At 44.1% G+C, this 144,179-nt stretch overlaps 2 protein-coding genes and 1 long non-coding RNA gene across 3 annotated transcripts; 1 reads left to right on the forward strand and 2 right to left on the reverse strand.

Moving 5' to 3' along the window:
* Window positions 1-4,088: 4,088 nt before the first annotated feature.
* Window positions 4,089-95,062, reverse strand: tjap1 (tight junction associated protein 1 (peripheral)). The gene is made up of 11 exons (XM_054737261.2): window positions 94,838-95,062; window positions 90,433-90,516; window positions 90,092-90,142; window positions 85,330-85,476; window positions 78,879-78,907; window positions 78,571-78,732; window positions 78,173-78,239; window positions 21,984-22,091; window positions 16,281-16,364; window positions 8,507-9,181; window positions 4,089-4,944 (listed from the first exon to the last, which is right to left on the reverse strand). Exons 4-11 carry the CDS (start codon window positions 85,447-85,449, stop codon window positions 4,294-4,296), a joined length of 1,896 nt encoding a protein of 631 aa, XP_054593236.1. The 5' UTR covers window positions 85,450-85,476; window positions 90,092-90,142; window positions 90,433-90,516; window positions 94,838-95,062; the 3' UTR covers window positions 4,089-4,293.
* A 19,602-nt stretch (window positions 95,063-114,664) lies between these two features.
* LOC139062152 (uncharacterized) lies at window positions 114,665-115,208 on the forward strand. The gene is made up of 3 exons (XR_011515742.1): window positions 114,665-114,796; window positions 114,919-115,033; window positions 115,102-115,208. It is a non-coding gene; the product is annotated as an uncharacterized lncRNA (long non-coding RNA).
* Window positions 115,209-116,243: 1,035 nt separating this feature from the next.
* On the reverse strand, window positions 116,244-118,161 carry LOC139062150 (zinc finger and SCAN domain-containing protein 29-like). The gene is made up of 2 exons (XM_070542655.1): window positions 117,548-118,161; window positions 116,244-117,128 (listed from the first exon to the last, which is right to left on the reverse strand). The coding sequence occupies exons 1-2, from the start codon at window positions 118,074-118,076 to the stop codon at window positions 116,845-116,847; spliced, it is 813 nt and encodes a 270-aa protein (XP_070398756.1). The 5' UTR covers window positions 118,077-118,161; the 3' UTR covers window positions 116,244-116,844.
* Window positions 118,162-144,179: the final 26,018 nt, after the last annotated feature.

The following is a 144,179-nucleotide window of genomic DNA, read 5'->3' on the forward strand; positions in this document are numbered from 1 at the left end:
CCAACAGGAAGTGAAACAAAAACACAACAGGAAACAGCACCTGTGGGAGCAGAGCAAGGAAGCGGGGCTACAATCACCTAGATGTCCTGGAGGATATTTCTCTAAGCGAGCTCAGAACATCAGGGCTGTCCTGGTAAATCCCTGCTGGTTCACTCAGGGATTCATCCGTAACCACCAACAAAGCTCACGTACAGACCTCTCCAAGTAAAGCGGGAAGCAGCAAGTGAGCATCACACGAGTCCGCAGGCAGATCCTGTTAATCGATGCCAGATAAATGATAAAGGACAGAGCCTCGTATTTCTCCCAGACTGAAGAGAATGAATAATTCCTGTCTACGAGGACTACAAAGATATCAGAACTAAAATGATATCATGAGCTGTTTGAGTAAAGCCGGGTTGCTCGGGCCATTTACAGTGGCGCGCCCAGATAGTTTTCATAGGGGTGGAAGGGTGGGGCGAAGGATGACGGACGACACACCGTGTGGTAACCGTAACCATAGGAGTTCAGCCTGTGGCGATGCGCTGCTTCGTTTTTTTAAACTCTAGAAGGCACTATCAAATACAGGCCATTAACATGTTTAATTAAAGTTTCGTCATTTATGTCGTTTTCATGTTCTGCTCCAGAGTCTGGAGGACTTTGTTTCTGCTGGGCAGCTGTGAGGTCTAAGAACATACGTTCGTGGTCACATGACCCTAAAGTTAACACTGTAAACCATTTAGCTCACACATTACTCATCGAGGGACAACATCACGTATGTCATTTTACTCAGGTATTAGCGTGTTAGCCACGGGTTAGGGTTAGTAAAGAATTTCCTGTTACATGTATTATGTTAGCAGCGGTAAGCTAGTTTTACATGTTAATGATGCGGGTCCATCCCAGACTAAAGCTGATACATAATTATTAATAATGCTGACATCAGTGGAACCAAACACTCCTGGCTGCAAATGAAGATTAAACACAAGGATGTAAATCCAGTTGGAACTCATGTTTCAACTCCACAGTTATTAATAATTCAGCCATCAAGACCAAAGCTGCAGCTACCGCTGTGGGCCAGCGGTGGCGCTAATTCACCACCTCGTAGCTGCCAGCCACCCACAAGAACAAGGTGATGTCACTTGTCTTGTCCAATCATGTTCACAAAGCTTTAGCTAGCCTAGCTGCTAGCCTGCCACGGAGCAGGTTTGTTCTCCAGCATGTGTTACCATGGTGAATGGCTAGCCACAGTGGTAGAGCTGATTTAGCAGAAGGTAAACCGGGATTTTCAAAGAGAGCCTGAATTTTGGGATTAGCTCGCTACGGGAAATACCCCCCTGGTTAGACATCCTGCTGGGAGGTAAACACTTCATGTGTCCTCAGGTAAGTCCAGGAGGGTCCAGAACTCTGGTCCTCCAGCGTTGGATAGTTGAGCATTCACACATCAACACAAAAAAACACAACCATCAGAACACTGGTTCAGTCCGGATCAGCTTATGGTTGTTGGTCTAACTGTTGAAGGTTCACCGGATCAGAGCCGCTCAGGGCCCAGGTCCTGCTGACGACATCACCAATTACAGCATCAGACACTACCAACAGAATGGCTCTCAGAATCATGCAGATACTTGAGTTTATATGTTGTAACTCAATGTCTGTTCAATAAAGTTATTTCAAACAGGGAACAAGTATCTGCTACACAGGTTGTTGACGCGTCCTCGCACAGCCACGAGGGCTGGGCAATAAATCTAAAATTTATCGTTATCAAATGTCTGACTTTTGTCGAGATTATTTTCCCATGTCAATAAATGTGATGATAAAAATGAAAAGATGTGTAGGTTGGTAAGGTTCATGTCCCTTTAAGAAGCTGTACCACCTTGAGTCACGTAAAAATGTGACTCAACGTGATACATCTTACAGCCCCATCTAGTGGACAACCTTTGTTTCTGCGCATACCTGTAGTTATCGTCTGTTTATCGTTATCAGGGTGAAATCGTGATATTGATTTTATTGCCCAGCCCTAGTCACAACCCTGAGCAGGTTCGGCTGCACAAGCACATCACACTCACGTGGCTCCTGGACCAACCTAAATATTTAACCTCCAGCCAATCAGGTGGTGTGATGTCATCAGCAGGCGCAGGGCCCGTGCAGAGCTGGTACCTACATCAGGTTAGTGTGCCAACTAAAAGCTCTACAGGGCATTGGGTTCTTACAGTGTCCTCATAAAACTAGATAACCCGGTTAGGGTCCAGACCCAAGCCCCTAAAGCGGGGTCTACTAGTGACCAACAAGGAGTAAAACATAACCTAGGCCAGGGAGGAGCTGCCTAATTATAGGCATGAAGAAGAATCATTAAAGATGTATATCTCTCTCTCTCTCACTCACACACACACACACACACACACACACACACACACACACACACTAAATATCTGATGACTAGGGAGGATGTGTCTGCACATGACAGACCTCACAAATCCTTTAAACACACTTTAGAGTGTATGAGACAGAGGTGAATAATTCAACAGCAGATGGCGGTCGGAGAGCTGCTGAAGCTGTGTGTGTGTGTGTGTGTGTGTGTGTGTGTGTGTGTGTGTGTGTGTGTGTGTGTATGTGTTTAGTGGACATCTCCAGCCTGAGCGCTGGGATCATCAGCAGATTCTGAAGGTTCTGATCCGTCGACAGACTGAAGGATGTCGACATCCTCCAACTGCAGCTTCAACAGTCTGACATTACATCAGCTGGTGATGAAAACCCAAAAAATCTGGAAAGTTTCACAGGAACTGACCCTGTCAAAATAAAAGTCTCCTGCCTGAAGCTTAAAATCCAACAGCCACATCAAAGAAATAAATAACTTATTAACAGCTGGAAATCCGGACGCCTGGTCAAAGAAACTCGATCGGTGGATTAATCAATAATCAAAAGTAAAGGTGACTCATCAGACTTTAAACATTCTGTTTCTTAGTCAAATACATGTAATATTTCTTAGGAAAACTCATCATTTAGGCTATAAAAATCTGTTAATAACAAAAGCTTTAAACATTCAGTGATCAAATACCATCAGATCAATACTTTGCTGATTCCTGTGAAAGCACAACGAGTGGATTGATCAATCCATCATTCAGAGAATTGATTCTCAGTGAGTCCCAATCTGAGCTGTGAGGAGGCGGTGGCTCCATATCCACGGCAAGCATTAAATACGGAAGCCTAAAGGTGCCAAAAACAGAGCTGCTGTTTCTCTGGTCCGCCAAGGGGCACTGTGGGGTATAGCAGCTGCTTTTACATCAGTGGTACTCAGTCCTGGTCCTGGAGGGACAGCACGTTGTGTTTGCCACACCTGGTGTCAGTCAGCAGGTGATTAACAGGCTTCTGCAGAGCCTGATGAGCTGCTGCAGGTGATTCTCACACCGACTCAGGTGTAGTAGATAGCGAGTACCGCTGTTCTACATCATTATTGTTGCACTAAACCAATTAAACCAAACTCACCCCTACAGAAAGTGTTTGTGGCACCAACAGGCTCCCGTAGACCGACAAAAAACACCTGTGACAGTAAATCAACCATTCACAACAAAGTAAAACAGATGTGTTGACAGTACATTCCAGGTGTGACTGTGGTAATGCTCCATCCCCTGCAGTGCAATCAACCTCAAGGGAGGGGCCAATCAATACCAACCAACGAATTAGCTTAATGCATTTTTACAGTTGATAGGAAATTAGTGATCAGTAGAGATGCCAAAATAAAACTCTGACCCTTCACAGGCCCGGCAACGTGCTCACAACCTGACACACAGGAAGTAGGAGGCACTAAGAGTTTGTGTACGTGTGTGTGAGAGTGCACCTACATGTGAATTCATTCAGTTGTGTCTCGGCTGACATTTTCAAAATAAAAGCCCTAGTTACAGAAACCAAACCTGTGGAAAGGCTTTTTTCGTTTTGCTCTGAAATGATGAAAGCAGCAGCGTTCAGAACCAGAACCGGTCATGTGACTCAAGCCTTCAACACACGAGCTGTCCTAAAGTAAACTTATGATCTGTGATCAGCTGATGCCACCAGGATCACCTTCAAACAGATTCAGTCTGATCATTTCTAAACTGCTGTGTGTGCGTGTGTGCGCGTGTGTGTGTGTGTGTGTGTGTGTGTGTGTGTGTGTGTGTGTAAACAAACCATGGTGCCAGGTCGTTTACAGATAGGTTCTGACACTGATCAGCTGATGGCCTATAATACACACTCAGGTCATGCAGCGAGCTCGGCAGCATACGGTAAGGTATGGCTATATCCTGGATGGGAGGGGCCTGTCACCTGGTTGCCTTAGAGACATTCAGGTCAGTCCAGCAGCGTGCCTTGCTCCTGGGCTCGGGTCAGGCTGTCCTTACGGTGCAGGTGGTGCACCCCCATCCTCTTCGGGCTCTTCTGAGGGCGATGAGGGGAAGTGACAGCGCCGAGGGCAGAGTCAAATTCGAGTAGGTGGGACGTGATGACAGGCAGATCATTGGGTAGGATGTCTCGCTCTTCAGCTGAGCTGTCATCATCATCCTCATCTTTCCTCTGGGTGTCTGTGGAGCCGGTCGTCATGGTGACTGTTGTCAGAGTGGCATCATCAACGTCCTCCAGGTTCATCAGCAGCTGCTCCCCCCCAGAGCAGTCGCGGCCAGCTGACCGACCTCTCCTGCTGGGTCGTGGTTCTGTGTCGGTGTCAGTGTCCAAACTGGAGCCACGGCTTGGTGTCCAGCTCCTCGCTGAAGATCCTTCCTCTCCGTCAGAGTACGCCGCTCTATGGTGGTCCGAAGAAGATGATGCTCCTCCCCCCACTGCCTGTCTCCTCCTCTGCAGCTCCTGGACTGTCTGACTGTTGAACGATGTGCGGTGCATCAAAGACCCATCGCAGGAAGGCGCCATTTTCTCCACAAACATCCGCTGCCAGTTGGCCAGAAGATCCTCCTCAGAGCTACCGGAGCTCGCAGGGATGCTTGGAGCCTGGGTAAGAGCGAGACATCCGGGTGTTCATTCAGCAAAAGAGTTCTGATCACATGAATTCTGCAAGTCTAAATCATCTGCAACACCTGGACAGGTCTAAAATATCAGGGACACCTGGAACCTCCAGGTCTAAAATATCTGCAACACCTGGAACTTCTAGGTCTAAAACATCTGGAACACCTGGACAGGTCTAAACATCTGGAATCCTTGGAACCTCCAGTTCTACAACATCTGGAAGACCTGGAACCTCTAGATCCAAAACATCTGGAACACCTGGACAGGTCTAAAACATCTGGAACACATGAAACCTCCAGATCTACGACATCTGCAACACCTGGAACCTCCTGGTCTAAAACACCTGGAACACCTGGACAGGTCTCTAACATTTGGAAAACCTGGGGCCTCAATTATCAAATGTACTTACTCACAGATCTGTGAGTATTTCGTGCGTAGGAACAATTCTACGTATTGTTTGGCATTTATCATTTTGTACTTGTGCGTAGAAACGTTCCTGAGCATCTCTGACCGTGCGTACGCACAGCATCTAGTGGCAGAATGGGGAAGCGTAACACCAAAATGTCAGTCATCCAGATGTGTTTCTCATCCACTAATGTTATTTATCCAGTATGCAATTATGTCGGTGGAGTAATTGGTGCTAAAACCAATAAAAGACACGTGTGACCGATGGGAATCTGACATTATATCATGACTGATCTGTGTTATTGGAGGATTTACCAGAGCGTGCTCGCTGGAGGGAACGTGTTCTCCCTGAATGCTCTGATTTAACAGGAAATCCTTCTGCTGGGATTGGGACCCTTTGTGGAGCAACAGACAAACCTCACAAATTCGATCCCAGTTCAAATTTTATTTTACAACTAGGGAACCACCCAGATTCTACTCTGCTCCTCAATTATACATGCCACGTTGCCAAGTTGCCAAGGTAACCAGACTGAATGACAGCTCAGAGGCTGAAAACAGCTGGACGTTTCTGGATATGTTGGAGATATTTAAACTCTCATCCCAGAGGCTTCTTCCAGACTTTGGTTGTGGTCAAAAACAAACACACTGGTTGTGCTGCAAGTCTTTTTCATTTTTTCTCCAAAACATGTTTTTGTCTGAATGAAGGTGATGTTATTGTTCACAGAATTAAAATTCATGTTGAAGTTACGATTATTTCATCAAGTAGGACCTGTGGTTAGCTGGCTCACGTAGAGCATGTCATGTCTTGAAAGAATCGGAATCAGGAATCCATAGGAACCGGAATCGAAACAAGGAATCGGAATCGTTCAAAATCAAACGATGCCCAACCCTAGAAATGTGGGTGTCACATTTGATAACGGCATGAAATTTCATAATCAGATCGATTTGATGATTAAGACTAGCTTCTTCCAGCTCTTGTCTTTTAGCTAAAGTAAATTCATTTCAAAGTCACTGTGACCTAGCAGAGCCGTACGTGCTTTTATCAGCTCCTGCTTGGACTACTGCAATGCTCTGTGTTAGGGCTGGGCCATAACGACCAAAACTTATATTCAAATTCAAATTCAAAAATACTTTATTAATCCCAGAGGGAAATTGATTAATTATCTCGATATCTTTTAGCTGAATTCCGATATACGATATTTCCTCCAGTAAAATATTTACAAGTTAACTCACTTCAAGCTGTCTTGAGAAATTATAAACATAAATCAGTAGATTAAATGCATAAAAATGTATTGATTCTTGCCAAACTTTAACCTTAGTGCCTACACACACACACACACACACACACACACACACACACACACACACACACACACACACACACACACACACACACACACACACACACACACACACACACACACACACACACACACACACACACAGTTGAGAGCTAAAGGTGTATCAAATGTCCCACAGGCACTTTTTAATTATACATTTAGAATTAATGTAAAATTATTTAGATTTCATCTACAGGTGGGCCATATTATATATTTCTTGTCCAGAGAAAAAAATAATCTATCATGTTAGACTAAATTTATGATGATGTAATTGCATCTACTAAAGACCACATGGGTCATTCACCGTGGAGTTATTAGTTATCAGGGCAAACATGGCTGGAGTCTAGCAGTGTTGGCTCATATCAGTGATTATACTGTAATGACTCAGAGTCTCTGGTTGCTCTTTTATGAGTATTATTTTCAGGCTACTGAGCTGTGACCCACTCATAACAAAATCTTAGCTTTTTTTCAACAGAATCGCTTGTAACGGAGTATTTACTAGCATAGCAAACCAGAGCAGAAAAAAACAGAACAACATTTTTCACCCGTTGAGCTCGCCTCCAAAATAAAACGTTAACCCTATAGTTTACTATTCAAACCCTTACAATGCATTTGAGGTAATTTGGCCACTCTGGCTATCCGTAGATGTTTCCTGATTACACGGGGAGGGAGGGGTTTGGCTCGTCTCTTCACACAAGCAGGATGTAAAAACAGAACTCCGTTGGTGTTGAACGTTCCCAAATAATTAAAAACCAAGATGCCAAATGCAAAGTTTAGAGCATCACATTTACTTAGAGGCTCTCAGATTGAGCAGATTTGTGAGAATACACGTAATAACCGCTTCGAGACGAAGCAACATGTCGCTAGCATAGCGGCTAATCGCTAGCTTAGCAGTTTGACCAGTTATATTGATATAAATATATAAAGTCATCTTATATCTTGTTTAAAAATTATATCGATATTTTAAAAAAATCGATATTTAACCCAGCCCTATTCTGTATACAGGTCTAGCACAGAAACATCTTGCCAGGTTCTCTCATCACTTCTTTGGCTCCCTGTCGGACTCAGAATTAAATTTGAGGATTTAATGTTTGTGTTTACAGGTGTTCATGGGCTTGCACCCGCCTACATCTGAGACAGTCTCTCATTACAAAAGCAGGGCAGAGAAACAAGGTCCTCTGGTAAATGTTATCTACATGTTCCCAGATCTAAATACAGAGAGTGGGGGATCACTCATTTACTATGTATGACAACTGATGTCCCTTTACTTAAGTCTGGATTAAAGACACCTCTTTTGCATGGCCTATGAAAATCCTGGGGTGTTGTAAGTTACAACTTGTAACATGCGGTGAATCTTGATTTTAACGGAATATTATAACGGTTCTGATCTCTATGACTTTTTTGTGGTTTTAACCGCGTTTTTTCTTTTCATACTGAAGTTAATCACTTTGGTCACTGTCTGGGTAGCGTAAAGCACTATAAGTAAACCTAGATGACTGATTAATAAACAGTTTAGAGTAGTTCTCACCTTTAGTTTTCATGCTTGCATTATTAGAGTGGTAGCTTTAAGTGTTTGGATGGGATGATGTCATTTCCTGTCATGTTTACAAACGCTACTGTGCTTGTTGAAGAACATCGTCATTCCAAATGAAATCACAATTTCTGTCAGAAATTCTAAATTCAATCTTTTCCAACAATTGTCCAGCCTCAGCAAGCAGCACAGAACTCTGGGAGTTGTCATCTTCTCCCCTAACTCTGTCCCTCACCATATGAAAGAGTATGTGGGAGGGGCTTGTTGTTACCTGTGGTGGACTGCTGAACGGGCTGGACTCGCTGGACAGAGGCTCACTGGTGGCATCGCGCTGTGATGGAGGTGTACGATGGCTGGCACCGCCCCCACCACCAGAAGAGGATGATGGGGCAGGGCTTCCAGGGGCAAGCCTCTCATCATCATTCTGCACCAGGCTGAGGGAGATGGCCTGCCGGGTGGCATAAGTGCAGTTGGGCAGAGGAGAGTTCTTGGGGATCTTCACCTTGTCGTCAGATGAGAACTCGATGACCTTGCGTCCAGGGTAAAGCGGGTGGGGCGGCAGTGGCGCAGGGTACGGGTTTAGCTTCTCAAAAGACTGGGTTCCTCCCACGTCCTCATCTAGGCTGCTCTGACTCCGACAGGAACCGTTCTGCTGTGGTGCCTCCTGGGCTGCACCGTTCTCCCTGGACTCAGCACCGGTGGGACCAGTCATGTCCACGTGGACGAAGACATCCTCAGCAACGGGCCGGCCGCAGCTACTGGATTGGGCGGAGTTCAGAACCAGTGGCTCAGGTTTCTCCAGGACCCGAGCGATGACTGAGGTTGGCACCACATCGGCAGGGGTCAAACTGAGCGTGTCCGGGTCCTGAGCACTGGGGGCGGGGCCTCGTTCCGGAAGGCTGCTCTTCATGTGCTTGTTCAGCATGTCCTGGAGCTCCGAGGGCAACTGCAAAAACACAAACCAACAGATGAACCCATAACACACTCGAACACAGTTTCTGGTCTCAGGTAGACATTTGATCTTTGGTCCAGCTACTTTCATGGGTCCCACACGGATGAAGGACTGTGTAAGGGATTCATCTCACCTTTGACCCTAACAATAACGTTTTCCAGAACTAGTACTGGTGACGTGGGTAGACGAGTTTGGTGCCCACACCTGGACTCGGAAGGTTGCAGGTTTAAGGCCTGAGGCCTCATTCATCAAGCTAGCTTACGCACAAAACGGGGTCAGAAAACTGCGTAAGCAACTTTCCACGCAAACGTTGGGATTTATGAAAGAAAACTTAGCGGAAAAATGTGCACAAGTTGAAATCCAGCAGCATTATCACTTGTACTGCTTCGTTTTCACACAGAACAAGACCCCCCCACACATACACACACATGCATGCGCACACTCACACACACACGCACACACACACACACAGCAGAATATCAGCAGTGGGACAGATTGAGACGGAATGTCATGCGTCTGTGGCAGTGTGAGCGTCCTGTCACTGTGACCCGATTGATCATGCGCCCTGGCTACTTGTACAAGGGAGATCTCTGTTTGAGTGACTGGTTAGCATGCGTGACTTTCACCTGGGAGTCTGGGGATTGAATCCCGATTGGACCATTTTTTTTTATATCCGCCACAGATCTCTCTGAAGAATTCACAACATTGACGGCTTCAGCAATGCTGTGCCGCTCTGTGTGTAGGAGCCAAATTGAATGTTTTTTGTTTATTATTATGGCGCAGATGTTTTAATTTTTCATCGTGCTGCAGGTGATGGCAGGGGGGCGTGGTTGACAAGTTCTTATCAGTCAGTTGAGCGTCAAACTGCGTTGGTGAGCAGTTGTCTTGAAAACTGTTCTGTTGACCGTCGTCGTCATGTTACTTTAAACCATTTAATATAACAGAAGCCAATTAATTCAATCTCAACCTATGTATTTTACCCACAAAAAAATCAACCCAAAAAACAAGAAGAATCAGAATGGTATGTTGGAAGACGCGTCACAGCCTGGCCCACTCACCCACAGCGGCGTTTTTAATGGAAAGAAGCTGCTACAATAAGTAAACAGAAAAGTTGCTCCATGCATCAAACAAGAAGAGGGTTGTGACGAAGGACTGCATGGAGTGACGGCTTTGTGGATCGAAGGATTATCACCTTTGGAAGGAGTTTGGAAGCGGCTGCACTCGGGCCCTGGAAACGGATCAGCTGATCTGCCGTCACAAATGGAAAGCAGCGCAACGCCCCGTCTGAAGCGGTAGGACACTGATTTACGCTGTGTATTGGTTAATCGCTATGAACACAGTTTGAAAGTCACCGCTTGTCCATTGGGGACATTATTGGGGTGCGTATGCTGGAGAGTAAAGGCTGGAGGAAGTTGCTGTGAATCTCGCCTCGTGATGCAGCAGACTGTGCGTATTGGTTTGCACTGAAGAACAGCTGTTTCCGCCAAACAAAGCCGTCTGAAGACGTTTGATGCTGCGTTTGATGCATGTGATAAAGCAACAATGAGTGAAATTAAAGAAATGGAACGTGAATTGGAAGACAAAAGATCTGCTAAACCCATGGCATAAGTGCAGCTTGATGGGCCAGATGGATGGGCCCGTGGCTGGATTGGTAAAGGGCAGAGAGCTCCAGTCCGACTCAGACGCCAGCAAGGTGGAGGTGGAGTACTGGTTTGGGCTGGTATCATCAAAGATGAGCTTGTGGGGCCTTTTCAGGTTGAGGATGGAGTCAAGCTCAACTCCCAGTCCTACTGCCAGTTTCTGGAAGACACCTTCTTCAAGCAGTGGTACAGGAAGAAGTCTGCATCCTTCAAGAAAAACATGATTTTCATGCAGGACAATGCTCCATCACACGTGTCCAAGTACTCCACAGCGTGGCTGGCAAGAAAGGGTATAAAAGAAGAAAAACTAATGACATGGCCTCCTTGTTCACCTGATCTGAACCCCATTGAGAACCTGTGGTCCATCATCAAATGTGAGATTTACAAGGAGGGAAAACAGTACACCTCTCTGAACAGTGTCTGGGAGGCTGTGGTTGCTGCTGCATGCAATGTTGATGGTGAACAGATCAAAACACTGACAGAATCCATGGATGGCAGGCTTTTGAGTGTCCTTGCAAAGAAAGGTGGCTATATTGGTCACTGATTTGTTTTTGTATTGTTTTTGAATGTCAGAAATGTATATTTGGGAATGTGGAGATGTTATATTGGTTTCACTGGTAAAAATAAATAATTGAAATGGGTATATATTTGTTTTTTGTTAAGTTGCCTTATAATTATGCACAGTAATAGTCACCTGCACACACAGATATCCCCCTAAAATAGCTAAAACTAAAAACAAACTAAAAACTACTTCCAAAAACATTCAGCTTTGATATTAATGAGTTTTTTGGGTTCATTGAGAACATGGTTGTTGTTCAATAATAAAATTATTCCTCAAAAATACAACTTGCCTAATAATTCTGCACTCCCTGTATACGATCTGTAAGAAGAGTCCTCAACTCCATCTTAAACTTACAAAATCTTGACGAAGAGAGTCTCAGGACAGTTCTCTGTGAAGCTGAAGCTGTTTTGAACAATCGACCCATTACAAAAGCTTCTGCGGATCCGAAAGACCTTGAAGCATTGACCCCTAACCATCTGCTACTCCTGAAAACGATACTATCACTTCCACCAGGATTTTTTCGCAAGGAAGACCTGTATTTACGTCGAAGATGGAAACAAGTCCAATACATGGCAGATATATTCTGGAAGCGATGGATCAAACAGTATCTTCCACAACTACAACAAAGAGATGTGGTTCAACCCACAATGGAACTTTAAGCCTGGAGACATCGTGATCATCACTGATGAGTCAGCTCCACGGAATTTCTGGCCAACTGGGAAAATTCAAGAGACTATCGAAGACAAAAAAGGATTTGTTCGTCATCTTCGGATCAAGACGAAGACTGGGTTCCTGAATAGACCCATTAACAAAGTCTGTCTTTTGCAGGAGACAGAGAACATTTAGGAACTTGGACTGAATTTTCACCTTAATGTTTTGTTTTATTTTCTTCATGGAATATTGGATTCGTAAATTTACCAGGAAGTTATAGGTAACCTTATTGATCAATGTAACACTAAAATGTAAATAGTTTTGTTTGAATTTTAGAACTGACGTAACCTGAGATACTTGAGTTTTGTAATTATTATTTGAAGTATAATAATTAGGGGCCAGTATTGTAGGAGCCAAATTGAATGTTTTTTGTTTATTATTATGGCGCTAGGGCTGGGCGATATGGCAAAAATAGAATATCACGATTTTTCCAATATTTTATCACGATTTCGATTTCATCACGATTTTTTATCCATGAATAGCATAACTTCAATTGTGTATTAAAGAAGAGAAACATTGAATAAATAAACATTTATTCATATTAGGGATAATCAGCACAGTGCTAACACACTTATATTTTAAACTCACACCAGAGATGGTAAAAGCCCTGAGAGAAACAATTACAAAAATCAGTTTTTCTCGTTTTTCAAGTTACTTAACATAAATTAAAATCGTAAACATATTTAAAGCGCAAACATGTCAGTTGCAAACGTATTGTGCAAACATTAACTTGTTCAAAATACTATGTAGCTCCCAGTTGTTCATGTAGTGGATAGTTAAGCTCAAATACGGCTCTGATGTGCGGCTGGACCAGAGATCGCTTGTGGTAGCAAAAAACTGCGCATTCTGAATATTTTCTGCAACAAGTCTCTAAATAAAGTAAAAATTTCCAGTGCAGAGTGGAGACAACCCATAGAAGCACTGATTTGATCTCATTTCAGAGAAAAATAGAACAGGTTAGATGCACCTAATAAATAAAATTACTAACAAACTCAGGATTCTTTCTTTGCTTCACTGTTCTGGTGCTGAGAATATCACTAATGCGGATCAAAGGAGATACACAGATGAAAGCACCTCTTATTATTTGGAGACTACATTTACTGCAGCTGGCAGAGGCAGAGATCGTTTCTATTGATACATGGAGTTTACAGAATCATTTTAAATGTTAATAGGGGAAGACTGCAGGAGGGAGCGGTAAAATACAGGGGGTCCCAGCAAAAACAAGAAACTACGAGTCTGATGAAACCCGCTGGTTTTCCATCAGGCAGTCACGGGGCAGCTTCAACGACCCAGTGACCGAGCTCAGTCCGGTACCGACACCGGCTCGGCAGAGCCGAGGCGGTGTCGTGCTCTGCTTAAGAAGCGGTGTTATTTTCCTGCTTCAGAAGAAGCGTCCAACGTGTATTTACGCTTTCTCCGAGACATGTCACGTCACTAAGTTGTTAGCGCCGCGCGCTAAGGAAACCCTGCGTTCCTCTTCGGAACGAAAACCTCGTTGTCGCTCAGCCGCGGCCGAAGCCATGTTTGTTCACACACAGGTGAAAACAAGCGGGGCACTAATGCATTACTATGACTCACTCTGATTGGTTAAGGGCCAAACAAAGGCGTGTCATTCGCCTGGGGTAAGTTCCCTTTTCATTCAGAGGCAGAAATTCAACAGCAGAGCTGTGAATCGTGATAAAACGGTCTCTCAAAAATGACAGACCGTCAGATGTGTAGATCGTAAAACGGTCTAAAATCGTCATATCGCCCAGCCCTATATGGCGCAGGTGTTTTTATTTTTCATCGTGCTGCAGGTGATGGCAGGGGGGCGTGGTTGACAAGTTATTATCTGTCAGTTGAGCATCTAACTGCTTTGGTGAGCGGTTGTCTTGAAAACTTTTCTGTTGACTGTCGTCGTCATGTTACTTTAAACCATTTAATATAACAGAAGCCAATTAATTCCATCTCAACCTATGTATTTTACCCACAAATAAGTCAACCCAAAGAACAAGAAGAATCAGAATGGTTTGTTGGAAGACGCGTCACAGCCAGGCCCACTCACCCACAGCGGCGTTTTTAATGGAAAGCAGCTGCTACGTCGTAGATTTCTCTTATTTGTTTTGCAAAAGAACTTCCTTTCATTTCTCCACCTCACCCACAAGTACTTCAACTTCTGCTTGTGAAATAGCGCTTCCTTGATCTGCGGTTGTGATCGAAATGCTGCAACAAGCCGGCTTATGTATATGCATGAGATCCACAAGGCACATTGCATTGACCATTTATGGCAGAAAGTGGGCGTGTTGAGGGCGGGATGTGACAAAAAACCAGCTGAGAACCTTTCTCGTTAGTTTCTGATTTATGAAGCGGAGACTGCGTGCAGCTGTGCGTACTCCATGTTTGATAGATCACAAACCTACTTGGTGTAAGTACAATTTTTTTGCCGAGCTTAAGCACGGTTTTAGTAAGGATTCTACGCAATGTTTGATAAATGAGACCCCTGCTCGGTATGTCGCAGTTGTGCCATTGAGCAAGACACTTCACCCTCCTCACCTGTTGCTGGCAGCCTTGCTTCTGTTGGTTTGCTCCAGGGGCAGACATGGCTACAATGTAGCTCACCACCATCAGTGTGTGAATGTGGGCAAGCATTAATTATTGTGTTGTAAAGTGCCTTAGGGGGTTGTATAACCTTTGAAGGTGCATTTTAAACACAGGACATCTATCAGAGTTAATTCCTAAACATTCTGTTGTACAGACATGCTTTTATTTTGATGACGAGCATGTCCTCCTGCTCTGAGAGTCAATCCCTCAGGCAACACTGGTAGAACATCACATTTACAGCTTTATTACTGTCTTTGAGGTTCTGTAGCAGCTCTGCTCTCCCACTTGCTAACCCTTACCCTACGGCACCTGCTGGTGGAAATCTGTTACTGTAGCTTCCTTAAAACATGATCTCTGGAATTTTCATCCATCCATCCATTTTCTGAACCCGCTTGTCCACGCAGGGTCGCGGGGGGGGGGCGCTGGTGCCTATCTCCAGCGGTCAACGGGCAATAAGGCGGGGTACACCCTGGACAGAGAGCCAGTCCATTGCAGGGCAACATCGAGACACACAGGACAAACAATCATGCACACACACACGCACGCACACACACACACACACACATCTAGGGACAATTAAGACAGACCAATTAACCTAACAATCATGTTTTTTGACTGTGGGAGGAAGCCGGAGTACCCAGAGAAAACCCACGCATGCACAGGGAGAACATGCAAACTCCATGCAGAAAGATCCCAGGCCGGGAAGCGAACCCAGGACCTTCTTGCTGCAAGGCAACAGCTCTAACCACTGCGTCACTGCGCAGCCCCTGGAATTTTCAGAATATCCAAAATCAGAAAACTTCTACGATGAAAACCTGGGAAGTTTACATTTGGTGGAGTTGTCAGAGTCACTAACGATTAACGGATTTTCTGGAATGCGCTGCTGAGTCTCCATCCAGTTTAATGGATCTAATGCAGCCATCAACAAATCAATCACACACACATTCTTGGCTAGCATTCATCGTGAGGACTGTCACTGACTTCCATTTGTTTTAGTGACTGGATCGACTGGAACCCTAACCAGCCTACTCCTAACCCTGACCTTAACCAGAGCTTAATTCACACTAAACCTCTAAAACTGACGAGTAGAGCTCTGTAACATAGTATCGACATGAGGACATTTTGCTGTTCTTATTGTCCTCAGTTTGCAGGTAAAAAGCTGTCCTTGGTCCTCACTTTGATGTATAGATGAGTATACACACACTTCCTGCCACTGACTTTTGCAGCCAACTCTCTGCTGCTTTCTATCCCTCTCTTTCCATCACTCTGTCCAGAAAGGTGAATAAAACATTCTGTATTGACCTTTTGCACATGACATCACACTGCTCATGGAACCGCCCCCTTCATCCTGATGGATGACAGGAAGACCACTATTCACTATGTTGAAACTCCTGTGAAGCCCGTCTGTAGCCTTACATCTCTTTTATTTTGTTGATTCCACAGTAAAACGGCCCGCTTTTTCCCTCCAGTCAGTGCTCCCATAATTCACTGTTTACGTCCATTATGGCAAACCCCCATGGTCAGGAGACGTAGGTGCAAAAGGTAAATTCTTCGAGTTAAACTTCTAATTTCTACAACAAACTAAAACACTGGTACTTACGTCAGCAAACTTGTGGTTCCTGAAGTGTGACTTGTTGCATTTGAGCAGCTGAACAGCCAAGTTGCAGTCCTGTCTGTAGCGCTCCTACACACACACACACACACACACACGCACGCGTTCATCTGTTAATATAATTTATGAATCCCAGCCAATCAGCTGTGTACTCGGTCAGGAAATCTCCTGACCCATGCTCAGCAGCTTATTACCTTTGGGCCTGAGAGTAGGGCTGGACAATAATTCGATACCGATATTTATCCATCATTAGACGTGTGGTTCAATAGAAAACAATGGATCAATAAAAACTTCAATAAAGGTTTCCTGTTTCCATTATAGCCTAATGGGTAGCTTCATACTAGAATCAAGACGTACACCCAACCAATCAAAAACACAGACCCAAGCAATGCTGCTTCACCGAGCCCTCCCCTCTCAAATCTAAACCTGGAGAGGTGGAAGAAAAAAGGTTCCAGTACTAGGTAGTAACCCTAACCAGTGTGGCGGTATCTTCATTCTTACAAGTCTGACCAAAAACAAACAAAGGTGGTTAGTGCAACGGAATGAAAGGACTGTTTTCCACCATTTCCCCCTCTCCTCAGCAAGAACTAATCTGCATGAGATATTGTTCAAGGTCTCATGCATCTACTGCTAAACTGTTTTCCTTTCCAGCCCAAGAGAAAAATGAAGACAAAGGACTCTTTCTTTTTAATAAATCAAAGAAATCTATTTTTAATAAGTTAATCAAACAAAGTGTTAGTCAATAGTAAGATGTGAACCAATTTGTGAAATGAAAATATTAATTACTTGATATTATAATCCTACAGAATATAATAAGTAATATAACTTTAAATGTTTCCACTAGAGACTGATTACACGAAAGCATTAAGACACATGACACATTGCTTTTACTGATCCAATCAGAATCTTCCAGATCTGACGGAGGCGTAGTTTTGTTGGTGCTTGGTAAGTCTGTCATCTTTTCATTCGACCGTAAATCAAAACATCCGAATTATAAAACTATGCCCACGTCATCTTTAACGCCAGTTCAAATCTTTCTAGAGAAGTTGTCGGAGTGGCCAATCCGTAACTTTCCTCTTCAGCCGAAAGAACCAACGACAAGCTGGATTAAATCTGTTGCTGTTCCAACTGCTGCAACGATTCCTTTCAGAATAAAAGCTGAACCATCACGACGCCGTTTTGGGTCTTGTTAGATGCCGATAAACTGTCGTGACCCGGAAGTATCTCAAAGACTGGACTGGTTGGCGGCCGTGGCTGTTCTACAGGCTTCGGCTCCAGAAAGGTCCAAGCTGGACCTCTACACCTCCTGATCTAGACGGGGACTTCCGCCAAGGGTACGCAGACCGACAGAATGGCGTCTCAGTGTGTGTTATGGATCTCCAAATCAAAGCTTAGCGTGAAGACATCACCTTCACTCCCATCAGAACTAATCGTTTCTCCGGATTTGCTGGTTCTGAACAACATTCTATACTACACCATTCTCCGTCTCAATTCACCTTAGTTACACCAAACATTTAGTGTTTAAAGTTAGTCTAGTTTTAATTTGTTTAGTAATAAATCTTTAAACTTTTAAAACTTGACTCTCTTTCTTTTGTCTTTGAGTTAATACGAAGTGGTTACATAATCCCTGCAATAAAAACTTCCAATCTTCTGGTTAAAAGTACCCAAAGACCCATAAGAGTGATTTCATATTCACTATGGAATCTCATGTCTTATGGTTCATTAAATAGATGTAAATGAAATTCTTACATAATGGCGAGCCATTTTGCCAGATATTTGTACATTTTCGACACTTCGTGCTCATTCTGAGACATTTTTAAACAGTCAAAAACTCAAAATTTGATGTTTCTGATTGAAAACGGGACGATCTCGTAATCCACCACTAGAGTGCAGCATCTCCATTTAAAGTCAAAAGGGGGAGTGAGACTGTTCACCTCCAACAGGAGGTGCTGATTCATCTCAAATCATTTAAGGGTGACATCAGCTCAAGCCCTATTGGAGTTCAATCACAAAGCACAGGTTTTCCCCCCGCTGTCATCTTTAAGGTAAATACATGTTTTTATGTCTTTTCTGCGTGAACTTCGTGTCACTGTAAATTTTAATCTGTGTGACTCTGTCACGTCTTTCTGGGTGTTTCGTGACACTGTATTATTCTTGTGTACGGAGGTAAAGAACTTCTCCACCGGAAGCTGAGCTTCCTCAGTTACCGAGTGATAGCCGGAACTGGTAAATTCCGTAGCTTGACTAGCATCAATTGCGACAGTCATTATAAGCTTTTAAAACTGAAGAGCGTGCTGCAGCACAAACTGCACATGCTAACTTGTCCGGAATATTAACGCGAAAGAGTCATGGACGTTGGGTTATTCGGACTGGTCAGTTCTACGACAGAATTAGACCGCAAAGTACTGTTTAGACAACAGGCCACGCTAGCTTAGCATGCCCAGCTGATAAAGTTTAGCTCTCGATTTCGGAAAAACGGAGTAGCAACCCGTCAGCTGAAAATCGACTGACACAGCAAATCTGTCACAAATCCGCTGGTTCCTGAGGGATAAAGCTCCGCTTTGGCAGAGTTTATTTAGCAGCGTTTTTAACACTTTCATGTGAGAAACGTACTTTTGGTTAGCCATTTGTGCTAACTGCCAGTTGGAGGTAAGGAGCATGCGCGCACGAGCCGCCATCTTGCCTGGGTAAGCCCACGCAACCTCTCCGACAGCCATCTTGGTAAGGTCCGCCTAGTGACATCTCTGGGTCATTACAGAAACAGTTATCCCTGAATCTTCATTAAAAACACTGCAATTTATCCTTTAACAAATCTCATTTTCAACCATCCAGTTAAGCAGGGGTTTCTTATTCAGCTTCCATTAATTTTATAACAAATTAAAGGACCTGTTACATCAGTACAATGGCTTCAGACCAAAATAATCATTTGACTTCTCTCATTTTCCAGATGAAAAATGAAATGCAAATGCAAAACCAACTCCAAATGCAACTCCAAATGCATATTTCACAAATGCAGATGCAATTTTTCCAGTGGAAAAATGAAATGCAGACCCAACTGCATATGCAGCTTTCTGAAATGAAAAACATGCAGATGCAGCTTTTCAATCTGCAACAGGAAGTCACAAAAGTCCAAGCTATTGGAGATGCCTCCCATGTGGGAGGGGCTCTAACCCTGTGCTCTGCTGATTTGCCTCCAGATAAGATGGAAGCGCTGCAACCGGATGATTGGCTCTGAACTACAGGAAACACACAACATGTCCCATATCGCTCCATCCACACTGATGATAAGTGCAACCTCCACGGACAGTGGCCCGGCACCCCCTGGTGTCGAGCCCGACAAACTACTGTTGGGACCTCTCCTGCCTCAGGGGAGGGGTGGTAAGCCCACAGTATCTGTCATATTGCAACAGGGGCATCCCTGCAAGGCGCTTTTAGATACTGGTTCAGATTTTACAATCATTAGCAAGTCTCTTTTCGACCGCGTCTGCCTGGTTGTGGGTGGAATCTCATATCTTATGGTTCATTAAATAGATGTAAATTAAATTCTTACATTAGTAACAGAGAATCGATAAGAAGAACACGTCTGGTAATGCAACCCACTGTTTTATCATACAGTAAAGGCTTAAGGTGGCCAGGGCTGCACTTCAAAGGTCATATAGTTGCATATAGAGTTTTCAATTATTACTGATATCGATCAACATGATTTTTTGTTATTGATAGGCTTTTTTCTACATTGTCTTGCCCTATGAGAGTTCCCTAATTGGGGGACTTTGAAGTTTAGCAGCAAAATCTCAATAGATGTCATCAAGCTGCACCTCAAAAAACCACTGACCCTTGGCGACAAGACCATCTTTATGTGCTCCAAACACAACTAAAACTACAACCGAAGGAGTGATTAGATATGCAGTCAGACTCTCCTCTCTGCTTGTACAAGCATGCTCTAAACACAAAGCACCACCGATGCTGGTGGCGTCACTTCCCTCTCCATTTAACTTCCCTCTCCTCACTGAAGTTTAAAGCATGTTCGTGTTTTAACTCAATGGTTGACTGAGCGGTCAACCTTATTTTGGTGATTAATGCGTCATTCCACTGGTCCCAACGATCTAAAAGAGGTGTCACTCAGGTCTAGGTTAAGCAACAGTTTGAGCTCCAAGAAAGAGATCATCTTCCCTGATGGCACGACCGTTTACCACGATGACAAGGCCAGGATTCATGGGGCTCAAATAGTGAGGGAGTGGTTCGAGGAGCCTGAGGCACATGGATTGGCCACCACAAAGTCCAGACCTTAACCCCATTGAGAATCTTTGGGATGTGCTCCCACCCCCAGAGAACAACTTACATGGCATTCATTCCTACTAGAGACCACTGCAGGTGTATCCATTAAACGCCAGTAAAATGATATTTTTCTACCTTATTATGTTTACTTATCCATAATGAGTTAATGTATAGTGAACTGTTTTGTTCCACGACTTCATCACCAGCCTGCATTTAAGGGGACACTTTGCAACCGTATCTTTAAATCATTTTCTTGAGCCAGGATGTGCTAAAATAAGCCTTTACAGGGTTGATGAAAGGCCCCCCAGCCCCTAATGCCCCCTGTGGCCAGAATATTCCACTTGTAACTTCAGAGTGCCGGGCCGCTCTGTTGGACTTAAACATGGAGCTGACATACCTGGCACTGCAGGCTGCTTCCAGCATGTTTCCTGCACGTTTTAGATCTTGAACACAGCTGAGTTTAGTTCAGTGATGAATCTCTTCTGTAGACACTTAGGAAAGCTGGGAGACGTTTCAGCTGGTAGATTAAGGTGCTAACATCCCACTCTAATAACAGTTTTTAGCTGTTTAAAATAGTTCTCAGTGGTCTTTAAACCAAGATTATGCTGTTTTTAGTAGTTTTCTACTACTTAGTTTCTATATTGTGGCATTAGCTCATTAAAAATTCACCTCTGGGTTGTGGGTGGAGCTGAGGACAGGGACACTCTAGCAAGGCACCTGACCCACATACAGGGGACCCGGGTTCAAATCCAGGCTGGGCCAGATTTCCTCAATTTAGTTTAGAAAGTTGGACTGAGCTCGCTTGCACAAGCCGGTCAGAGAGGAGAAAGCAAGTGGAGGGAAGGAGTAGCTCAGAGCTGCAGACAGAGCAGGTGGATGACTTCCAATCAGCAATCCGGACCTGAGACCGAACGTGCTTGTTCATTCTGGGTAAAAAAGAGACGGTTAGTTTTTGTTGCTTGGAAGTCATCCATCTGCTCTCTGCTGCTCTGAGCTTCTCCTTCACTCCTCCTGCTGCACGCTGCGGCTTCGTCCGCTCTGACCGGCTTGTCAGAGCTTGTGGTTACAGAAATGTATTGTAGCGCCACGCCATTAAAGTGTGGGCATGTCATTTCCACGCAGCTTTCTCAAATACATGCCTAGGGCCCAGAGGGTTAACAGCATGTTAACAAGCTGCTGGGAAGGAGAGAAATACCGCAGCAACTGGTTCTGTCCTCGCTGAACCTGGATCAGTAGAAAAAATTACAGAATCAACAGAATTCAGAGCCTGACCAACACCGCTCAGAGAATAATCCTAAATGTTCCTGGACCGATGTCTGACAGGTTTTCTGAGCCGTCAGGCCCTGGGGATGCTGGGTAAAATCTGACCATTACTACTGAAACCTCAGTGATAGCAAAGGTGTGACGGTTTCTCACATTGAGCTCTTCCAGTCGGTCAATGGTGTTCTTGGCATCCAGCAACTTATTGGTGAGCTCCACAATCTCCTGGTCCATCGTCTTTTTGTCCCTCTCCACCTTCCGTAGCTGTGGGAAACGCACAGAGGTGTTAGTTGGTGAGCTGACAGGAGGTTGGTCTTTAGCGGAACAGAACATTCAGATCATGTGGGAACCCCAGTCTGCGGTTATCTCAGGACTTCAACATTGATGCAACGAACCACATCGCTTTAGTTTTCCCAGATCATTTGAACGCTGCGCTAGCAAGCAGCACTGCACAGACGCATTATGGGAAGCAGAGGAGGTGCTGCAGCTGCAAGAAGATCAATCAGATCTGACGAGATCCGGATCAAAGCATCAAGCTGGGATCTGTTCAATCATCCATTTCTGCCAAAGCTAGCATGATTAGGTTAGCATACCAGCTATCCTGTCATCCGATCAGGACGACGCGCTACACGAACGGTGCTACTGCACCGTCAGTATGGTGGGGCGGAACCTGATCAATGAATGGGGCCTGTCCAGGCTAAGTGTTTCTGTGGGATGTTCTAACATCCATCACTCCAAAGCAGGTTTCAGAAACAACAGGAAGCTCTCACCTTTTACTCAGAACAGACTGGACCGGACCATTTCAGACTGAACTAGACCATTTCAGACTGAACCAGACCATTCCAGGCTGGATCGTATCATTCTGGTCTGGACCGGACCATTCCAGACTGAACTAGACCATTTCAGACTGAACCAGGCCATTGCGGTCTGGACCGGACCATTCCAGACTGAACCAGACCGTTCCATACTGGACTGTGTCATTCCAGTCTGGACCGGATCATTCCAGACTGAAATAGACCATTCCAGACTGGACCGGACCAATCCAGTCTGGACCAGACCTTTCCAGACTGGACCAGACCATTCCGATCTAGATCAGACTACTCCAGACCGGACCAAAATAGAAGTGTGAACTAATTTATAGCCAGCGACAAATGAAATGTTTTACTTATAACTAAAACTTTGAAGCAGGATTCCAGATGTTCCAGAATGTTCTCCTGCCTGATTCCTGATTTCTCATTAAACAAACTGGTTCTGGTTCAGCTGTGAATGGCAACAGAGTATTGACCAGACAGACCAGCAGTACCATTTGATCATTTCTTCTATCTACAGGAGAAAAAGGAGAAACCTGCTGAATCAGACGGAGACGGTTTGAACACCGGGTCTGTTCAGCAGCAATCCAGCTCAGTGCTCAGAAGAACCATGACCCGGTTCTGGTTCCATCTGAGAACCAGAAGAATGTGAATGTCAAACTTCAGATGTCACTGTGTTGACCCAGTGTTCAAACTTAGAGGAAAGAGGAAGAAGGGATGAAGGTGAATGAAACGCAACTGCATGAACCCAAGTCTGACTGACGGCAGCCTGGTGAGGATGAAGGTGATGAAGATGAAGGTGATCCATCAGAGAGCAGCATGAGGAGAGAAAGGAGAAATGAGGAAGAACAATCAGAGAAACGGGAAGTCTGAGTACAACCATCATTTTATTTATCCTAGTTTTACAGCAACACCTGAGGAGACCGTCACCTGGAGACCAGATCAGAATTGAACCACTGAGAGGCAGGCGGGTCCAGACCTGGCCCTGAGTCCAACAGGTTTATTTAACCTAGATTAGTTTGCATCCTTTAGTGCTGCCCTGTGGGTCTCTGCTGCCTCTAGGAACTCTCCACACCTGAATCCAACCGTTCATCAGTTTGGTTTACAACTCATTTGCTTATAGAGCCATTAAAAAAAGTCTAATTTACCAGCCACGCTGGAGCACCAGCTCTACTCTGAGCCCCTCACAAATATTGGAGCTTCTCAGCTTATAGAAGCCTGGGCAGGGGATGGGTGGGTGTGGCCAGCTCTGGCTGGTATTCCCTGAAGCGGCTCATTCTGGACGGAAATGAAACATGGTTTGTATCGGCCATAAAACTTTAAAAAGTCTTATGGCTCCTTTAAAACATGACAATAAATAGTGGGCAGGTCTTGTTGAGAACCAGTTCTCATTGTTTCAATTCCTACGAATTATTCGCCACTTTTGCAAATGATTCCCCTTATCAATTCCAGCCAGTGCAAATGATGTCACCACGCACATTGTGTAGCTTTTGGAAGCAGGAAACATGGCATCTAAAGGTTTACACTTGGTGTCTGATGATGCTGAACCCCAGGTAAACTAAGGAAGATCCAAGATGGAGTCAGCGCCAGTGTACATGACCTGCTGATCGTCCGCAATAACACCACGGTTTTTCTATTATTATCTGTTTTTCTTCTTTTTGAGGGTAAGACTTCTTCGTTTTTGGAGCTGCTCTAGGGGAGATCTACAGATGTTGCAGCTGTGCCGATTGGGGGGGGGGGGGGGGGGGGTACGACCGGTTGTTGTTCTTTAATCCTATTTTAACTTATGGCAGCTCACACCTGTGGTTCCGTCTGGACTTTTCGGACCTCGTGGCGGACTGCATCCTGAAATATGACCATGTTTTACTTCTTGTTGATCTTAATATTCATGTATTGGTGCTTTCACATTAGCGTCAGCATGGTTGGGGTTTGATGGGGCTGGATGGCGTGTGTTCGGTCTCAAACGGGCAGTGTAGTGTTCACATTTAATCCAAGGGACTTCTCAGGAATGCGGAAGTCCCCGAGCTTGTGGGCGGAGTTTAATACGTGTAGGAAAGTCCACTCCATAAGGTAAACAAAGGCGGACATGAGCTGTGTTGCTTTTGGAGACTCGGGACCACATTGTTTTATTAGTTTGCTGTGTGTGTCCTCGTGACCTTGTGCCACACAGACACACACAATGGCACGCACGCACATACGCATGCACGCACGCACACGCACACGCACACACACACACACACACACACACACACACACACACACACACACAGAGCTATTTTCTTCTCACATTCCCACACTGATCAGCAGCTCCGTTCTACAGACAGAAGTTTGCAACCAGCATGAAAATGAACGATGTAACACACCAGGAGTCTGTCATCACTCAACAGCATTTTAACCATCTCTTTGACATTCTGAAGAGCAGTGGAATGTCTGTTTTCATCTCCAGCCCGATCCCCACAGTTTTGCATGGATATGGACGTTTTAGCCGTCTGCTCTCTCTCCAATCCTGGCTTCAGTCTGCTTGCAGGTCCCAGAGTTGTGGTTTCATCGATAATTTTAACCAGTTTTGGAACCGTTTCTCCTTTTTGAGGCGAGATGGTATTCACCCTAACTAGGGATGCACCGATCAGGTTTTTTGCTGCCGATCACCGATACCGATATCAAAGAATGCTGATCACCGATACCGGTCACGTGGATTGGCCAGAAATTTTCTACATTATAATGAGTGCTACAAACTACATAATCTGGGAATAAAGGAAATGTAACCTAATCTAAAATGGTCTGTATTAGGGTTGTCACGGTGTGAAAATTTAACCTCACTGTTATTGTAACCAAAATTACCACGGTTTTCGGTATTATCGCAGTATTTTTTTTAAACGTGCTACATTTTCACACAATTAAATAAACCCTGTATGTCAGGAAATATTGTCCTCAGTTTTGTGTCTAAATTTTGCCTAAAATATGTTATTTTGTAATTATGTTGTTTATTTGTTTACATTTTTTCCCTTTAGTCTTTAAAATACCAATATTTGCCCATAACTTCTTATTTTATGTCTGTTTGATGTCATCATTTTAAAAATATTAGATCAGATGATACTCAGTACTCGCCTTCTAATCAGATACTTTTTACCCTTACTTGAGTAATAAACCCTATATCAGGAAAATATTGTCCACGGTTTGTGTTCCAGTGAGCTTTGCAGATTTGGGAAAATGTCATAAGGCAGTAATCATTGTTAAATTCGTAATTATTCTCGGAGAGAGACCAACTCTTATCTGCCCCTGGGAGCCCCGTAATGCATAGCGTCATTTCAACATGGGGGTGTCCGTGACACGGTTTATATGCAGGTAGCGGCGCTGCGGCTGCTTTATATAGCGACTCGTTGCATTCTCCCTCAACCCAAATCCTCGGATCACGCATTTTAGCTAAAACGCTAACTTGCCTTGCGTTGACTGTAGAGTTGTGGGTGATGGTCACGCAGATGTGTCATGAGATTTGAAGCGTTGCTGCCTTTCACAGACACTTTTTCTGCACGTGCTGCAAGCAGGATAGCCGTCTTCTATCAACTGCCCTTCAGCATTCTTCAAATATCCAAAATATGCCCGTACTTCCGACTTTGTCTTCTTTGAGGGATAAAAAATGTCCTGAACGCTGCAGTCTCCTCCTTTGGCCATTATTTCAGCTTTAGCTGCAAGAAAGTTTTGGTTGTAAACAACAAAGTGCGCATGTACCGCCGGCAACTTCAGCAGATGATACGGTGGCTGGTAAGGGTCACCGCGCCTACACCGCAGCCACGGTAATCCACCGAGATAATATAGTTTTTTTTAAAACAAGACGGTTATTATTATTGTCAACTTTTTTTTTTACCGGGGTTTACCGCTACACTAGTTACTGTGACAACCCTACCTGATCGGTCTGCTTTGATCTATTTTGAAAACTCCGATCAAAACCGATAGGGGAGCTATCGGCCGATTGGGATCAAATGCTGATCCATTGGTGCATCCCTAACCCTAACAGACATGGCTCAAGCATGCTAACTGCTAACATCCGGTATGCTGTGCAGTCCCACAGATATACATCTATGGTGGATTCCCTTCCACAGACATGACGGTTTACATCCCAGAGATCTTCACCTTCTTTGGCCTTTGCTCAAACCTCCACTTCAAATAACATCACACCCTACAGTCCTCCCATGAAGCAACAGTTTTCTGTGTGTATTCCAAAGGTCACAATTCCTATAATGTTGTCTTTTGCTGACAACCCCAAAAGTTTCCCTATTCCAGTTCATTTATCAACCAGCAAAGACATAAACTGTACTCATGGCCGAAGAACCCAGAACACAAGATGTTTACGACCCATCCCTCTCCTCTTGCTGTGGTCTTTAAGGACAAACATGTCTAATCTGGTGAAAAATGGCCCTTTTACAACTTTTGAATGTCAGGTCATCAAAGCAGGGTTACAAAATGCATTTCACTGTATTTTAATCTACTGACCTCCCGGTCCAGCTGGCCCTTTTCTCTCTGAATTTGGAGAATTTCTATCATCAATGATCAAACTAGAAAAAGGTTTAATCCTTGGTGATTTTAACTTACACATTAATAATCCTAATTGTTGCACAGCAGTGGAGTTCATGTCTATTACGGAGTCTTTTAACTTAAATGGGCCACACTCTAGATCTTGTTTCTCTTTGGGACTAAAAATCAATCATTTACATGTTGAAGAGGTTCATGAGAGTGACCACAGCTGCATTGTCTTTAATGTCCTATCTAATGTTGAATCTGTCCCTCACAACCTAAAATCAAAGAGACGTATCATTAATCAGTCAGCAGTGGTTGGATTTTCTAGATTATTTGACAGCAGCTCAGTTCAGGGTGATGATCCAAGCTTGTTTATCCAGTCACTGGATAAGCAATGCTGCAGTATCTTAGATAAAGTAGCTCCTGTTAAGCAGGTTACTTTTTCTAGCAAGAGAAAAAGTCCCTGGATAAATCAAAACATTTAAAGTCTCAGAAGGATATGCCGCAGAGCCGAGAGACGTTGGAAGTCAACTAAAGTCACAGGCTGCACTTTAAAGAACTGATAACATCTCTGAATGAGACGATGAAGATTTCCAGGGCCACTTACTTTGCTCAGCTGATTGCTGTAAACAAAAATAACTCGAAAGTCCTGTTTGACACCATAAACTAGGGCCTGCACGACTTTATTTTTTTTAAAGTCGACAGTCAAGTAATGAAAGTCGAGTCGACTTCGACTAGTCGTTGATGACGTCATACGCCGGAAGCGGCGGCGGGGTGGGGTGGGGGTGGGGTCGGTAGGTTCGCTGGAGTTTTTTACAACTAAAATTGCGCCCACATTTTCTAAGTTAACACATCTCTTTTAACAAGGGTAGTTCCTGCTTCAGCCCTCTCCCCCCTCCCCCTGCGCAGCAGCCGCAAACTCACTGATGCGCCTGCAGCCTCTCAGAGTTCCTGCTGCTCTAAACATTAAAATAATTATTTCATTTTCTGTTCCTCACTTCTGATTACCTTCAGTGGTGTCTGTTTGTTGCAACCAGCAGGTACAAAAACTAACTTATTTTTATTTGACTATTTTTCTGTCCTGTCTGTTTATTATCTTCCTGCATCTCCTCTCAATCCTAAAGAAAAACTGCTACCTGGGTTCATATATCTTCACCTTATGAGTTACCTTTGAACTGCAGTTCTAAAAGATCTACCGACCGCAAAAACAGCGGAATGCCACTGCTCGCCGGCCGACTACAACGGGACCGTTTTTGCTGCGGAGTTCGTGCCGGAGCGGAGCGGAGATAGTGGAATCTTGGGGGTGCGTCACCGGAGGACAACAGGTGATGCGCCTCGCTCCGCAGCAGTGAAATGCATCAGGCACAAATAACAGACAGAAAACATGAAAGGAAATGAGCCGACATGAACGATCGCGTGTTTGATTTGTTTTTGAGGTGGTGACACCTGATTTGGCGGTGCTCAGGACGCAATGTCTGGAGCGCACGTCAACAATCAGAGCTTTGCATGCGCAAACTGGTTAAGATTAGGATGGGGGTGAGGGGAAGGTTAAACTGCAAGAGGGAAAAGGTCACAGTTTGGTTAAATGTCCGTTTTACCGCCGGTGTCCGTACCGCACAGCGCGTCGCCTCCGCCTCGATCCAGACGCGCAGGGGCTCATCACCTGCTGTCTTTTCCGAGGACTGCATCTTGTCAGTCATTATCACGTGACAGCGACTAGTTGATGACAGTCGACTATTTCGTACAACCCCTACCATAAACCAGATTGTTTCTCCTCACGCCCCTCTTATGCCAGTTTACTCAAGGTCTGACTGTAACAACTTTCTAGCATTCTTTGAGAATAAAATCAGAAATATCAGGGCAAGTTTTTCACCCCATCCACTTCCCCCCCCCTCCCCCACACTCCAAACCCCTCCCGCTCAATCATGGTGTGTCTTTACTCCTGTAGATTTCCAGGACATTTGCCTCATTCAGAAACACATGAAACCAACCTCATACCCTGCTGATTTCATTCGTCCTACCTTGTTAATCAGGATGTTTGACCAAATTGGCCCATGCATTGTAGATTTCATTAATTTATCCCTACAATCTGGCTCCGTACCATCTGTTTTCAAACATGCAGTTGTTGAACCTATACTTAAAAAACCAAGTTTGGACTCAGCCTAAAAATTACAGACCCTATTTCTAAATTATCCTTTATCTCTAAAATATTGGCAGGCATTACTTTTCTGAAACGACACAACAGTTTTGATAAATTCCAGTCTGGTTTTGGTAAAAAGCATTCAACAGAAACAGCTTAGCTTAAAGTTTCCAGTGACATCATGATGGCTTCAGACAACGGGGAATTCACAGTGTCAGTATTGTTAGATCTTTCTGCAGCTTTTGATACTGTTGATCACAACACCTTAATTAACAGACTTAGTGACTGGGGGGGGGGATCTCTGGAACTGTTCTAGACTGGTTTAGATCGTACCTCTCTAACAGAAGTCACAGTGTCCGTATAAACCAAATCATGTCAGATTCTACTGATCTGTTCTGTGGGGTACCCCAAGGCTCTGTTTTGGGTCCACTGGTGTTTCTACTGTACATACACCCTCTTGGACAGATACTTGATTCTTTTCATAATGTCTCTTATCACCTATATGCAGATGATATTCAGCTGTACTGCTCCTTTAAGGATTCTGAGCTCTACAAACTGTCTGAATTACTAGAGTCTTTCAGCTATCACCAGCTGGCTAGAAGATAACTTCCTTCAGTTAAACTCTGAAAAGACTGAATGTCTGATCATTGCCCCTGAGAGCATGGTTCCCCTGATTAGTCTAAAACTTGGTCATTTATCCTCTGCTGTCAAGACAAACTTAAGAAGAAGAAAGTATCATTTCTATAGCGCCTCTTAAGATAAAAATCATGAGGCGCTTCACAAAAACAAAAAATGTAAAATTATAAAAAAGCATTTAGAAAATGTTTAAAATATATATTTAAAATGAGCAAAAATAGACAATTGTGATTAAAAAAATGTTAAGAAAGAGAGAGAGTGAATAGGAAAGAGGGAAATCAGTGGATTGTGAGGAAGGTGGAATATGTGGGGAGAGCAGAATAAAGAGAGTGGTGAAGAAGGTCATACAAAAGCCAGCTTGAACAAGTAAGTCTTCAGCTGATTTTAAAGGAGTCCACTGATCTCAGGCTCAGGGGGAGAGAGGTCCAGAGTCTGGGGGCCACAGCAGCAAATGATCTGTCACCTTTGGTCTTTAGCCTGGTGCGCTGCACAACCAGTAGACTTTGATCACTGGACCTCAGGGACCTGCTGGGGGTGTAGGGACTAAGAAGATTAAGGAATTTGGGTGTTATTTTTGACCAATCAATGTCTCTTGAAGGTCACTCAAAAACATTGGTCCGCAACTGTTTTTATCATTTAAGAAATATCCAACTGCGAAGGCTGGTGTCAAAACATGAACTTGAAATGGTTATCCATGCCTTTATCTCCTCCCGTCTAGATTATTGTAACACTTTTCACGTTTTAACAAAAAATCCCTTGAAAGCCTTCAGTTGGTCCAGAACTCTGCAGCAAGGCTTCTAACTGGAGTAAACAGAAGAGCACACATCACTCCTATTCTGATGTCTCTCCACTGGTTATCCGTTAACTTTAGAATCCATTTTAGTATTCTGACTATAACTTTCAATGCTCTACATGGTTAAGCTCCTCCCTATATTACTTAACTGAGAAAGCCTTATGCTCCAACCCGAGCCCTCAGGTCCACCTACTAGAACCTTCTAGAAGTTTCAAAGACCAGATATAAAAGTCGAGGTGATCGTTCCTTTCAAACTGTTGCACCCCGACTCTGGAATGATCTTCCTTTATCCTTACGCAGCATAGACTGGGCACTTTTAGAAAACAGCCAAAGACCCTTTTATTTAAAGCTGCCTTTACCTAAATCTTTTATTTTCTTATTTTTAACTCAAATTTTTAATCTTTCATCTGCTTATGAAAAGTTATACAGGTGCTGGCCAGTAAATTAGAATATCATCAAAAGGTTGAAAATATTTCAGTAATTCCATTCAAAACGTGAAACTTGTACATTATATTCATGCAATGCACACAGACCAATGTATTTCCGATGTTTATTACGTTTAATTTTGATATTTATAGGTGACAACCAATGAAAACATCAAATCTGGTATCTCAGAAAATTAGAATATTCTAAAGGCCAATGAAAAAATGTTTGTTTCTCTAATGTTGGCCAACTGAAAAGAATGAACATGAAAAGAATGTGCATGTATAGCACTCAATACTTAGTCGGGGCTCCTTTTGCCTCAATAACTGCAGTAATGCGGCGTGGCATGGACTCGATCAGTCTGTGGCACTGCTCAGGTGTTATGAGAGCCCAGGTTGCTCTGATAGTCGTCTTCAGCTCCTCTGCATTGTTGGGTCTAGCGTATTGCATCCTCCGCTTCACAATACCCCATAGATTTTCTATGGGGTTAAGGTCAGGCGAGTTTGCTGGCCAATCAAGGACAGGGATACCATGGTCCTTGAACCAGGTGCTGGTGGTTTTGGCACTGTGTGCAGGTGCCAAGTCCTGTTGAAAGGTGAAGTCTGCATCCCCATAAAGTTGGTCAGCAGCAGGAAGCATGAAGTGCTCTAAAACTTCCTGGTAGACGGCTGCATTGACCCTGGACCTCAGGAAACAGAGTGGGCCAACACCGGCAGATGACATGGCACCCCACACCATCACTGACGGTGGAAACTTTACACTGGACCTCATGCAACGTGGATTCTGTGCTTCTCCGCTCTTCCTCCAGACTCTGGGTCCTTGATTTCCAAAGGAAATGCAGAACTTGCTTTCATCAGAAAACATAACTTTGGACCACTCAGCATCAGTCCAGTCCTTTTTGTCCTTGGCCCAGGCGAGACGCTTCTTGCGCTGTTTCATGTTCAAGAGTGGCTTGACACACGGAATGCGACACCTGAATCCCATGTCTTTCATGAGTCTCCTCGTGGTGGTTCTTGAAGCGCTGACTCCAGCTGCAGTCCACTCTTTGTGGATCTCCCCCACATTTTTGAATGGGTTTGTCGTCACAATTCTCTGCAGGGTGCGGTTATCCCTAGAGCTTGTACACTTTTTTCTACCACATTTTTTCCGTCCCTTCGCCTGTCTGTTAATGTGCTTGGACACAGAGCTCTGCGAACAGCCAGCTTCTTTAGCAATCACCTTTTGTGTCTTGCCCTCCTTGTGCAAGGTGTCAATGATTGTCTTTTGGACAGCTGTTAAGTCAGAAGTCTTCCCCATGATTGTGGTGCCTTCAAAACAAGACTGAGGGACCTTTTAAAGGCCTTTGCAGGTGTTTTGAGTAAATCAGCTGATTAGAGTGGCAGCAGGTGTCTTCTATATTCAGCCTTTTCAGAATATTCTAATTTTTTGAGATACCAAATTTGGAGTTTTCATTAGTTGTCACTTATGAATATCAAATTTAAATGTAATGAACATTGGAAATACATTGGTCTGTGTGCATTGCATGAATATAATGTACAAGTTTCACGTTTTGAATGGAATTACTGAAATATTTTCAACCTTTTGATGATATTCTAATTTACTGGCCAGCACCTGTAATTTTATGACTTTATTTTTTCTGACGTTAATCTGATTCTGTTTTGAGAGTATTTTGATTTTATGATGTTAATCTGTTTAGGATTTTATGACTGTTTTATTTTGTTTTGATCAATGTGAAGCACTTTGTGATTCTATGTCTGTGATGAGTGCTATATAAATAAAATCTACTTACTATTACTATTGAGTCTGTACCTCCTGCTTTCTCTGGCCACTCTCCACTTCTCTGTGATCTAAAGCCGGGCGTACACTGTGAGAATTTTTCACTTTTTTGAGCCGATTTTCCACTCGTGCGAGAATCCACGAGATCAGGGCGAGTTTTGCGCCGAGCGTCGTGTAGTGTACAGGGGGTTACGAGAGGCGATCAACACCACGTGACCAGCTACCGATCAGCAATCGTGAGCTTGCATGGACTTCTGGCGTGTTTGATATTTTGCTCGTCCCTCGTGAGGATATCGCACTGTTGAAGCGGCGCTGCGAGCAGCTGCGACCCAAAAAGTATCAGAACCGCTCACGGCGCATGCGCAATCATGCGTCAACAAAGCTCGCCCGCTATTTCCCTAATAACACATGTTGTTCGTTTTTGTTTCTACACGTTTTTTTACTCACAAAGATTGTCAACAAAGCGTGTTTGTCGTGTTCATGTCAAATTAAACTGATCACAAAACACAGATTTACTTTATTTTGTTTTCCTCATCCAACCCCCATAAATCCCTGTGTGTCCTCCTGCAGCACTCCCGAAGGACAACAGGCAAAACAAGACAAAAAAGTCTGACATGTTGTGTAAAAGCAGCTATTTTTAGCATATATTGTAGGTCTGACGTGTTGCTACCAGATGTACAGTGTAAACAGTCAAGTCGCATCCCAGAACTGGGTCGTACATTGTGAGCACATGACCCGTGAGATCTGCCCAGCGAGGAAGTCGTAGAGTTTGAGCTGAAGCGGAGCGCTACGAGTGAAAAAGTCGCACAGTGTCCGCCCGGCTTTAATCTACCACGTCACATCCCGATGACAGCTGTTCCTTTCACTAGATCCAGAGTTTAAAAGCTGGGTCAGATTTTGAGTTTGTTGACTGCATGTCAGCTAAGATTAATAATCAGAACTTGAGTCTGGTAACACTGAGGAGCTTTTACAACATTTTGATTTGCTTTGCAAACAGGCTCTTGATAGTCGCTCCTCTTAAAACCAGGAAACCTAGGTCTAGGAGGGAGCCTTGGCTGGCTCTCTGACGTCACCCGGGCCTGCAGGCGTGCCCGTAGGATTGCTGAGAGAAAATGGTTAAAGGATGGTTTGCAGGTCTCTCGTGAGATGTTTTGAGCATCTCTGGCTGCCTATCAGGATGCTGCTAGAAATGCCAGAACAGCATACTCTGTGGACATCATTGAGGCAAAATCCAATAATCATTGGACTCTTTTTTTTAAAACATTGAACTCTGCTGGCATTTCAGGACACAGGCTCGGCATCGTCATCTGCTGCTGGTAACAGTGTCGACTTCATTTTGTTCAGATCGCTGATATTAGAGCATCCATTTCTGGCTCCTTCACTGGGCCTGATCCAGCTGTTCCGCTAAATGTAAGTAAGTAAATGTTATTTATGTCGCACTCATCACAGACAGAAAATCACAAAGTGCTTCACATAGATCAAAACAAATCCAGTCATAAAGTCATAAAATCATAATGATCTTAAAACAGAAATAAGATTCAAATCAGAAAATAGTCATAAAATACAATAAAACAAATGAAATACGATACAAATTCAAGTAAAAAAATGAGGAAATAAAGGGTTTATGTAAAAGCAGCTTTAAATAAAAGGGTCTTCAGCTGTTTTTTTTAAGTGTCCAGACTGTCTATGCTACGATAAAGGAAGATCATTCCAAACTCGGGTTGCAACAGTCTGGAAGGAGCGATCACCTCGACTTTCATATCTGGTCTTTGGAACTTCTAGAAGGTTCTGGTGGGTGGACCTGAGGGCTCAGGTTGGAGCATAAAGCCTAATTTATACTTCTACGTCAGCTCCACCAGGGAGACACGCACGCACGGAGACAATTTGACCTCAGACATCTCTGTCTCCTGGGGAGTACAGCAAAGCAATTCCCATCCAGGACACCAGAGGGCATAGTGCTGTTCACTGGTGTCCTGTCATGTATCCAGTCAAAGATAGTGTGTATATATTGTGTTTCTGGTATTTAAGAGACTTTTTAACACGAACATGTTAGACACTCATCCTCCCCCTCGTCTTCATGCACTTGCCACCTCTAAACCCACGTTTCCCGTAATTTCTGTCCACCAATAAAACGCTTGCCGCGTATATTTTAACTCCTCCAGTCACGGGGGAATAAAACATTCATATTTTAGAGTTTTTTTTTCAGAATGTGTTCTACAAGCCTCTCTGTGTCTGCCACTAGATATCCTTGGCTCTCTTTATGTTTTTGAGGGTGCAATGGCAGCGCTGTCCTGACCAGTCACAAGGCTGCATTCTCTGTCTTGACGGACGGATGTTTAGAAAAGAGAGCTCGACTCTGTCCATCCATGCGAGCCTGCTGGAGAGCCCTTGAAAGGACGGATAATGGAGTTGCGTGCGTCCGTCCCTACGCAGACGAAGAAGAATAAATTAGGTTTTAGGCTTTAACAGTTCAGTAATATAGGGAGAAGCTTGACCTGTAGAGCCCTTAAAGTTATAGTCAGGATTGTAAAATGAACTCTTAAGTTAATGGGTAACCAGTGCAGAGACATTAGAATATGAGTGATGTGTGAAATCTTTTTAATATTTTAAATATTTTTTTTGTTTTTGTGAAGCGCCTCGTGATTTTTACAGGTTCCATCAAGTTAAATTCAAGACTTTTTAAGACCTTTTCAAGACCAAACAATTTATTTCCATTTCACAGCTCTACCAGCAAAAAAAAAAAAAAAACCTTTAACTTGTGTTCATTTTTTTTTATTATATTTTGCCAAAACACTCAGTAGAGAACAGTAGCAGAGTGGTTTGCGCTTTCACAGAAAGGGTAGGTAGGTAGGTAGCGTAAAATATGTTTAAAATATAAACAGCGTCAGTAGGACTGCGTACCACAAAGTATTTCTTGATAGTACTACTTTAAGGATACCTTGGTTTGGTAGCGGTACCTTAACGATACTTCTGTTGAAATCTATATTTTAAATTTGAAGATAGGAAAACAAACTACTTTCATTCTTATTGTTTATATTGTTTTATTATGTTGGTTTATATTATACTTAAGCTGTTTTTACAGGTTTTTACAGGACCGTAGCGTTTGCAAAGCGGGATTTGCCACGGCTCCCTGGGGAGGATTTTGGCATTTATAGTAGCAAAGCTGAAGCTGGAATAAACTGACTTCAGGCACCTCTCAAACCAAGACGGGATAAAGGGAGGTCGCTGGGCGGCCCCCCACATGTGACGTACAGGGTCGCGCATTCAGCGTCAGACAGAAGACATGTCCAACGGAGGAAATTTATTTTTCAGGACCTTTAGCTTTGATGTGACCTGCTTTTTGTTAGGGATGCACCGATCAGGTTTTTTGCTGCCGATCACCGATACCGATATCAAAGAATGCTGATCACCGATACCGATCACCGATACCGATCACGTGGATTGGCCAGAAATTTTCTACAACATTATAATGAGTGCTACAAACTACATAATCTGGGAATAAAGGAAATGTAACCTAATCTAAAATGGTCTGTATTAGGGTTGTCACGGTGTGAAAATTTAACCTCACTGTTATTGTAACCAAAATTACCACGGTTTTCGGTATTATCGCGGTATTTTTTTTAAACGTGCTACATTTTCACACAATTAAATAAACCCTGTATGTCAGGAAATATTGTCCTCAGTTTGTGTCTAACTTTTGCCTAAAATGTGTTATTTTGTAATTATGTTGTTCATTTGTTTACATTTTTCCCCTTTAGCCTTTAAAATACCAATATTTGTCCATAACTTCTTATTTTATGTCTGTTTGATGTCATCATTTTAAAAATATTAGATCAGATGATACTTAGTACTCAAGTAGCCTTCTAATCAGATACTTTTTTACCCTTACTTGAGTAATAAACCCTATATCAGGAGAATATTGACCTCGGTTTGTGTCCTTCCAGTGAGCTTTGCAGATGTGGGAAAATGTCATCAGGCAGTAATCGTTGTTAAATTCATAATTATTCTCGGAGAGAGACCAACTCTTATCTGCCCCTGGGAGCCCAGTAATGCATAGCGTCATTTCAACATGGGGGTGTCCGCGACACGGTTTATATGCAGGTAGCGGCGCTGCGGCTGCTTTATATAGTGACTCGTTGCATTCTCCCTCAACCCAAATCCTCGGATCACGCATTTTAGCTAAAACGCTAACGTTAACTTGCCTTGCATTGACTGTAGAGTTGTGGGTGATGGTCACGCAGATGTGTCATGAGATTTGAAGCGTTGTTGCCTTTCACAGACACTTTTTCTGCTCGCGCTGCAAACAGGATAGCCGTCCGTCCGTCTTCTATAAACTCCCTCGGCATTCTTCAAATATCTAAAATATGCCCGTACTTCCGACTTTGTCTTCTTTGAGGGATAATAAATGTCCTCCTGAGCGCTGCCGTCTCCTCCTTTGACCATTATTTCAGCTTTAGCTTCAAGAAAGTTGTGTTGTAAACAAAGCGTGCACGTGCCGTCGGCAACTTCAGCCGATGATACGGTGGCTGGTAAGGGTCACCGCGCCTACACCGCAGCCACGGTAAACCCACCAAGATAATATAGTTTTTTTAAAAACAAGACGGTTATTATTATTGTCAACTTTTTTTTTTTTTTTACCGGGGTTTACCGCTACACTGGTTACCGTGACAACCCTACCTGATCGGTTTGCTTTGATCTATTTTGAAAATTCCGATCAAAACCGATAGGGGCGCTATCGGCCGATTACGATCAAATGCCGATCCATCGGTGCATCCCTACTTTTTGTCCCACTTGACGCTCCGCTCAGCCAGTGTTTTCACCACTCTGAACAGCTGGCTGTCTCTCACCGTCCCCGTAAAAAGGCGACTAATCTGTTCGTCCGCCTGCATGGCCAAAAGCTCCATGGTCTCTGCCTCCGTCCAGTTAGCCATGTTGTAGGTGGTTGAAAGATTCTAGTGAGAGGCCATGTTTATTAGGCCCGAGCAGTGAAGCTGCGAAGGCCTATTGTATCTGCTCCGTTTATTATTAGGCCCGAGCAGCGAAGCGCTGCGAAGGCCTATTGTATCTGCTCCGTTTATTATTATTACGCTTTCTTTTTTCTTCCGCGTCTTTGGGTGGCCTTTAGGGGGTCTTAGCATATCCAAAAAGTCACCAAATTCTGGCCCAATATAGAAAGTGCGTGAAATTTACGTATTTCACTGGCGATGTGAAAGTTGATAAAAAAGTGGCTCGACAGCGCCCCCTAAAGAGTGAAAAATACCCCTCTCCATAAAGCTTAGTTTATCGTACAGTTATGAAATTTGGTATACTGGTACTACTCAACAGTCCGCACAAAAAAGCCTCTTGCAACCATGGTCAATATAAAACAGGAAGTCGGCCATTTTGGGTTGAAATGGCGATTTTTAGCCGTTTTGGCCATTTCTAGGGTCTATATTTGGTTGAACAGTTTCGTCATTTTTCGTACCATAGTCTCAAAAATAGTGTGCCATCGAACAGAAGCGATGGACGCTTCAAATGAGAAAATAAAATTGACTTTTCGTAAATACTGAAGGGGCGGGGCCAGGCCTCAAAGTTCGAGCACTCGCCAAAAAAATTCAAATTGCTATAATTTCACAAATGAAAGAATTACAGTTAAAGTAACTTTCTATGGATAATCGTCATCGCCCCCCGAAGACAAATGAATGGTCGCTGGATGATGTCACACAAGCCCCGCCCCCTCAGGACTTAAAACGTCAAGTTTTACTGGGAAATTTTCCAAAATTCGCCCTGTCGAATAATCAGCCCGAATTTGTAGCAGGTAACTGAAGAGAAGTTGGCGTTGCTTGACGTCACTTTATGGGTGTTTTCTGCAGAAGGCGGGGCTGTGGCGACGCGGCGAAGTCAGGCGTACCGCCGTGACCATACATGTGCCTCCCATGTCGTCATTTCTATAGATACAGTCACGAAACGTCTTGTGAGTGATCCTAGTCCGGCCCCCCAAAAGATCTCATGTGAACATCAAATGGGCGTGGCCTATTTTCTGAAATAGCGCCCCCTAGGTCCATTAAAACTGTCAGCCCCAAGCCATGCTTTGACTGAGGAGTACGAAATTTGGTACACTAATGTGGGGTCTCAGGACCTACAAAAAAGTCTCTTTGAGCCAAGTGCAAAGTCGCACAGGAAGTCGGCCATTTTGGTCCAATTACTCGATTTAGTGGTTTTCACACACGTTATTAGGAGAATGATGTCTCGTCGTCCTTTCCACCTATCACCTTCAAACTCCTGCTATATAATCTTAAGACATAGAGGAAAAAATTCAACCGTCGGATTTTATACAAGTATAAAGGTGTGGGCGTGGCTAAGCCTCAAACTTTGACCTTTCGCCATTACATTACTTGACTTAACAACTCCCATGTGCATGATCAGATCTATATCAAACTCCGTCTGTGTGATCATTGACCACATCTCAAGACAATGACAATGTGGACAGCTGACATCACCTATGCCCCGCCCCCTGACTACAGGAAGTCTATTTTTTAATGGTGAAATGCCCATATTTGTCCCCTCTACTTTAGTCAACATGACACTAAGGTCATGCACTGTCTTCATGATGTTGTAATGACCATTCAGATCTGATAGCTTTTCAGAAAGGGAAGGGCTTTGATGCCACGGCGAATTCTGGCGTGACGCCGTGACCTTACGTTTGACTGTAACTTCCACTAACAACCTCCGATCTGCCCGAGACTGAACATGGCAATCAACAATCATGCCCTTTATTCAACGAGGCACACACCGTTGGTGAAAGTTGTGTAATGTCACCACAGCGCCCCCTACACACCATTAAAACTGTAATAACTCCTACAGACGAGGTCGTAACTGCACCAAACTTGCTATGTGTACTCACACAATGGCACCCACCACAGTCCTGTGGTAAGTTGTTGATATTGCTTTAGCTCCGCCCCCTGACAGATATTAGGCCCTTAATAACACATGCATGATGCAATTCACACCAAACTGCACACAAATGACTGTCATCAACCTACAAACTTCTTCATGGAATAATTCTTAAATTTGGGACAGCGCCCCCTAGATACAAAAAACCTTTGTAACTTCTGCAAAAAAGTTCCAAACTACATCAAACATTGTGGGAGTCATCACACATCTGCAATCAACACATGTATGTGATCACTTGTTCAATTCACTTTAACTCCACCCACTTACAGCTTTTTGTCTCTAGATGACCCATGCAACGTTTGATTGATTCCAAATTAACAGAAAACCATCTTTGATGACCAAAGATGACCTCTATGGCATTTACTTGTAAATGGTCACAACGCCCCCTAGATGGGTTCAAACTTTATTAACTTCTAAAGTCAAAGTCAGAATGGCATTATACTTGGCTTGTGACATCACGTGACTGCACCAAACACATTGATGTGGTTGTTGATTCAAATCCCTGTAGCTCCGCCCCTTTCAGCTCACTGGCTTTAGATAACACACACAACGTCCGTTTGATGCCAAAATAACAGAAAACTGTCCTTGTCAACCAAAGCTGACCTCAATGGGATTTTTCTGTAATTGATCACAGCGCCCCCTAGATAACTTTAACTTTCGATAACTTTAATAAACACCAACAGTGTGCTAAAGATAAAGTATGCCCTAGTGGTGAGACATGTAATATAATGGTAGGCTCGGAGGGGATGCTGATTCAGGGTGAGGTGTGGATGAGGTGACTGTTAGCTTTTCTTGGTGTCAGGGTGGTGGACGTTTCAGTCCGTGGACGTGCCCTGGTGCCCCGTGCTGCCGGCCAGGACGGAGCGGCGGGGAGTTGGGTTTGGAGAGCATCGGGGATGGAGCGGAGGGGGTGCGGAAGGAGGGTGAGCATCTTCGCTGCGAGGGCCGAACGACGCTGCTTGCAGCTTTAATTATTAGGCCCGAGCAGTGAAGCTGCGAAGGCCTATTGTATCTGCTCCGTTTATTATTATTATTTATTATTATTATTATTATTTTTTTTCTTCCGCGTCTTTGGGTGGCCTTTAGGGGGTCTTAGCATATCCAAAAAGTCACCAAATTCTGGCCCAATATAGAAAGTGCGTGAAATTTACGTATTTCACTGGCGATGTGAAAGTTCATAAAAAAGTGGCTGAACAGCGCCCTCTAGAAAGTGAAAAATACCCCTCTCCATAAAGCTTAGTTTATCGTACAGTTATGAAATTTGGTTTACTTGTAGTACTCAACAGTCCGCACAGAAAAGTCTCTTGCAACCATGGTCAATATCAAACAGGAAGTCGGCCATTTTGGGTTGAAATGGAGATTTTTAGCCGTTTTGGCCATTTCTAGGGTCTATATTTGGTTGAACAGTTTGGTCATTTTTAGCACGATCGTCTCAAAAATAGTGTGCAATCGAACAGAAGCGATGGACGATTAAAATGAGACAATAAAATTGACTTTTCGTAAATACTGAAGGGGCGGGGCCAGGCCTCAAAGTTCGAGCACTCGTCAAAAAAATTCAAATTGCTATAATTTCATAAATGAAAGAATTACAGTTAAAGTAACTTTCTATGGACAATCGGCATCGCCCCCCGAAGACAAATGAATGGTCGATTGATGATGTCACATAAGCCCCGCCCCCTCAGGACTTAAAAGGTCAAGTTTTACTGGGAAATTTTCAAAAATTCGCCCTTTCAAATAATCATCCCAAATTTGTAGCAGTTAACTGAAGACAAGTTGGGGTTGCTTGGCGTCACTTTATGGGAGTTTTCTGCAGAAGGCGGGGCTGTGGCGGCGCGGCGAAGTCAGGCGTACAGACGTGGCCTTACGTTTGCCTTCCATTTCGTCATTTCTAGAGATATCGCCACGACACTTCTTGGGAGTGATCCTAGTCCGGCCCCAAAAAGAATCTGATGTGAACATCTGGTGGGCGTGGCCTATTTTCTGAAATAGCGCCCCCTAGGACCATTTAAACTGTCAGCCCCAAGCCATGCTTTGACTGAGGAGTACCAGATTTGGTACACTAATATGGTGTCTCAGGACCTACAAAAAAGTCTCTTGGAGCCAAGTGCAAAATCGCACAGGAAGTCGGCCATTTTGGTCCAAGTACTCGATTTAGTGGTTTTCGCACACGTTGTTTGGAGAGTGATGCTCCATCACCCTTTTCACCAATCACCTTCAAACATCTGCTATACACTCTTAAGACATAGAAGAAAAAATTCAACCGTCGGATTTTAAATAAGTATAAAGGTGTGGGCGTGGCTAAGCCTCAAACTTTGACTTGTCGCCACGCCACTCTTTTTTTCACAGCTTTCTATTGGACTCCTTTTACTCAATCACCAGCAATCACTGACAAATAGCAGCAGACAAGTTGAGGTCACTTGGTCTATAGTACTGGCAGGTTTCGAATAAAGGCGGGGCTTTGGGAGCATGGCGAAATTTGCCATCATGCCATGGAAATACGTTTGTCTCTCATTTCTTCAATCATTGTGACATCGCCACACAATTTCTGATGAGTGATCCTACTCTGACCCATAATAGAAATGGACAGCTGAAGTTTGTGGGCGTGGACTATTTTCTGAAATAACGCCCCCTAGGACCATTAAAACTGTCAGCCCCAAGCCATGCTTTCACTGAGGAACACGAAATTTGGCACACTAATGTGGTGTCTCAGGACCTACAAAAAAGTCTCTTGGAGCTAAGTGCAAAGTCGCACAGGAAGTCGGCCATTTTGGTCCAATACTCGATTTAGTGGTTTTCGCACACGTTGTTTGGAGAGTGTTGCACCATCGCCGTTTTCACCAATCGCCTTCAAACTTCTGCTACTTACTCTTAAGACAAAAGGGGAAAAATTCAACCATCGGATTTCAAATAAGTATAAAGGTGTGGGCGTGGCTAAGCCTCAAACCTTGACCTTTCGCCATTACATTCCTTGACTTAACAACTCCCATGTGCATGATCAGATCTATATCAAACTGTGTCTGTGTGATCATTGACCAAATCTCAAGACAATGACAATGTGGACAGCTGACATCACCTAAGCCCCGCCCCCTGACTACAGGAAGTCGATTTTTTCATGGTGAAATGCCCATATTTGTCCCCTCTAATTTAGTGAACATGACACTAAGGTAATGCACTGTCTTCATGATGTTGTAATGACCATTCAGATCTGATAGCTTTTCAGAAAGGGAGGGGATTTGATGCCATGGCGAATTCTGGCGTGACGCTGTGACCTTACGTTTGACTGTAACTTCCACAAACAGCCTCCGATTTGCCCGAGACTGAACATCACATCACCAGTGTGGTAAAGATAGAGTATCTCCTAGTGGTGAGACGTGTAATGGTGGGCTCAGAGGGGATGCTGAGTCAGGGTGAGGTGTGGACGAGGAGGCCGTTCACGGTTTCTGGTGTCGGGGTGGTTGACTTTCTGTTCCGCCAGACGTGCCCTGGAGCCCCCGGCTGCCGGCCAGGACGGAGAAGCGCGGAGCTGGGTTTGGAGAGCATCTGGGATGGAGCGGAGGGGGCACGGACGGAGGACGAGCAGCTTCGCTGCGAGGGCCGAACGACGCTGCTTGTTTATTTAGGCCCGAGCAGCGAAAGCGCTGCGAAGGCCTCTTGTTTTTGCTCTGATTATTATTATTATTTTTTGTTATTCCGTGCCCCCTTTGAACAGCTTTTTGGGGACCTTAACATACCCCAAAACTCACAATATTTTGCACACTTGTCAGGCCTGGTGAAAAATTTGATATTTTAAAGGTCCCAAAAAAATCGCAAAGAAAATGGCTGAACAGCGCCCCCTACAAAGTGAAAAAAAACCCTCTCCATAAAGCTTAGTTTATCGTACAGTTATGAAATTTGGTACACTTGTAGTACTCAACAGTCCGCACAGAAAAGTCTCTTGCAACCATGGTCAATATCAAACAGGAAGTCGGCCATTTTGGGTTGAAATGGCAATTTTTTGCCGTTTTTGCCGTTTTTAGGGTCCGTCTCTGATTGGATTGCTCGATCATTTTTCGCACGATCGTCTCAAAAATTGTGTAAAATTGCTCAGAAGGGATGGGCGAACAAAATGAGATAAGGATTCTGAGTTTTCGTATATGTTGAAGGGGCGGAGCCAGGCCTCAAAGTTTGACTACTCGCCAAAAAAATTTAAATTGCTATAACTTCATAATTGAATGGAATAGAGTTACCAAACTTTTGTGGTCATTTGTCATCGACCCACAAAGTAAATTGAATGGTCGGTTGATGACATCACACAAGCCCCGCCCCCTCAGGACCAAAAAGGTCAAGTTTTACTGTGAAAGATCCCAAATTGCCCCATTTCACTTAATCACCACAAATTTGGAGCTGGTAATTCAAGGCAAGTGGGGGTTGCTTGGCGTCACTTTATGGGAGTTTTCGGCAGAGGGCGGGGCTGTGGCGGCGCGGCGAATTCAGGCGTACCGCCTTGGCCTTACGTTTGCCTCCCATTTCGTCATTTCCAAAGATATCGTCACGAAACTTCTTGTGAGTGATCCTAGTCCGGCCCCCCAAAAGATCTGATGTGAACATCTGGTGGGCGTGGCCTATTTTCTGAAATAGCGCCCCCTAGGACCATTAAAACTGTCAGCCCCAAGCCATGCTTTGACTGAGGATTACGAAATTTGGTACACTAATGTGGTGTCTCAGGACCTACAAAAAAGTCTCTTGAAGCCAAGTGCAAAGTCGCACAGGAAGTCGGCCATTTTGGTCCAAGTGCGCGATTTAGTGGTTTTCACACACGTTGTTTGGAGAGTGATACTCCGTCGCCCTTTTCACCAATCACTTTCAAGCTTCTGCTATATAGTCTTAAGACATAGAGGAAAAAATTCAACCGTCGGATTTTAAATAAGTATAAAGGTGTGGGCGTGGCTAAGCCTCAAACTTTGACCTTTCGCCACGCCACTCTTTTTTTCACAGCTCCTTATTGGACTCCTTTTACCCAATCACCAGGAATCTCTGGTAAATAGCAGCAGGCAAGTTGAGGTCACTTGGTCTCCAGTACTGGAAGGTTTTGCAAAAAGGCGGGGCTTTGGGAGCATGGCGAAATTCGCCATCACGCCATGGAAATACGTTTGCCTCTCATTTCTTCATTTATCGTGATATCACCTCGACCATTGTTGTGAGTGATCCTAGTCTGACCCCCAATAGAAAAGGTCAGCTTAAGTTTGTGGGCGTGGCCTATTTTCTGTATTAGCGCCCTCTAGGACCATTAAAACTGTCAGCCCCAAGCCATGCTTTGACTGAGGATTACGAAATTTGGTACACTAATGTGGTGTCTCAGGACCTACAAAAAAGTCTCTTGGAGCCAAGTGCAAAGTCGAAAAGGAAGTCGGCCATTTTGGTCCAAGTGCGCGATTTAGTGGTTTTCACACACGTTGTTTGGAGAGTGATGCTCCGTCGCCCTTTTCACCAATCGCCTTCGAGCTTCTGCTATATACTCTTAAGACATAGAGGAAAAAATTCAACCGTCGGATTTTAAATAAGTATAAAGGTGTGGGCGTGGCTAAGCCTCAAACTTTGACCTTTCGCCACGCCACTCTTTTTTTCACAGCTCCCTATTGGACTCCTTTTACCCAATCACCTGGAATCTCTGGTAAATAGCAGCTGACAAGTTGAGGTCACTTGGTCTACAGTACTGGCAGGTTTTGAAAAAAGGCGGGGCTTTGGGAGCATGGCGAAATTCGCCATCACGCCATGGCAATACGTTTGCCTCTCATTTCTTCAATTATCGTGACATCGCCACAAAATGTCTGGTGAGTGATCCTAGTCTGACCCCCAATAGAAATGGGCATCTGAGATTTGTGGGCGTGGCCTATATTCTGAAATAGCGCCCCCTAGGACCATTAAAACTGTCAGCCCCAAGACAAGGTTTGACTGAGGATTACGAAAATTGGTACACTCATGTAGGGTCTCTGGCCCTACAAAAAAGTCTCTTGGAGCCAAGCGCAATTTCGCACAGGAGGTCGGCCATTTTGGTCCAAGTACTCGATTTAGTGGTTTTCGCACACGTTGTTTGGACATTGATGGCCCGTTGCCCTTTACACCGATCACCTTCAAACTTATGCTATGTACTTTTAAGTCAAAGGGGAAAAAATTCAACCGTCGGATTTTAAATAAGTATAAAGGTGTGGGCGTGGCTAAGCCTCAAACTTTGACCTTTCGCCATGACATTACTTGACTTAATAACTCCCATGTGCATGATCAGATCTAATTCAAACTTTGTCTGTGTGATCACTGACCACATCTCAAGACAACGACAATGTGGACAGCTGACATCACCTAAGCCCCGCCCCCTGACAACAGGAAGTCTATTGTTTTATGGTGAAATGCCCATATTTGTCCCCTCTAATTTAATGAAAATGACACTCAGGTCATACAGTGTCTTCATGATGTTTTAAAGACCATTCAGATCTGATAGCTTTCCAGAAAGGGAGGGGCTTTGATGCCATGGTGAATGCTGGCGTGACGCCATGACCTTACATTTGACTGTAACTTCCACAAACGGCCTCCGATTTGCCCGAAACTGAATATGGCAATGAACAATCATGCCCTTTAGCCAATGAGGCACAAACGGTTGGTGAATGTTATATAATGTCACCAAAGCTGACCTCAATGGGACTTTTCTGTAGTTGGTCACAGCGCCACCTAGATAACGTTATCCTTCGATAACTTTAAAAAACATGGTCAGAATAGCATTAAAGTTGGTCACTGTCATCACACCACCAGTGTGGTAAAGATAGAGGATTCCCTAGTGGTGAGACATAAAATGTAATGGTGAGCTCAAAGGGGATGCTGAGTCAGGGTGAGGTGCGGACAAGGTGGCCGTTAGCCGTTTCTGGTGTTGGGGTGGTCGACGTTTGTGTTCTGCGGACGTGCCCTGGTGCCCAGGGCTGCCGGCCAGGCCGGAGCGGCGCGGAGCTGCGAGGGCCGAACGACGCTGCTTGCAGCTTTAATATTATTAGGCCCGAGCAGCGAAGCGCTGCGAAGGCCTATTGTATCTGCTCCGTTTATTAGGCCCGAGCAGTGAAGCTGCGAAGGCCTATTGTATCTGCTTCGTTTCTTATTATTTCTTTCTTTCTTTTTCTTCCGCGTCTTTGGATGGCCTTTAGGGGGTCTTAGCATATCCAAAAACTCACCAAACTTTGGCCCAATATAGAAAGTGCGTGAAATTTACATATTTCACTGGCAACGTGAAAGTTGGTAAAAAAATGTTTCAACAGCGCCCCCTGGAAAATTAAAAATACCCCTCCGCTTTGACCTTTTTTCATAGTAGAGTGATGAAATTTGGTACACTTGTAGAAGTCAACAATATGCACAGAAAAGCCTCTTGCACCCATGGTCAATATCAAACAGGAAGTCGGCCATTTTGGACTAAAGTGGCGATTTTGACCCCGTTTTGGCCATTTCTAGGGTCTATATTTGGTTAAACAGTTTGGTCATTTTTCGCACGATCGTCTCAAAAACAGTGTGCAATCGAACAGAAGCGATGGACGATTCAAATGAGAAAATAAAATTGACTTTTCGTAAATACTGAAGGGGCGGGGCCAGGCCTCAAAGTTCGAGCACTCGCCAAAAAAATTCAAATCGCTATAATGTCATAAATGAAAGAATCACAGTTAAAGAAATGTTCTAAGGACAATCGTCATCGCCCTCCGAAGACAAATGAATGGTCGATTGATGATGTCACATAAGCCCCGCCCCCTCAGGACTTAAAAGGTCAAGTTTTACTGGGAAATTTTCCAAAATTCGCCCTTTCCAATAATCACCCCAAATTTGTAGCGGGTAACTGAAGACAAGTTGGGGTTGCTTGGCGTCACTTTATGGGTGTTTTCTGTAGAAGGCGGGGCTGTGGCGGCGTGGCGAAGTCAGGTGTACCGCTTAGGCCTTACGTTTGCCTCTCATTTCGTCATTTCTAAAGATATCACCACGAAACTTCTTGTGAGTGATCCTAGTCTGGCCCCCCAAAAAATCTGATGTGGAATTCCGGTGGGCGTGGTCTATTTTCTGAAATAGCGCCCCCTAGGACCATTAAAACTGACAGCCCCAAGCCATGCTTTGACTGAGGATTACGAAATTTGGTATACTAATGTGGTGTCTCAGGACCTACAAAAAAGTCTCTTGGAGACAAGTGCAAAGTCGCACAGGAAGTCGGCCATTTTGGTCCAAGTGCGCGATTTAGTGGTTTTCGCACACGTTGTTTGGAGAGTGATGCTCCGTTGCCCTTTTCACCAATCGCCTTCAAACTTCTGCTATATACTCTTAAGACATAGAGGAAAAAATTCAACCGTCGGATTTTAAATAAGTATAAAGGTGTGGGCGTGGCTAAGCCTCAAACTTTGACTTGTCGCCACGCCACTCTTTTTTTCACAGCTCCCTATTGGGCTCTTTTTAACCAATCACCAGCAATCACTGGCTAATAGCAGCAGACAAGTTGAGGTCACTTGGTCTATAGTACTGGCAGGTTTCGAATAAAGGCGGGGCTTTGGGAGCATGGCGAAATTCGCCATCACGCCATGGAAATATGTTTGTCTCTCATTTCTTCAATTATTGTGACATCGCCACACAATTTCTGATGAGTGATCTTACTCTGACCCCTAATAGAATTGGACAGCTGAAATTTGTGGGCGTGGCCTATTTTCTGAAATAGCGCCCCCTAGGACCATTAAAACTGTCAGCCCCAAGCCATGCTTTGACTGAGGATAACGAAATTTGGCACACTAATGTAGTGTCTCAGGACCTACAAAAAAGTCTCTTGGAGCCAAGCGCAATGTCGCACAGGAGGTCAGCCATTTTGGTCCAAGTACTCGATTTAGTGGTTTTCGCACACGTTATTAGGAGAATGATGTCTCGTCGCCCTTTCCACCGATCACCTTCAAACTCCTGCTATATATTCTTAAGACATAGAGGAAAAAATTCAACCGTCGGATTTTAAATAAGTATAAAGGTGTGGGCGTGGCTAAGCCTCAAACTTTGACCTTTCGCCATTACATTACTTGACTTAACAACTCCCATGTGCATGATCAGATCTATATCAAACTGTGTCTGTGTGATCATTGACCACATCTCAAGACAATAACAATGTGGACAGCTGACATCACCTAAGCCCCGCCCCCTGACTACAGGAAGTCTATTTTTTATGGTGAAATGCCCATATTTGTCCCCTCTAATTTAGTCAACATGACACTAAGGTCATGCACTGTCTTCATGATGTTTTAATGACCATTCAGATCTGCTAGCTTTTCAGAAAGGGAGGGGCTTTGATGCCATGGCGAATTCTGGCGTGTCACTGTGACCTTACGTTTGACTGTAACTTCCACAAACAGCCTCCGATTTAGCCGAGACTGAACATCACATCACCAGTGTGGTAAAGAAACAGTATCTCCTAGTGGTGAGACGTGTAATGCTGGGCTCAGAGGGGGATGCTGAGTCAGGGTGAGGTGTGGACGAGGAGGCCGTTCACGGTTTCTGGTGTCGGGGTGGTTGACGTTTCTGTTCTGCCAGACGTGCCCTGGTGCCCCCGGCTGCCGGCCAGGACGGAGCGGCGCGGAGCTGGGTTTGGAGAGCATCGGGGATGGAGCGGAGGGGGTGCGGACGGAGGGCGAGCAGCTTCACTGCGAGGGCCGAACGACGCTGCTTGCAGCTTTAATTATTATTATTACGCTTTCTTTTTTCTTCCGCGTCTTTGGGTGGCCTTTAGGGGGTCTTACCATATCCAAAAAGTCACCAAATTCTGGCCCAATATAGAAAGTGCGTGAAATTTACGTATTTCACTGGCGATGTGAAAGTTGATAAAAAAGTGGCTCGACAGCGCCCCCTAAATTGTGAAAAATACCCCTCTCCATAAAGCTTAGTTTATCGTACAGTTATGAAATTTGGTATACTGGTACAACTCAACAGTCCGCACAGAAAAGCCTCTTGCAACCATGGTCAATATAAAACAGGAAGTCGGCCATTTTGGGTTGAAATGGCGACTTTTAGCCGTTTTGGCCATTTCTAGGGTCTATATTTGGTTGAACAGTTTCGTCATTTTTTGTACCATAGTCTCAAAAATAGTGTGCCATCGAACAGAAGCGATGGACGCTTCAAATGAGAAAATAAAATTGACTTTTCGTAAATACTAAAGGGGCGGGGCCAGGCCTCAAAGTTCGAGCACTCGCCAAAAAAATTCAAATTGCTATAATTTCACAAATAAAAGAATTACAGTTAAAGTAACTTTCATGGATAATCGTCATCGCCTCCCGAAGACAAATGAATGGTCGCTGGATGATGTCACACAAGCCCCGCCCCCTCAGGACTTAAAACGTCAAGTTTTACTGGGAAATTTTCCAAAATTCGCCCTGTCGAATAATCAGCCCGAATTTGTAGCAGGTAACTGAAGAGAAGTTGGCGTTGCTTGGCGTCACTTTATGGGTGTTTTCTGCAGAAGGCGGGGCTGTGGCGACGCGACGAAGTCAGGCGTACCGCCGTGGCCATACATGTGCCTCCCATGTCGTCATTTCTATAGATACAGTCACGAAACGTCTTGTGAGTGATCCTAGTCCGGCCCCCCAAAAGATCTCATGTGAACATCAAATGGGCGTGGCCTATTTTCTGAAATAGCGCCCCCTAGGTCCATTAAAACTGTCAGCCCCAAGCCATGCTTTGACTGAGGAGTACGAAATTTGGTACACTAATGTGGGGTCTCAGGACCTACAAAAAAGTCTCTTTGAGCCAAGTGCAAAGTCGCACAGGAAGTCGGCCATTTTGGTCCAAGTACTCGATTTAGTGGTTTTCACACACGTTATTAGGAGTATGATGTCTCCTCGTCCTTTCCATCTATCACCTTCAAATTCCTGCTATATAATCTTAAGACATAGAGGAAAAAATTCAACCGTCGGATTTTATACAAGTATAAAGGTGTGGGCGTGGCTAAGCCTCAAACTTTGACCTTTTGCCCATTACATTACTTGACTTAACAACTCCCATGTGCATGATCAGATCTATATCAAACTCTGTCTGTGTGATCATTGACCACATCTCAAGACAATGACAATGTGGACAGCTGACATCACCTTTGCCCCGCCCCCTGACTACAGGAAGTCTATTTTTTTATGGTGAATTGCCCATATTTGTCCCCTCTACTTTAGTCAACATGACACTAAGGTCATGCACTGTCTTCATGATGTTGTAATGACCATTCAGATCTGATAGCTTTTCAGAAAGGGAAGGGCTTTGATGCCACGGCGAATTCTGGCGTGACGCCGTGACCTTACGTTTGACTGTAACTTCCACTAACAACCTCCGATCTGCCCGAGACTGAACATGGCAATCAACAATCATGCCCTTTATTCAATGAGTCACACACGGTTGGTGAACGTTGTGTAATGTCACCACAGCGCCCCCTACACACCATTAAAACTGTAATAACTCCTACAGACGAGGTCGTAACTGCACCAAACTTGCTATGTGTACTCACACAATGGCACCCACCACAGTCCTGTGGTAAGTTGTTGATATTGCTTTAGCTCCGCCCCCTGACAGATATTAGGCCCTGAATAACACATGCATGATGCAATTCACACCAAACTGCACACAAATGACTGTCATCAACCTACAAACTTCTTCATGGAATAATTCTTAAATTTGGGACAGCGCCCCCTAGATACAAAAAACCTTTGTAACTTCTGCAAAAAAGCTCCAAACTACATCAAACATTGTGGGAGTCATCACACATCTGCAATCAACACATGTATGTGATCACTTGTTCAATTCACTTTAACTCCACCCACTTACAGCTTTTTGTCTCTAGATGACCCATGCAATATTTGATTCATTCCAAATTAACAGAAAACCATCTTTGATGACCAAAGATGACCTCTATGGCATTTACTTGTAAATGGTCACAACGCCCCCTAGATGGGTTCAAACTTTATTAACTTCTAAAGTCAAAGTCAGAATGGCATTATACTTGGCTTGTGACATCACGTGACTGCACCAAACACATTGATGTGGTTGTTGGTTCAAATCCCTGTAGCTCCGGCCCTTTCAGCTCACTGGATTTAGATAACACACGCAACGTCCATTTGATGCCAAAATAACAGAAAACTGTCTTTGTCAACCAAAGCTGACCTCAATGGGATTTTTCTGTAATTGATCACAGCGCCCCCTAGATAACTTTAACTTTCGATAACTTTAATAAATATGGGCCGAAAAGCACTAAAGTTGGTCTGTGTCATCACACCAACAGTGTGCTAAAGATAAAGTATGCCCTAGTGGTGAGACATGTAATATAATGGTAGGCTCGGAGGGGATGCTGATTCAGGGTGAGGTGTGGACGAGGTGACTGTTAGCTTTTCTTGGTGTCAGGGTGGTGGACGTTTCAGTCCGTGGACGTGCCCTGGTGCCCCGGGCTGCCGCCCAGGACGGAGCGGCGGGGAGCTGGGTTTGGAGAGCGTCGGGGATGGAGCGGAGGGGGTGCGGAAGGAGGGTGAGCATCTTCGCTGCGAGGGCCGAACGACGCTGCTTGCAGCTTTAATTAGGCCCGAGCAGCGAAAGCGCTGCGAAGGCCTCTTGTTTTTGCTCTTTAGGCCCGAGCAGCGAAAGCGCTGCGAAGGCCTCTTGTTTTTGCTCTGATTAGGCCCGAGCAGCGAAAGCGCTGCGAAGGCCTCTTGTTTTTGCTCTGATTATTATTATTTTTTGTTATTCCGTGCCCCCTTTGAACAGCTTTTTGGGGACCTTAACATACCCCAAAACTCACAATATTTTGCACACTTGTCAGGCCTGGTGAAAAATTTGATATTTTAAAGGTCCCAAAAAAATCGCAAAGAAAATGGCTGAACAGCGCCCCCTACAAAGTGAAAAAAAACCCTCTCCATAAAGCTTAGTTTATCGTACAGTTATGAAATTTGGTACACTTGTAGTACTCAACAGTCCGCACAGAAAAGTCTCTTGCAACCATGGTCAATATCAAACAGGAAGTCGGCCATTTTGGGTTGAAATGGCGATTTTTTGCCGTTTTTGCCGTTTTTAGGGTCCGTTTCTGATTGGATTGCTCGATCATTTTTCGCACGATCGTCTCAAAAATTGTGTAAAATTGCTCAGAAGGGATGGGCGAACAAAATGAGATAAGGATTCTGAGTTTTCGTATATGTTGAAGGGGCGGAGCCAGGCCTCGAAGTTTGACTACTCGCCAAAAATATTTAAATTGCTATAACTTCATAACTGAATGGAATAGAGTTACCAAACTTTCTGTGGTCATTCGTCATCCACCCACAAAGTAAATTGAAAGGTCGGATGATGACATCACACAAGCCCCGCCCCCTCAGGACCAAAAAGATCAAGTTTTACTGTGAAAGGTCCCAAATTGCCCCATTTCACTTAATCACCACAAATTTGTAGCTGGTAACTCAAGACAAGTGGGGGTTGCTTGGCGTCACTTTATGGGAGTTTTCGGCAGAGGGCGGGGCTGTGGTGGCGCGGCGAATTCAGGCGTACCGCCTTGGCCTTACGTTTGCCTCCCATTTCGTCATTTCCAAAGATATCGTCACGAAACTTCTTGTGAGTGATCCTAGTCCGGCCCCCCAAAAGATCTGATGTGAACATCTGGTGGGCGTGGCCTATTTTCTGAAATAGCGCCCCCTAGGACCATTAAAACTATTAGCCCCAAGCCATGCTTTGACTGAGGATTACGAAATTTGGTACACTAATGTGGTGTCTCAGGACCTACAAAAAAGTCTCTTGGAGTCAAGTTCAAAGTCGCACAGGAAGTCGGCCATTTTGGATCAAGTACGCGATTTAGTGGTTTTCGCACACGTTGTTTGGAGAGTGATGCTCCGTCGCCCTTTTCACCAATCTCCTTCAAACTTCTGCTATATACCCTTAAGACATAGGGGAAAAAATTCAACCGTCGGATTTTTCAAAAGTTGAAAGGTGTGGGCGTGGCTAAGCCTCAAACTTTGACCTGTCGCCACGCTACTCTTTTTTTCACAGCTCCCTACTGGACTCCTTTTACCCAATCACCAGGATTCTGTGGCAAACAGCAGTAGACAAGTTGAGGTTACTTGGTCTCCAGTACTGGCAGGTTTTGAAAAAAGGCGGGGCTTTGGGACCATGGCGAAAATCGCCATCACGCCATGGAAATACGTTTGTCTCTCATTTCTTCAGTTATCGTGATATTGCTACGAAACTTCTGGTGAGTGATCCTAGTCTGAGCTCCAAGAGAAATAGACAGCTGAATTTTGTGGGCGTGGCCTATGTTTTGAAATAGCGCCCCCTAGGACCATTTAAACTATTAGCCCCAAGCCATGCTTTGACTGAGGATTACGAAATTTGGTACACTAATGTGGTGTCTCAGGACCTACAAAAAAGTCTCTTGGAGTCAAGTTCAAAGTCGCACAGGAAGTCGGCCATTTTGGATCAAGTACGCGATTTAGTGGTTTTCGCACACGTTGTTTGGAGAGTGATGCTCCGTCGCCCTTTTCACCAATCTCCTTCAAACTTCTGCTATATACCCTTAAGACATAGGGGAAAAAATTTAACCGTCGGATTTTTCAAAAGTTGAAAGGTGTGGGCGTGGCTAAGCCTCAAACTTTGACCTGTCGCCACGCTACTCTTTTTTTCACAGCTCCCTACTGGACTCCTTTTACCCAATCACCAGGATTCTGTGGCAAACAGCAGTAGACAAGTTGAGGTTACTTGGTCTCCAGTACTGGCAGGTTTTGAAAAAAGGCGGGGCTTTGGGACCATGGCGAAAATCGCCATCACGCCATGGAAATACGTTTGTCTCATTTCTTCAGTTATCGTGATATTGCTACGAAACTTCTGGTGAGTGATCCTAGTCTGAGCTCCAAGAGAAATAGACAGCTGAAGTTTGTGGGCGTGGCCTATATTCTTAAATAGCGCCCCCTAGAGCCATTAAAACTTTCAGCCCCAAGCCATGCTTTGACTGAGGATTACGAAATTTGTTCACTAATGTGGGGTCTCAGGACCTACAAAAAAGTCTCTTGGAGCCAAGCGTAAAGTCGCACAGGAAGTCGGCCATTTTGGTGCAAGTACGTGATTTAGTGGTTTTCGCACACATTGTTTGGAGAGTGATGCTCCGTCGCCCTTTTCACCAATCACCTTCAAACTTCTGCAATACACTCTTAAGACATAGGGGAAAAAATTCAACCGTCGGATTTTTCAAAAGTTGAAAGGTGTGGGCGTGGCTAAGCCTCAAACGTTGACCTTTCGCCATTACTTTACTTGACTTAATAACTCCCATGTGCATGATCAGATCTTTTTCGAACTTTGTCTGTGTGATCATTGACCATATCTGTAAACAATGACAATGTGGACAGCTGACATCACCTAAGCCCCGCCCCCTGACTACAGGAATTTATTTTTTATGCTGAAATGCCCATATTTGTCCCCTCTAATTTAGTCAACATGACCCTAAGGTCATGCACTGTCTTCATGATGCTTTAATGACCATTCAGATCTGATAGCTTTCCAGAAAGGGAGGGGCTTTGATGCCATGGCGAATTCTGGCGTAACGCCGTAATCTTAATATTCAATTTAATGGTGAGCTCAGAGGGGATGCTGAGTCAGGGTGAGGTGCAGACTAGGAGGCCATTCGCGGTTTCTGGTGTCGGGGTGGTTGACGTTTCTGTTCTGTCAGACGTGCACTGGTGCCCCGGGCTGCCGTCCAGACCGGAGCGGCGCGGAGCTGCGAGGGCCGAACGACGCTGCTTGCAGCTTTAATTATTATTATTTTTTGTTATTCCGTGCCCCCTTTGAACAGCTTTTTGGGGACCTTAACATACCCCAAAACTCACAATATTTTGCACACTTGTCAGGCCTGGTGAAAAATTTGATATTTTAAAGGTCCCGAAAAAATCGCAAAGAAAATGGCTGAACAGCGCCCCCTACAAAGTGAAAAAAACCCCTCTCCATAAAGCTTAGTTTATCGTACAGTTATGAAATTTGGTACACTTGTAGTACTCACCAGTCCGCACAGAAAAGTCTCTTGCAACCATGGTCAATATCAAACAGGAAGTCGGCCATTTTGGGTTGAAATGGCGATTTTTTGCCGTTTTTGCCGTTTTTAGGGTCCGTTTCTGATTGGATTGCTCGATCATTTTTCGCACGATCGTCTCAAAAATTGTGTAAAATTGCTCAGAAGGGATGGGCGAACAAAATGAGATAAGGATTCTGAGTTTTCGTATATGTTGAAGGGGCGGAGCCAGGCCTCGAAGTTTGACTACTCGCCAAAAATATTTAAATTGCTATAACTTCATAACTGAATGGAATAGAGTTACCAAACTTTCTGTGGTCATTCGTCATCCACCCACAAAGTAAATTGAATGGTCGGATGATGACATCACACAAGCCCCGCCCCCTCAGGACCAAAAAGATCAAGTTTTACTGTGAAAGGTCCCAAATTGCCCCATTTCACTTAATCACCACAAATTTGTAGCTGGTAACTCAAGACAAGTGGGGGTTGCTTGGCGTCACTTTATGGGAGTTTTCGGCAGAGGGCGGGGCTGTGGCGGCGCGGCGAATTCAGGCGTACCGCCTTGGCCTTACGTTTGCCTCCCATTTCGTCATTTCCAAAGATATCGTCACGAAACTTCTTGTGAGTGATCCTAGTCCGGCCCATCAAAAGATCTGATGTGAACATCCGGTGGGCGTGGCCTATTTTCTGAAATAGCGCCCCCTAGGACCATTAAAACTGTCAGCCCCAAGCCATGCTTTGACTGAGGATTACGAAATATGGTACACTAATGTGCTGTCTCAGGACCTACAAAAAAGTCTCTTGGAGCCAAGTGCAAAGTCGCACAGGAAGTCGGCCATTTTGGTCCAAGTACGCGATTTAGTGGTTTTCGCACACGTTGTTTGGAGAGTGATGCTCCGTCGCCCTTTTCACCATTCTCCTTCAAACTTCTGCTATGTACTCGTAAGACATAGGGAAAAAAATTCAACCGTCGGATTTTTCAAAAGTTGAAAGGTGTGGGCGTGGCTAAGCCTCAAACTTTGACCTGCCGCCACGCCACTCTTTTTTTCACAGCTCCCTACTGGACTCCTTTTACCCAATCACCAGGATTCTGTGGGAAACAGCAGTAGACAACTTGAGGTTACTTGGTCTCCAGTACTGGCAGGTTTTGAAAAAAGGCGGGGCTTTGGGAGCATGGCGAAAATCGCCATCACGCCATGGAAATACGTTTGCCTCTCATTTCTTCAGTTATCGTGATATCGCTCCGACACTTCTGGTGAGTGATCCTAGTCTGACCCCCAAGAGAAGTAGACAGCTGAAGTTTGTGGGCGTGGCCTATTCTCTTAAATAGCGCCCCCTAGGTCCATTTAAACTAATAGCCCCAAGCCATGCTTTGACTGAGGATTACGAAATATGGTACACTAATGTGCTGTCTCAGGACCTACAAAAAAGTCTCTTGGAGCCAAGTGCAAAGTCGCACAGGAAGTCGGCCATTTTGGTCCAAGTACGCGATTTAGTGGTTTTCGCACACGTTGTTTGGAGAGTGATGCTCCGTCGCCCTTTTCACCATTCTCCTTCAAACTTCTGCTATGTACTCGTAAGACATAGGGAAAAAAATTCAACCGTCGGATTTTTCAAAAGTTGAAAGGTGTGGGCGTGGCTAAGCCTCAAACTTTGACCTGCCGCCACGCCACTCTTTTTTTCACAGCTCCCTACTGGACTCCTTTTACCCAATCACCAGGATTCTGTGGGAAACAGCAGTAGACAACTTGAGGTTACTTGGTCTCCAGTACTGGCAGGTTTTGAAAAAAGGCGGGGCTTTGGGAGCATGGCGAAAATCGCCATCACGCCATGGAAATACGTTTGCCTCTCATTTCTTCAGTTATCGTGATATCGCTCCGACACTTCTGGTGAGTGATCCTAGTCTGACCCCCAAGAGAAGTAGACAGCTGAAGTTTGTGGGCGTGGCCTATTCTCTTAAATAGCGCCCCCTAGGTCCATTTAAACTAATAGCCCCAAGCCAAGCTTTGACTGAGGATTGCGAAATTTGGTACACTAATGTGGTGTCTCAGGACCTACAAAAAAGTCTCTTGGAGCCAAGTGCAAAGTCGCACAGGAAGTCGGCCATTTTGGTCCAAGTACGCGATTTAGTGGTTTTCGCACACGTTGTTTGGAGAGTGATGCTCCGTCGCCCTTTTCACCAATCTCCTTCAAACTTCTGCTATATACTCTTAAGACATAGGGGAAAAAATTCAACCGTCGGATTTTTCAAAAGTTGAAAGGTGTGGGCGTGGCTAAGCCTCAAACTTTGACCTGTCGCCACGCCACTCTTTTTTTCACAGCTCCCTACTGGACTCCTTTTACCCAATCACCAGGATTCTGTGGGAAACAGCAGTAGACAACTTGAGGTTACTTAGTCTCCAGTACTGGCAGGTTTTGAAAAAAGGCGGGGCTTTGGGAGCATGGCGAAAATCGCCATCACGCCATGGAAATACGTTTGCCTCTCATTTCTTCAGTTATCGTGATATCGCTACGAAACTTCTGGTGAGTGATCCTAGTCTGACCCCCAAGAGAAATAGACAGCTGAAGTTTGTGGGCGTGGCCTATTCTCTTAAATAGCGCCCCCTAGGACCATTTAAACTAATAGCCCCAAGCCATGCTTTGACTGAGGATTACGAAATTTGGTACACTAATGTGGTGTCTCAGGACCTACAAAAAAGTCTCTTGGAGCCAGGACAAAGTCGCACAGGAAGTCGGCCATTTTGGTCCAAGTACGCGATTTAGTGGTTTTCGCACACGTTGTTTGGAGAGTGATGCTCTGTCGCCCTTTTCACCAATCACTTTCAAACTTCTGCTGTATACTCATACGACGTAGGGGAAAAAATTCAACCGTCGGATTTTTCAAAAGTTGAAAGGTGTGGGCGTGGCTAAGCCTCAAACTTTGACCTTTCGCCATTACTTTACTTGACTTAATAACTCCCATGTGCATGATCAGATCTTTTTCAAACTTTGTCTGTGTGATCATTGACCATATCTGTAAAAAATGACAATGTGGACAGCTGACATCACCTAAGCCCCGCCCCCTGACTACAGGAAGTCTATTTTTTATTCTGAAATACCCATATTTGTCCCCTCTAATTTAGTGAACATGACACTAAGGTCATACACTGTCTTCATGATGTTGTAATGACCATTCAGATCTGATTGCTTTCCAGAAAGGGAGGGGCTTTTATGCCATGGCGAATTCTGGCGTAACGCCGTAACCTTACAATTCAATTTAATGGTGAGCTCAGAGGGGATGCTGAGTCAGGGTGAGGTGCGGACTAGGAAGCCATTTGCAGATTCTGGCGTCGGGGTGGTTGACGATTCTGTTCTGCCAGACGTGCCCTGGTGCCCCGGGCTGCTGGCCAGGCCGGAGCGGCGCAGAGCTGCGAGGGCCGAACGACGCTGCTTGCAGCTTTAATTAGGCCCGAGCAGCGAAAGCGCTGCGAAGGCCTCTTGTTTTTGCTCTGATTATTATTATTTTTTGTTATTCCGTGCCCCCTTTGAACAGCTTTTTGGGGACCTTAACATACCCCAAAACTCACAATATTTTGCACACTTGTCAGGCCTGGTGAAAAATTTGATATTTTAAAGGTCCCGAAAAAATCGCAAAGAAAATGGCTGAACAGCGCCCCCTACAAAGTGAAAAAAACCCCTCTCCATAAAGCTTAGTTTATCGTACAGTTATGAAATTTGGTACACTTGTAGTACTCACCAGTCCGCACAGAAAAGTCTCTTGCAACCATGGTCAATATCAAACAGGAAGTCGGCCATTTTGGGTTGAAATGGCGATTTTTTGCCGTTTTTGCCGTTTTTAGGGTCCGTTTCTGATTGGATTGCTCGATCATTTTTCGCACGATCGTCTCAAAAATTGTGTAAAATTGCTCAGAAGGGATGGGCGAACAAAATGAGATAAGGATTCTGAGTTTTCGTATATGTTGAAGGGGCGGAGCCAGGCCTCGAAGTTTGACTACTCGCCAAAAATATTTAAATTGCTATAACTTCATAACTGAATGGAATAGAGTTACCAAACTTTCTGTGGTCATTCGTCATCCACCCACAAAGTAAATTGAATGGTCGGATGATGACATCACACAAGCCCCGCCCCCTCAGGACCAAAAAGATCAAGTTTTACTGTGAAAGGTCCCAAATTGCCCCATTTCACTTAATCACCACAAATTTGTAGCTGGTAACTCAAGACAAGTGGGGGTTGCTTGGCGTCACTTTATGGGAGTTTTCGGCAGAGGGCGGGGCTGTGGCGGCGCGGCGAATTCAGGCGTACCGCCTTGGCCTTACGTTTGCCTCCCATTTCGTCATTTCCAAAGATATCGTCACGAAACTTCTTGTGAGTGATCCTAGTCCGGCCCATCAAAAGATCTGATGTGAACATCCGGTGGGCGTGGCCTATTTTCTGAAATAGCGCCCCCTAGGACCATTAAAACTGTCAGCCCCAAGCCATGCTTTGACTGAGGATTACGAAATATGGTACACTAATGTGCTGTCTCAGGACCTACAAAAAAGTCTCTTGGAGCCAAGTGCAAAGTCGCACAGGAAGTCGGCCATTTTGGTCCAAGTACGCGATTTAGTGGTTTTCGCACACGTTGTTTGGAGAGTGATGCTCCGTCGCCCTTTTCACCATTCTCCTTCAAACTTCTGCTATGTACTCGTAAGACATAGGGAAAAAAATTCAACCGTCGGATTTTTCAAAAGTTGAAAGGTGTGGGCGTGGCTAAGCCTCAAACTTTGACCTGCCGCCACGCCACTCTTTTTTTCACAGCTCCCTACTGGACTCCTTTTACCCAATCACCAGGATTCTGTGGGAAACAGCAGTAGACAACTTGAGGTTACTTGGTCTCCAGTACTGGCAGGTTTTGAAAAAAGGCGGGGCTTTGGGAGCATGGCGAAAATCGCCATCACGCCATGGAAATACGTTTGCCTCTCATTTCTTCAGTTATCGTGATATCGCTCCGACACTTCTGGTGAGTGATCCTAGTCTGACCCCCAAGAGAAGTAGACAGCTGAAGTTTGTGGGCGTGGCCTATTCTCTTAAATAGCGCCCCCTAGGTCCATTTAAACTAATAGCCCCAAGCCATGCTTTGACTGAGGATTACGAAATATGGTACACTAATGTGCTGTCTCAGGACCTACAAAAAAGTCTCTTGGAGCCAAGTGCAAAGTCGCACAGGAAGTCGGCCATTTTGGTCCAAGTACGCGATTTAGTGGTTTTCGCACACGTTGTTTGGAGAGTGATGCTCCGTCGCCCTTTTCACCATTCTCCTTCAAACTTCTGCTATGTACTCGTAAGACATAGGGAAAAAAATTCAACCGTCGGATTTTTCAAAAGTTGAAAGGTGTGGGCGTGGCTAAGCCTCAAACTTTGACCTGCCGCCACGCCACTCTTTTTTTCACAGCTCCCTACTGGACTCCTTTTACCCAATCACCAGGATTCTGTGGGAAACAGCAGTAGACAACTTGAGGTTACTTGGTCTCCAGTACTGGCAGGTTTTGAAAAAAGGCGGGGCTTTGGGAGCATGGCGAAAATCGCCATCACGCCATGGAAATACGTTTGCCTCTCATTTCTTCAGTTATCGTGATATCGCTCCGACACTTCTGGTGAGTGATCCTAGTCTGACCCCCAAGAGAAGTAGACAGCTGAAGTTTGTGGGCGTGGCCTATTCTCTTAAATAGCGCCCCCTAGGTCCATTTAAACTAATAGCCCCAAGCCAAGCTTTGACTGAGGATTGCGAAATTTGGTACACTAATGTGGTGTCTCAGGACCTACAAAAAAGTCTCTTGGAGCCAAGTGCAAAGTCGCACAGGAAGTCGGCCATTTTGGTCCAAGTACGCGATTTAGTGGTTTTCGCACACGTTGTTTGGAGAGTGATGCTCCGTCGCCCTTTTCACCAATCTCCTTCAAACTTCTGCTATATACTCTTAAGACATAGGGGAAAAAATTCAACCGTCGGATTTTTCAAAAGTTGAAAGGTGTGGGCGTGGCTAAGCCTCAAACTTTGACCTGTCGCCACGCCACTCTTTTTTTCACAGCTCCCTACTGGACTCCTTTTACCCAATCACCAGGATTCTGTGGGAAACAGCAGTAGACAACTTGAGGTTACTTAGTCTCCAGTACTGGCAGGTTTTGAAAAAAGGCGGGGCTTTGGGAGCATGGCGAAAATCGCCATCACGCCATGGAAATACGTTTGCCTCTCATTTCTTCAGTTATCGTGATATCGCTACGAAACTTCTGGTGAGTGATCCTAGTCTGACCCCCAAGAGAAATAGACAGCTGAAGTTTGTGGGCGTGGCCTATTCTCTTAAATAGCGCCCCCTAGGACCATTTAAACTAATAGCCCCAAGCCATGCTTTGACTGAGGATTACGAAATTTGGTACACTAATGTGGTGTCTCAGGACCTACAAAAAAGTCTCTTGGAGCCAGGACAAAGTCGCACAGGAAGTCGGCCATTTTGGTCCAAGTACGCGATTTAGTGGTTTTCGCACACGTTGTTTGGAGAGTGATGCTCTGTCGCCCTTTTCACCAATCACTTTCAAACTTCTGCTGTATACTCATACGACGTAGGGGAAAAAATTCAACCGTCGGATTTTTCAAAAGTTGAAAGGTGTGGGCGTGGCTAAGCCTCAAACTTTGACCTTTCGCCATTACTTTACTTGACTTAATAACTCCCATGTGCATGATCAGATCTTTTTCAAACTTTGTCTGTGTGATCATTGACCATATCTGTAAAAAATGACAATGTGGACAGCTGACATCACCTAAGCCCCGCCCCCTGACTACAGGAAGTCTATTTTTTATTCTGAAATACCCATATTTGTCCCCTCTAATTTAGTGAACATGACACTAAGGTCATACACTGTCTTCATGATGTTGTAATGACCATTCAGATCTGATTGCTTTCCAGAAAGGGAGGGGCTTTTATGCCATGGCGAATTCTGGCGTAACGCCGTAACCTTACAATTCAATTTAATGGTGAGCTCAGAGGGGATGCTGAGTCAGGGTGAGGTGCGGACTAGGAAGCCATTTGCAGATTCTGGCGTCGGGGTGGTTGACGATTCTGTTCTGCCAGACGTGCCCTGGTGCCCCGGGCTGCTGGCCAGGCCGGAGCGGCGCAGAGCTGCGAGGGCCGAACGACGCTGCTTGCAGCTTTAATTATTATTATTTTTTGTTATTCCGTGCCCCCTTTGAACAGCTTTTTGGGGACCTTAACATACCCCAAAACTCACAATATTTTGCACACTTGTCAGGCCTGGTGAAAAATTTGATATTTTAAAGGTCCCAAAAAAATCGCAAAGAAAATGGCTGAACAGCGCCCCCTACAAAGTGAAAAAAACCCCTCTCCATAAAGCTTAGTTTATCGTACAGTTATGAAATTTGGTACACTTGTAGTACTCAACAGTCCGCACAGAAAAGTCTCTTGCAACCATGGTCAATATCAAACAGGAAGTCGGCCATTTTGGGTTGAAATGGCGATTTTTTGCCGTTTTTGCCGTTTTTAGGGTCCGTTTCTGATTGGATTGCTCGATCATTTTTCGCACGATCGTCTCAAAAATTGTGTAAAATTGCTCAGAAGGGATGGGCGAACAAAATGAGATAAGGATTCTGAGTTTTCGTATATGTTGAAGGGGCGGAGCCAGGCCTCGAAGTTTGACTACTCGCCAAAAATATTTAAATTGCTATAACTTCATAACTGAATGGAATAGAGTTACCAAACTTTCTGTGGTCATTCGTCATCCACCCACAAAGTAAATTGAAAGGTCGGATGATGACATCACACAAGCCCCGCCCCCTCAGGACCAAAAAGATCAAGTTTTACTGTGAAAGGTCCCAAATTGCCCCATTTCACTTAATCACCACAAATTTGTAGCTGGTAACTCAAGACAAGTGGGGGTTGCTTGGCGTCACTTTATGGGAGTTTTCGGCAGAGGGCGGGGCTGTGGTGGCGCGGCGAATTCAGGCGTACCGCCTTGGCCTTACGTTTGCCTCCCATTTCGTCATTTCCAAAGATATCGTCACGAAACTTCTTGTGAGTGATCCTAGTCCGGCCCCCCAAAAGATCTGATGTGAACATCTGGTGGGCGTGGCCTATTTTCTGAAATAGCGCCCCCTAGGACCATTAAAACTATTAGCCCCAAGCCATGCTTTGACTGAGGATTACGAAATTTGGTACACTAATGTGGTGTCTCAGGACCTACAAAAAAGTCTCTTGGAGTCAAGTTCAAAGTCGCACAGGAAGTCGGCCATTTTGGATCAAGTACGCGATTTAGTGGTTTTCGCACACGTTGTTTGGAGAGTGATGCTCCGTCGCCCTTTTCACCAATCTCCTTCAAACTTCTGCTATATACCCTTAAGACATAGGGGAAAAAATTCAACCGTCGGATTTTTCAAAAGTTGAAAGGTGTGGGCGTGGCTAAGCCTCAAACTTTGACCTGTCGCCACGCTACTCTTTTTTTCACAGCTCCCTACTGGACTCCTTTTACCCAATCACCAGGATTCTGTGGCAAACAGCAGTAGACAAGTTGAGGTTACTTGGTCTCCAGTACTGGCAGGTTTTGAAAAAAGGCGGGGCTTTGGGACCATGGCGAAAATCGCCATCACGCCATGGAAATACGTTTGTCTCTCATTTCTTCAGTTATCGTGATATTGCTACGAAACTTCTGGTGAGTGATCCTAGTCTGAGCTCCAAGAGAAATAGACAGCTGAATTTTGTGGGCGTGGCCTATGTTTTGAAATAGCGCCCCCTAGGACCATTTAAACTATTAGCCCCAAGCCATGCTTTGACTGAGGATTACGAAATTTGGTACACTAATGTGGTGTCTCAGGACCTACAAAAAAGTCTCTTGGAGTCAAGTTCAAAGTCGCACAGGAAGTCGGCCATTTTGGATCAAGTACGCGATTTAGTGGTTTTCGCACACGTTGTTTGGAGAGTGATGCTCCGTCGCCCTTTTCACCAATCTCCTTCAAACTTCTGCTATATACCCTTAAGACATAGGGGAAAAAATTTAACCGTCGGATTTTTCAAAAGTTGAAAGGTGTGGGCGTGGCTAAGCCTCAAACTTTGACCTGTCGCCACGCTACTCTTTTTTTCACAGCTCCCTACTGGACTCCTTTTACCCAATCACCAGGATTCTGTGGCAAACAGCAGTAGACAAGTTGAGGTTACTTGGTCTCCAGTACTGGCAGGTTTTGAAAAAAGGCGGGGCTTTGGGACCATGGCGAAAATCGCCATCACGCCATGGAAATACGTTTGTCTCATTTCTTCAGTTATCGTGATATTGCTACGAAACTTCTGGTGAGTGATCCTAGTCTGAGCTCCAAGAGAAATAGACAGCTGAAGTTTGTGGGCGTGGCCTATATTCTTAAATAGCGCCCCCTAGAGCCATTAAAACTTTCAGCCCCAAGCCATGCTTTGACTGAGGATTACGAAATTTGGTACACTAATGTGGGGTCTCAGGACCTACAAAAAAGTCTCTTGGAGCCAAGCGTAAAGTCGCACAGGAAGTCGGCCATTTTGGTGCAAGTACGTGATTTAGTGGTTTTCGCACACATTGTTTGGAGAGTGATGCTCCGTCGCCCTTTTCACCAATCACCTTCAAACTTCTGCAATACACTCTTAAGACATAGGGGAAAAAATTCAACCGTCGGATTTTTCAAAAGTTGAAAGGTGTGGGCGTGGCTAAGCCTCAAACGTTGACCTTTCGCCATTACTTTACTTGACTTAATAACTCCCATGTGCATGATCAGATCTTTTTCGAACTTTGTCTGTGTGATCATTGACCATATCTGTAAACAATGACAATGTGGACAGCTGACATCACCTAAGCCCCGCCCCCTGACTACAGGAATTTATTTTTTATGCTGAAATGCCCATATTTGTCCCCTCTAATTTAGTCAACATGACCCTAAGGTCATGCACTGTCTTCATGATGCTGTAATGACCATTCAGATCTGATAGCTTTCCAGAAAGGGAGGGGCTTTGATGCCATGGCGAATTCTGGCGTAACGCCGTAATCTTAATATTCAATTTAATGGTGAGCTCAGAGGGGATGCTGAGTCAGGGTGAGGTGCAGACTAGGAGGCCATTCGCGGTTTCTGGTGTCGGGGTGGTTGACGTTTCTGTTCTGTCAGACGTGCACTGGTGCGACGGCAGACCGGAGCGGCGCGGAGCTGCGAGGGCCGAACGACGCTGCTTGCAGCTTTAATTAGGCCCGAGCAGTGAAGCTGCGAAGGCCTATTGTATCTGCTCCGTTTCTTCTTATTATTATTCTTTTTTCTTCCGCGTCTTTGGGTGGCCTTTAGGGGGTCTTAGCATATCCAAAAAGTCACCAAATTCTGGCTCAATATAGAAAGTGCGTGAAATTTACGTATTTCACTGGCGATGTGAAAGTTCATAAAAAAGTGGCTCGACAGTGCCCCCTAGAAAGTGAAAAATACCCCTCTCCATAAAGCTTAGTTTATCGTACAGTTATGAAATTTGGTATACTGATAATACTCAACAGTCCGCACAGAAAAGCCTCTTGCAACCATGGTCAATATAAAACAGGAAGTCGGCCATTTTGGGTTGAAATGAGGATTTTTAGCCGTTTTGGCCAATTCTAGGGTCTATATTTGGTTGAACAGTTTGGTCATTTTTCGCACCATCGTCTCAAAAATAGTGCGAGATCGAACAGAAGCGATGGACGATTCAAATGAGACAATAAAATTGACTTTTCGTAAATACTGAAGGGGCGGGGCCAGGCCTCAAAGTTCGAGCACTCGCCAAAAAAATTCAAATTGCTATAATTTCACAAATGAAAGAATTACAGTTAAAACAATTTCTAAGGACAATTGCCATCGCCCCCCGAAGACAAATGAATGGTCGATAGATGATGTCACACAAGCCCCGCCCCCTCAGGACTTAAAAGGTCAAGTTTTACTGGGAAATTTTCCAAAATTCGCCCTTTCAAATAATCACCCCAAATTTGTAGCAGGTAACTGAAGACAAGTTGGGGTTGCTTGGCGTCACTTTATGGGAGTTTTCTGCAGAAGGCGGGGCTGTGGCGGCGCGGCGAAGTCAGGCGTACCGCTTAGGCCTTACGTTTGCCTCCCATTTCGTCATTTCTAAAGATATCGCCACAAAACTTCTTGGGAGTGATCCTAGTCCTGCCCCCCAAAAAATGTGATGTGAAAATCCTGTGGGCGTGGCCTATTTTCTGAAATAGCGCCCTCTAGGACCATTAAAACTGTCAGCCCCAAGCCAGGCTTTGACTGAGGATTACGAAATTTGGTACACTAATGTGGTGTCTCAGGACCTACAAAAAAGTCTCTTGGAGCCAAGCACCAAGTCGCACAGGAAGTCGGCCATTTTGGTCCAAGTACTCGATTTAGTGGTTTTCGCACACGTTGTTTGGAGAGTGTTGCACCATCGCCCTTTTCACCAATCACCTTCAAACATCTGCTATACACTCTTAAGACATAGATGAAAAAATTCAACCGTCGGATTTTAAATAAGTATAAAGGTGTGGGCGTGGCTAAGCCTCAAACTTTGACCTGTCGCCACGCCACTCTTTTTTTCACAGCTCCCTATTGGACTCCTTTTAACCAATCACCAGCAATCACTGGCAAATAGCAGCAGACAAGTTGAGGTCACTTAGTTTATAGTACTGGCAGGTTTCGAATAAAGGCGGGGCTTTGGGAGCATGGCGAAATTCACCATCACGCCATGGAAATACGTTTGTCTCTCATTTCTTCAATCATTGTTACATCACCACACAATTTCTGATGAGTGATCTTACTCTGACCCCTAATAGAATTGGACAGCTGAAGTTTGTGGGCGTGGCCTATTTTCTGAAATAGCGCCCCCTAGGACCATTAAAACTATCAGCCCCAAGCCATGCTTTGACTGAGGATCACGAATTTTGGCACACTAATGTAGTGTCTCAGGACCTACAAAAAAGTCTCTTGGAGCCAAGTCCAATGTCGCACAGGAGGTCGGCCATTTTGGTCCAAGTACTCGATTTAGTGGTTTTCCCACACGTTATTAGGAGAATGATGTCTCGTCGTCCTTTCCACCGATCACCTTCAAACTCCTGCTATATACTCTTAAGACATAGAGGAAAAAATTCAACCGTCGGATTTTAAATAAGTATAAAGGTGTGGGCGTGGCTAAGCCTCAAACTTTGACCAGTCGCCATTACGTTACTTGACTTAATAACTCCCATGTGCATGATCAGATCAATTTCAAACTTTGTCTGTGTGATCACTGACCACATCTGAAGACAGTGACAATGTGGACAGCTGACATCACCTAAGCCCCGCCCCCTGACTACAGGAAGTCTACTGTTTTATGGTGAAATGCCCATATTTGTCCCCTCTAATTTAGTCAACATGACACTAAGGTCATGCACTGTCTTCATGATGTTGTAATGACCATTCAGATCTGATAGCTTTTCAGAAAGGGAGGGGCTTTGATGCCATGGCGATTTCTGGCGTGAAGCTGTGACCTTACGTTTGACTGTAACTTCCACAAACAGCCTCCGATTTGCCCGAGACTGAACATCACATCACCAGTGTGGTAAAGATAGAGTATCTCCTAGTGGTGAGACGTGTAATGGTGGGCTCAGAGGGGATGCTGAGTCAGGGTGAGGTGTGGACGAGGAGGCCATTCACGGTTTCTGGTGTCGGGGTGGTTGACTGTCTGTTCTGCCAGACGTGCCCTGGTGCTCCCGGCTGCCGGCCAGGATGGAGAAGCGCAGAGCTGGGTTTGGAGAGCGTCGGGGATGGAGCGGAGGGGGTGCGGAAGGAGGGCGAGCTGCTTCGCTGCGAGGGCCGAACGACGCTGCTTGCAGCTTTAATTATTATTATTTTTTTTCTTCCGCGTCTTTGGGTGGCCTTTAGGGGGTCTTAGCATATCCAAAAAGTCACCAAATTCTGGCCCAATATAGAAAGTGCGTGAAATTTACGTATTTCACTGGCGATGTGAAAGTTCATAAAAAAGTGGCTGAACAGCGCCCTCTAGAAAGTGAAAAATACCCCTCTCCATAAAGCTTAGTTTATCGTACAGTTATGAAATTTGGTTTACTTGTAGTACTCAACAGTCCGCACAGAAAAGTCTCTTGCAAACATGGTCAATATCAAACAGGAAGTCGGCCATTTTGGGTTGAAATGGAGATTTTTAGCCGTTTTGGCCATTTCTAGGGTCTATATTTGGTTGAACAGTTTGGTCATTTTTAGCACGATCGTCTCAAAAATAGTGTGCAATCGAACAGAAGCGATGGACGATTAAAATGAGACAATAAAATTGACTTTTCGTAAATACTGAAGGGGCGGGGCCAGGCCTCAAAGTTCGAGCACTCGCCAAAAAAATTCAAATTGCTATAATTTCATAAATGAAAGAATTACAGTTAAAGTAACTTTCTATGGACAATCGGCATCGCCCCCCGAAGACAAATGAATGGTCGATTGATGATGTCACATAAGCCCCGCCCCCTCAGGACTTAAAAGGTCAAGTTTTACTGGGAAATTTTCAAAAATTCGCCCTTTCAAATAATCATCCCAAATTTGTAGCAGGTAACTGAAGACAAGTTGGGGTTGCTTGGCGTCACTTTATGGGAGTTTTCTGCAGAAGGCGGGGCTGTGGCGGCGCGGCGAAGTCAGGCGTACAGACGTGGCCTTACGTTTGCCTTCCATTTCGTCATTTCTAGAGATATCGCCACGACACTTCTTGGGAGTGATCCTAGTCCGGCCCCAAAAAGAATCTGATGTGAACATCTGGTGGGCGTGGCCTATTTTCTGAAATAGCGCCCCCTAGGACCATTTAAACTGTCAGCCCCAAGCCATGCTTTGACTGAGGAGTACCAGATTTGGTACACTAATATGGTGTCTCAGGACCTACAAAAAAGTCTCTTGGAGCCAAGTGCAAAGTCGCACAGGAAGTCGGCCATTTTGGTCCAAGTACTCGATTTAGTGGTTTTCGCACACGTTGTTTGGAGAGTGATGCTCCATCACCCTTTTCACCAATCACCTTCAAACATCTGCTATACACTCTTAAGACATAGAAGAAAAAATTCAACCGTCGGATTTTAAATAAGTATAAAGGTGTGGGCGTGGCTAAGCCTCAAACTTTGACTTGTCGCCACGCCACTCTTTTTTTCACAGCTTTCTATTGGACTCCTTTTACTCAATCACCAGCAATCACTGACAAATAGCAGCAGACAAGTTGAGGTCACTTGGTCTATAGTACTGGCAGGTTTCGAATAAAGGCGGGGCTTTGGGAGCATGGCGAAATTTGCCATCATGCCATGGAAATACGTTTGTCTCTCATTTCTTCAATCATTGTGACATCGCCACACAATTTCTGATGAGTGATCCTACTCTGACCCATAATAGAAATGGACAGCTGAAGTTTGTGGGCGTGGCCTATTTTCTGAAATAACGCCCCCTAGGACCATTAAAACTGTCAGCCCCAAGCCATGCTTTCACTGAGGAACACGAAATTTGGCACACTAATGTGGTGTCTCAGGACCTACAAAAAAGTCTCTTGGAGCTAAGTGCAAAGTCGCACAGGAAGTCGGCCATTTTGGTCCAAGTACTCGATTTAGTGGTTTTCGCACACGTTGTTTGGAGAGTGTTGCACCATCGCCGTTTTCACCAATCGCCTTCAAACTTCTGCTACTTACTCTTAAGACAAAAGGGGAAAAATTCAACCATCGGATTTCAAATAAGTATAAAGGTGTGGGCGTGGCTAAGCCTCAAACCTTGACCTTTCGCCATTACATTCCTTGACTTAACAACTCCCATGTGCATGATCAGATCTATATCAAACTGTGTCTGTGTGATCATTGACCAAATCTCAAGACAATGACAATGTGGACAGCTGACATCACCTAAGCCCCGCCCCCTGACTACAGGAAGTCGATTTTTTCATGGTGAAATGCCCATATTTGTCCCCTCTAATTTAGTGAACATGACACTAAGGTAATGCACTGTCTTCATGATGTTGTAATGACCATTCAGATCTGATAGCTTTTCAGAAAGGGAGGGGATTTGATGCCATGGCGAATTCTGGCGTGACGCTGTGACCTTACGTTTGACTGTAACTTCCACAAACAGCCTCCGATTTGCCCGAGACTGAACATCACATCACCAGTGTGGTAAAGATAGAGTATCTCCTAGTGGTGAGACGTGTAATGGTGGGCTCAGAGGGGATGCTGAGTCAGGGTGAGGTGTGGACGAGGAGGCCGTTCACGGTTTCTGGTGTCGGGGTGGTTGACTTTCTGTTCCGCCAGACGTGCCCTGGAGCCCCCGGCTGCCGGCCAGGACGGAGAAGCGCGGAGCTGGGTTTGGAGAGCATCTGGGATGGAGCGGAGGGGGCACGGACGGAGGACGAGCAGCTTCGCTGCGAGGGCCGAACGACGCTGCTTGCAGCTTTAATTACGCTTTCTTTCTTTCTTTTTTCTTCCGCGTCTTTGACTGGCCTTTAGGGGGTCTTAGCATATCCAAAAAGTCACCAAATTCTGGCCCAATATTGAAAGTGCGTGAAATTTACGTATTTCACTGGCAATGTGAAAGTTCATAAAAGAATGGCTGAACAGCGCCCCCTAGAAAGTGAAAAATACCCCTCTCCATAAAGCTTAGTTTATCGTACAGTTATGAAATTTGGTACACTTGTAGAACTCAACAATACGCACAGAAAAGCCTCTTGCATCCATGGTCAATATCAAACAGGAAGTCGGCCATTTTGGACTAAAGTGGCCATTTTGACCCTGTTTCGGCCATTTCTTGGGTCTATATTTGGTTGAACAGTTTGGTCATTTTTCGCATGATCGTCTCAAAAATAGTGTGCGATCGAACAGAAGCGACGGACGATTAAAATGAGACAATAAAATTGACTTTTCGTAAATACTGAAGGGGCGGGACCAGGCCTCAAAGTTCGAGCACTCGCCAAAAAAATTCAAATTGCTATAATTTCATAAATGAAAGAATTACAGTTAAAGTAACTTTCTATGGACAATCATCATCGCCCCCCGAAGACAAATGAATGGTCAATTGATGATGTCACATAAGCCCCGCCCCTTCAGGACTTAAAAGGTCAAGTTTTACTGGGAAATTTTCCAAAATTTGCCCTTTCAAATAATCATCCCAAATTTGTATCAGGTAACTGAAGACAAGTTGGGGTTGCTTGGCGTCACTTTATGGGAGTTTTATGCAGAAGGCGGGGCTGTGGCGGCGCGGCGAACTCAGGCGTACCACTTAGGCCTTACGTTTGCCTCCCATTTCGTCATTTCTAGAGATATCGCCACGAAACTTCTTGTGAGTGATCCTAGTCCGGCCCCCCAAAAAATCTGATGTGACATTCCGGTGGGCGTGGTCTATTTGCTGAAATAGCGCCCCCTAGGACCATTAAAACTGACAGCCCCAAGCCATGCTTTGACTGAGGATTACGAAATGTGGTACACTAATGTGGTGTCTCAGGACCTACAAAAAAGTCTCTTGGAGCCAAGTGCAAAGTCGCACAGGAAGTCGGCCATTTTGGTCCAAGTGCGTGATTTAGTGGTTTTCGCACACGTTGTTTGGAGAGTGATGCTCCGTCGCCCTTTTCACCAATCGCCTTCACACTTCTGCTATATACTCTTAAGACATAGATGAAAAAATTCAACCGTCGGATTTTAAATAAGTATAAAGGTGTGGGCGTGGCTAAGCCTCAAACTCTGACTTGTCGCCACGCCACTCTTTTTTTCACAGCTCCCTATTGGACTCCTTTTATCCAATCACCACCAAACAGTGGCAAATAGCAGCAGACAAGTTGAGGTCACTAGGTCTATAGTACTGGCAGGTTTCGAATAAAGGCGGGGCTTTGGGAGCATGGCGAAATTCGCCATCACGCCATGGAAATACGTTTGTCTCTCATTTCTTCAATCATTGTGACATTGCCACACAATTTCTGATGAGTGATCCTACTCTGACCCCTAATATAATTGGACAGCTGAAGTTTGTGGGCGTGGCCTATTTTCCAAAACAGTGCCCCCTAGGACTATTAAAACAGTCAGCCCCAAGCCATGCTTTGACTGAGGATCACAAAATTTGGCACACTAATGTAGTGTCTCAGGACCTACAAAAAAGTCTCTTGGAGCCAAGCGCAATGTCGCACAGGAGGTCGGCCATTTTGGTGCAATTACTCAATTTAGTGGTTTTCGCACACGTTATAAGGAGAATGATATCTCCTCGCCCTTTCCACCGATCACCTTCAAACTCCTGCTATATACTCTTAAGACATAGAGGAAAAAATTCAACCGTCGGATTTTAAATAAGTATAAAGGTATGGGCGTGGCTAAGCCTCAAACTTTGACCAGTCGCCATTACTTTATTTGACTTAATAACTCCCATGTGCATGATCAGATCAATTTCATACTTTGTCTGTGTGATCACTGACCACATCTGAAGACAGTGACAATGTGGACAGCTGACATCACCTAAGCCCCGCCCCCTGACTAAAGGAAGTCTATTGTTTTATGGTGAACTGCCCATATTTGTCCCCTCTAATTTAGTCAAGATGACACTAAGGTCATGCACTGTCTTCATGATGTTGTAATGACCATTCAGATCTGATAGCTTTTCAGAAAGTGAGGGGCTTTGATGCCATGGCGATTTCTGGCGTGACGCTGTGACCTTACGTTTGACTGTAACTTCCACAAACAGCCTCCGATTTGCCCGAGACTGAACATCACATCACCAGTGTGGTAAAGATAGAGTATCTCCTAGGGGTGAGACATGTAATGGTGGGCTCAGAAGGGATGCTGAGTCAGGGTGAGGTGTGGACGAGGAGGCCTTTCACGGTTTCCGGTGTTGGGGTGGCTGACTTTCTGTTCCGACAGGCATGCCCTGATGCCCTCGGCTGCCGGCCAGGATGGAGAAGCGCGGAGCCAGGTTTGGAGAGCGTCGGGGATGGAGCGGAGGGGGTGCTGAAGGAGGGCGAGCAGCTTCGCTGCGAGGGCCGAACGACGCTGCTTGCAGCTTTAATCTGTGTTTATATCCCTTCCGGCCGGCACTCGGCCCGCAGTATACGTCACTAACGCAACCACCCTCTTTTGGGGGGGGGGGGGGGGGGGGGGGCAACAGTTGCTCCAAAGGGATTAGCGGGGCCGACACGCGCTTAGGCGTCAGAGGTGAGGGGCTCATGCGGCAATATTACTCCGACGCTAAGCGCATCAGAATAGTTTTATCACCTTTCCCTTTTGCTCCTTGCCGCATTTACGAGACCCACTAATTTGGATTCATCACTCTGTAATGATGCAATGGTCTGTCTTATAAAAGAGGCTTTAATTTCTTTTTTTTTTAAACAAAAACAGAGGCCCTAGGCGTCAGTCAGCCTTTCTCATGGTCTGCTGAAATTTTCTGCGTTTCTCCTCTGCTGGAGGTCTGTGGTATGTTTTTCCCTTTCACCTCTAACCTGTTGGAGAAAGTTGTTTACCAGCAGCTGGTGTCTCATCTAGTGGACTTTGATTTATTAAAGGGATTTCAGTCAGGGTTAGGTCTGAGCACAGCACTGAGTCGGCCTTACTCAGGGATTTAAATGACATCAATACACCTTTAGATTAGGGTTTCTCTGTGGTGCTGCTGTTATAAGATCTAACTGCAGCCTTCGATACGGCTGACCATGATATTTTGCTTGATCGGTTGGAGAGGTGGATGGGGAACACAGGGTCAGCACTTGAATGATTTTGGTCGTACTTCCATGGTAAGAGGATCTGTGTGAAAATGGGGGAAGTTCTTTCCTCCTGGGAGGCTCTGTGTTGGGAGGTTGGGGCTCAACTCTTGGTCCTCTCCTATTGGCCATCTATTTGCTTCCGCTGGGGGTCAATCTTCCGCGGACATGGCGTTGAGTTTCATCTTTACGCTGACGACTGCCAAATCTACTCACCACTATGTCCTGGGAATGGTGCCTCTGTAACGACACTGGCTAACTGTGTTAATGAAGTCAAGTCCTGGCTAGCTGCTAACTATCTGCATCTTTTTCATTTTTCTTCCTGGCACTCGCAAGTACAGACGCTTCTCTTTTCGCTCCCTTATCATTTTTTCCCCAAGGCTCTTTGTCCTGTCTGCCCACAGAGCGCTTCTCTGCATTTCTTCTGAAAACCCCTATTTTTAACCATGGATTTGATAAATTGGTCATTCAACGCGATCGATAAGATTTTTTCAACAATGAGAACGGAGCAGGGGGCTCCCACATGCCCACAGGGGACACACCCGGTGGGGTATATGCTGGATTCCTGGAGGGAACGGAAGATCATATGCCTCTCCTAGCTGTCTACTGTCGAAGACATGTGGATATTCGGCCTGATGATCACTGGATTTCTCCTGATTGGAGTGGAAGGATATCTGGTTTTCTGGAAATTTGGGAAGACAGGAGCGATTGGAGGGCGACCCACACCCACGGAAAGCACCGTCCATGTGGAGACTTCAAAGACTGGGATGTTACTTGAGGTGAATCGTAAGCTGGACTATGTTCTAGCTGCGATACCGGTATTAGTGCACAAAATGGATGTCATCTCGAAGAGGGTCACCAGACGGTATGGACAAGTTTACAAACCAAAATTGGCTTCACTGAAGGACTGGAATAATCAGTTTAAGACTGAAGGCAGAGAGGAAAATAATCTCAACCTGACCCAAATAAAGTCTTGTTATCCGAATCTGACGCCCTAGCAGCCTTGAGCGGCTACAAACCCCCACGAAGGAATGCAGACAGATGCTGTGAAAACCCATATCTTTGATTTAATTGATTGATTGATAGATGTTAATGAGCTCATCATCTTTTACCCGAGTTCTAGGTCAGACCCAGGCACTATATTCGACCTAGACCTTCTCTCACCCTGTCAGAAACCAGTTGTCACTAGCCTTGGGGTTAGGCTTGACTCTGGATTAAAATTTGATGCCCATATCAACCTGGTGGTACTTGACCCCGATATCAACCTGGTGGTACTTGACGCCCATATCAACCTGGTGGTACTTGACCCCGATATCAACCTGGTGGTACTTGATGCCCATATCAACCTGGTGGTACTTGACGTCCATATCAACCTGGTGGTTTGACCGACTGACCTGACTGACCCGACTGACCGACTCATTTACATTCTGTGCAGCAATGAGACGCATGGATGGAAAGCACAATTGGAACTTCATGGCCCAATCATAAAGATGTCTGTAGTTATGAATCTCCGCCAGTACAAGCTCCTGTCAGTCCGCCATGTTTTTCTGCACAAGACCATCCGCATGGTTAGAAATTTGGCTGTGCTAAGCCATGCGGACCTCGCCAACGCATCAAGCGTAAACAGCACAAATGCTCGAAAGTGCAGTTATATTTTACAAGAAAGAATGACAACAAGGCAACTTGCAATACTTGCAAAGTAGATATTTCAACAAAAGGAGGAAACATTATGACATGCAAAAGCATTTGGGCACAAAATACATGGTGACTTAAAGTTAAGGACATGTTTTGACCCGCTCCGAACTAGTAAATTCCAACACAGCAGTGGTGATCTCCACACGTCCTCGCTTCTTAATACTCAGTGTTTCCCTTACACAGGCTCAGGCGTGGCATTGCGCCATGACTACAGATGAGGTTGGACACATTCAACTTTCCTGGCTCTGTTCCACCATGGGGAACTTGAGCCACACTGTCTTTTATGGACTTCAACAAAATATGCTGGATCTTGGCGTTGCTGGATAGAATTCCTGGAATGATTTTAAGCAGAACGGATTGATTATATCGGAGATTTTTGATGCCGTCCGATATAATCTGATCATATCTACAGTGGTTTTGAGCTGATATCGATATTGGAACGGGACATCCCTAACTGATACTGCAGGTAACTAATCAGCTAACACTGCCTATCATGTCAGCGCCATTTGCCTCCACACTAGCAGACTCTGGCGACTTAAGTCCGACCTGTGGTGAGACTTTGCCCTCTCTTCAAAAGCTACAGCAACACTACAACGAACAAGATGACTCTTCATTCTCCTCACATTTAAAGCTATCCATAACCTTTCTCCCCCATACCTGTCTGACCTCATTCACATTATCTCTCCCATCCGTTCCGTCAGATCATCATCCTCTATCACTTCTCTGTCCCACCTTTCTGTCTCAGCACAATGGGGAGCAGAGCCTTCAGCAGCTCTGCTCCCCATCTCTGGAATTCTCTCCCTCAAGCCATCCATATGTCTGACTCGCTCTCCTTCTTTAAATCTAGACTCAAAACCCACCTGTTTCAGACTGCATACTGCTAGTGTCACCTTTTCCATCTTCATTGATTTTATTATCTAGTTTGTATTTTTAGGCTTCTGTGTGTGATTTTTGCTGTTTTTAACTTGGTTTCTTTGTTGTTATTTTATTGTTGTAAATTCAATTCAATTCAAAAATACTTTATTAATCCCAGAGGGAAATTGATTGATAAAGTGTCCTTGTGTCCCTTGAAAGGTGCTTTTAAATAAAATGCATTTTTATTAATATTATTATTCTTCAAGGAGCACAAAGGAGAACATTTGGAAAGATCTGTTTTGTGCGTTCATTCTGTGTTTATCTTCGTTATCCATTTTTTGTTGTTTTTACAGTTTTAGTCCTTCCTAACGTAGGCAGCAGAGGGCAACATCGTCCTCTGCTGCCCGCGGATAACAGGAAGTTACACCACCAACACCAGCGATCTCTGATGATGGCTAGAGATACTAGCTGAAACATGTCAGGTAAACAACTATTTTTTACTAAAATGTGTATAAAAAAGCTGACAGTTATAATGCAGGAGACCGTGTGCTATTAGTTTGTTGCCACCTATTGAACTACTCTTGAATTGAAAAGGGAATTGATAAAGAATTGGATAGACAGAATCCACAATACCATTGATATTGATAAAAAAAAACTATCAATTCTTAACCTTAATAAATATGAACGGTTGCCATGGAAACCAGGTGACCATCCCCATCTGAATTCCCATTTTTAGTAGTCTGACTTCACTCTGTTGCCCATAGCAACCATCCAGTCAGTCAGGAGTTTTCCAATAGTGATTGATGCAGAGATCAATGACCTCAGCACACACAGTGTTTTAATAATCAATGAGGTAATGGACCAATCAGAAGCTATGTCACACCGCTATCAGCACATGGCAACATGAGGCACAAGGTGATGAATCATGTGATCGATCACCCCCTTAGGGGGCGTGTCTATACACCACTATTCATTACATGATGAGTCATCCGCTTCTACCAGCAAGCTAAAGATGAGCGTTACCAGAGCATGGAGCTTCTCCTCCAGGTCCTGATTGGCTCTTTGAGATGCAGTGTAGCTGTTCTGGAGTCTGCAAACAAAGTTAAACAATGTCAGATTTTCAAACTGTTGGAAGGTTCATACACAATCAGTCGAGCTCAGAGGGCATGCTGTCAGAGCTCACACTAGTCTCCACTTCCTGTCTGTTAGCCATTAAACAGCAAATGTATGTGACTGTAGAGGTGAGTCAAGCGAGTCGCAACAGGTCTGAGTCAAGTCTGTCAAAGTAAGTTCAAAGTAACCTGAGTCCAAAAACAGCGTCCACGCACAACAGACTCATAGTCCAGTCACAAGTGTCAGAGTCAAGTTCAAGGGTCACATAGCAAACATATCTGAAACTGGTCGGTTTGTGACATCATCACCTTCGGAACTTGTCCCTCATTTTGTCCAGGTCATCTCTAGTCCGGCTCAGCTCCGCCTCCATGTACTGCCGGCTGCCCTCAAACTCCACCTCCATGGTCTCCATCTTATGGGTGGAGAGTGAGAGGCGGCGGCGCAGGTCCTCATTCTGCTGCTGGAGAATTCTGGGTAACAGGAAGTGTTTGAGTCTGACTGATTACTTTGTTTCACATCAACAGTCTTGTGATGAGATGTGGTTAAATCTGGTCTGAGATCAGAACTACAGCTGGCTCATCTATAACCAGTTGATTTATAAAACAAACAGACTCACCTGATCCGGTCCGAGTCTGATAAAGCCTCCTGAAACAGAACAGAGTCAGAAGACACATCAGATTATCAAACACATCACATTATCAAACACATCAGATTATCAAACACATTAGATTATCAAACACATCACATTATCAAACGCATCAGATTATCAAACACATCAGATTATCAAACACATCACATTATCAAACACATCAGATTATCAAACACATCAGAGTATTAAACATATCATAGTATTAAACGCATCAGATTACCAAACGCATCAGATTACCAAACATATCAGATTATTAAACACATCAGAGTATTAAACGCATCAGATTATCAAACACATCAGATTATTAAACACATCAGAGTATTAAACGCATCAGATTATCAAACACAGATTATCAAATGCATTAGATTATCAAATGCATCAGATTATCAAATGCATCAGAATATCAAACACATCAGATTATTAAACACATCAGATTATCAAACACAGATTATCAAGCACATCAGATTATCAAACACATCAGATTATCAAACGCATCAGATTATCAAACGCATCAGATTATCAAACGCATCAATTACTGAACACATCAGATTATCAAACACATCATATTATCGAACACATTAGATTACTAAATAAATTAGATTATCAAACACATCAGATTATTAAACACATCAGGGTATTAAACGCATCAGATTATCAAACACATCAGATTATCAAACACATCAGAGTATTAAACATATCAGAGTATTAAACACATCAGATTATCAAATGCATCAGATTACCAAACATCAGATTATTAAACACATCAGAGTATTAAACGCATCAGATTATCAAACACATCAGATTATTAAACACATCAGAGTATTAAATGCATCAGATTATCAAACACAGATTATCAAATGCATTAGATTATCAAATGCATCAGATTATCAAACACATCAGATTATTAAACACATCAGATTATCAAACACAGATTATCAAGCACATCAGATTATCAAACGCATCAGATTATCAAACGCATCAATTACTGAACACATCAGATTATCAAACACATCATATTATCGAACACATTAGATTACTAAATAAATTAGATTATCAAACACATCTGATTATCAAACACATCAGATTATTAGACACTTTCATTTTTCTTTATTTATTCTTTATTTAACAGAGAAGGTCCCATTGAGATTAAAAACCTAATGTAGCTTCACCGAAGGTCCTCTAATTTGTGGCAAAGGGCACATCTACCCAGCTGGGTCAAGCTGGGTCAAACAGTACTTTTAAATCCACAGATTAAACAAGGAACCACGATGTCTGCTCAAGATCATATCCATATCTGCTGCTGTTCCATCCCAGGAGGAGGACACTTCAAGTCACAATGATAATAATTAGATGATGATAATAATTAATAAAACTTTTATTACTGTTTAATATAATCATCATAAATGATCACTTGGTTCAGTATAATGGTATTTTAATTACATGAAATGAATTATGATTTGGGTATAATAATAATAATTATGATTATGATTATGGTTGATGACAGTAAAAGATGGGTTCAGCAAAGAAGGTCAGTTCACCTTATCCAGCTAACACAGAGTCCAGATAAACCAGGGATTCCCTAAGTGTGGTGCGCTAAGTGTGTGATCACTGGATTTCTTCTGATTGGAGTGGGAGGATATCTGGTTTTCTGGAAATTTGGGAAGACAGGAGAGATTGGAGGGCGACCCGCACCCACGGGAAGCACCGCCTGGGTGGAGACCTCACAGACTGGGACGCTACTCGAGGTGAATCGTAAGCTGGACAATGTCCTAGCTGCGTTACCGGTGTTGATGCGCAAAATGGATGTCATCTCGGAGAGGGTCACCGGACGGTGTGGAGATGTTTAACACCTAAATTGGCTTCACTGAAGGACTGGAATGACCAGTTACAGACTGAAGGCAGAGAGGAAAATTATCTCTGCCTGACCCAAAGTCTTGTTATCCAAATCTGACGCCAAGGCAGCCTTGTGAATGCCAACAACAACCCCCACGAAGGAAGGAATGCAGACAGATGCTGTGAAAAACCCGGGGCAGCATGGAGCTCTATGGCATGCATCCAACACTACACCATAGTAGAAGTAAAAATTACTGTTGTTTACAACATGGCATTCCAGCATTTTTAACAGCGTCCTCGTCTTTTCCGACAGTGCGAGCTGTTTCTCTCCAAGAATTATTAACAACATGTTGATCACAGTGATCTCTGAGAGCTGAATCATACAAATGGCTGTATTTACGAACCTCTGCCATACTAGTTCTTGCCGGTCCGCCATGTTTTTCCGCGTCCGACCGTCCGCATGGTAAGAAAATTTCCTAGGTGCGTGGTGCGGAAATTTTGGGCCGTGCGGAGGCGTGGTGGAGGGGCGTGGTTGTTAAAATGATGCAATTTTGCCGAGTGGAGCCGTGCGGACCTTGCGGACGCGTCAAGCATAAACCAACCTTAAGTGAGCTCAGAACATAGGGGCTTTCCTGATAAATCCCTGCTTACCAAAGTGTGCTTGTTCACTCAAGGATTCAACGCTAACACGAACAAAGCTCAGGTGGATTCAATCCAAACTAATCCAACAACAAAGATGCAAATCCAGATAGAGTTTATGTTTAAAAGTTTAAACTCCACATTTATTAATAATTTAGTCATCAAGAACAAAGCTGCAGCTGTCGTTGTAGGCCAGCAGTGGCGCTGGCATTGGTGGATTTCGGTTTTCGACCTTGGTTTCCTCATTTTCGGTTTTTGGCCTAGAATTTGATTTTGATGCATTCCTTACATTAAGAACAAGCCAAGATATTTTGAGAAATTATATTTCAATGCCTGTTTTTTGTCTCCGAGTTTCTTTTATTAATCCACAACAGTTTTATAATGTTTGACATGTGTATCGTTGGAGACGTCCATCAAGCTTATTTGTCCACAGCAATGTCAGAGGTCAACAGTCAAGTGTCTAGCAAGTTGCTGATGCCAGGAATGTTGGGTTATTCCATATACCAAAACAATTCCATGTTTAACTTCTCTAGCTGCACCATCTGGAGACAAAGTCTAAACAACCTCTCATATTGACATGGAGCTGCAGCTACAAAGTCCATGTAGAAGTCGAGACTTTTCCCTTCTAATAAAATAATTATATTCTCGCATAATTTCATTCACTCTGCAGGTTGTTTACGATCATATTTAGTTTTATCTACAATGATTTAATAATGCCTTGACTGCTTCACAGTAAATTAATGATTCAACATAAAACCGTGAAACCGTCCACCAGAAGCCACCTGGGAAGTATCTTCTGACCAGTCATGAGTATGCTGAGGGCGTCTACGACCTTCAGATACATCAGATGTCCACTCACTCGCTCTGAGAGACGGCTTCAGCTGCAGACCGGATCTCCAGAGCTTCCATGATTCCAGGGTGTGTAGACGAAACAATGGTGTCAGAGTGGTTGATATAAATCTGATAACTTGTTAAATTACATCCAACAAACATCCAAATGTATGTTATAAACCAGACATCACACCTTTCTGAGTCACTTAGAAAACTCTTAAACACACCAGGGGTCTCATTTATCAAACATTGCGTAGAATCCTTACTAAAACCGTACTTAAGCTCAGCAAAAAAATGTACTTACGTTTGTAATCTATCAAACATGGAGTACGCACAGCTGCACACGATCTCCGCTTCATAAATCGGAGACTAACGAGAATGTTTCTCAGCTGCTTTTTAGTCACATTTCGCCCTCACCAAGCCCACTTACTGCCATAAGTATTCAATGCAAAGTGCCTTGTGGATCTCATGCAAATACAAAAGCTGGCTGTTGCAGCGCTCCGCCAATGACGATGGCGACCGTAGATCAAGGCAGATCAAGGAAGCGCAATTTCACAGAAGCAGAAATTGAGGTACCTGTGGGTGAGGTGGAGAAATGAAAGGAAGTGATTTTGCAAAACAAATAAGAGAAAATCCACAGAGTGGCACAGCGTTGCTGAAACCGTCAATGCTGAGTTCTTCAGAGCGATCTGTGGCGGATATAAAAAAAATGGTCCAATCGGGATTTGATCCCCAGACTCCCAGGTGAAAGTCACGCACGCTAACCAGTCATCCAACCAGATCTCCCTTGTCCAAGTAGCCAAGGCACATGATCAATCGGGTCACAGTGACAGGACACACACTGTCACAGATGCATGACATTCTGTCTCAATCTGTCCCCCTGCTGATATTCTGCATTCCGTATTCTGCGCTTCAGGCTGTGTGTGTGCGTGCGTGCATGTGTGTGCACGCATGTGCGTGCGTGGGTGTGCGTGTGGAGGGTCTTGTTCTGTGTGAACACGAAGCGGTACAAGTGATAATGCTGCAGGATTTCAAAATTGTATCCTTCTCAGTAGCAGCACTGCAGGTGCTCTCCATGTCCAAAATGTGCGTAAGCCAGGTCCTTAGTCAACTTAAAGTTGCACACATTTCTAGTATGTAGATTGTCTACGCTACACGTGGAAAGTTGTTTACGCAGTTTTCCGACCCCATTTTGTGCATAAGCAAGCTTGATAAATGAGGCCCCAGGTCATGTTTCATCAGAGTTAATTCATTGTCTCATTTAACACCACTGAGTCACCATTCATAATCATTAGCCTTCCATCATCTTTTATATAGTAATAAATAAGATTTTATAAACTGTATTTTTGTCTGAGTCTAATTATTATAATGAGTTGTTTCCCTGGATTAACCAAAGTACCTAGTTTCATCAGAAATCCAATATTAAAGGCTCAATAATATTGATAATCCAAATTTTTATGGAATATTACATTTGATTGAATATCTTTATATTTTATTGATAATTTATTAAAAGTAACCAGTTACAAACCGTTACACCTGCTCAGCTTTAAATAAAAAATATCCTTATAAGCCGAAGTCTCACTTAACAATACCAGAGAAGACTGACAAAAACACTTAATATTGTGATAAATAGTGATGCACCGATATGAAATTTTGTGGCCGATACGATATCCAATATTAAGATCACCGTTATGGCCGATAAGACATATGCTGATACCGATATACTGACATTAATGCTTCTAACATCAGCAGATTTTGTATAGAATTAAATTATCAAAGCTGAATTTAGGTTATGTGCACACAACACACACACATTTACGGTCATGAGATGATTATATTTACTGTCACATGACTAAACAATTACACATCACCCCCCTCACCCTCTGAAACAGGCAAACTAATGGAGATGAAATGGAAAACATATTGGTTGTTAATATTGGCCTGGTTTTATTTATCGAACCGATACCGATATGTTAAAAAATGACTAACGTCAGCCCATACCGATATATTGTCCGTCCCTAGTGAAAAATATCAACTGATGTGTATTTTTTACGTAGCATTGAGCTCTAGTTCAAATACAGCTGGACTGACAGACACAGGTGTTTGACCTTTGACCTACCTTTATGTGGGACAAAAGGGACAGATTAGAAAGAGGACGTCTGTGTTTCTGAGGACGTGTCGTCTCCTGAGCCTCCGTCTTTATTCCTTTACTCACATCAGGCCCCACCCCCTGTGTGTTTTGGTTAAGCCCCGCCCCTGGTTTCTGCAAGGTGGTGGACCACCCATCGGATTTCCTCATGGATGCTACCCAGCCATCCCAACGCCGGGTCCGATCAGCTGACTCCACCTGCTGGATTGTGTGGGCATGGTGGGGGTCGTTATGGGGGGTGTGGCTTTCTCTCTGCGTGGGAGGCAACATTCCAAACAGTGACAGGTGGGCAGGACTTAAGACCCGACAGGTGATCTCATCCAGGAAGTTAGAAAACTGCACCTTCTCCTCTAGAGCCTGCATCTTCCAGTTCCAGGTGTTCCTGCAGGGGGAGGGCGGAGCCAGTGGCTGTGGCGAAGTCGGCTTTCTTCTGACACAATGCTCTTCATGGTCTGATGGGCGAACCTGCAGGCTGTGAGCAGAACCTGTTTGTTGCAGCTCCACAGACTTGGACCTCCTGAGATTATCATAGGTCTGGTTCTGTTCTGACGTGGCTGGCTGCTTCAGAATACCCTTGGGTCGGGTGATGTGAGTGGACATCTTGGTTCGGTGAGTCCGGAGGCTGAGCTGTTGAGTAGGGGAGCGTTTCCCGGTGGAGCTGGAGCCTGCACAGGTCTGTCTGATGTCACAACTCTTCCTCTCATTGTAAAGCGTCGGACTGTGGCACTGAGATGCTCTGACGCCAACCTCTGAGGTTCTGAAAGCCCGGGTGGACAGAGTGCTGGGGCTGCTGAAGGGTGGTGGAGGTGGGATGCAGAGCTCCAGGCTGGAGAGACTGGAGATATCCAGGTCGCTGTCTGAGAGGCGGGGTGGTGAGGTCTGGAAGCCATGGAGACCACAGGCAGGATGGCGAGTGTAGCGTTTCTGTGGGGGGTTCACAAACGTGTTCAGGGCGCGTTTGTTTACCTGACTGATGTCGGGCTGCAGCGCAGGTGGTGGCGGAGCAGTAGGGAGGGTGTGGCGCGTCTCGCGGTGCTGAGGCGGAGCCTTCCGGTATGGTTTTCTAGCCGAGGCAGCGCTGGACATCCTTCCTGTTTGGTTGGTCCTTCAGTCCTGTCAGGAAAACAACCATGAGATGAAGTCATTAGAGACACTCACACCCGCCGCCCGACTGCTCGCCACAATGCCTCCACCTCAACTAGCGCTCAACACTAAACACAGGACCTCAGAGAGTGGATCGCTGGGCTGTCGGTCCTCATCAACATCAAACACAGATCAGGGGTGTGTGTGTGGGTGTGTGTGTGTGTGTGTGTGGGCGCGCGCGCCTCGGGCCTCACATTGATCCTGCTAGTTTCCAGTACAGGAAGTGCTGTTGTATAGATCTAAATACAGATTAACGTCACAACATGCTACCTGTCAGTCAACTCATTATTTATGTTTTGTTTCCTTATCTGGAAACAGGTGTGTGTGTGTGCGTGTGTGTGTGTGTGTGCGTGTGCGCGTGAGATGTCTGCTTTCCTGAAAAGTGTGTGTAAATAAACCCCACAGGTGTGAGACCCAAACAGATGCCACCCAGCATAGACCAGATGTGGAGATGGCACATGTCACTCTGACTTCTGATTTACAACATTAAAAAAATATAAATTAATAAACTATATATAGTTTCTGCGTCCCCACCTCCTGCTCGTCGTATGTAGTTCTCGTTTTCTTAATGAGAGCACAACTAGCAATTTTTCTGCTGCTTTTGATCCACCCTGTTCTTCTGATAACGACCCAGATTCCTTAACTTCTCAGTTTAACGAGCACTGCCTCTCCATTCTGGACAACATCTGTCCTGTCAGAACCAGATCAGTTCCTGCAGTGAACCCTACTCCCTGGTTTAATGACAGCTTTCACAGCCTGTCACAAAAACTGAGTGCTTGTGGAAGAAAACCCGTCTCCACGTCCATCTGCTGCACCTAAAGGACCTTCTGACATCCTTTAACTCTGCAGTCAGAGACGCGAGGGTTTCCTATTTCTCCAACCTGGTGTCCCAGAGCAAAGGGAACCCCAAGGTGCTGTTTAACACCATCAGCAGCATCGTCTCTCCTGCCTCTCCTACAGCCTCCATCCACTCTGTTACAGACTGTGAGAACTTTCTGTCTTTCTTTGTGGACAAAGTCAATAAGGTTAGATCTAGCATCTCTCCTTCAGCCTTATCGCTGCCTCTCCCGACTCCAACCAGACCCATCATCCTAGATAGCTTTGCTCCTGTTTCTTTGCCTGAGTTAACCAAACTAGTTAACTCTATGAAGACCTCTGCATGTCCCCTCGACATCTTACCCTCATCTTTGTTTAAAAGTGCTTTTCAGTCCATCGGTCCCAGCGTGCTCTCTATAATTAATGCTTCTCTGGTTTCGGGTCAGGTCCCTGCTTACTTTAAGAACGCTGTAATCCACCTGCTTCTTAAAAAACCGAGTCTTGACGCCTCTCTCCATAGCAGCTTCAGACCCATCTCTAAACATCCATTCATCTCCAAGATCTTGGAAAAGGTTGTGGCTAAGCAGTTGATGAACAAAACATCTATGATAGCTTCCAGTCAGGTTTTCGTAGAGCTCATTCTACTGAAACAGCTCTTCTTAGGGTCTCTAATGACCTTCTGACACAGTGATGCAGGGGACTGTTCTGTTCTGGTCCTGCTGGACCTGACTGCAGCCTTTGACACCGCTGACCATCACCTGCTACTGGAGAGGCTGAGAGACTGGGTAGGCCTATCAGGAACTGCTCTGGAGTGGTTCTCCTCTTATCTGTCTGAGCGCTCCTTTTCTGTGGTCGTCTCCAAGTTTAGGTCCTCCACCACCTCTCTTACCCTTACAAGGTTCTGTGCTGAAGCCTCTGCTCTTCCTCCTCTATCTGCTTCCTCTTCAGCACATCCTGAGCTCCTTCAAAGGAATCTCCTACCATCTTTATGCAGATGACATCCAACTGTACATCTCCTTTAAGCTCCATGAGATGTCTAAGCTGCAGCTGTTACACACCTGCTTAGACTCTATCAAAACCTGGATGGTGGGAGCTTTCTTCAGCTCAATGAAGATCAGACTGAGATCCTCATCTGTGCCCCAGACAAGCTGGTTCCCAAAGTCAGAGACTCTCTTGGTCAGCTTGCTTCCCACACCAAACCCTCTGTCAGGAATCTTGGCGTGACCTTTGACCCAGCTCTCACCCTGGATTCTCATGTCAGTTGTCTTGTTCGCTCTTCCTTCTTCCATCTCAGGAACATACTTAAACAATCCTTGAGTACAGATTCATGGACATTTCATTGCTTAATTATACATGGCAATATGTAATGATTTTTAATCATACAATCTTCTTTCTTCAATGATTATTTTGAATTATAAAACGATTACTTTAATTATGAAATCTTCTTTTCTTTTGGAGAATAAAAATTTTATCTTAAGAGTTCTCTTGTGAGGAACCTTGGGGAAAGGAATGCTACTGTTCATCTTTATTATCTGAGGAAGCTGCGCTCAGCGATGAAGTCATCTGAATAAAATGCTGAGTTGTGCTGACTCAAAGACTCCTGACAAGGAAGATATAGCAGGACATGTAGTAGCCAGGGTTATTTGCTCTAGCTGCATATGACCTGTGGGATCTTTAAAATCAGTCCATTTCGTGACGTTACACTAAGCTGAGTCCCATTCTGTCTCGCTCTGAACTTGAGACAGTTCTCCACACCTTCATCTCCTCACGCTTAGACTACTGTAACTCTCTTTTCACGTGTCTGAGCAGAACCTCCCTGAACCGTCTACAGGTGGTTCACAATGCGCGTGCGTGCGTGTGTGTGTGTGAATCCGGCAGTATTATTACCCCCATGCATTCTGGCTTCAGCACTGGCCATGGATGTGTCTGCAACACCTTTAGTGCTTAATGACATCATATGTGCCATTGACATTAAGGAATATTGTGTAGCTGTGTTTGTTGACTTGGCTAAAGCCTTTGGCTCTGTAAACCATAACATCTTACTCAGTAGACTCAAACATTTAAGACTATCTCAGACATCCGTGGCATGGTTCAGAAGTTATATCTTATCTTATTTGTTTGTTGTTGTTGTTGTTATTGTTGTTAGCCTCAAGGGCAACATGCCGATTATCACTTGTAAGTCGCTTTGGACAAAAGCGTCTGCTAAATACATAAACATAAACGTATCGTAGGTCGTACACCAGTGAGAACAGAGGGTTATCAATCTGCTCCTCTACCTCTATCTATGGGCGTTCCTCAAGGGTGGATACTGGGCCCAACCTTATTCAGAATCTATATTGCGAACATTGTTCATGCTGTTGACAGTTCTCATAAACATTTATATGCAGACGACACCATTTTATATGCATGCAGTTCCTCCTTGAACACAGCTTTGTCATCCTTGCAGCACAACTTTGTCTTAAACATGCCTTCTCCAACCTTCATCTTCATTTAAACACAAGTACCTTTACTCATTCTGCAAAGCAAACCTTGATCAAAACAACAATCCTTCCCATCTTAGACTATGGTGACATAATTTATAGGACTGCTTCTAAAAACTGCATAAACTTATTGTTATGTATCACTCAGCAACCCGTTTGGTCACTGGTGCCCCTTTCACTACTCACCATTGTGATCTGTACTCACTCGTTAACTGGCCATCACTTCATTCCTGCAGGTTGTTACATCGGTATCAGTTTATATACAAAACAATCATCAGTAGAACCCATCATATCTTCGCTCATTACTCATCACTTCCAACAACCAGCACCATTTACGTTCCAGTAACTTAATCTCTATGGTTATTCCCAAAGCTCATTCATTTATTTATTTATAGAGCGCCTTCCTGCTGCCAACTAGGGCAGCCTAAAGCGCTGAACACAACAGTTTAAAAGCAACAAGCATTAAAATAAAAAGGATACATCATAAGTAAAAAGTACTATACATACCAAATGTTCAGTACCAATGCAATAAATCATAGATAAAATCTTAATTTAGCTAAAAACTACATTTTTATTTTGCTTTAAAAGCCCCAAGTCTCTCTCTCTCTCTCTCTCTCTGCTGCTCTAGCATGATGACTAATAACACGCTCACACACACACACACACACGAGTGTTGGTGAGCGGCTGCGTCTGACTGCTGACGCTCCGCGTGTTTTTATTTCTGCAGTGAGACAAACACACCTCACACCGTCCAGAGTTTGTTCTTTAAAGCTTCTATTAAATCCACCATGTTGACGTATTTTAACAAGTTTCCTCTACGCTGCAGGAGTTAAAGTTTACATTACGGAGTAAAAGTTCGGCAGGCGCGTTTGTTTGTATCCGGCTGGGGGGAGGGGGGGACTCAGTGCTGCACACAAACAGCTGGTGTGATCAGCTCTGAAAAGCGTTGATCACAATTTGCAGATCCCGTTTATTTTTCACGGAGATTGGCCGCAGATTCCAGATAAAAAACTTTGAACGATTCCATGAAAAACCAACAGCTGGAACCGGTTCCAATCGATGCTCGATGCCCAACAGCCTCGCTACGTCACCAGGCCCTCCCCTCTCAAGCCAAAACAGAGCATGAGGCAGCCAGATGTCTGGGGCTACCACCATTAGTCGACTCGTCATGATGACGTTGACTAATAAAATAGACCTGATTTTATAAACATTTTTAAATCTCGCCTGCTGTGGCGCGTTTGCTTCCTGCCTTTATGCTCAGCCGCCGCTCAGTGTGAGTGTGTTTTTACCTGAACTGTGAGCTTCTCCTGCACAGACTTCATCCACAGAAGTGAAGGAACCTGAAACAGAGAATCAGCAGTTGAACTTAACTCCTGTTCTTCTGTTTCCGGTGTGTTCATCCATCTGGCCTCCCCCTACAGGAGCAGGTCAGGTCACCTGAATGCTCTAAACTGGCTCGAAGCATTAGTGGTCCTGTGACGGAATGATGAAGTGCAGTTGTAGCCCTGTTCCTCTTGCCTGTTGGCTGCTGATGACAGATTCTAGGTTCTGACAGAATCTGTCGAACGTTACTGAACCTGGAAGCTAAACCTGGAGGAGGAAAGCAGAAGAAAGAGCAGAGACGTCTCACCTCAATCTCTTCATCCTATGATGTTCTGTCCTCTGTCTCCTCCTCCTCCTGCGAGCATGGGAGCCTCCTCGCTCCTGTGGTCTCCTGAAACAGAAAAGAGTGGTTTAGGAATCTCCAGTTGGAACTAAAAGCTGTCCTTTCAGACACTTGATCCAGCGGAGGAAACCGGACCAGGTTGTGTCTGACAGCCTGCTGGTACCAGAGAGGGGTTTAACATGGGTTGTTTTCCACAGTGAGAAGAAGCAGCCCTTCTCATATGACTCCGGTGCACACACACACACACCTGAGAGCATCACCATCTCAGACAGATCACACATGGCGTCTCGCAGCTAGCTGTAAACTTTTCCTTCCTCGTTAACCCTCCAAATACACCATTCAGAGCTGTGTGCTGGCTCTGCCCACCAGCTGGGAGCACACTGCTCAATATACAATCAATGTGTCCACCCCACTTCCTGTCAGCATCGCCTCCCAGTAACCCCCCTCACCCTAACCCTGGCCCAACCAAGGAGAACCGGAAGACCGAAAAGATGGAGCCAACACGAGTGACGAAAACTGCAGTTCCACCCTCATCCCCTAGGGCGGGGGTCGGCAACCCATGGCTCTGGGACCGCCCGCAACTCTTTCATCCATCCAATGCGGCTCTCTGTGCTTGTGAAACAATGAATGAATGCATCGGATTTTACAGCTTTCGTGTCTTATCTGTATGTCAATTCTAAATGTAAAGATTGTCATCTTTAAAAACTCTAAATCCACATTTAGGAAAAAATGATCTTCAAGTAAAAACAAACCATCTCCAAAGCCGTGAAGCTCGCCACACCGGCAGCATGTCGGCTTACCGCCAGCCCAGACAAGAGGAGAAAGAGAGAAGTTGTCCGACACCGTGCACCTTCCTGCTATGATGGACAGCAGGCAGCATCTGACCAACCGGTGGTCAGATGCTGCCTGCCATTCATGGAGATGGTGTGTGTGGTGTGGTGTGGTGTGGTGTGTGTGTGTGTGTGTGTGTGTGTGTGTGTGTGTGTGTGTGTGTGTGTGCGTGCGTGCGTGCGTGCGTGCGTGCGTGCGTGCGTGCGTGCGTGCGTGCGTGCGTGCGTGCGTGCGTGCGTGCGTGCGTGCGTGCGTGCGTGCGTGCTTGTGTGTACACACTGGGAGATTCTCACTGAAGGCATCAAAACTATGAATGAACACGAGGCGTTATGGACTGAACCAAGGTGAAATAACTGAAAACATGATTTATGTTCTATTTTGCTCAGATTACTGATGTACACACTCTTGGCATTCTTCTGATGAGCTTCAAGAGGTAGTCGCCTGAGATGACACTTAAAGGACTACCTCTGAAGCTCATCATAGGTTTGTTGCCTTCAGTGAGAATCTCCCAATGGTCATGGAAATAAAGAAACACATTAAATGAGAAGGTGTGTCAACACTGTGGCCTGTGTTGTATCTCAGTGTTGCAGAAGAGAACACCTCCCGTCCTCCATGTGGTCTCACGTCTGCTATGCAGACGACACCCAGCTCTATCTGTCATTTCCACCGGACGACCACACTGACTCTGCACGTATATCAAACTGTCTCTCTGACATATCAAAATGGATGAAATCCCACCATCTCCAACTCAACCTCTCTAAAACTGAACTACTTGTCATCCCAGCAAAACCATCCATACAGCACATTATCTCAATCCAAAATGACTTCCCATCTCTGGCTCCTTCAAAGGCAGTTCGAAATCTGGGTGTTGTGATTGATGAACACCTGACCTTTAAAGATCATGTTGCCTCTGTTGCTCGTTCATGCCGCTTTACGCTGTATAACATACGAAATATCAGACCATACCTAACACAACACGCCACCCATCTCACTCAGTCATTATAGAAAAGCTCAGGAACTTTCTAGATCTGCTTCTTTGTTTTTATGGATTGAAAGTATCAAATCGGGACTCTGCATCGGCACATGTGAACTCTGCCATAGGAGCTACCGGACGCCACCTCAACACGGGAACCACAGGCCACCAGAGAGAGCGAGAAGTCGGACACACAAGCGCAGCTTAACAAGAAGCTGTAAAGGACCTGATCGGGACAGCTCTACTGGAAAATATCACAAAAACAAGAAAATAAAACCAATAAATCTGGACTTGATGTGAAATAAAACAGGACTAAAAACATCTCCTGATGCACAAATAACCAAATCAAAGTGGTGGGAAAGGCCTGATCTTGGGATGAACTAGCGAGGACCCCACAGCGGTGCCTGGTACAGGGATTGGTACCCACACCAAAGGGCTGGTGATCAGAACTTTCTCCAAACCATCAGAACCGTTACAAATGTAAACCCAAAATCATTTAGGAGTGTTGGAGACCTAACAAGAACCATTACTTCCTGTTCCAGCTCCTTCAGTCTTCTGGAAACCAAATATTCTACCCCCCTACCACCCCCCCCCCCTACCACCCCCCCCCCCCCCCCCACACACACACACACACCCCTTATGGACACAAGCACCAGGGAGACTCAACTGAAGCAAATGGGTGCCCTGCTCAGGTGAGATCACACCCACACACCCAGAGGTAACAGCTGGAAATGACCTTTGACTTGGACATCGGTTCTACGTCAGGTTTTTCTTCATACACTGCAGGTACAGAACCACCAGTCGGGTCTCAAGAACCGAGCAACATCTGCCGCAGCTGCACGGTCGTCCAGACCTTCTGTGCAGGAACACAACTCAGATTTTCTCCACGGGTCAGAGCGCTGGTCCAGTCACTTCCTGTGTTTCCTAACGGTATGTTCGATAAACTTGACCTGGTATCAGAGTCCATGGAACCAAAGTGAGAAACATCTTAGGTGTGTTCTTGCTGTGTCGTGGTTCTAATTCCATGCTTTCGTTATTTTTAAACACGGAAACAGTTTTGTTTACCTGTTTTGTAGCTACAGTTTTGCCGACGGCTGCCGGCTTCTTCAGGCTGACGCTGATGGTGGCGCGTCACTTCCTTCGTTTATCTGCGGGCAGCAGAGGACGTTGTCGCCCTCTACTGCCCGCTGTCCCCTCTCCGACGATGCAGTCCCATGCGTGGTCCAGCGTGTAAACTCTGCCGTCCCTGTTCATGGTCCCACATCCACGTCTCCTTATCTCGATTGCTTCCTTGATCCATCTTTTGTATTTTTGTTGTTCAGTGCTTATGATCCGTGTGTTGTCCCAGTCCATTATATGGTTTTCTCTTGTGCAGTGATCTGTTACGGCTGACTTCTTTATTGTACTTTCTGCTTCTTCTTTTGCTGCTCTTGTGTGTCTTCGACTTGTTTCTTTCTCACACTCCTTTCTATGTTCTATTGTTCGTGTGTTGAGTTGGTGTCCGGTTTCTCCTATATATGTTTTATTGCAGAGTTTGCTTGGGATTTCGTAAACGACTCCACATTTATGTCCAGCTGATATTTTGTCTTTTGGGTGTACTGGTCTGTTTCTAACTGTTGTGTATGGCTTTGTTGGTGTGTTTATGTTGTGGTTTTTCATTGTTGCTCTAATTATAAGGAGATAAGGAGACGTGGATGTGGGACCATGAACAGGGACGACGGAGTTTACACGCTGGACCACGCATGGGACTGCATCGTCAGAGGGGACAGCGGGCAGTAGAGGGCGACAACGTCCTCTGCTGCCCGCAGATAAACGGAGAAGGAAGTGACGCGCCACCATCAGCGTCAGCCTGATGAAGCCGGCAGCCGTCGGCGAAACCGTAGCTACAAACAGGTAAACAAAACTGTTTCTGTGTTTAAAAAGAACGAAAGCAGGCAAAGTGAGAAACTTTTGGTTTTACAATGTTCAGGAGTGGTTCTCGTGACCCTGCCAGGTCCTGAGAGAGCTTAGAGACTGGATCAGGTGGTGCCGCCACAACTAAAAAGTCAGCAAGAGGAACTGATGAAAGGAATCATCAGCTGATCAGTAGTCATCTCGATGCAGAGACGGACCTGAAACTGACTTGAATCTGACCTGAGGCGTTTGTATGCTAACTTATCCTAGTAACTCGGGCTGTAGAGCTGTAGAGGCCCCTGCAGGTCATGCCAGCCTCTGATTGGCTGTCTGGAGCGCAGGTGTGACCACTCCTGTGTTTTTCCACTTAGCAGTCTGCCGGGCAGGCGCAGTCGCTCTGCAGCCCTCAGCTGGGTCAGACTCTGCCAGGCTCTCACAGGGGGACAGACACGACTACCACAGCGGGCTTGCGTCCGCAGTACAGCGGATTGAGCCCTAACCCTGTCACCGCCCTCAAACGTTCCGATAAACACAGACCAACCGGTTCCGTTATGACCGTGGCCCAGTTCCCGCAATAACAAGCTGCACCCGCCCGCTGCCACACGGACACCAGCACCGAACACAGATTCATCCGAGCCCCCCGGAACGATTCGCGGCCCACTGAGAGCTCACCTGAGACGGCGCGGGGCTTCACCGACCTGTCCCGGAGAAACTTCAGCCGGAGCTCCGCTGCTCTCCCGGCGAGGCGGACAAGGAGCGGGTTCCGAACCGATCCAAGGCCCGGGAGGAGAGCTGTGGTCCAGCGAGACGGACAGATAAGCCGGACACTCCGGTGACAGAGCCCACGGTGAGGGGAGCGTGAAGCAGCCCACCGAGGAACTCCGTTAGGCGGCAGAGAATCCGCTCAGCGCCGCTCAGAGAAAAGTTGATCCTCTGCTTGGAACATCCGTAGCCATCTTTACCCGCGGGGCACGATGGGTAATCCTCAGGAATCCCAGCCGCGTTGTTTGGAATCGTAGGATGTCCAAGGAAGATCCCGCCTTTCTCGCCTCTGATTGGCTAGAAGGGCTCTCCTATGATTGGTTGTTTCATTTAGCAGCAGCCACCAGAACACTTGTGTACAAAAGGTGAACTTGGCTGGCTCTATCGGTTTAGCTAAATAATTTAATGTTTATTTTATTTAAAAAAACTGAAAAATGTTAAAAGTGAACGAATAACAAATCTTGTTGCATTCATCACACTGTGGGACCATCTCTCCATCTTAGAGCAGAGCATAAACAGGTGTGCCTTACCTGGAATATGATCAATCTGCCCTATTCTGCCCAGCTGTGGGCAGCAGGTCTGTTTCTCTTCTGGAATAATGAAAACTGGTGAAAATAGGTCTGAATCATAAGTTTAGATTAAATGATGCACATTTAAACAGATGAGAGGTGTATTCTAGCTAGCCTTAACCTATGAAAGTGAAGACAATCCCACGGTTGCTGCCCTTTCAGCCAATCAGAGACGAGAAAGACAGGACCTTCCTTGGACAATCTACGATTCCAAGTTAGGCTTCCTACCCCTCCTTTAAACCCCCACTACGTTCTGCGTGCTGACGTCACTAACCAGATGTATGAAAATATCAGTGCCATCATCCAAAAGGTTCGGATGAAGGCAGCTGGACTTCTTTGGTTTCTTGAAGGCGTTTCTCTTCTCATCCAAGGAGCTTTGTCAGTTCTGACTGGAATATGGGAGAATCAAGCTCATAAAGTGTAGCTGTCTGTTGTTATTTAATGACCAGAAACTACTCTGAGTACCCCGCCTCTCTACCCCTGATGAGTCGTTAGCTGTTTTTACAGCACCATAGCGTTTGCAAAACGGGATTTGCCGCGGCTCCCTGGGGAGGATTTTGGCATTTATAGTAGCAAAGCTGAAGCTGGAATAAACTGCCATCAGGTACCTCTCAAACCAAGAGGGGATAAAGGGAGGCCGCTCACACCGCGTCCGTCCAGTTTGCCATGTTGTAGGTGGTTGAAAAATACTAGTGAGAGGCCATGTTTATCTGTGTTTATATCCCTTCCGGCTGGCACTCGGCGCGCAGTATACGTCACTAACGCGACCACCCTCTTTTGCGGGGGGCCTCCCACAGTCGCTCCAAAGGGATTAGCGGGGGTGACACGCGTTTAGCCATCAGAGGAGAGCGGCTCATGCGGCAATATTACTACGAGGCCAAGCGCATCAGACTCGAGTTTTATCACCTTTCCCCTTTGCTCCTTGCCGCATTTACGAGACCCACAAATTCGGCTTCCTAACTCTGTAATGACGCAATGGTCTATCTTATAAAAGAGGCTGTTAGGTTGATCAGATACATGAAGGTGTGACCTAGACTCAAACTTCTTAGGAATGAGATTCAAAGCTGCATTATAGGTACTGGAAAGATTAAATCTAAGCCCCTCCCCTATTTAAAGTGGGTTTCTCACGTTTGCCATAGATAGCTTCTTTAACTCCTCTCTCAAACCGTCTATCTTCTCTGTCCAGAATGTGTCCTTTGTCATCTTCAAAGCTGTGTCCTTGTCCTTCAGGTGCAGGTGGACTGCAGAGTACACTTAAAAGTCTCTTTCCGGAGTATTTCTCTTATCCGATGGCACCATCTAGTGGCTGACAAACATATCACACAAATAATTCCTCCATCCGTTTTTTTAAAATGGCGACTTCATGTTTCTAGTTTATTTAGACCTGAGGGGGCAGCAGTAGCTCAGGAGGTAGAGCGGGTTGCCTCATGGAGGGTCATGGGTTTGATTCCAGCTCCCAGCAGGGGTATTCTGCTGTTGTGTCCTTGGGCAAGACACTTCACCCAACTTGCCTTTGTTGGTGGTGGTCAGAGGGGCCATAGCAGCTTCGCCTCTGTCAGACCGCCCCAGGGCAGCTGTGGCCACGTAGTAGCTTACCATCACTGGCAGTGTGGGAATGTGAGAGTGTGTGAAAGCATCTTTGAGTGTCCTAAACAAGTGCTATATAAGTTTGATGTATTAATATTATTATGTCCTTCTGTAGCCGACAAAACACTTCTCCTCAAAAGAGCTGGTTCTGCGCCCAGAATTAAGGAGGAGGGTGCAGAGCGGGTTGTAAGCTCCAGGAGAGAAAACAAATATAAACCATTTTTACCCTCTGTGATTATGGGAGATGTCTGCTCTTAGCCCAATATCCCCGGTTTCACACTGAAAGCATCAGCGGTGCAGAACAACAGCAGAACGACCCTGCCTCAGTTAGAATCCATTATAGTCTATGGAGGGTTTCAAACCAGCAGCGACTCAGAAATGACCTGTGTAATGTAATGAGATTGGGGAGTTAAATTTTGACCAATAGGATGTGATGATTCTATATAAATGTAGAATATCAACCTGATTGATCTTTGAATGTTTAACCAGAAGAATTTAGGATTCGTTGCTTATTCAGGGATCATAAACACACTTCGTATTAATTCAGACAGAGTCAAGTATATAATTAAAAATAAACTTTAATTTCTAAACTAATTACAATACATGATAAATTATGAATGATGAGTGTATGGTGATGTGTGACGATGGAATGTGATGTTTATCAGAACCTTTGTATCTGGAAGAAACTGTGAGTTCTGGGTGTAAAAGAATTTGGTCTGCTATAAACTCGAGAGTTGATTATTAATAAAACAACATCAGACGCAATCTTGTTGTGTGTACGAACCCTGATGGAGACCCCTGTTGTAGATTCGGAATGTCAGGAAGTCTGGTGGACCCCAAGACACAGAAGTTCACAGAATAACAGCAGTGCCACTAGACCGGTCTCGAGTTCTCCAGGTCACAACAGGCATGAAGGTTGGTTACGTCTAAGATGGATGGACTCTGAAGGAGTTGTAGCTGTGTCAGCGTGCAAACAGGTTTTGACTGTATGTCAAAGAGATGTTTCAAAAGAGGCTGGTTCCGAATTGGCCACTTCGGAGTGTCAGCTAGAAACACTAAACCTGAGTAACTCGACAGTCACTCTAGTTTTAATGATCCACCATGTTATGACTCTGGCGAATCAGAATTTGACATGTTTGTCGACGTTACCAAACATCCCTCAGAAACCACACCTTCCAGGTGCAAAAATGTTGTAACTCTGTGGATAAATAATCTTTAAACCTATGTGATATGTGACCTTAACCGTAATTTATATCTTATGAACATTGTGTATGAGTGTAGATAATGATTCACTTGTTAAATAAAACATTATTGATCATAACATATTAATGTTTCATTCTAACAATAATGTTCATTACATCTTCATTGAATTAGGCACAGATTATCCAAACATTAATGTTATTATGTATATAACATCAGGTTCATTCAACTATATGATTATTTATGATTATTTAACTTATGAGTTGTAAAAGTTCACTTTTCATTCAGAGTGTGGAATCCTGCACTCTTATCAGAAGAAAGCTTGTTTGGAGACACAGGCTGACAATCTTGTCCTCCTGGAATGTCAACACACACTGCAGTATCCTCTGGCTTGTAGAAGATAGAATTTAAAATTCGCTTAGAAAATGGAATTTTATCAGTAGATGACCGGTCACTGTGTAGGTCAACATGTAGGTGAAAATTGACCCTTTCTGGACGTTACATACCCCCCCCCAAGGACATGGGGTCCTGGCAGAAACCACGAGTCGTTGAACAATCCCAGAGACCCTGAGGACTCAGCAGAGGAAGAAAAAGTTAGTTCCAAGGCACGGAAGCATCAGGAGTGAGGAAAGCAAACCCACACGAAGAATAGTCAATAGATATCCCAATCAGGAAATAGTAATCCCACTTAGCAATATCCACAGGCAGCAACCAAGATGAGCAGGAACAGATCAGATCCCAGCGATCCAGGAAACCATAGCAGGAAAACCATTGGACGTCCAGAACCAGAAGAACCAGAACCCAGAGCAGCAGGCAGCAGAACCAGGTGATGAAACAGAGATGTTATCCCAGGAAGCGAGGACATCTGGCAAAACTCAGCAGAGTAGCAAAACACACACACACAGGTCACTTGACAGTAGGCACACAGATGGCATCTGATGCAAGAGAACAAACAAAAAGAAACCTAGTATATGTACCTGTATGTGCTATGTGAACGCAGATTATGTAAAGAGAGCTCAGTTGAAAGAAATGAATGCAGTAAACTACGTGTACTGGAAAAGTGTTGATAAAAGAACAAAATAAACAAAACCCTAAAATATATGTAAGGGAAAGTTAAAGCTTTTGAGCAAAAATTTTATCAAAACAGAAGGGCAAAATAATCTGTAGCCCATAACTGGTAAAAAGTAAAAGAAGGAAACCATAAAAGTTATGTCATAAAGTAATCAGCTGTAAGCTAAATAATGCAAAAAAATTATATAAATAATAAAATAAAATAAAAAATAATTGTAATATATATATATATATATATATATATATATATATATATATATATATATATATATATATATATATATATATATATATATATATAGCCCTTGCTCCTTTTGTCTGAAGTGCCCAAAGTGCCCTTTTTTCGGTCTTCCATCAAATTACACCGTTCAAAACTGTAATTCTTGGATATGGTGCAGGCACTAGGACCTGATGAGACAGCCTCCTCAAGCTGAAGCCTGTTTACCCTTAGACCCACCCACAAGCTCACTGATTGGCTCTGCCGCATCAGGCTAACGTGTGATTGGCTGTCCCTTCTGTCGCTCGTTAGAGCCATGGAGACAGACCGGTGTTTTGCTTGTCGGCAGGAGTCTGCGTTCATCTACCTGTAAGTTTTTATTGAGCCTGCATCACGTCAGCTGGATGAATTTTAACCTCAGAGCTTTTGTTTACATTAACATTTCAGTCTGTGGTTAGTGTGTGTGTGTCGAGCAGAGTTAGCATATCTGAGACAGAAAAACGAACATGAGAGACTTCTTCTGAAGTGAAACTAGAGAAACACAAGAACCATGTTATTTCTCACTCTAGATTCTCCGCATCATAACTTCTGAATGCCTGATCGAAATAAAATAATTCCAACGGTATCTAAAAGGACATAAAACAAGCATTCCAACGAGGTATTACATGATGTAATTCACTTTACTCCGCAAATCGCTATTAGAGGGAAACCAGTTTTTCAGCGTCACAGACAGAAACGGAGCGAACTGTGACGGGAGAGCAGAGAACGACCCTGTCATGAAATCCCACTGACTCACGGAATTATTCTTAGGAACGTTTATTATCAAACTCTCAGAGTAACACGTTAGCTGTAGCCACATTTCACAACACTTTCCCTTCACTCCCTCTCTCTACTCCAAACCTCCTCAGTGCCCCCGTCTGGCTAGGAATGGAACTACATGTATATATAATCTCATCACATCTCCCCCTTTTATCTCTTCCTCCTTTCTTACCTTAAACTTATTTCTCTTGTAACCAAAAAATATGTCAACGTGAGTTCAACCAGTTCAACAACCCAAATGCAAAGAGCATAATCGAACATTCTACTCCCTATGTTATGTAAACATTAACCTTTAAATTCTAACATAGTATTTGAACCTGATAGGGGGTTTAACAACTCTCCCAGCCAGAGTCCGCTGAGTTGCAGATTCTGGACAGCAAGGTGCTGCATCAGTAGCAACTGGCTGTGTACTGTCTGTTGTTTGGATGACCTCTGAACCACACACATCAGAGGTAAACATATAAACTCCTCCTGGCTGAGCCGTTGATGTCTGTTCAGGCACATGCTGGATATGCCTTCTGTTTCTGTGAGCGATGAATCCATCTTCTGTCTCATTGTAGTAGGATCGCAGCTCAGGTGCACGAGCAACAAACTTTGCTGATGTTCTCCATCCTCTCACCCCATCCAGTTTAACTCTCACACTCTGAGAAGACTGCAGTGCTGGCAGTTGACGAGCTGAATGACATCAGTTGTAGAAGTAGGAATAGGAAGACTTAGCTTTCCCATCTGCATCCTGAACAGCAGAGTAATCAATGCTACGTGGAGCAAGATGTTTCGATAAAGTAGGAACTGTCGTTCTGACCTGCCTCCCCATCATAAGCTGTGCTGAGCACAAAAACGTAGCTGTATGCGGAGTAGCCCTGTAGCTCAAAAGCGCCAAATGTGGATCAGAATGACACAGGATGCGTTTGGCAATAGCAACGCTCCTTTCAGCGGCCCCTTTAGCTTGTGGATTACATGGACTAGAAGTTGTGTTTTTAAAGTTGTAAGCTGCACTAAACTGCTTGAAATCAGCAGAAGAAAACTGTGTCCCATTATCTGTTATCATCTCAAATGGTATCCCCCACCTAGCAAAGATCGACTTTAAGTGTGCAATAACCTGTAGGCTAGTCATGGAGTGTAAATGTGAGATCTCAAGGTCGCGTGAAAAGTAATCAACAACGACTAAATAGTTTTTCCCATTGTGAACACAAATGTGTGCTGCAACCTTCTGCCCTAGACCATCCAGCAGAGGAGTTGGCATCAAAGGCTCTTTCCTTTGAGAAGACTTGTGTTCTTGACAGAATCCGCGTGACTTGACCATTTTGGTGATGTGTCCTCCAATCCCAGGCCACCACACAGACATGTTGGCTCTGAGTCTGCATTTCGTGAGGCCCTGATGACCCTCTTGTATCTGAGACAGCACTTGTTGTCTTAACACATCAGGAACAACAATCCTGTCATCATAGAGTAAAAGTCCATCCACTGCCGACAGATGAGCTCTGGCTGCAGAGAAGCTCTGCAGAGGGTTTGGACGCTTTAATGGTTCTGCTGGCCTTTTTTTTTAAACTTTGAGCACCCTCCCCTTCAAAGGTCTCTGCACGGCCCTGCTGCTGTTGTCTAGACGACAAGATGCTAATGCTAATACTATATGAAGCTCCAGACGACGTAGAGAAAAGTCTAGAGATGTTAAGACGTTACTTTGAGTCAGAGGAAAAACCGCACATCGTTGGACTCTACACAGAGCTGACTAACGTGGTGATGGCACCAGGTTAAGAGCTGGTGGACTATTTGACTCGTGTTGAGAAAATTATTACAGTATTAAACAGAGCCAAAGAGACACTAAGCAACGCACTCTTGGTGGCGATGATGTTACTAGGCCTGACGGAAGAATATGACCCGTTTACAGTGCATGTAACACAGACAAGAGACTCTCTCACGTTTAATGAGTTCAAGGCCCGGCTGAGAAGCTTTGAATGCACGTTACGCTACCGGAACAGACCTCGTACAGATGAAGTGAGGGTGACAAAGCACAAACATGTTCAGCCCAAAGAGAAAATAAAACAAGGACAACATTTTGATGGAGAATGTTTTATCTGTGAGAAGGCTGGTCACAGAGCGAAACAGTCCGGCACTGATGCGTGACAACAGCAAGGCCTCCACTGTTACAGAGACTATGCAGGGGAACAGAAACAGAAACAGGCTACATGTGTGAAGCTGAAGCTGAAGAAAAGTGCTGTTTTCTACTGAAAGTAAATGAGTACAAACCTAAAGACACAACGCAGAGAGGATGCCTGATTGACAGCGGTGCTTCCACTCACATCATCACAGATGAAAAAGCTTTCACCAGGTTCAACAAGGCGTACCAGCAGAAGAGGCACGTGATGGAGTTGGCAGACGGCACACGGCACACCGACAGTGTTTCAGCGCAGTGAGACGCTCAGCTGGAGATGACGGACGATACGGGAAATCTTAGGTGTGTTCTTGCTGTGCGTTATTTCTAATTCCATGTTGTCGTTCTTTTTTAAAACACAGAAACGGTTTTGTTACCTGTTGTTGATGCTACGTTTCGCCGACGGCTGCCGGCTTCTTCAGGCTGACGCTGATGGTGGCGCGTCACTTCCTTCTCCGTTTATCTGCGGGCAGCAGAGGACGTTGTCGCCCTCTACTGCCCGCTCTCCCCTCTCCGACGATGCAGTCCCATGCGTGGTCCAGCGTGTAAACTCCGTCGTCCCTGTTCATGGTCCCACATCCACGTCTCCTTATCTCGATTGCTTCCTTGATCCATCTTTTGTATTTTTGTTGTTCGGTGGTTATGATCCGTGTGCTGTCCCAGTCCATTATATGGTTTTCTCTTAAGCAATGATCTGTTACGGCTGACTTTTTTATTGTACTTTCTGCTTCTTCTTTTGCTGCTCTTGTGTGTTTACGATTTGCCTCTTTCTCGCACTCCTTTCTGTGTTCTATTGTCCGTGTATTGAGTTGGCGTCCGGTTTCTCCTATGTATGTTTTATTGCATATTTTGCATGGGATTTCGTAGATGACTCCACATTTTTGTCCAGCTGATATTTTGTCTTTTGGGTGCACTAGTCTGTTTCTAACTGTTGTGTATGGTTTTGTTGGTGTGTTTATGTTGTGTTTTTTCATTGTTGCTCTTATTTTTTCCGTTATGCCTCTGATGTATGGTAGGGTTATCACTGGTTTTGGTTCTTGTCTTTCTGGGTTTCTGGTTCTTTTTTTGGGTTGTTCTTTGCTTTCTGTTGTTGTTTGTTGTTTTACTTTGTTTATTGCCCATGTCGGGTATCCGCAGGTCTTTAAAGCGTGTTGTATGTGTTTGTCTTCTTGTTTACGGTCTCTCTCTTCTGTTATTATGTTTGCTCGGTGATATAATGTTCTAATTACTGACATTTTGTGTATGGTAGGGTGTTCTGATGTCCATAATAAATATTTGTCTGTGTGTTGGTTTCCTGTATGTGTTTATGTTTAGGGTCCCGTCGGTCTGTCTGGTTATTTTCATGTCCATAAATGCTATACTGCCTTCTGTTTCTGACTCATAAGTGAACTTTATGTTGCCCGTGTCGTCAATGTTATTCAAGTGTTATGTTAGTGTTTCTGTTTGTCCTTTTGGTATGATTTCCAGTATGTCGTCTACGTAGCATTTCTATAGTTTTATTTTGCAGTTTGGGGGGGCGGTGGCTATGGCTTCTTGTTCTAGGTCTTCCATGAAAAACTCGCACAGGGTGGCTGATAACGGGTTACCCATGGCGAAGCCTTCCAGTTGTTTGTATATTGTGTCATCGTATGTGAAGTATGTGGAGTTAGCTACCAGTGCTATCAGTTGTGCTATGTCATCTGCTGTGAGGTTTGTTCTTTTGTGTAAAGTTTTGTCCTGTCTGATTCTGTTAACTACTATGTCTATGGTTTTTTGGGTTGGTGTTTTTGTGAACAGAGATGTGACGTCATGTGAGATGAGTATGTCGTTGTCTTCTATTGTTATCTCCCTTAGTTCTTTTGCCAATTCTATACTATTTTTGCAGTGTTGGTCTGTATTTCCTAATAACGGGCTGATGATTCTGCTGATATATTTTGCCATGTTGTATGTTGGTGTATCTATGCTGTCTACTATTGGTCTAAGTGGGGTATTTTGTTTATGTATTTTTGGCGTTCCATATATTCTTGGTGTTATGTTCGCCGTGGGAATCCAGTGTTTGTACATTTTTTCTGTTATTGTGCCTTTTTCTTGTAGTGGCTTCAGTAATTTTTTCATGTTTTTCTTAATGTTTTCTGTTGGGTCTTTTTTAAGTATTTCATATGAATTTTTGTCTTCTAGCATCTGGTTCATCTGTTGTTTCTATTTTTCTCTGTCCATTACCACTGTGGTTCTTCCTTTATCTGCCGGTAGAATAATTATCTGTTCATTTTTGGATGAAGCTGTTATGGCTAATTGTTCTTCTTTTGTAATATTGCTGTGTTGAATTTGGCTGTTCTTTATTATCCCAACAACATTATTTCTGAGTTCTGCTTTCTTTCCCTCATCTGTGATCTGTTGACATGCTAGTTCTGTTGCTACAATACATTCATCATATGGTATTTCTTTTGGTGTGACTGCAAAGTTTAAACCTTTCTTTAATATGCTCTCTTCTGCTTCTGTTAGTTTGTATTGTGAAATGTTACATACCCATGAGTTTGGTGTGGAGTTACCTTGTATTTCTCCCCTCTTTTTCTTGTTTATGAGTTTGTTTAGCTTCTCTATGTGTCTTTCTTTTACTTTTGTGAACTCTTTTTCCTGTTTTTCCATCATGTGTCCTTTAATTAGTTCCTCCATTTGTTTATCGAGTTTGTAATTCCTTTTCAAGTCCAGGTGTCCTCTTTCCAGTTTGTCCACCACACGCCTCTGTTTGGTTATGATGTTTCTTATCCTCTCCTTGAGCAGTGCTCTCTGTGCTCTTTCCATTATATTTTGTGCTGTCTTGGTCCAGATCGGTGTTTTCAGCTGTAGTCTTGTGTAGTCTACTGCCCGCTGTCCCCTCTCTGACGTCTATAGTGTGCAGTTCAAAGTATCGAGCTAGATATTGATTACTGCTATTGTATTGCAACAGGCATCCCACAAAGTTATGATGAAGCTTTAGAATCAAACAGTAGGGAAAAGTGGAAACAATCAATGACAGATGAGATGGCAACATTAAAGGACAGCTATACATTTTCCCTTGTCCCTTTACCGGGAGGGAAACAAACTGTTGGAGGTAGGTGGGTTTTTATATTGAAGGAGGATGCAAAAGGGAATGAGACACATAAGGCAAGATGCGTTGCTAAGGGCTACACACAAGTGCAGGGTGTAGATTACTATGAAACATTCTCACTGCAACGGCATGAAGGTTCTCTGATTTGTGTCAAAGGTCACATTTGCCTAGCTGGGTCAAGCTGGGTCAAACAGTACTTTGAATCCACAGATTAAACCCAAGGAGCCACGATGTCTGCTCAAGATCATAACACCATATCTGCTGTTCCGTCCCAAGAAGGACACTTCAAGCCACGATGATAATAATTAGATAGTAATTAATAAACGTATGATTTTATTACAGTTTAAATAATTATTCCAACATGATCACTTGGTTCAGATATAAAGGTATTTTAATTACATGATATGGATTATTATGCTTTGGGTAATAATAATGATTAATTATAATGTTTATAAAGATGTGTTCAGCAAAGAAGACCTTCACCCTATTCAGCTAACACAGAGTTCAGATAAACAATAACTGCATCACATGTTTTTTGACGCATGACCAAGCTTTCTTCCGGAGAGAGTGGGAGTGGTTCTGAGAGCTTTTGTTAAAACTAACCATCACAGATTTCACGTCCAGTTCTGGAACCAACACCACGAGGAAAGGAGAACGGCCGTCTCCTAAGCCTCTGCCTGCTGTTCTGTCACGCTGACAAGAATGGCTAAAGAACAAACGAAACTAACGAACTAACGAAAGACTCTGCCAGAGTCATTTGATTTCTGAAGTTAAGTTAAGACAATAACGTGCATCTGCCAAACGCTTCGCACACCGTGTACCCGGCTACCACTCTGGACCAGAGCATCGGACACTCGCGTCTTCTCTGCCAGCCCCGAGTGTCATCTTGGATGAACCCATCCTCCCGATCTCTGGATCCACAAGAGGGTCAGCTGTTTGGATGAGGTAGAACACGATAGATGACGTTTGATGCTGTTTCTCTCAAAATAACTCAGTTATCCGCAAAACATCATTTTACCCAGAACGCTTTCAAGCTCTCTGAAAGAAACCTTCTGAGAACTTCATTCACGCATCCAAAAACTTATTCTCAATTTTAGCTCCATCCAACACAGGTTTGCTTTTAAACAGGTAATATCAAAGCTGTTAAAGATTGTCATTAAAATTGCCATCTATGAATTGTCATTTTTATAATTGTCGTTTCAAATTTTCAGTTTAAAATTGTTAGTAATAAAACTTCTTCATTTTTAAACTTGCCTCATTATTGAAACGAAACACAGAAAAGGGTTGCATTTCCAGTTTATCGAATGAAAAGAATCTTACTGAATCTTCTGTTTAACAAATAAACTTTTGCTATTAATTTAAGTACCTTAAATTAATTTTCACACCATTACATCACCTACAGCTAATCTCACATCATTACGTGTACTCATGCAGTTAGCAGCTCAGCACAACCTCAGACTACATCAGATGGATGTTAAGGCTGCATATTTGCACACACCTATTGATTGTGAGGTATATAAGGATGTTATGGCCACCAGCCTGGCCTCTTCAGATGCAGGAGCCAGGATCACCCAGCCCCGGTGATCAGCCAGACACCGCCCCTCCTCCTCTCTTCCAGGCTGCTGAGGAGCACGGCTGAGCTGAATCCCTCTGACGACGCACGCCTGGGGAAAAAAGGCTGTGCCTTCAGCAGTCTGGGAGGCAGCAGTGCAGGGGTTCTGCTGTCCTCCAGGCCTAAGAGTTTGTATTAACCCCTTTCGTTTTGATGAGTTTTAACTTTAATAGTTTTAACTTTTAGTTAACCAAAGGGGTCTTTGTTTGACGTCAACTTGGTTGACTCTGTTTTAAGGTTAACATCGTAGTTTACAGACTTTGGGATTTTAAAACAGTGTGTTCGTAGTGCGTTGGTTTTTATTATCAACTTGTATTTTATAAACACCTTCTGTTTCGGTAACTCTTTTAACAAAGTTTTAACCAGGTGTTTTAATGTTGATACGTTGTCCTTTAAATGGTAACCTTTTAGTCTTGGTTTTTGTTTTGCATTATTTTAATAATGCTTTACATCTGTTTGCACTTGTTTTTAGAACCTTTTATAACAATTTTAAACCCGCTATCATGTTTCTTATGTTACCCCTCCTTCACATTTTAACACCTGTCGGATGTAACAATGGAACGACCACAAGGTTTCCATGAAGGTCCAAATGGAGAAGGAAAAATGATCTGGAAGTTGAACAAATCAATGTATGGGTTAAGTCAATCTGGAAGAAATTGGAACCAATTGCTCCATGGCTCTCTGATCAAAAATGGTTTTGTTCAAAGTGCAACAGACAATTGTATCTACACATATCAGTCAGAAGGTGAAGGCGTGATCTTATTGGTGTGAGTGAATGATATAATTGCGGCCGCCAGTCATGATAACATCTTGAAACAAGTCCAAAAAACACTGGAAATTCTTTCCAAATGAAAGAATTAGGACAACTTACACATTTTCTTGGGACAGATTTTTCACAGACACAGGATGAGATAAAAATGGACTGGTCTAAGTATATACAGAAAATACTTGAAAGGTCAGGAATGTCAGACTGCAAAACCAGGGCTACTCCCTGTGAAACCAAGTGTGACCTTAACGTAGGAGGAGATTCCACAGATCCTAAGGAATATAGAGCTACGGTGAGCAGTCTCATTTACATCATGACCTGCACCAGGCCAGACATTTGCTGGATTTTGAGCAATCAGTCAAGGTATATGTCTGATCCTATCCAAAAACATGTGACGACTGTCAAACATGTGTACAGGATTTGAAAGGGACACAGCATTACATGTTGTGTTACAAAAAGACTGAGGACAGTTTAGAACTGTCTGGATTTTCTGATGAAGACTGGGCAAACGATCAAGGGGACAGAGTGTTGCAAGTTACTGCTTCAGCCTACATGAAGATGGCGCTGTGGTCTCTTGGAAAACTTTCTAAGAAGCAACAGACTGTTGCGCTGTCGACATGTGAGGCAGAATACATGGCTCTAGCAGCAGCAGTTCAAGAAGCCCTGTATCTCAGAAGCCTGCTCACGGACATGGGACAACACTTCAAAAATGGTCCAGTTGAAATCGTCGAGGACAACCAAGGAACAATAAGCCTGGCGAAAAATCCAACAAACTGTCAGAGAAGCAAACACGTGGACATTAAGTACCACTTTGTGAGGGATAATGTGTCATGTGGGAATGTGGTTCTTGTTTATTGTTTGACAGAAAACATGACAGCAGATGTGTTTGCAAAATCTGCCACAAAGTTTAAACTGGAAAGTGTCTGCAAGTTTTTGTTTGGAATGTAAAGAAAACAAAACAAAAAAAATAACAATAAAGCAGATAAAATGTTATTGTGGGGGTGTTGTAGTGCGATGTCTATCACCATCAATATCTACGTGGTCATTTACATGATATGTGGGTGGAGTTCAAGTCCTTCAATAAGGAAGTGCAGGTTCCTCCTTCCTGGTGTGCGCTGCTGCAGGTGGCGTTGCGGGGCACTGTGAGCTCGTTCATGCACAGGGAGCGCTGAGAACATGTGCACAAATGTTCAGTGAAGACATGTCCTTATTACACCAGCTCAAGTTTAAGTAAGGCGACGGCATCCAGTGTGTGTTGGGGAAGATGTCCACTCCTGCTGAGGCGTCGGAAGCGACCGAGCAGACGGGGAGAGATGCACCCGCTGGTGCGAATCCAACACAAGTCTACCAACTTTTACAGTTGAGAGATCAGACTTGAATCACTTTTCTGGTGAAATTCAACAAACTGCCGACTGCTACCTCGGTCTCTAGCTGGTACAGGGGTGTGTGACGCAACCTGCTAAGATGTATTAGACTGCTTTTGTGTTCTTCAGTTATGGCTTACTGCCATGTTTAGTTGTGAGACCTTTCCTGTTGGAAAATTCTGTCTGGCTCTGATACTAAAGGTCATCTTTTGTTTGTCCCTTCTCTAGTTTTGTGCAGCTGAGTGTTGATAGAATATTAAATTTAAAAAGGGGGAGAACTGAAAATTATTCCTTTCAAGGAAATTGTGGTTTTAAATTTAATTCTATTTGTGTTCAACTCGTCTTCTTCGTGATCAACATTTCTTCTTCATTTAGAAGTGTTAGGACGGCCTTTAGCTTAAGTCTTGTTTAGGTTTGAATGTTCTTGTTTTACCTGATTGTGTATTGCTGAGAGCTAACACCTTCTACAGACAGGAAAGGATGGAGCTGCAGCTTTTGGTGTCTACATGACTCCTCTAAGCCCAGGGGCTTAGAGGAGTCATGGGGGGGAGTGAGATGGCGCTTGCGCGGGTGCACGCTGCGAGCTGCTCGTCCTCTTTATGCACTGATACCTTGCTTTTTACTGGTTTTTTATTGGCGTTTTATTGGCTTTTATGCATTTTTCTTGTCGCTGATCCCTTTTTTGAATGGTGTGGATCCTCTGTTGACATATGATTGAGCTGCGTTGCTGAGGCTTCGTCCTTCCGTTGATGTAGCCAGCAGCCCACTCTGGGAACTGGGCTGTGCGAGCTATGAACCTCACGGATGGTGCTGCTGGCTGGACTGCCCGTTTGCTCTCTCCCCCCAAGCCGTGATGTGTCGGCCCTCTGTCCACCCCAGCTCGAGAAGGAAGCATCGGAGAAGACGGGGAAAGACAGGTAGCCGGCGCGTGAGAAGTCGGCCTGGATCCCTGAACAAGCGGCTGGCCCGATTCGGCCCAGCTTCTGACCCGGTGGTTCCGAGATGTCTCCTGGATTACTCGGTGCCCTGCACAGGGAACTTGGCCGGCTCTGAGGGAGAACCGGCACTGCGCCACGGCCGATCGGCTAGAAGATCTCGCCAGACTGGGGTTTGCTGGGAGAATCTGCGCTCGGTTACGGGCACAGAGTTAGAGGAGACTGGGTCCGTGCGCGATCTCGGTGCTGCAGCCCCACCGCAGACCCGGTTTGGTCTGGTCAATGCCAGGTCTGTGCTGAACAAAACTTTTATTCTTCGTGACTTTTTTATTCAGCATAACCTGGGTTTTCTCTGCATCTGTGAGTCCTGGATCCCGTTTGGTGACTCAAGCACCCTGCTGGAACTGGTACCACCTGGCTGTTCCTGTTTTAATATCCCCAGATCACGGGGCAGAGGTGGAGGGCTGGTTGTTGTTTTTAAATCCAGCTTTCCTTGTAAACAGCTTACACCCACCATGTCATTTTCTTCCTTTGAACTGTGCTTATTTGAACTGTGCATCTCCCCCCGCCTGCTCGTTGTGCTGATTTATCGGCCTCCAAAGACTGACTCTAACTTCCTTAATGATTTCTGTGATCTTGTGGCAGACTGCATCCTAAAATATGATTATGTCCTATTTTTTGGTGATTTTAACATCCATATCTGCTGTCCTGACAATGTGCTTGCTAAAGGTTTTTTTTATTTGCTAGATTCATTCAATCTAACTCAATGGGTATCATCCCCAACTCATGCCAGGGGTCACACCCTGGACCTGGTTCTCTCTTTTGGTTTTTAGGTTCAGAGCCCTGGATGCAGAAACTATTTCAAAGTTTGTGGACTGTATGTGTGTAAGGTTAGAGACCTTTAACCCTGATCCATCTAACACTGAACACTATTCACAACACTTTGATGTACTTTGTAATCAGGTCCTGGACGTGGTTGCCCCTCTCAAACTGTGCAAGTCTCGGCCTAGGAGGGAGCCATGGCTCTCTGATGTCACACGGGCTTGTAGGCGGGCGTGTAGATCCCCTGAGAGAAAGTGGGAAAAGGATGGCCTACAGGTCTCGCGTGAGTTGTTCAGAGCATCTCTGGTTGCTTATCAGGATGCAGTGAAGGCCGCCAGAACGGCCTATTTTGCAGACATCATTGAAACAAACTCCAATAATCCTAAGATTCTCTACAAAACGCTAAACTCTGTTCTGGTGTATCAGGAGCCTAGCTCCATGTCTCCTACAGCTGCTGGAAACTCTGAAGCTTTTCACAGATTCGTTGTTGATAAAGTATCAGGCATTAGAGCAGCTATTTCTGGTAACTCTATTGACCCTGTTCCAGTTCCTCCATCACCACCCACCCTGAGCTCCCTCAATACTGTTTCATACTCCGAGCTGAGTAAGCTAGTTGCGAGGCAGAAGCCATCTGGCTCTCCACTTGATGTTCTGCCGCCTCGTCTCTGGAAGGCTGCCTTTCCGTGCCTTGGCCCTTCACTTGGTCAGATTATCAATGGGAGCCTCAGCACAGGTGTGGTCCCAGCAGCTTTGAAAGCAGCAGTTATTCGGCCGACCCAGAAGAAACCTGGTGCTGATGTCTGTGATCGAAAATTACAGGCCTATCTCTACCCTGCCCTTTACATCTAAACTGCTTGAGAAAGTCGTTTATTGGCAGCTGGTCTCACATTTAGCTGACTCTGATCTGTTTGAGGTTTTCCAATCAGGGTTCAGGTCTGGCCATAGCACAGAGTCAGCTCTACTGAGGGTCCTAAATGACATATATTTATCACTAGATCAGGGAACATCTGTGCTGCTTCTGTTGTTAGACCTGACAGCAGCCTTCGACACAGTTGACCACGCGATTTTAGTGGATCGCCTGGAACGATGGGTTGGGCTCAAAGGGTCAGCTCTGGATTGGTTTAGATCGTATCTCCACAACAGGACATTCTGTGTTAAACTGGGTGATGTTTTTTCTTCTTGGGAGGGGCTCCGCTGGGGGGGTCCCACAAGGATCGATCCTTGGTCCTCTTTTGTTTGCCATTTATCTGCTACCTCTGGGGTCAATCTTTCGTAAACATGGCCTACAATTCCATCTCTATGCTGACGATTGCCATATTTACTCTCCATTGTGTCAGGAGAAAGGTCACTCTATTCAGTCCTTTGTCTCCTGTGTTAATGAGGTGAAGTCTTGGCTAATGGCCAACTATCTACATCTGAATGAGGGAAAGACAGAGTTCATTGTTTTTCACCCCAACAGCAGGAATGTGGATCGTTATGTTGATCTTGGCTCTCTTTCTCCGTACTCAAAACCAGTTGTTACCAGTTTGGGGGTGAAACTTGATGCTGGACTTAAATTTGATGCCCACATCAACTCTGTGATCCGGTCCAGTTTCTTTCACCTGAGACGCCTTGCAAAAATCAAGCATATGCTGTCGAGAGCCCACCTGGAGCGGGTACTGCATGCCTTCGTAATTTCTAGGCTTGACTACTGCAACTCTCTCTATGTAGGTTTGTGTCAGTCAACACTGCGTCGCCTACAGGTTGGGCAGAACAGCGCAGCCAGGTTCCTGACTGGGACCAGGAAACGGGACCACATCAGTCCGGTTCTGGCCTCCCTGCACTGGCTTCTGGTTTGCTATCGCTCACAATTCAAAATCCTCGTCTTTGTTTATCATTTCTTCCAGGGTGGTGGTCCCCCCTATAGCCACATTCCTGAACAGACATTCCCCATCACGCGCTCTGCGCTCCTCTGACCAAGGCCTGCTCGCTGTCCCTCGGTCTAGGTGTCGTACCCGTGGGGACCGGGCTTTCTCAGTCCTAGCACCGTCACTCTGGAACCAGTTGCCACCCTCAGTTAGGCTGTCCCCTTCTCTGCCAGTCTTTAATAGTCACCTAAAAACACACCTCCTCTGCTTGGCGTTTCCAGAACATGTTTGATTTTGGCCCTCTTTTATGTTGAATTTATTTCACAGTTTTCATTGGTTCACTCAATACATTGTTTTACACATTTGTCCTGTACCAGAATGTTTCACCTATTTTGTAATTTTGTATTTTGTAATTTGAATTGCTTTTATTGTTGATTTATTCAATATACTTACCTACAACTGAACCATGTTCAGCGCTTAGGGCTTCCTGACAGGGTTGCGGAAGGCACTTTATAAATAAAGCTTTGATTGATTGATTGAGGGGCTGGACCCAGAGCCAGTCGCTGGATGTCAATATTACACCTTGTTTCTTCACCCCCTGATGTTACAAGCTACATGAAAGGATCATCAACTTCTGATGATGAGATGCAGTGAGGCTGTTTGACCTCCACTTCAACTTCCTGAGGACCTGGCTGATGCTGGATCGTCTGCTTTGTTTGTTGGTTTCTGAAAGGGAGTGTGCTGAATGACACGCAGGAAGAGCTGCTACCTGTGGGAGGATTCACAGGTGTTCCCAACTTGGCCACAGACTTGTCTCCCTGGCCTAGCAGTGTATCTGAAACAATTGCTTTTGGAGTTGTCGCGATTCCCTTCTACAGAGTTGCATTACAACTGACAAACCTCTTTACAGAACATTATAGTCCCTTGTGATGTTCTGTGTGCGTCCAAAAGGTAACTGACCTTCTCCGTCTTCCATCTGCATGTTTTCTTTTCTCGGGATGCAAGAGGTCATCTCATCTCAGGACTATTTACATTCACATAGAATGTATAGAAGAAAATCAGTGTGTAATATACATTGTTTTTATGATTTTTCATTTATATCACGCTCCATTTGGAATGCTACCTCAATGCACCGTGAGAAATGTTTCTACGTCTTCTTCATGGCTTAGGCTAAACCTTACTGCATCTTCTAATGTTGTACTGTCATGTTGACTTGTCAAGACCCAGCCCACGCATGTATAACCCTTTTCAGATTGACATTCTGGAATATGTGTGGACAATTCAGTCTGGTTTTTAACCAGAACTGTGTTTTCAGACACACCACTTTTGTACCTGAACTTGTCCTTTCGGCTGCCTTCACACAGCAGGGAAAAGTTCCAGATGTCTGAGGGGGAGGGGGCGGGAAGGCTGTACCCGGATATTGCGTAAGCATAGTATGGCGGGCGTACATGCCTCATTTCCCCAAACAAAGCTATTCAGTTAAACATGGCCGATGAAGAGCTAGAATTCCTCTCACTGATCAGACTTAGGACACGCGTCTTCGTGTGCGCAGAATTATGCGAGAAATGTTGCTAGGTTTGTCGCTAGGCGCTTTTGGGAAAAAAAAAGTCGTTGAGGGGGGTCAAAAAGTCGTTAGGAACAGCGACAAAGTCGCTAAGTTGGCAACACTGGCTACAGGTCACACTGGATGGATTTGCTGCACCCGGCTACCCAATGTGTGGTGGAGCTATAGATTGAAGCCACATTCCAATCATTGCTCCGAGGGACGATCCAGCTTCAAATCACAACAGAAAAGGCTGACATTCCATTGTTCTACAGGCTGTTGTTGACCACCGTTTCTGGTAAGGCTGCTTTTGTGAGAGCATGAATTTTTATGTTGCTGTCAAGAGCAAATATACATTTTATGCGTCCCTCTGTTGTTTGACGTTGTAATGTTGCAGCACTAACGAAATGCTTTGTTCAGTTTCACAGATGTTTATGTTGGTTGGCCTGGTCGAACACATGACGCCAGAGTACTCAGCAACTCTACCATCTTCATCAGAGCCGAACAACAAGATGGCTACCTGTTCCCCCGTGAAGTATGCCTCAAGCTATAAAACTCTACATACACACACACACCTCTAATCTTTGTTTTCTGTCCTTCTAGATGTCCAGAAACATCAATGGTGTAGAGCAGGGGTGTCAAACTCATTTTAGCTCAGGGGTCACATTGAGAGAAATCTAGTCCCAAGTGAGCCGGACCGGTAAATAAAAAAAAAAACTTCAGATTGTTTTCTTTGTTTTAATACAATCAATATAAAACAAGGCTGGAGCCTGAGGACAGTGTAGTACAAGTACAACACCTGAAGTGTACTTGAAAATTTGAAAAAAATTAAAAAAATCAACAAATAAAAAAAACATTCCTTAGTGATTCAGAGAGCTTACAGAGCACATGGCTAGATCAGTTTCATGCAGCACTTAAAGTATATTTGACTCATTTTACTTTACATCTTTTAGCTTTCACCAGCACATCAATATCAGAAGTCACATCCTGAGTGGCGGCCAACTTCAGGATGTGATTCAAGTTCTTGTGTGAGCCTTGAGCGCATTTGTTTTATTTATACTCATTACAGAGAAAACTTGCTCACAATAAGTTTATTTTCACTCTACATTGTAAAGTATGAAAATAAAGTTTACACAACCATCTCGCGGGCCGGATTTAACCAGCTTGCGGGCCGAATCCGGCCCGCGGGCCGCATGTTTGACACCCCTGGTGTAGAGGTGCCAGTTCATCTGATCGGGGATGCGGCATATCCACTGAAGAAGTGGCTGATGAAGGGGTTCACACAACACCATCGTCTGACGCCTGAAAAGCACCTTCAACTATCGTTTAAGCTCTGTTCAGATGGTTGTTGAAAATGCATTTGGGCGGCTTAAAGGGCGCTGGAAGTGTCTGGCCAAGCGTTGTGATGTGGACATTCACATTATGCCGGACATTGTGATTGCTTGTTGTATTCTTCACAATGTCTGTGAGATCAACAAAGACAATTACCTTGCTGACTGGAATACTGATGCCACTGAACTACCTGAACCTAATGCAGAAGCTGTGTATGTACCTCCAGTTGGAGGGGCACAGCAAATTTGAGAGGCAATCATGTCTGTACTTAACTGCATTTCAAATTGATTGTGCTTCTTGTCCAAAACTGTGTTGTACATTTTGGGACTGTAACTATGTCAGCTTCTCCTAATTAAAAAGCATCAAACTTTTAAAAGTGTTAACCATTCTTCACATAGATCAGAATGCATTCATAATTTCACCAAAAAAGGTTTTTATTTGCTAAGCAAAAATATATAAATACAGACACTGCAAACTGTTGTGCATGAAACACTCCAAATAGCAGCAGCAGGAAAAGGAGTCAGTGTAGGTTCCACACAGTAACAGAATAACAGAGTTATAAATTTTGTCATGCAAAATCTGTCGCTTCTCAAGTAAAAGCAAAGATTAATTAAAATAAGCATAACCATGTAAAAAAAATTTAAAACTCAATATCCCCCCAAAAAATACTTCTAGACTAAAGGTTTAATATTCAAGGCTTGTATATAAAAAAAAAAACACTTCACTAGATTAAAGGCTCAGGATTCAAGCATTGTACAAATAGAAATAGTAAAAACAAGTGTACAAAAAATATAGAAAATTAAAACAGAAAGGTAACGGTCTCCAGATGGAGTACGTGGGGTGCAGCAGTCTGCACTGATGGAGCTCTGCAGGTCAGCATGTTACTTCAGCTAGAGTCTGTCTCTCTCATTTGAACTGGACTAAGGGGGCACCCTAAAACACAGCAGACAATATGGAAGGTGAAGGGACAACTCCCCAGGCGACGGACTACTGGTGGTAGCTTGGGCCCGGCATCTATTCGTGCTGCGGCCGAGTGAACCTGTTCACAAGTTCACGCATCAAAGAGGCCATATCTTGGAATGCAGCTGCTTCTTGCCGCCTCAATGCCAAGTTTTCACGCATATAATGCTCTTCAAACTCCCTCTGCTCCTGCATCAATTCCCGGTCACGCTGATGACTTCTCTCGTCCATCCATTCGAAAGCCTCACTCCATTCTGTGAGGGAAGACTTGTCTCTCTTCCTCTTTTTTTGCCTTGGAGTGCTGCATGCTGGCTGCGTTGGGGCGCTGCATGATGGCCCTATTGAAAAAGACCGACATTAGTGTCACATATATGCTTTAGTGTTTCAAGGTATTTTGTGCAGTGGGCTGATTATCTGAATTTGGTGCAATACAGGTTTACCAAAAAGACGAACATTTAAACTCAACACAGATATAGTAACAAAATTATGTTCAAAATGGGACACTTAATGTGTGTCCTCCTATAACTGAATTTTTGGTGAGTTTTCCAATAACTATAACCTCCAATGTGCACGTAATTCAAAAAAGTCGCCCAGCGCTTTTCTCATCACTTGCTCAATAGGAGCCGTTTAGATACCAGAAGTTAAAAGCCTGCTGCTTAGGTCTTAGTTGTCTGCAATTAACGTTTTTATAGCTACAAACTGTACATCTGCACACCCAGTCTTACAACAGCATCTGCTAGCTAACGTGAATATTTACCTGCTACGGAAGAGTAGTCACTGTCCGACGCGTCTTGGGGCCTGTGGTTCTCGCTGCTGTCCGTTGTGTCTTCTTGGGCCCTCTCAACAGAGCTGCAGCTGGCCTCAGAGCAGTCCTCTGGCTGGTTGGAAGCCGCAGCCATGCTTCCACACACCACAGCAGGGTTTATGGTTTTTTGAGCACCCCATATAGCTTCACACAACTCGAAGTAATTCCATTCCATCCTGTCGTTGCCACTTTTCCTGTTGTGGTCACATACTTCGCGGTATCGACGCTTTAATGTCTTAAGCTTCGATATGGCCTGCTGTTTGCTTCGGTGCGTTCCGAGTTCACGCAACTTTGTTACGAGGCGGTCGTAGGTGACAGAGTCTCGCGCAGTACCTTGGATGCTCTTCATAATTACCATGTCTCCCCTCACCGTGAGTAGGTCGCGAATCTCGGAATCTGACCAGTTGTTAGACATGTTGGAGATGCTCTGCAGAAGATGTTCACCTGCTTTCTGCTGTGTTTTTGTGCTCAGGAGAGACATCACGTGATATGCCTTTCCGGTCACGTGATATATACGTAATCTAGGTGCGCACAGCGACTCCCGGTCCACTCCTCCCCCTCCTTTTTTTTTTTTTTTTTTTTTTTTTTTAATTGCAGAAAAGCATATTTACATTACAAATAAGGCGAACATGCCAATGTATTCAGATGAGAATTGAACAGTCAGTGAAAAGGGGGAGGACAAAAACAAACAACAAAAAAAACAACACAAAAACAATGCAAGGGACCACTACACAGTTCCAGGAAGTCTACAAAAAAGTCTATACATATCTTCATAGCTGTTATTATTGATACATTTAAGGGATCTTAGATACAATCTAAAATCATGTACAAATGCATTGAACACAGGGGGTGATTTCAGTATTTTTTGTTTATGTATGAAGAATTTTGCCAGACAGAGAAGTAGATTGTAGCAGAGTTCTTGGTTGGTTGTTTGAAGGAGAGTTCCAAAGGTGACGACATCTCTTGAAATGGGACATGGGATTCCAATCTGAGGTTGAATCCAGTTTTCAAAACAGTTCCAAAACGTCCGTGTCTTGTTGCATTCAAAGAAAATATGATCAGTTGTTTCAACATCCTTCCCACAAAAGGAACATGAATTATCATCAATGTTAAAACGTTTTCTGAGCAGATCCTTTGAGGGATAGACATTGTTTAGAATTTTAAAATGTGTTTCTTTGACTTTAGGTTGAACAGGAAGTTTTAAATAAAGAGTCCTTAGTTTAATAATGGAGCTTTTACCAAATTTGTAAATTATGTTGTTCTTGTTGACTTTACAAGGGTATAGTTGATCAGTAAAACACCGTCTAATAAATTGGTTGGTACACTTTTTATCCGTAAGGGGAATACCTTGGATGGAGATAGAACCATACTGTGGATTTATAGGTTGGTGTTGAATAATGTTTCTGTACTGGAAGACCACCTTTTTAGGAAGCGCTATTAATAATTTTATAAAATCAGATTTAGGAGGGCTAAAGTTATATTTAAGACAAAATTCATCGTACCCTAGTAGTTCACCATTATCTTTCATCAAGTGTACAACAGACCAAATTTTCCTATTCATCCAATCTTCATAAAATAGTGACCTATTACGGCATAATACATATCTATTGTTCCAAATTATAGAAGAGTGAGGGGAATAATTATGTACATACAACAACTTCCAGTACATTAGTACTTGTTTGTGGAACTCTGATAATTTTGTGGGCAGTTTGTTTATATCAAAATCTGATAACAGTAAAATTTTTAGACCACCCATTTTGTTAAATATATGACTGGGGATAGAATACCAGAAAGCGTTCGGATTCTTGAGCCAAGATTTTAGCCAATTAATTTTGAGTGTTCCGTTAAGGCAATTGAAATCTATTACTTTTAAGCCTCCATCTTTAATTTCTTTGACCATTTCATCTTTCTTTATATAGTGTGGCTTATTTCTCCAAATGAAGTTAAAATTGATGGTGTTAATCTTTTTAATTAGGTTGTTTGAAATTGCAGTACTGCAGGTTGGATAAACTAATCGAGATATACTCTCCATTTTGGTTAAATAAATGCGCCCTAATATGGAGAGATCCCTCTGAAGCCAAATATTTAGTTTGGCTTTAATTTCATTAAGTTTATTTGTTATGTTTGTCCTTAGGTTAAATTGTTGGTCTTTAGAAATATATGTTCCTAGATATTTAATTTCAGATTTGATGGGAATGTTACAAATTTCTTTTAGAGGGGAGTCATGAATAGCCAATAGTTCACATTTTTTCAAATTTAGCTTAAGTCCACATGCTGCAGAGAATAGCTTTATTTTATCAATAGCAATAGGAATTTGTTTATAATCTTTTAAGAAAAGCGTGGTGTCATCCGCTAATTGACTTATGATCAACTCTGTGCCAAGGACATTTAACTTTTTTAGATCCACACAGTTTTTTAAGTAGATTGCTAACATTTCACTAACTAATATGAAAAGGCAAGGAGAAATTGGGCAGCCTTGTGGTATGCCCACAGAGACATTGAACCTGGGGGTGGAACCTCTGGGTAATGAAACACAGCTGCTGATATTCCGATACAGACCTCTGATTAGATTAGTAAACTTAACGCCAAAGCCAAGATGTTCTAGAACTGAGAAGATAAATTGGTGTTCCACTGAATCAAATGCTTTATAGAAATCTAAAAATAATATGAAACCGTCATCATTTATCATATCACTATATTCAATAATATCCATTACCAATCTTATATTGTTGTGAATAGATCTTCCTTTTAAAAATCCTGACTGTGTTTCCGAAACAATATCTGAAATTCCAGATTGAACACGTATCTTGAAAATGTAAGTCAGAAGTTTATAATCTGTATTTCTTAGGGTAATTGGTCTTCTGTTTTCGATAATCCTATGGTCTTTATCTGCTTTTGGAATTGATATTATTACACCATGTCGCATTGTAGGAGGGAGATCGCAGGATTCAAAAATCTCTGAGAAAACACCAAACAGTAAATCTTTTATTTCTTCCCAGAAATGATGGTAGAAGTTGGCTGTAAGTCCATCTGGACCGGGAGCTTTGTTCAGGGATAGTCGCTTCACAGCTTTATCCAGCTCTAAGCTTGTTATATTGTCATCACATAAAAGTCTGAAGTCATCATTGATTTTAGGAATATGCATTTCAATACTGTTCAGGAAGTTATTACAATTTTCTTCAGAGAATTTTGAGGAGTACAAATTGTCATAAAATTTAAGAATTTCCTTTGAAATTATCTCGTCATCTGTAATTTCTATATTATTTATCAATATTGATTTTATACTGTTCTGTTTTTGTCTCCTTTTTTCCAGATTACAGAAGTATGCATTATTCTTTTCACCCTCCTCAATCCACTTTGCCCTAGACCTAATAAATGCACCTTTTGCTTTTTGAGTATACATTTCATCTAAAGTGGATTGAAGATTCCGAATCTTTTGTTTGTCATCCTCCGTAGGGCTAGAATTGCTGCAGTAAAAATTCAGTTCTTTAACAAGATCTATCTCTTTCTTCTGAGATTCTCTTAAAATTGTTTTGCTAAATGAGATTGAAAATTGTCTAACTTTATATTTGAGAAATTCCCATTTCCTTACTGAAGTGTCTAGTTCTTCTGACGTAATAACACCTGACAGAATAGATCTTATCCCGTCACAATAAGAATCATAATTTAGTAGAGTGGAGTTAAATTTCCAATATTTAGTTGTCCCCCGAGTGGAAACCTTTGGTTTTAATTGTAGATAAATAAGACAGTGATCTGTCAGAGGTGCAGCGGAGATATCAGTATTGATCTCATATGATAGTAAATCATTAGCCACAAGCCAGTGGTCAATTCTGGATTTATAATTCGTGTTGAACCATGTGAATCTAATTGTATTTGGGTTAAGATGACGCCAAGCATCCACTAAATTCTGTTCATAGCAAAAGTTATTAAGGATGGAGTTTGGGTGACTTGAGGAATATTTAGAGGGCCATTTATCCAAAAAATCATCCTGAACCATATTAATGTCTCCCCCAACAATGACATTGTTGGTGGAGTATGATACTTTAAGATGCTCAAGCTGTGAGGCTATTACTTCTAACAGTAGTTTATTTTGGTGTATAGTATTGTACCCATACAGATTTGTTAAAATAAATTTTGCATTATCAATATCAATAACAAGGATTAACCAGTGACCACGTTCATCTTTGTGTTGAGCGATAACTTGGCCCTGGAAGTTTTTTAGTAAAACAGCGACCCCTGCTGACCTCGAAGTTCCGTGGCAGAAGTAAGCTCCGTCGCCCCACTGTTTAGACCAAAAAGTGTTGTCCTCAGGCTTGGAGTGAGTTTCTTGTAGTAATACTATATTAGCATTTTTCCCTTTGCAAAACAGGAAAAGACTTTTCCTTTTAGTTATGTTTCTTAATCCCCTTGCATTAATTGAAATTAAAGAAAGGTTGCTTTTCAAAAACATGTAACACAAATAACAGAACAAATTATGTGCGTGTTACCTTAGAAGAACGTAACAAGTAGCAGAACCCTGAGATAGAAATGAACATTTTAGCTCACATATATGGATTTAAAACCCATTTCCAGTGCTAATTAAGGAGTTATCTTTTGACCGTTGATGTATGCATGACGACCCCTGTAGATCGCCTTCAGCCCCGCCTTGCGTGCTTGCTCCACCTTTGGCCATACGGCCAGCCGTGCCTCTCTCTCTTCCTTGGTGAGATCCTCAGCAAATTTGATGTTCAGCTCCCTGCAGATCGGGTGGCCCTTGGTGGCACGCCAGAGTTCCTCCTTGTAGGTTCTCAGCGAGAATTGTAGGATGATCTGTCGGGGACGGCCGTTGAGGGGGGTACCGAGGCGGTGGACGGTGTCCAGGATCAGTTCCACTTTTTCAGCCCAGTGTGGCAGAATCTTTATTAAAACGCCAGCTACCTTTTTTCGTGTGTCTTCATCCTTTTCTTCTTTAAGATCGTTGAGTCGCAGATTCCATCGTCGCTTGTAAGACTCTTGGTCTTCCGTCATTTTTTCAACACGGAGCAATTTGGCTGTCAGATCTAGATTTGTAGCCTTTAACAATTTAATCTCTTCAGTCATTCCTTTGTTCTTTTCTTTGAGATCTTTTATTTCACCGCTGTTGAAGTCAACCGCTTTCACAATGCTGGCAATGGTGAGAGTGTTTTGTTTTAAATCGCCTCGGAGCTCTTCAATTGAATTTTTGAGACTTTCAACTGCAGCCAAAATGACACTTGCTTCAGCGCTGATAGCAGCCTCTTCATGTCCTCTTTGTTTTTTTAAGGGCAGTGCAGCTTTACCTGGTGAAGTTAAGAGATTCTTGGTCCCCCTCAAATTGGTCTCCATAGCCTCTTGGCACGCATAGTCGTGGGGTAGCAAGGCTTTGATAGCTTTACCGTTAGCTTTGCTGTTAGCCATTCTTCAGCATGCAACCGGAGTAACTTCCAAAGTTTTCCAATGACGGTCAAAGGCGCGTTTGAGAGTAATTATTGCTTAGGAAATAGGTATTAGGTAGTTTTGTGAGTTACATAGAGCTACATCTGCTATAAATTCAGGGTTAGCTACTCAGAGCACGCTACTTCTCGGCTACCCGCTCCACCATCTTCCCTCTCGCTCCCACTCCTCCCCCTCCTGCCTGTCCGGAACTCGACCTCACCAGTCTGGCTGTGACAAGTCCGGTCCTGTTACTAGGGCCTTCGTCCGGTACGGAAAAGGTTATCCGGATGTTTGTATTCAGACTCAAAGGTCTTATGGACAGAGTCCCGAACATTTCCGTTTTTCCATGGCCTGTCTGAAAGGGGCTTTAGTGTTTTCCATTTTATTGTATGCATGTGTATTTGACTTATATCATTACTAGTTAATCAAAGTTTTCTCAGTGATTAATGAATAATCAAAAGGGAGAACTGTAAATGATAAATTTGATCTCTCTTACTCATTTGACCCGTACAAACTTACAGTGGGGCCAGAAAAGGTGGTTTTATGACAGCCCAAAAAGTTTTTCTTCTTAGCTACAGTTTCCTGAGAGTTCTGCTTCAAAGGGCAGGAGGAGCATCGTTTACACCCTCAGTGTTCTCACTGTCACTGCATGCTGTAGACCCAACAGAGCAGTGATGGGAATAACGCCGTTTAAAATAACCACGTTAATAAAAAAATTCTTTCTGTAATGAGCAAACTAATTAATTACCGTCTTCTTTAAACAAACCGATCGTTTCTGTTACTGATAAGGAAATGCGTGCATTAAGCAGCGCGGTGTGTTGAAGCTGTCATCAGCTGATCAGGAGCTAAAGAGGCAGATGTTTTTTTCATCCGATTGCATCACGGCCCGTGAAGAACGAGGAAGACGTGATGAATATCTACGGCTGCAGACCCCCCGCAGATTTGTTGCTGCAGCAGCGAATCTGCAACGAATTTGCGGGTGTGCAGCCGTGCCCTAGCATGACAGCGGGACGTCCTGAAGGTCCGCTCACCTCAGACGTCCTGATCTTCTACCTTCCTAGATCATCCAGCTGTAACCTGTTTTCGATCATGTCTTTAGTCCCGCTGTAACACTGATGCATCAGTCTCACACGTCATGGAGCTCAGGTGTTATTAGAACTACCTGTGTGTGTTTACCACCCAGCTTCAGCTCTTCTGTGGTTGGGTCTGACCCAAGTTAGTATTGTGCCTGTTCTAGTGTCATTTTAAAGGATTTTATTTATTTATGTAACCATTAATAGATGTGAAGCTGGAAAAATTAGAATACTGTGCAAAATTACATTCATTTCTGTAATTTAACTAGACTAAGAGACCATTTAAAGGCTCGGGAACCTTTACAGGTGTTTCTATTTGCAATTTTAAATTTTAGCTGATTGGGGTCTTGTTAAATATCACACAGTAACCTTTTAATAGTCTAGATAAGTGTAATGTTCCTTATAGTAGTTCCTCCTGTTAAATGCTTATTTATTTAAATTATTAAGGTTTATAAAAACATTTGGACATACATTTTATTATGTTCCAGTCATTAGTCATGTATATTTCACTATTGTAGTAATTCTTGCATTCTTTAATGAAAAAAGTAACTAAGTAGTTATTTTTGTTGGTAATTAGTTACTTTTATGATCTTGTAACTCAGTAACTGAGTTACTTTTTTGACAAAGTAATCAGTAACTATAACTAATTACTTTTTTAAAGTAACGTTCCCAACACTGGTGGTGACTTTAATATTTATGTTGATAATGCTACCAGTAACTCTGCAGAACAAGTCCTTGATATGCTTGAGTTGTTTGACCTTAAACAAAATGTCCATGCTCAAACACACGAGCAGGGCCACAGTCTCCAGCTCATCTTAACTAGAGACAATGATATGTCCAACATTGTTGTTGACGATGTGGGTCTATCTGATCATTTCTGTTTCCCAAACCACTGAAAACTGCTGCTGTGAAACCCTTCTAAAGAAGAGGAAACTACATCCCTCAGTGTTGAACAACTACCGAACGAACAACTAAGACCAGACTTAGAGAAACTTATTCATGCTTTTATTTCTAGTTGGCAGCTTGTTCAGAATGCTGCTGCTAGAGTGTTAACAAGAACTAAGAGAACAGAGCACATCACTCCTGTTCTTATATCCCTACACTGGTTACCAGTAAACTACAGACTTGGTCAAAGTTTATAAACAACCATCTCATTAAAAGTGAACTCACTTGGTATTTCTCCAGTTCCAGCGTGAGCCTTTTTGAATCAACAATTATTTGCTCAACCCACCACCCACTCATCAGATGTGAAACCGTCCACTAGAAGCCACCTGGGAAGTATCTTCTGACCAGCCGTGCGTATGCTGAGGGCGTCTATGACCTTCGGATACATCAGAAGTCCACTCACTCGCTCTGAGAGACGGCTTCAGCTGCAGACCGGATCTCCAGAGCTTCCATGATCCAGGGTGTGTAGACGAAACAATGATGTCAGCAGGGGCGGATTTAGGACTGAAGAAGATCCGGGGCTTAACACACACGCGCGTACACACATGTGACACGCACTAGTCAACATCATATATATTTGTCTTGTACCACATAATTTTTAATCTGAAGCTACATATTAAGCATTTTCAGGGCAGAGTATTGTTCCTGTTAGTGTTTAGTGTGAGATGATAGTAAATATTCCCTTTCTTCTCCAACCACTTAACCTGATAAGCCAACTAGGCAAACCAGCAGCACAACAAATATTTTCAAATAAGACTCACAAACCTGAGTCAACACCAGTCTCATCAAAGCTGGGGTTCTGTCGTTGTACTTTTGGTCTAAAAAACGTCCTTATGTCCATCTTCACTCATGCGTTTCAGGCAGAGAGTGTAGAAGAAGCCGGCTGCTGAAGGGCTTCTTCTTCAGTGGTGGAGGGTCAGGCAGGCTGTATACAAACTACTGCCAGCTGCTCCCTCTCTGTTGGACTTTGGTACTGCATGTTACTTCCGCAATTTAGATCCGGGGCTTTCCATGATACATCCGGGGCTTCAGCCCAAGTAGCCGGGCGTAACGCCGCCCCTGGGTGTCAGAGTGGTTGATATTAATCTGATAACTTTTTAAATTACATCCAACAAACATCCAAATGTATGTTATAAACCAGACATCACACCTTTCTGAGTCACTAAAGCCGGGCGTACACTGTGCGACTTTTTCACTCGTAGCACTCAGCTTCAGCTCAAACTGTACGACTTCCTCGCAGGGCAGATCTCACGAGTCATGCGCTCACACTGCATGACCCAGTTCTCGGATGCGACCTGACTGCTCACACATTACGTCTGGTAGCAACACGTCGGCCCTAAAAATATGCTAAAAATAGCTGTTTTTACACAACATGTTAGACTTTTTTGTCTTGTTTTGCCTGTTGTCCTTCAGGAGTGCTGCAGGAGGACACACAGGGATTTATGGGGTTGGATGAGGAAAACAAAATAAAGAAAGTAAATCTGTGTTTTGTGATCAGTTTAATTTGACATGAACACAACAAACACGCTTTCTTGAGTAAAAAAACGTGTAGAAATAAAAACAAACAACGTGTGTTATTAAGGAAATAGCGGGCGAGCGGTGTTGATGCAGGATTGCGCATGCGCCGTGAGCGGTTCTGATACTTTTTGGGTCGCAGCTGCTCGCAGCGCCGCTTCAACAGTGCGATATCCTCACGAGGGACGAGCAAAATATTAAACACGCCAGAAGTCCGTGCGACCTCACGGCTGCTGATCGGTAGCTGGTCACGTGGTGTTAATCGCCTCTCGTAACCCCCTGTATATTACACGACCGCTCGGCGCAAAACTCGCCCCGATCTCGTGGAAAATCGGCTCAAAAAAGTGAAAAAGTCGCACAGTGTACGCCCGGCTTTAGAAAACTCTTAAACACACCAGGTCATGTTTCATCAGAGTTCATTCATTGTCTCATTTAACATCACCGAGCCACCATTTATAATCATTTACCTTTCATCATCAATAATATAGTAATACATAGATTTTATAAACTATATTTTTGTCTCTGAGTCTAATTATTATAAAGCGCTGTTTCCCTGGATTAACCAAAGTACCTACTGTGTGTGTGTGTGTGTGTGTGTGTGTGTGTGTGTGTGTGTGTGTGTGTGTGTGTGTGTGTGTGTGTGTGTTGACAGGAGGGCCTTTTATGTGTTTCTGAGGGTTTTGGGCTCATCAGAAGCAGTTTGTGAACACGTGAATCTCCTGCAGACAGAACTGAGGGATTCTGCAGACAGTTTCATCATCCTGTCGTCTTTTCTGTCTGCTGCAGCATCCTGGTATCTTCTGTAGGAACAGTAAATCTTCCATTCCCTTTGATGTTTTTTAGGAGACAGGTCACATTGTAAAGAAGACGGGACATTTCTTCAAGGAGCTAAATGAGACTGAGGCAGGTTTATGTGATTGAGAAGGAACTCACTTCCTGAGCTGAATTTAAAGCACAGACACCAAAAATCTGCACTTGCACATGTTGCATGCCTGTGAACAGATTTGCTGAAACAACATGAGTGCCATCAGCTCACATGACGACGCATGCTGCAGCTGCTTAACAGATTAGCATGTCCCTGTTGAACGGAAGGACGAAGACAATGTCCAGCTGCTCCACAACAATATACCCCCCACCCCCTCTTTGGCATGAAAACTATGGGAGGAATGGAGAACACTGAGAGTTTTGAGTGTATGCAGCTGCTGGTGTCTGTCATGCTAAGAGGGACCAACGTTATGGAGTTAGCCGCTGCAAGCTTCTCAGCTAAAGGCTCAGAAGAGCCTGAGGACCAGAAACTACCTGATCTTTCATAAGTACCTTCGATTAGTAGCAGGGTGTTACTGAGCTGCAGCAGCTGATTGTGTCAGGAAACACCAGATTCTGATTCATTTCAAACTGAAAACATATGGTGTCATGGATCAGATCAGAAAAGCAATAAGTCACCAGAGACAAGAGTCCATGAACACACCAGTGACCGGCCCCAGATCTAAACCAGACTGAAACAAGATCCACAAGAAATCAGAACACATAAATGAACCTGAGGCAGCTGAAAATATGACTTATAAAAAATTCATGAGAAAATCTAAAACACACAGGGAAAGGTGGTACATTAATACGGAGGAGAAAATGATGTGACTCCATGCAGTCCTGCTGGGTTTTCTTACGTCTGGCTAATTGCAATATGAAACTGAACTGGTGGTCACCAGTGGTAAGTAGGTGATGTGTAGCAGTGGCAGTGGCTGAGGCAACATCTAGTTGCCTACAGACACCTAGATATGTCTACGTTGTCCATGACCACGGGGGTCAAGGGGTTTTCTGGATGAGGGGGTTGAGGGGGTACTGCAGTCTGGATTTAATCCATGCCACAGTACTGAGTTGGCCCTTTTCAAAGGTTTTAAATATCATTCTGTGGCAAGGTGGAGAAACGAGGGCCCGGGCGGGATTCGATCCCCAGACTCCCGGGTGAGAGTCATGCGCGCTTACCAGTCAGCCAAAGGGACATCCCCTTGGCCAAGTAGCCAGGGCGCATGATCAATCGGGACACTGTGACTGGACGCTCACACTGTCACATCTTCCCCCTCTTTCCACAAGCACATCCCCATGCTCCCACGCGGGCTGCCACAAACTTCACATCCATGGACCTACTTGACAGTACTACATGGATCCTGCCAACAACGCCAAATGTGGCAAGGTGGAGAAATGAGAGCCCAGGCGGGATTCGATCCCCAGATTCCCGGGTGAGAGTCATGCGCGCTAACCAGTCAGCCAAAGGGAAGACATTCTACCCTTTTCAGACTCAAGACCATGGTCTAGCACAGCGGTACTCAATAGTCAGCCCACGGGCTGCCTCTTTGTGGCCCCCCGAACCCTACGTGTAACCACCCACCGACGACCGACCAGGAGGTGTAGGATAGAGCTGAGGGAAATAATCAAATAATCAAAGCATCGAGATGCGGTCATAAACGATTCTGCATCATAGAAGAGTACCATTATCAATTATAGTGGAATGTAGTTTTGTTATTTTAACGCCGGCGCCAGCGTAGCATCCAGGTCTGTCGGAGAGGGTGTTCTCCACATTTACCGGGTAGGAAACTTTGGTACTGCAGGGCTGAGCGCTGGAGATGTAACCTGAAACCGAACCCGAACTGAATCAGCCCGATCGGTTCTGTTGTATTTGGCCCGTGAATTATGTTAACTGAGCGGGTTGTCTCGCGGCGCTTCGCTCGCTTGATTAGCAACTGAGAGAGAGAGAGAATGTGAGGACGCACCTCTAAACACGCGTTGTTATTTTCATAATTTCTTTATGATTTCTCCTGGAAGCGCTCAGTCAGACCTAGTGTTGTGATGTTGGGAGGTCCAGTCTTGGGGAGGGGGTGGGGTGAGTGACGGCGGCTGTATGGTGATCACCTGTCTCTTGTATTTAGGGACACGGAGAAGTTAAAATGAGAGAGAGATAAAAGATAGAAGTTCTTGTTCCACTTTATTCTTTTGTTTCATGATGATAAACTGATGTTAAATTCAGCTTAAATAGAAACTGGGAGGAAGCTTTGGTTCATTATAAGTTACAGGAGATCTTGTCTCCTATCTGCTCCTCCAGAGACAGCATGGACATGAGGGTTACATGGTGAGGGTCCCACAGGACAGGTTGGGGTTAGCTGGTTAGTGAAGGAGATCCATCAGCTGGGTCCTATAATCCTAATCCAGCCCACAGCCTCCTGCTGGTGTTATTGTCAGCTAGAATAAAACAAACATCTTTAATGTTGGAAGTTTAGGATGTTTTAATGTTTTATTATTTTCTGAATCAAACAGAACTTGATCAATTCTCCAACATTTCAGAAATGAACCACTGGGTTCAAATAAAATAAACTAAGTCAAACATTTCATTTGTTGTTATTTCTGACACCCTTGAGCTGTGGAATAAATATCTGACTCCAAAGCTGCTCAGAGACATTAAACACTCATATATGAGCTGACTGTGTCACACTTACAAGGACTTGTGCGTTTTATCAGTACACAACTGAGAAAAACTGTACACCAAGTGTTGTGTGTACGATGGGGGGGGGGGGGGGGGGGGGGGCTGGCTTCAGCTGCTGTGGCAAAGGAAGGGTCAAGGCTGCCCCCCACCCCATTCTTCTGGCTGGGTAAACAGAGCAGCGTTGTGAGCCAGGTGGTCTGAGATGGTCTTGCTTTAGAGCTCAGAGGAATCCCCCAGCTGTTCCTGCTACATTTCATCCAGCAGGTTAAACCCTCATCAAGCCCTCAACACCACCACAATACCCTCTGTCCACCACCGTCGCTCTAACACCGCCGACGGTCAGATTTAGACCCTGGGCATTTGGACAGCGATCCAGTTACAGCTGAAATCCAGAGAACTGACTCAGAGCCAAGGCTCTTGAAACCATAACAATACTTTTAGGTGGAGACATCACCTGTCTGATAGTTGACTGATAAATAAATTAGTTCCTCTGGAATCACAGATGTAGGAGAGAGTGTAAGTAGTCATATGGGTCAGATAACAGAGATAAAGTGAGGCACACACAGCTGGAGTCCCCCCAACACATCAGTCACCAGCTAGTCTGGGCAACAGGAAACCAGTACATGCACCATGGCTGCATGGGGGCACAGTTGTGCAACCACAGTCTGTGCAACATGCACCAATTCTGCACAGCAACAAGACATAGTGGCCATATCACTCATCCAGCGCCTGAGCAACATGCCTTCAGCCTGTAAAACACATCTGCACAACATGTAACCAGAGTACGTGCAACACGTCACCAATATGAAGAACATACAGCCAGAGTGAGCTACACGTAGCTGGAGTCTGAGCTGGCAGGTGGAAAGATGTCCACCATGTTTCTGCTGTTGGTGAGACAGCATCTAATCGTTTTACCAGTCAGCGATTATCTCCGTCTTTCTTAGGTTCTGGGTGATTTCAGACAGATCCTGTTTTCCCAGTCACCTGTGTAACGGATCAAAGGTCAAGTTTTCATCAAAAAACTCTTCATCTGTCTGGCACCCAAGAAAGAACAACAGGGATATGCGACATGCATCCAATCGAAGAAGCCATAACATCTTTGCTCAAGGCCTCATGGACACTGCACTTTTACTGAAAGTTCATCTTCCTCAAAGTTCCTACGTGACTTTACAACTTACAGGTTGTTATGGAAAAATTTGTGTTTATTAATTCTTGATCATGGACTCAACCATCTGGATGTAATATGTACTGCTCTATGCCTCTCTGCAAGCTCACACACACACACACACACACACACACACACACACACACACACACACACACACACACACACACACACACACACACACACACACACACACACTCACACACATTCTTGTCCCACTCACACACACACACACATTCTTGTATTCATACACACACTGACTCCCTCTCTCACACAATGACCTCACTCCTCCTTTCTTATCTTCCTCTCTATAAATAAAGTCTGTGAACAGATGTTCGGGGCATTTGCTTCGGCATCTTGCCACAGTTATAACTGTTCGACTTGTCTGCTCATTGTCTCCTTCTCTCTTCACTATAGGTAATGGGTTATTGATAAACATATTGATAAAATCCATGACACAGGTTGAAATAATATGTGCTGGATAAATAAGATGTGATGGATGGTTTTATAAGTACTCCAGCTCCACCTTGCTGGCGTCTGAGTCGGACTGGAGCTCTCTGCCCTTTACCAATCCAGCCATGGGCCCATCCATCTGGCCCATCAAGACTCACTCTCGTTTCATCAGTCCATAAAACCTTAGAAAAATCAGTCTTGAGATATTTCTTGGCCCAGTCTTGACGTTTCAGCTTGTGTGTCTTGTTCAGTGGTGGTCGTCTTTCAGCCTTTCTTACCTTGGCCATGTCTCTGAGTATTGCACACCTTGTGCTTTTGGGCACTCCAGTGATGTTGCAGCTCTGAAATATGGCCAAACTGGTGGCAAGTGGCATCTTGGCAGCTGCACGCTTGACTTTTCTCAGTTCATGGGCAGTTATTTTGCGCCTTGGTTTGTCCACACGCTTCTTGCGACCCTGTTGACTATTTTGAATGAAATGCTTGATTGTTCGATGATCACGCTTCAGAAGCTTTGCAATTTTAAGACTGCTGCATCCCTCTGCAAAATATCTCACAATTTTTTACTTTTCTGAGCCTGTCAATTCCTTCTTTTGACCCATTTTGCCAAAGTAAAGGAAGTTGCCTAATAATTATGCACACCTGACATAGGGTGTTGATGTCATTAGACCACACCCCTTCTCATTACAGAGATGCACATCACCTAATATGCTTAAATGGTAGTAGGCTTTCGAGCCTAAACAGCTTGGAGTAAGACAACATGCATGAAGAGGATGATGTGGACAAAATACTCATTTGCCTAATAATTCTGCACTCCCTGTAGAGCGCCCTAATTGGCCCACAAAGCGGATAAAGCTCTGTGATTTGTTCACTAAGCAGATAGAGCACTATGATTGGCCCACCATTATGGACCAATCACAGCTCTTTATGTGTTTGAAACCCCTCTAGGGAGTTGTGATTGGCTAGCCAGAGTCCTGGTAGGAGCTGCGGAGGTTCCAATGGAGCATGCCTAGACCAAACTTTGCAAAGCAAGAATTTGGTCTAGTTCACAAGGCTACATAGATAATGTAATATGTGTAGAACCAGGATCATTTTCGGTCTCTCCCTTGGTGTGGAAGTTGAGGACTTCCAGGAGCTCCCTTTAGCTCACCTGTAATTCGAATTCTTCGTGTAGTACAAGTTTGTCGCGTCAGTTGCCAAATCCTAGCAGACAGTTGCCGGAACGGTCCTTTCAAAATAAAATAGTTCCTGGATCTTGTTCCGGCAAGATCCGGTTCAACTTAAGCCCTGCTCTTGACCCCCTGGATCGCACGAGAATCTCCACAGAACAATTGGTAGATTCAGCACAGATTGCGTTGGATGGTTTTATAAACAAATCTCTAGTTTACCAAACATACAGCCAAATTCTTTTACAACCTAGACTTCACAAACTCTCTCAGATATTTAAGAAAGATTTTGCCAAAACATCTAGCTTCCATTACAACATTCCACACATCACATTATAACACTTCATATACATTACATCACATCATCATTCATACCTTGTCATGTATAATCATTAATTTAGGGAAATAGAAATAAATTCATTTTTATAAACTATATCCTTGACTCTGGCCCCTGAACAAGTAAAAGTAACTATAATTGATTAAACATTTAAAGATCATTCAGGTTGATATTTCATGTATATATTAAACTCACATCTTATTGATCATTTGTTGTAAATGTAGACAATCCTGAACGCTACACCTACTGCTGATTGTTCCAAAGGTTTGTTACAAACGGGGAAGAAAAGCCACTCTCATGCAGCCCCGAAACTCTGGAACTTTCTACTACGGATGGACAATATATCGGTATCAATATTGGTATTGGCTGATTTTAGTCATTTTTAACATATCGATATCGGTCCCATAAAAAAAATTGGCCGATATTAACAACCGATTTTTTTTCCATCTTGTCTCCATTTGTTTATTAGTTTCAGAGGGTGAGGGGGCTGATGTGTATTTGTTTGGTCATGTTATAGTGATTGCAATCATTTCAGAAGTGTAAATGAGTGTGGTGTGTCTACATAATGATGTAAATTCAGCTTCATAAATTTTCATTCTATACAAAATCTGCTGATTTTAGAACCATTAATGTCAGTATATCGATATAGGCAAATATCGATTATCGGCCATAACAGTGATCTTAACATCGGATATTGGTATCAGCCCAAAAATTTAATATCTGTGCATCACTACTTTCTACCCCTCCATCTATGTTTGGCTCCTTCCCTCAGAAGGTTTAAGTCTGCCCTTAAGACACATTTCTTCAGCGTTGTCTAATGAGCTTGAAAGAAAAGCGTCTGGACTTCTTTGAGTTGCTTGAAGACGTTTCACCTCTCATCCGAGAGGCTTCTTCAGTTCTGAGGTCAAATGGTGGAGAGTCCCAGATTTAAACCCAGTGGGAGGTTCCCCCCGAAGAGGGAACAAACGACCCCCTGATGATCTTCTATGAGCCAAGGTGTGAGGGTGGGTGTGGGTCCTATTCAGCTAGAGTTTCTGGTGAGCTCATTGTGAAACCTGGCCCCACCCTATCATGTGAATTCCTGAGATCAGATGGCCCAGGATATGCGTGGGCGTTGAGGCATCTGGGAAGGGATCTCAAAACTGGATTATAGATGGCAGATAGTTGGTGTCGTAAACCACCGCCTCTGTTCAAAGATGGTTGCTCACAGTGGACATAAATGGCTTCCTTTACTCCTCTTTCAAACCATCTGTCCTCTCTGTCCAAAATGTGAACGTTGGCATCCTCGAAAAAGTGACCTTTGTCCTTTAGATGCAAATGGACTGCTGAGTCCTGTCCCGTGGAGGTGGCTCTTCTATGTTGTGCCATGCGCTTCTTCAGCGTTGCCTTCCCCCCATGATCCACGACACTAAAGATTGCATGATAGGCCTTCTCTCACTTCCCTGCGACTTATTGAGCTGTTTTCTCTTTTACGTTTACTTTTAATTACAAATCAACTGCTCTTTTAATTGTACCTTGTGGTAATTTTTTCCCCTTCCGTTTTGGTTTGTGTTGTTTTTAGCCGGTTTTAATAGGTTTTTCTTCTTAATGTCCTGGCATTGTGCTTTAACTTGTTCTCTTTAGCATTTATGCTTTGTCCTTTATGCGTTTTTTTTAACAAATTCCTCGGTTTTGTTGTTATATGTGAGTATATCTCTGGCTCTTTTAAATGTGGCACTTTGCTTAGGGTATGGTGAAAGTTGCCGTTTAATTTGTGCCATGGATTTCACATGAGATGTTTGTGAATTTTAAAGACACATTTTGATGCCAAGAAAGTGATTCTTTTTGAACAGCAGTAAAAGTTACTTTAGGTTTTGTGTGAAAAGACGTAGAGGACTGCAGATGCTCATCTCACCAATCTGATGTAATCAAACCAGACACGGAGAAGAATAGTTTAGTGAGCTTCACCTCCTTCTTCCAGGACCACAGAAGGAACATTAAAGGTGGAGAAAACCTGGTCATGTGGTCAGTAGCAGCTACGCTGGAGGAGGAGAGACTGCTTTGATGCCATATATGCCGCATGTGATTTGTAGTATTTTAATTACCAGTCTATACTAGCTAATACATCTTAGATTACGTGACAAACATAGTTGAAACACACATAATTATTTCTCATTTAAATAAGTACATCACAGGTGTGAATCAGTCACTCATGATTTGATCAGCAGGGTGGGGGGCTGGGGCTGGGGGTGGTGGTGGTGGTGGTGGTGGGGGGGGGGGGGGGTGCATACGTTCCCTATAGGACTTAAGCCAGAAGCTGGTACTGGGTTACTGGTTTCTGGGTTAATTTACTGCAAAGAAAAACAATGTGAACAAACGTTCACACCTCATTTCTACCACTTTTAAAATGCACCTGGTTAACTTCCATTGGTGGGGATTCTTTTTCAACAACCGCATTACTGTTCAAATGGTAAATAGCCTGTATTTATGTAGCGTCTTTCAGAGCCCTACAACCGTCCCCAAGGCCCTTTACAACACATCATCACATTTTTTATTGCTATCGAAGCCGCAGTCATTACGTTTTTTAACAAGCCACTCCTGAAGATGTCAGTCCTCCGCAGTACCCATGCAGTCTCTGGTGACCTGACCTCCAGCTTTAATGGAGAGAAACTCCAGGAGCGCTGCATTTTTTTCAATTTCCCTCTGGGATTAATAAAGTATTTTTGAATTTAATTGAATTTAATTTCTCTAGTTTGCCTACTAAGCTAATTCTGTTTACAAAACCAAACCTTACGGCCCATGTTTACTTTCATTTTCTATATAGTTGCTGGTCGGAGCTCAGCAGTAACTCCCCATGTGATCAAGACACCTCCCTCTTTTGCGCCAAGGTGTAATTGCCATTTAGAAGACAATTATCGCAATATTACTACCAAGCAAGGCTGAACGAATGCCGCAAAATTCACGCATCGCCATACTGGCATTGCACGTTTACAAGACACACTGTTGCTGTAATACATTGATTTGTCGACATGGTGTGTCTTGTAAAATGGTCTAAAGGAGCAGCGCTAGGCTGGTTTAAATCCTTTTTGTCTAACAGATTTCATTTTGTAAATGTACATGACAAATCTTCATACTCCAGGGTTACTTGTGGAGTACCACAGGGTTGGCTTGGACCAATTCATTTTACTATATATATGCTTCCAATTGGTAAAATCATTACACAGCATGGGGTAAACTTCCACTGTTATGTTGATGATACTGTTATATTTATCCATTAACCCTGATGAGCCTGATCAGTTAGGTAGATTACAGGCTTGTCTTGAAGACATAAAAAATTGGATGACTAAAAACAGAGATGGTATCATAGAAAGGAGAAAGCTCCACAATTACCTCATGTTGAGAAGGCTCTAAGTAGTACAGTGTAACGTGAGGAAATATGGGTTTTCTATCACAAAGGTGGTGTTGGACGCAGCTAGGTCAAAGCTGGGTCATTGAGAACTTTCGCCCACAGATTAAGTCCTGAACGCCAGCGAGTCTGGGAGGAAACCATAACATCAACCACCTGCAGTCTACCAGAAGATGTGTTTACATGAGTTGTACCCAGACCAAGTCAAAACATAAAGTTTAAACTTCTTTTTCTTGATTTTAATGTTAAAAATAACCATTATCATTTTGCTCATTATAAATGTATTTAATCAAATGAATGGTTCTTATGCTTTGGGGTAATTATAATGGTTTAATGAATCCATTCTTAAATAATGTTGAGAATGTTTGTTACTGACCTTCACACACACTCAAGCACAAACATTCACACACATCCACACACACCTGCTCACAGTAAACTCCAGACACATTTGATGACGCACGTTTGCTTTGAGAAGAGAAAGGTTTTTGGTAAATTTTCAGTCTTTTGATTCAGTTCGTGTTGGACAACGAGAGAGAACAGACCTGAAAACCAAAGGGGGGGCAGAGCCTGTTGGCTCGTTCTTCCCCCCCTTCTCTCACGCTGTTTCTGCCACGCCAGGCAGAATAGCTGAACCGCAACTTCTAACGCAGACTCATTACCGAGTCTTTTGATTTCTGAGTGAATTAACTTAAGAAAGCGCGTCGACAAAACGCTTTACCATCAACGTGTACCGAGGGGCAACTCTGGACCGGGTCGCAGCGCATCTTTGTCTTCTTTGCCAGCCAAGGTGACCTGGATGAAACATCCTAAGGTGACGTCCCGGGTCCAACAGAGGGTCCGATTTTCGGTGAGGCAAAACACGACAGATAGCGTTTTGATGCATCTTTTCCACTAAACCTAAGTTTATTCAAACCATCACTTCACTCAGACACCTGTTTCTTCCTGAAGCAACATCAGATGCACACATGCATTCATCTCATCTCATGTTCAATTCTCACTACACTTGGCACCCACACGCATCCATAATCACATCATATCACTCTCAATCTTCATTCACCTACAGAAGGTCTATTTGAGCATTAACAGCATATCAACTGTTAAAAAGATTGTCCCACAAAGTTATCAATGTTGATTGTATTTCCTGTTTGTCAATTTCAAAATAGTTTAATTTGAAGAATTAAAACTTTTAAACGTCCAACTGGTTTCCTCATTGAACTGAAACACAGACACTCAGATATTATCGGCAGTTTATGGATGAAAACAACCTTTGAGTCTTCTGAACAATATAAAATTTGGTTATTGATTTATTAAAATTAATATTCCGAATTAATACGTAGCATGGTTCCTCTTTCATAAAAGAGCATAAATCCATAACGCTACATTTAATGGCGAGCGTATCCAGTCTTCTATATCTGCGATATGTCTGATTTCTTACATCTAAAAGCTACAAACAACGCTTTTCTCTGTGTTTCACTTTGATGTCTTATTTTGAACTTAACCGGAAATTGTTCCGCTCACTAAATTCTCCGACCTCAGAACCGAGACTAAATTCTCGGACACCTTTCGTCTCAGTGTGTTGACACTGTGGGCGAGCTATTGTGGAAAATATCTCCATTGCATGAGCGACTTATAGAAGCCGAATCTAAACGGAATGCCCGTAGGCACCTACTGTTGCTTGATTGCACGGTAAACGTCGTAAGCCGGGTTATGGCCGTCACGCGTTACTGCATTCAGATTGCGTGCGTTTTTTTAAACGGAATGCTCGGTGACACCTGCCGGAGCTTGACTGCTCGGTAAACGTCGTAAAGCGAGGCACAGCCGTTACGCGTTACTGCATTCAGATTGCGTACGTTTTTTTTTAAAGTCCGTATTAAAAGTGGAGCGAGATGCCTACTTGTTAATCGGGGAAATTTCAGTCTGGCCGCTACAGACAAAGAACGCTAGGCCTGGCCGGGGAGCTAAGCTAGCGCCACAGTTAGACAAATAGGGCACGCGTCCCGTTAAATTGTCATCATTTCTGGCACAGTCAGTCTGTGTCCTCACAAAACCCGCATTGGCGGTGATTCTTGTAAATCGCTACGGTGTGTAGAATCTACAGTTTGCTACGTTTGTCCGTCTGATACCAACACGGCAGCGTAGGGTTTGTTATTTTTTTTTATTATTTTTATTTTGGACCGGTGAACGGGTCGGCTTTCACAGCCTCCGTTGCTCGGTTCCATGCCTTTTTCTTCCATCTTGTGAAGTTGTGTGTATTCATTTCTCTATCAACAATTCCTTGTTTTACCCTGTGTCATTAAGTTAAGTAGGCTACGGTCAGTGAGACATATTAAGGAATCTGCCCGGAGTTTTACGTCGGCTCAGAAGGTAAAAACGCGAGTTGCTCTGAACTTAATGGGAGATGGACGAGACACGACAAAATCCTTCTTGCACTGTTACACCTGATGTAAGGTTCTCTGACGTTCTGCTTCCAGAACATGCCAAGACGCAGGACATTCACCGGCCGAGCATCGCTGGTCCCTCCGCCCGCCCGAACGGGCCCGTTTTAGGCGGGTGCCGCCGGTCGGGAACAGTGGGGACTAGTGGCTGCGGTTCGGTGCCAGCTGCACTGGGTCGGAGGTGGTTCTGGTCTGCACTTCATGTCGTGAATTCGAGCAGCATGCTGTTTACAGTCATAACGCTTTTTCTTTACTTTTATTTCTTCCAGGGGGTCAAAAACCCACCATCAACATCAAGGTTTGAAATAAACAACACTTTCTCTGCTGCTTTTAAGCTGAATAAATCTCTTGAGCCTATGGTTAACCTCTCTGACAAACAGGTTGTGCTTAACCCTTTGGTTCCTAATGCTTCTCCTCTGTCATCCATGTTAAAGGCTGAACATCTCTCCAGCATGGGTGTGAAATCTTCAGGCTGTGACCCACCGCTTCAGGCAGAGGTCTGTTTTACTCGTCAGTCCGCCTCATGCACAAACCAGCTTCTTTATCGGGGCGTGATGGAAACGTCAGCCGCCGTGAAACACTTGTGGTCTCCGGACGGAGCTACCATGCCATTTAAGGGGTTTGTGCCCGGACATCTTGACCTTTATGTGAATGACCTTGTCACTTTTCAGTTTGTGACCTCTGCTAATACGGTGGCCAATTCTTTTCTCCTTTCACAGGGGTGTGACTTAGTCTCGGGCCTCTGTGCTCTCTTTCCTGTGATTTCTCTTACAGGTGACCACGACGACACAGAAAACCCTGCGGTTTCCAGTAGTCCTGTGGTCAGTGGCGATATTAAAGGTGGCTCGGTGGTTGCTGCGCACACCTCTCTCACGGGCTTGGGAAGGCAACCCGGCCCGGGAGGTGTAGGTGCGTGCAGTGATGCTCTGCTCGGGGCCCCTCCTGACAAAGGGGGGGTGCTGAGTGGCTCTGAGTTTTCCGTTGCGGACTTCAACCGGTTCGGGGGAACGCCTCCTCCGAGCGGGCGGGTCATTGCAGAAATCGACACTGACCTTCCACCAATTCAGCTGACAACATTGACCTCCGACCCGGAGTTAGGTGCTGCACCTTCTACGGGGCGGAGTTCTAGTCAGTCTGTAAATACTCTGGTTAAACCGGGTTTTTCTGATTCAGTGTGGGAACCTCCATCATTCTTGGGAATAAAGTATTCTTGGTTTCAGTTTTCAGGACAGACCATGTTCCTAAAGCTAGCATCATGTCTGTATCTGATTCTAAACATGGCTAGGTTTGCTTTGACACCCGTGACACAACCATCCTTGGATCACTCCTTTTCAGAACCTCCAAGTCCAACACCTCCGGGTCTTTGGACATCTGAACACCTACTCTTTCAGCACGATTCAGGTGACAATGTGCATCTTCTTGGTAATAGTGCTTTTAAGAGCTTAAGAACTGTTCTTTGTTATGCTTCTCCTGTCTCACAGACACGGCATACGTTTGAGAAACAAAAGGGGGGTGGGGAGCCTCCTCCCGCTTTGCGAGCATCATTTTCGCATTTCCAGTTCACTACCATTTCTGATCACAACAAAGTCGCCTCCGTTAAGCTGCAACCCAACTTTGAGCAGGTAAAATCAGGTTCTGATTTAACAGCTAAACCATCAGCTTCGCTCCAGTTCCAAACGGGACCCTCAGGTAAATTCAAACAAGTTTCCCTGTGGGTTCGTAACACCAGATACAAACAGTTTGATAACCAAATCGCTTATGAGCCTGCTCCCACAGATACGTCCAAACTCGTGTCTCTGTGGGTCCGCAATACCAGATTCAAAACTCTATTCTGACCGACTCTATTCTGACCGGATTCTTGTCCACTGACTGGTGGACCGTTAAAAATTCTCTCGTTTGTGGGATGAATTTTTAACAAATGTGATATCCTTTGAGTTTTTTTTTTCAGGTTACCTGCCTCCAGCCAGGGTCCTGTTACTAACTCACATCTTTAGGGATTACTAACCTACTGATTTACATTTTTAGAACTGATTTACATCTCTATCTTTTTATTAGTGCTTTGTGTAGCATGATTATATTTGATTACAAATTTAATTTTATTTTGTTGCTATTTCCCTTAAAGGGCCACAAGCCAATTTGCCCTTCATTTTCATGATTATTATTTCTTTTATATACATGCCTTTAATTAGTGCAGCCTGCTGAGTTTCACATATCAGTTAGGATTTACTTTCTTTTATTTGGGTTTTCACTGCATCACGTTTTTACATGACACGTAGAACAGGGTGCAGAACATTTCTTCTTTAGATAATTCACAAAAGGCACCCACATTTTCCCAGAGGCACCCATAGATAGGTTTTGATTGATTTCTTTGTTTTGCATCAAATGCTATCTGTCGTGTGGGCTGTCTCACTTTGTCTCCTTCTCCGAGCTCGTATGGACTACATCCCATCAGAGGGGCCGTCTTCACCATCCTTCAACTGGTTTTCTGTCGCATGGGGCTTCGGTCGTGATTCGAGATGGGTCGAGGTCGTCACTGGACTTCGCCTGGACTACGCCTGAGGAATACTTCATCTGCCCAGCTCCGTGTGGCACACGAGCTGCTTATCCTTTGCATACCTTTGCATTATTGCTGATGAAATTAACTGCTATTGAAATAGCTCTGCTTTCAAGATTTCCTGAGTGGATTACTTTACAATGATTGCAACAGTTTTGGCCTTAATCATCTGATCAGGATAGACTCCCTTCTACACGAGACCTGTGGAGACGCTTCATCGTTCCTGCCTTCATCTGGGATGTCTACCTTCACGAGTACATCACGTTATTGTGTTTGTAACGGCAGGTGGCCTGTGCTTGACCACCATGTCGTCACAAAAAGGGGGGGTATGTAACGTGAGGAAATATGGGTTTTCTATCACAAAGGTGGTGTTGGACGCAGCTAGGTCAAAGCTGGGTCATTGAGAACTTTCGCCCACAGATTAAGTCCTGAACGCCAGCGAGTCTGGGAGGAAACCATAACATCAACCACCTGCAGTCTACCAGAAGATGTGTTTACATGAGTTGTACCCAGACCAAGTCAAAACATAAAGTTTAAACTTCTTTTTCTTGATTTTAATGTTAAAAATAACCATTATCATTTTGCTCATTATAAATGTATTTAATCAAATGAATGGTTCTTATGCTTTGGGGTAATTATAATGGTTTAATGAATCCATTCTTAAATAATGTTGAGAATGTTTGTTACTGACCTTCACACACACTCAAGCACAAACATTCACACACATCCACACACACCTGCTCACAGTAAACTCCAGACACATTTGATGACGCACGTTTGCTTTGAGAAGAGAAAGGTTTTTGGTAAATTTTCAGTCTTTTGATTCAGTTCGTGTTGGACAACGAGAGAGAACAGACCTGAAAACCAAAGGGGGGGCAGAGCCTGTTGGCTCGTTCTTCCCCCCCTTCTCTCACGCTGTTTCTGCCACGCCAGGCAGAATAGCTGAACCGCAACTTCTAACGCAGACTCATTACCGAGTCTTTTGATTTCTGAGTGAATTAACTTAAGAAAGCGCGTCGACAAAACGCTTTACCATCAACGTGTACCGAGGGGCAACTCTGGACCGGGTCGCAGCGCATCTTTGTCTTCTTTGCCAGCCAAGGTGACCTGGATGAAACATCCTAAGGTGACGTCCCGGGTCCAACAGAGGGTCCGATTTTCGGTGAGGCAAAACACGACAGATAGCGTTTTGATGCATCTTTTCCACTAAACCTAAGTTTATTCAAACCATCACTTCACTCAGACACCTGTTTCTTCCTGAAGCAACATCAGATGCACACATGCATTCATCTCATCTCATGTTCAATTCTCACTACACTTGGCACCCACACGCATCCATAATCACATCATATCACTCTCAATCTTCATTCACCTACAGAAGGTCTATTTGAGCATTAACAGCATATCAACTGTTAAAAAGATTGTCCCACAAAGTTATCAATGTTGATTGTATTTCCTGTTTGTCAATTTCAAAATCATTAGTTTAATTTGAAGAATTAAAACTTTTAAACGTCAAACTGGTTTCCTCATTGAACTGAAACACAGACACTCAGATATTATCGGCAGTTTATGGATGAAAACAACCTTTGAGTCTTCTGAACAATATAAAATTTGGTTATTGATTTATTAAAATTAATATTCCGAATTAATACGTAGCATGGTTTCTCTTTCATAAAAGAGCATAAATCCATAACGCTACAACAGCGAGACCTCACCAATGTGGACCACAACACCCCAATGGGCCCACAACATCTGGGATGGCAGATCAACACAGGAGGAGATGTCCTAGTGGTCATAGTAGACGTCGGCCTTGAGCGCAGGGGTGTGGACTAACCAGCGTAGACCCACGCTAACAGCAGTGGTCTGTAAGATGTGTGATTGGGGTGACTATCATAGGATACTTCAAAACCTTCATCATCTCCCCAATACCACATAAACCACCTAATCTGGTATTGTGCAGGTATTGAACACATACTGAATATTGCACTGGTGGTATTGTGTACCAGGATAATGCCAGCACAGCTTAAACTGAGGAGTTCTACACTCTTAATGCAGAGGGGATGACTGACCTACGGTAGCATTCAGTTTTACATCTGGGATGTCAGTCTGCCTCTGAAGGAGCTGTCCATGGTCTCCACAGTGGAACCAGTGGGTGGGAGGGTATTTTTAAGATGGTAGTCATCTTCTCCAGCATCCTTCTTTCACATGTGTCCTCAACTGAATCCAGCGGGCAGCTCAGAACTAGCTTTCTCTTCCTGTCTTGGTCAGAGCTGCCTGCACCCCAACAGACCACAGCAGAGTGGATAACGGAGTCAACGACAGATTGATAAAAGGATTTTAGCAGCTGGGAATTAGCTCAGAAGAACCTCAGCCTTCTCAGGAGGTAGAGGCGGCTTTTGCCCTTAAACAGAACATCTGTGTTGTTGGACCAGTTCAGTTTGCTGTTGAGGTGAACACCCAGGCACTTAAAGGTATCCACCACCTTAATGTCTGCTCCCTGGATTTTCACTGGTGAGTGAGGAGGAGTGTTTCTCTGGAAGTCAGTCACCATTTCCTTTGTCTTACTGGTGTTCAAGCGAAGGTGGTTACGCTCACACCAGTCCACAAAGTCCATGATGACTGACCTGTACTCCTGGTCATTCCTCTCAGAC

Source organism: Nothobranchius furzeri, chromosome 12, assembly GCF_043380555.1.
Source record: "Nothobranchius furzeri strain GRZ-AD chromosome 12, NfurGRZ-RIMD1, whole genome shotgun sequence".
Lineage (NCBI taxonomy): Eukaryota > Metazoa > Chordata > Actinopteri > Cyprinodontiformes > Nothobranchiidae > Nothobranchius > Nothobranchius furzeri.

Excerpts from the sequence above, each read along its gene's own strand:
- tjap1 (XM_054737261.2), bottom strand. The coding sequence starts at position 85,449 with ATGTCCAGCGCTGCCTCGGCTAGAAAACCATACCGGAAGGCTCCGCCT. Across the intron at positions 16,365-21,983 it reads ACCGACTGGAAGAGCTCAAT|GAGCGCTACAGACAGGACTG; the intron begins GTGAGAAACCGT and ends GTGTGTGTGTAG. Across the intron at positions 9,182-16,280 it reads GGAACCACAAGTTTGCTGAC|TTGCCCTCGGAGCTCCAGGA; the intron begins GTAAGTACCAGT and ends GTGTTTTTGCAG.
- LOC139062150 (XM_070542655.1), bottom strand. The coding sequence starts at position 118,076 with ATGTCTCTCCTGAGCACAAAAACACAGCAGAAAGCAGGTGAACATCTT. Across the intron at positions 117,129-117,547 it reads TGACTACTCTTCCGTAGCAG|GGCCATCATGCAGCGCCCCA; the intron begins GTAAATATTCAC and ends CTTTTTCAATAG.